Here is a 144,179-nt window from a genome sequence, read left to right on the forward strand (position 1 = left end):
CTGGTTCCAAGTCTATTTCTGGCCAGAGGTGACTCTGGACTGAAGTGCTTCCACTTTGGGGTGACAAAGGGTCCCTCACACCAGAAGCACTGATGATTTGCGAGATCTACAAAAAGAAACAAATGTCCCTTTCATCCTCTTTCCTTCTATCTAAGTACAAATTACATCAAGACTGTTTCAATCTGCTCCCTGACAGAAGTGAGGGAAGGGACAGCTTGTCCTATCTTCTACCCAGTTCTCCATGCAGCCATGAGCATGTGACATCTAAAGCCACATGTCCTGCCTAAGCAAACCTGAGTCTGTGTTTGGGTCATCTCTTTTCTGTTCATTCTTTTCTGAACTTAAGCGAATGAGTATCTATGCCGAGATAGTCCTTGTTACAATAACAGTATTAAAGTGCTTTGTAAACCTTGGAATTCTATAGAAGTGCTAGTCATTAACTTCATCCGCCATTGACTGACTCACCATGGTCTAGAAATGCCCTTCAAAAGGCCAACTATCCCTCCTAAACTAGGAACATTTTGAGGAAGGGCCAAGTGATAGACTGTATGACTTTTGTCTAAAAACCAGCCTAATAAACCTCAGAGAATCATCACCAGGCAGGAAGAAAAGGGATGAAGTTGATGATCACAGCAACTTGTGAAGATCATCTGCTAAGTTAATTGAAGACAGTCTAGTGTCATTGAGACAGTCCTGGACTTGAAATCAAGAAGACTTGGGCTCTAATCCTAACTCTGATACTTACAAATTGTGGGGAGGAAATGATTATGTATCATTTATTAATATTTTTGAAATTAGCTCTTATGTGGCTGGAAAATCGTCTAACCCAAAAGCTTACTGTAGAGGTCAGGCTGACCTCAGAGACACTTCAGGGAAGTTGGATGGCTGTAAGGAATGCCTAAATTCCACCACTGTTGGTTTTGGGTCAAAGCCAAGCTTGTCTTTGGGGTTCTGCAAATTAAATTGGCTTATATCTCAAACTGCCCTTCTCTGTAGACTACCTACTGCCTTGCAAATTTCCTTACACCCTTGTCTGAACTCTATGTAATGTAAACCCTGAAGAAATTAGGGAGTCACACCTTCATCCAGCTTTCTCCTCTACCAAATAACCCCAAAAAAATCTTTTAAAAAAGTAGTAAACATTTTTATTTAAAGTTTTGAGTTCCATGGGGGCAGCTAGGTGGCACAGTGGATAAAGCACTGGCCCTGGATTCAGGAGGACCTGAGTTCAAATCCAGCCTCAGACACTTGACACTCGCTATGTGACCTTGGGCAAGTCACTTAACCCTCATTACCCCACCAAAAGAAAGAAAGAAGGAAAACTATCTTTACACATAACTGGAAAATAACAAAATACTTTTATGATTTAAAAAAATGAGATACATACATTGGATCTATCTATCCACCTACTTATCTAGCTATACATCTATCTATTTACCTGTCTATATATCTATCTGTCTGTATGTCTACCTATCCATCCATCTATATATCTACCTACCTATTTACTTATCTATCTATCTATCTATCTATCTATCTATCTATCTATCTATCTATCTATCTATCTACTTATTTTCCTGGGGCGCACACTTCAGTCCTGACTATTGGCATTAAGCATAGCTTAGTTAGTCTTTTCCAGAGTACTAAGGCCTTGCCAGCAGGGCATCTTGACATCTGCCCTATCAATGTTGACATGCTCAAGAATGTTCAATGGCTCCCTATTGCCCCAGGATAAAATACAAATGCATGAACTTGAAATTTAAAGCCCTAAACAATCTAGCTCCAACCTTTTCAGAAATATGGACATGTTTTCTACTGTTCCCCTTTAAAATATTCTATATTCCAATTAAACTGGACTGTTTGCACTTACCACAACTTGGCTTATTTTCTCCCACCTCTATGACTTTACACAGTTTTTCATGAATCCCTAGCACTCCCAGCTCACCTCAGCCTCTTAGAATCTATAGCTTCTTTTAGTGCTTAACTTCTACTGGTGATCCATCATCATCCCTCTAGCTTAGTTTTCTCTTCTCCCTCAAATGATCTTGTAGTCACCTATCTATTTATATATTTTGCCTCCTAGAAGAATGTAAACTATAGGAGGTGGGAAGTGAGGTTTACTGGCTCTCTTTTTTGTCTTTATATCCCAAGCCCATATTATACAACCTTGTCTATAGTAGGCATTTAATAAAAGCATATTGAATCAAGAATGGAACTAATTTACTGGGGGAAGGATTATTAGAACACAAATTCATTGAAGGAAAAGACTGGCACTTTTTCCACTAAATACCTAGCATAGCACCTTTCACACAGTGGACACAATAAATATTCATTGAATTAAAGACTGAACAGGAAGGAAAATTAATAGAATGTAAGCTCCTTGAGGGCAGGGAATATTCTTCGTCTTTGAATCTCAAGTGCCTAGCACAGTGCTTGGCAGATGGTTGGTGTTTAATAAATGTTTTTGAATTAATGAATGAATGAATGTTACATAATGATTTTTTTCACTAACAAAAGCGGTACTAGATTTCTTTTAACCATTTACATTTACTGGAGCTGAGTTCAATTACTTAGTGACTCAAATAACATCTCAGGATTCCTAAGGCCAAGAAGGCAATTCACCTTACCTGCATTTTGTACAGTCATCAACAGAGTTATCTCTCATCTGTAGTGGTTCTGAAACGATCTGCTAATTATTCCCTTTTGACAATGGCCACATCCCACTAAGGTAGATATAAAGAAGAATGGATCTGACCTAATGAGAGGGCAGAGGAGCTTCTTAACAAGGAGTAAGCATTCTCTTAAGATATAGCCCATGCTTCCCTTGCAGAGTGAAGGGAGACAGTCCCTGTGAAGAACACAGCTATATTTTCCAGCACAAAAACCCATTATAGCCTCTCTTTTATTTACGTCTAATAAAACAAGAGGACCAAAGGCTGGTTCATGGGTTCCAATTTCACAGAGATGTGGACTTGTGAGGAAAGCTGATCAAAATCACAGCCCTGAAAAATGAGCATTGTGACAAAAACATTCACAGCCTTAGCAGAGATTGAGCCAAAAAAGATCAGTGTGTCCCCTTTTTCCATGACCCTCAGTTCCAGTTGGGTTTGTTTCCTCAACATATCCCCTTTAGAAACAGCTGGACCACTACCTGAACTATGCATCGAGACTGGCTCATACATGACCTTGGAAAAGTCATCAGCTACTCCACACCCGGAGATTTTCAGAGCATATTCAAGCTGCCTTATCAACTAAATACATAGTTGTAAATACTATAAATCAGTAAATAGAATATCTAGCTTCTGTCCCTGATTCAGCTTTAGTGACACCTACTACAGGAAGCTAGTCCTGATCCCCCCAGAAGCTAATCCTCACACCCCGGGAAATCACTTTACATCTACTTTGTATATATGATATGTTTTCTTTTCTGTGGATATATTGTCCACTCCATCTCTAATAAATTGTGAGCTTCTTCAAGTCAGAGTCCCTCTTTGCTTTCTTTGTATCTCCAGTCCCTGACATATAGAAGGTGTTTAATAAATATAGTACTTGTTGAATGAAATAATAATAACTAATATTTATATAGTTCTTTAAGGTCTACTTAGCACTTTGTCTGGATTGTCTCATTTGATCCTTACAATAACACTGTGAGGTAGATACCATTATTACCCCTATTTTACTAATGCAGAAACTGAAACTAAGAGAGGTTAAATGTTGTATTCAAATCACACAGATAGCGAGTTCCAGAAGCAGGATTCAAATTCAAGTCTTCTTGACTCCAATGCCAACATTCTAGCCCATTACACCACCTTACTGTCAAATGGGTGGATGGATGAATAAATTTAGTTCATAATATGTACAAGGAATAATGCTAAGTTCTCGGAATAAAAAAAAACAACAATCCCCACATTTCCTTAAACAGATGACAATTTAATGGGGGTGTGGGCAAGACAAATACACAAATAATAAAGAAAAGATACCTCTGGGCAAAGTTCTTTGAAAATTTTGAGGAAGCAAGAGATCATTTTCAACTGAAAAGGAACTAATATCTCCTTTGGGCTTGGGATGATTAAAATCTAATGTGTGTGTCCTTACCTGCCTCCCCCCCAGTGGGTGGGAAACTAGTTAGGATTTAATTATAAATTCAGGAGCTTCAGTAACAGTTTAGGCTTTAAGTTTTTATTAAAGTATATTAGAAGTTAGTATAGATAGAACACAGGTCGCTGAAAGAATAGAAAAAAACCTAGCATTCAAGTCCACTGATTGACATGATTTAAAGGCAGTCTATGAATAGAGGCAACTTCTGGGACACCAATCTGACCTTAGAATCCTCAGAAAGGTCACCTCATGTCTTTCTCAGCAGGGGACAGGGGCCCCTGGTTCTCACAGGCTTCAAAAGTGATGAGGAGGGGGGACAGCTAGGTGGCACAGTGGATAAAGCACCGGCCCTGGATTCAGGAGTACCAGAGTTCAAATCTGGCCTCAGACACTTGAAGCTTACCAGCTGTGTGACCCTGGGCAAGTCACTTAACCCCCATTGCCCCCACAAAAAAAAAAAGTGATGAGGAGGGATATGAGTAATAAATCCACTTAGACAGAGATCAGCTAGGTGGAGCAGTGGATAAAACACCGGCCCTGGGTTCAGGAGGACCTGAGTACAAATCTAGCCTCAGACACTTGAAACTTACTAGCTGTGTGACCCTGGGGAAGTCACTTAACCCTTATTGCCCCACGAGAGAGAGAGAGATGAGGAAGGAAACTACATCTTGTTAAAAGGAAACAGACAATGAAGTAATATAAATACTAAAATATATGTGCCAAAAGGTATAGCATTCAATTTTTTAAAGAAGTTAAATTAGTTACATGAAGAAATAGAAAGTAAAACTATACTAATGAGGGACCTCAACTTTCCCCTCTCAGGACTAGATAAATTCAACCAAAAAATGAACAAGAAAAACGTTAAGGAGATAAATAGAATTTTAGGAGTCTGATATGATGGACCTCTGAGAAAACTGAATAGTGATAGAAAGGAATGTACCTTTTTTCTCAGCATTACATGGTACCTACACAAATATTGACCATGTATTAGGACATAAAAACCTCACAAATACAGAAAGACAGGAAATATTAAATGCATCCTTTTTAGATCATAATGCACTAAAAATTACATCCAGTAAGGGACCATGGAAAGATAGGTGAAAAATTAATTGGAAACTAAACAATCTAATCCTAAATAATGAGTAAGTCAAAGAATAAATCATAAAAACAATCAATAATTACATTAAGGAGAAAGACAAGACAACATACCAAAATTTAGGGGATGCAGCAAAGCAGTACTTAGGGGAAAATTCAAATCTCTAAACACGTAAATCAATAAAATAGAGAAAGAGCAGATCAATGAATTGGGCAAGCAACTAAAAAAAAAAACTTAGGAAAAGAACGAATAAAAATTCCCCTGTTGAACACCTAATTGGAAATATGAAAATCAAAGGAGAGAGCAAGAAAATTGAAAGTAAAAAAACCATTGATCTAATAAATAAAACTAGGATATGGTTTTATGAGGAAAAATAATAAGATAGATAAATCATTGGTTAATTTGGTTATTTTTAAAATAAGAAAACCAAATTAGCAGTATCAAAAATAAAAAGAGTGATTGCAGCACCAATGGGGGAAAAAAACTAAAGCAAATATTGAGAGCTATTTTGCCCAATTTTATGCTAACAAACCTGACAATCTAAGCAAAATGGATGAATATTTACAAAAATATAAATTTCCCATATTAACAGAAAAGGATATAGAATACTTAAATAATGCCATCGTAAGGGGGGAAATTGAACAAGCATCCATGAACTCCATATGAAAAAATTCCCAGGGCTAGATGGATTCACAAATGAATTCTATCAAACATTTAAAGAACAATTAATCCCAATACTACATAAACTTGTTGGGAAAATGGGTAAAGATGAAGTCCTATAAAATTCCTTTTGTGACACAAATATGGTTTTGATACCCAAACCAGGAAGAGCAAAAACATAGAATCAAAATTTTTACTAATTTCCCTAATGAATATTGATGCAAAAAATTAAATAAAATACTAGAAAGGAAATTACAGCAATATATAACAACGATCATATGCTATGAGCAGGGGGGATTTATACCAGGAATGCATGGTGGGTTCAATGGTAGGAAAACTGTCAGTGTAACTGACTATATCAATAACAAAACCAACAGAAAGCATATGATTATCTCAATAGATGAATATTATATCTAGTCCCATTTAAAAAATAGAGAACATAGGAATAAATCACTTTTAAAAAAATAAGTAGTGTCTATCTAAAATAAACAGCAAACCTTATCTGAAATGGAGATAAGCTAGAAGGCTTCCCAGTAAGATCAAGGGTGAAGGAAGGATGCCCACAATCACCACTATTATTCAATATTGTATTTAAAATATTATCTATAACATTAAGAGGGGGGAAAGGAATTGAAGGAATTAGAATAGGCAATAAGGAAACAAAGATATCACTCTTTGCAAATATAATAGTATACTTAGAGAATCCTAGAAAATCATCTAAAAAACAAGGTTAAATAATTAACAATTTTAGCAAAGTTGAAGAATATAAAATAAACCCGCATAAATCATCAGCATTTCTACATATTACCAACAAAGTCCATGGCAAGAGGTAAAAAAAAGAAAATCCATTTAAAATAAGTATAGACAATATACAATACTTCAGAATCTACCCAACAAGACAATTTCAGGAACTCTATGAACATCATTACAAAACACTTTTCACACAAATAAAATCAGATCTATCTAAATAATTAATTGTTCATGGGTAGGCCAGGCCAATACAATAAAAATGACAATTCCACCTAAATTAATTTACTTATTCGGTGCCATACCAATCAAACTAACAAACTTATTTTATAGAGCTAGAAAAAATAATTTTAATTGCTACTGGCCAAGGAATAGAGGGGTGGATCTGTAAAATAGATTAGATACACAAGACACAGTAGGAAATGGTCGTAGTAATCTAGTTTTTATAAATCCAAAGATCCAAGCTCTTTGTGTATCGGTTTTGTTGTTGTTGTTGATGGTGGTGATGATGTTTGGTGGCACAATGAGGGTTAAGTGACTTGCCCAAGGTCACACAGCTAGTAAGTGTCAAGTGTCTGAGGCCGGATTTGAACTCAGGTCCTCCTGAACCCAGGGCCAGTGCTTTATCCACTGCGCCACCTAGCTGCCCCAACCCAAGCTTTTGGGATAAGAACTCAGTATTTAACAAAAACTGCTGGGAAACTGAAAAACAATATGGCAGAAATTAGGTATAGGCCAACATCTTATATCATATACAAAGATAAGGTCAAAATGGGTACATGATTTTGTCATAAAAGTTGATACCACAAACAAATTAGGAAAGCAAGGAATAGTTTACCTGTCAGATCTATGGAGAAGGAAAGAATTTATCACCAAACAAGAGATGGAGACCACAATGAGATGTAAAATGGATATTTTTATTAAATTAAATTAAAAGGCTTTTGCACAAACAAAAAACAATGCAACCAAAACGAGAAGGAAAGCAGAAATCTGGGAAATCATTTTTACAGTAAGTGTCTCAGATAAAGGCTTCATTTCTCAAATATATAGGGAGATAATCGAATGAAATTTATAAAAGATACAAGTCATTCCCCAATTGGTAAATAGTCAGAGGATATGAACAGGCATTTTTCAGAGGAAGAAATCTAAGCTATCTATGGTCATGTTTTAAAAATGCTCCAAATCATTATTGATTAGAGCAGTGTAAATAAAAGCAACTCTGAAATACCACTTCACACCTATCAGATTGGCTAATATGACAGAAAAGGAAATTATAAATATTGGAAGAATTGGGGAACTTGTGGGAAGAATTGGAACACTAATGCACTGCTGATGGAGTTGTGAATGGATCCAACCATTCTGGAGAATAATTTGGAACTATGTTCAAAAGGCTATAAAACTGTGCATACCCTTTGATTCAGCAATACCACTACTATATCTATATCCCAAAGAGATTTTTAAAGGGGGTAGGGAGGATATAATGGACATATTTGTGCAAAAATATTTATAGCAGCTCTTTTTCTGGTGGTAAAAAATTAGAAATTAAGGGTATTCCCATCAACTGTAGAATGGCTAAACAAGTTGTGATATATGATTGTAATGGAATATTATTGTGTTATAAGAAATGATGAGCAAAATGCTTTCAGGAAAACCTAGAAAGACTTACACAAACTGATACAAAGTGAAATGAACAGAACTAGGAAAACATTGTATACAGGAACAGCAATATTGCATGATAACAAACTGAATGACAGCTATTCTCAGAAGGACAATGATCTAAGACAATTTTTAAGAACTCATGATAAAAAATGCTATCCAGAGAAAGAATTAATGGAATCTGAATTCAGATCAACATATACTATCCCCCCTTTTTTCATATGTGTGTTTTTGGTCTGTTTCTTCTTTTATAACATGACTAATATGGGCATTAAAAAAAACCCATAGGACTTGGAAAGCGCCTGTATATATTGAGTGAAGAAAACATAAATCAGAGATGCCTACAGTTTACATGATGGGGGACAGTGATGCACTACATAAAAACAGGGAGGTAAGGTAAGGGGCAGTTTAAATGGATCATGTAAGGAATTTTAAATATAAATTTTGAATTTAACTTGCTGGGGTGGGGATCCAAGAGAAATTATCAAACAGAAAGTTTAGAAATTATAGAACTGGAGCTCTGGAGAGAAGTTAAGGGTAAAAATGTATATTTGGAAGCCATTTGCATGAAGACAGGTGATTAACTGAAGCTCTGAGAGTGAGTCAATTTAATATAATTCAGTTTAACAAACAGTTGCATAAAGTAGGCATTGAGATCAGCCAGGAGAGAATATAGTGACAGAAGAGAGCCTAGTTTATCAAGTTTCAGTGAAGCCTGAAAGATAGCTCACGCCCATTTTTCATCTGGACTTTCTATTTCAAAAGCTGAACTTTGAAACATGCAGTATGCTGCAAATGATTCTTCAACAACTAAGTAACTGTATGGATAAATGCACTTATATTTTGTCTGAATAATCACATGGATACTATAAAGATAAGTTATGCACCAGTATTCTGTGAAATTTGCTGCCTCTTTTCATCTCTTTTTTAGTTCTTTTTTAAAGTCAATAAATTCTTTCCCAAAAAAAAATTTCTAAAAACTCCTTAAATATTCCATTTTTATTTTTTCCTCTATCCTCATTAGTCATGGATGCACATATTATGAATATGGATTAGACATATTCAGTGAAAAAATGGTAGATTTCATCCTGCCTGTTCCCCATTATATCCCACACCCAATGGATCCAGTGACCTCTAACAAATTGTGTAACTCCAACATGTCTCTATTTCTCATTTTGGTAAAAATAATAACAATAAAGTAAAAAGCCCTCTTGACACATTTAGCCAGGATTTATATAGCACTTAAGAATTTGAAAAATACCTTATAAATATTATCTCATTTTATCCTCAAAATAACCATGGGACATAAGTGCTATTATTATATCCATTGTATTAATGAGGAAACTGAGGCAAAGGTTATGACTTGCCTAAGGTCACACAATTAGATGTCTGAGGCAGGATCTGAATTCAAGTCTTCCTGACCTCAGGTCTAGCGCTTTATCAACTGCCACCTATTTGCTGCTTCCCAATTGTAGCTGAGGTAAATGGAATAAAAGCATGTCATTGACCACAAAATGATAGTGTTCTAGATGATTCAGGTTTTATGAGGGCAAATTGAATTGGGCACATTAGCTCACTTAATGAATACATTGAGGGGGCAGCTAGGTGGCGCAGTGGATAAAGCACCGGCCCTGGAGTCAGGAGGACCTGAGTTCAAATCCGACCTCAGACACTTAACACTTACTAGCTGTGTGACCCCGGGCAAGTCACCTAACCCCAATTGCCTCACCAAAAAAAAAAGGGGGGGGGTTAACATGAATACATTGCAATACGACATAGAATACAACAAGAGTAATAATTAATAAACTCATTAATTATTGGATAAATAAATTCTCTTTGTATGGAACTTGAGAGAGACAATGTGGTTATAGTATGATACTCGGAGATAGGAAGCCTTGGATTTAAATCCTACTTACAACAACACATTGTTGTATAACCTGGGCAAGTCACTTAATTTAATACCATGGATCTAATGGAACTCTTTTAAACTACAAACTTTGGTCAAGTTTGCCAGTTTTATTGGTGAAATTACCACACTGATGAAATCACAGATCCTTGATGCTGGTGAAAATGGCATTTACTAATTTCAGAGGACTTCATGCACATTGCTGCTAGGTCCTAATTAATGCCAATAATGAATCCCATGAAATGGTCAAATTATTTTAATGTCTGCTAAATATTTCCTTTGGAATGGGACCAATTACCATATTTCACCTAATTATAACTTGTAAATTTGAATGTGTCCTCTTCATGGGATTGGTTATTCACACTAATAAAAATTAGGTGTATTTCATTTGACTTCTAACAATGCCCCTATGAAATATGTCACTCAAGATTATTTCTCATATTTCACAAATGGGAAAATGAGGCTCAGAGAAATGATCTGACTTGCCAAAGTTGGTAGAGACAAGGCTTAATCCTAGGTTTTCTGAATGTAGTATGGGGAGTGGGGACCATTTCATTTGTTTTGAATCCAATTCTTGGCACATAATAAGTGCCTAATAAATACTTGTTGATTTATTGTTTTGGGGGAGGCAGTTTAGTATAGTAACATGGCCTTTTCTCGGGTTCAAATCCTACCTCCCACACTTAATTCATGTGTGACCTTAGGCAGGTCACCTAACTTTCCCAGGTCTCAATTTCCTCATCTATAAAAATGAGGAGGGGCAGTTAGGTGGTGCAGTGGATAGAGCCCCGGCCCTGGAGTCAGGAGGACTTGAGTTCAAATCCTGCCTCAAACACTTAACACTTACTGGCTGTGTGACCCTGGGCAAGTCACTTAATCCCAATTGCCTCACCAAAAAAAAAAAAAAAAAAAGAGGAGGTTGGCCTACATGGATTCTGAGGTCCTTTCAAGCTCTCAAACTATTTATTACCTATAACTCTAGTTCAGCCTTCTTTCCATCACACTATTATGCCTTGTTAGCATGAAATATTAATTGTGCTTTTGCAGAAAAGCTTAAAAATGACAGAAAATCATATCAGTAAACACCTCTGAATACATTTTATTTAGCCCAGCTTTTGCCCGCTGAGATTTTCAGAAAAGCTTAGATAACCTGGCAAATGATACTTCTTCTGGGGACATTTGTCTAGCTGCTAATCTGGAGGTTTGTTTGTTTGTTTTTAATTTACTTTAAAAACCAGAACCCTAAAGCCCTTCATGCTAAGGCAAGATCCTGAGGATTTGTGGGCTGGTTTATTTAGGGCATAATTACAGAGAAAATGTTGACAAAAAGGGGGAGAGATAGGATTTCAGCACAATACAGTGCAAGTGTCGAATATTTTCATTCCCCTTCCTAGGGTTTATTAATGAACCAAACATCTTGTGTGTCATATTGTATTACAATAAGCTTCTGTTAGCTGTGAATCAAGACAAAATAAGGCTATGAAATTTCCAACAAATGCTATTTGCTTAGAGAAATGACAGTATCACTTAAAGTGATTTTTTTCATCCAAACATCAACAACATGTAACCCCAAGCGTAGCCAACACCAGCTTTCTCTGAACCAGGTCAAAGTAAGAGACAGACGAGACACCTGCCCCAGTTCCTGAAAAACCCAAATGACAAGGTATCATCTTTAACGGACACACAGCACCGAGGTTTACTAGACTTGCCACATTGCCCATCACCCCAACTCTGCACCCCTCTTGGATCTTTTGACAACCACTTATGGGTCTCAGCATGAATGGACAGGTAAAGGACACCTGGCTGAGCTGAGCTGTGCTGAGCTGACCAGCAAAACCCCCAAATCACCAACAGGTGGCACTACCTTTTAACAGACAGACTTCAAAAGAAAGGCAGCCCCTGCCGCCCACCTGTGTCAACCGTCACTCACCCACAAGAGAGCATTCAGTGGTGGGAATGCCCTCACTATCTGGAGCTTTCGTCTCTGTGGCTCCGGGAAGCTGTTCTTGTGGAGTTGAGAGAGACAGCTGTCAAAGGTTTCTCTGCCTTTCATGTGGAGGCTACACCACTACAAAAGAAGCCTGCAGCATCTGCACAGCAGCAGCCAGATACCAGAGGGAGCTGGGGAGGCCAAAGGGCTCTGCCTTCTAAGGTGGCCATGCCTCTCCCTTCTTGGAGAGCCAATGGCCTGGAGATCAGAATCAGACGCTTTTTCAGACACAGTCAATGGGTTGGCATACTTTGCTTGACTGTGCTTTTTTTTGTTATAATGAAGGGCTTTGAATTTAGGGAGAAGAGATAAATTAGTGGTTATTAATAAAGATGTAGAAGGGTGAAGGCATTAATACAGCATCAAAATAGACACCAAATATTGAGTTTCTTGCCTTATCAATGGCTGGTGGAGGGGACAGAAAAGAGAATTTGGAGATGAAAATAAATGGTGAAAAAAAAAAAGAAAAGAAAAAATACACCAAAGTAACCAAAAAAAGAAGTTGGGGGGATATAAACAGGACCTTGGGGGGGGGGTGTTCAGAACTCTCTTTTTAATTTTTTAATTACATGTAAAAACAATTTTTAACTTGTACTTTTTAAATTAAAATTTATTGACATCTTTTCAGGGGTTTTCTGTGTCTCTCTACCATTACTACCCCCACCAACCCCCCCCAAACTACCCCTTATAACATATAATGTATGTGAGGGGGGAGGGGAAGGAGGGTCTGCTCAATAAAACTAACCAACATATCAAAAAAAAGTCTGACATTATTGTGAAGTGTTCCATACCCCTAGACCCTTTTGCAGATCCCTGCAAAGAAATGGTGGAAGGTAGGTGCTGTCTTATAGCTTTTTGAGAGGACCAAACTTGATCGCTATAATTCTGCAGCATTCAATTTCAATTGTTTTGTTATTGTTCTTTCCATTATATTGTTAGGGTTCCTTATGCATGTTGTTTTCCCAGTTCTGTTGACTTTGCATCATTGCATCAGTTCACATATCTTCCCATGCATCTTGGTATTCAAGATATTCATTGTTTGGGGTTTTTTTATTCCATTGTATTCAGATTCTATAATCTATTCAACAATTCCTCAATTAATGGACATCTACTCCCCCCCCCCCCCGCATTTGTTACTACCAAAAAAAAGTGTTGCTTATAAATATTTCAATGTGCATGAGACCTTAGTTTTTGACATTGTGCTCCTTCAGGCATATGACTTAACATGGAATTTCTGAGACAGAGAATAAAGACATTTGAGTCATTTTATTTGCATAATTGCAAATTGCTTTCTAGAATGTTTGGACCCATTCACAGACCCATCAATAACACATTAATGTGGGGGCAGCTAGGTGATGCAGTGGATAAAGCACCAGCCCTAGATTCAGGAGAACCTGAGTTCAAATCTGCCCTCAGACACTTGACACTTACTAGATGTGTGACCTCAGGCAAGTCACTTAACCCTCATTGTCCCACAAAAAAAGAACATTAATGTGCCCATCATGACACAATACAACCTCTAAAATTGACTATAACTATGTTTTTCATTCTATTCTCTATTTTTATCTTTACCAGATTTGAGGTGAAATCTTAGTTTACTACCTAGTTAAATTTGACATACATTTTAAAAAACAAACTATGTAACAGACATTTTTGGTTTCGCATGCAATCCTTTTTGTTGTTGTTCTCTCTATATGGAAGTGTTGATACTTATTAATAGTTAAGATCATAATAAAAAGATAATTTTAAAAGAATAAAGACACTTGTGGAAAAATAAATAATAGGCATACATGGACTGACCTAAGAATGTTTTACTAACCAAATATATGACCAAGATCATAGATAGGCTTTTTTATTTGAAAGAGACCCTCAAAATCACCTAGTCCAAAAATCTCATTTTACAAATAGTGAGGATAAAACCCAAAGAGAATATAATTGCATATGTATAACCTATATCTGATTGCTTACCACTTCAAGGAGGGAGGGAAGGAAGGAGGGAAAAAATCTGGAGCTAAAAATTTTAAATGAAAATTTTATTATTTTTTAAACCCAAATAAATAAAGACACATGAACAAGGTCACATGGAAGAGTAGGGGCTTGGACCCATGACTTCCTGCTCCAAATCCAGTGCTCTTTTCACCATACTATGATTTCCCCACCCCACCCCCCACCATATGTTTCTCCATTGGAAACAACATAACCTCTAAAAACACAAAGAATCTTCTTAAGTTTTCTCATTAGTTCAGCTATTTTTTTTAAAAAAAGAATATATGAAAGAGGTATGAAATGGACAGAGTTTGGATTTTATTCTCAGTTCTGTATTGATTTACCCAGCAATATTGAGCTGATGTATATATACCTCTCTGGGGTACTTTAAAGTAATCCCTACAGTGCCCAAGATGGTGTTGACCATATAGTGGGTACTTAATTGATTTGTTGTGCTATTATCATTATTAATATTGTTATAGGTTTAGAGAAAATGTCCCATATGGGAATACTTACAGCCAGGTTTGCTATTTTTCTTCCCCTTTGTTAATACAGCCACTTTGGAATTGGTTAAATAATTGGTGTATTGTGGCCCTATTCACGCTCTCCTTCAGAAAAAAGAGAAGCATCATGTGTAGTAACACTCTCTCTGTGATCCTGGTAAACAATTGATATTCTATAAATGGAAAAGGACCTGATTGCCTTGTATTTACTAGAAAGAGAACATCAAAATAGGTCACATTTCTAGGAGATGATGTTGCATAGTGGAGAGAGCACTAGACTCGAAGTCAGGAAAAATCTGAATTTGAACATTGTCTCAATACATTTCCTGGCTGTATGACACTGCTCCAGGTAGTTAACCATTCTGATCTTCAGTCTCCTCACACGGGGAAAATAACAGCACCCACCTCCCAGAACCAGAAAAAGAATTAAATGATATAACGTGTAAAGCACTTTGCAAATCTGAGAGTGTCTTTGTTGTTGACTATCATGGCAAATGGAAGTTTGCTATGTGTTTCTTTTTTGTGGGGTTAAGTGACTTTCCCAGGGCCACACAGCTAGTAAGTGTCAATTGTCTGAGGCTAGATTTGAACTCAGGTCCTCCTGAATCCAGGGCCGGTGCTTTATCCACTGTACCACCTCACTGCCCCTCTTGCTATGTGCTTCTGAGGGCCTTTCCAACTCTAGCTCCATGAGCCTATGATCTATTTTACAAAGTAAACGAGGCTTTTGGATGTTACAGCCTAGAGTCCCACAGGGCTGGAGCCAAGATGCAATGCAGTTTCCCTTGTTTCTACATCCAGCTTACCCTCTGATACATTGTCCTGCTGTAAGATCATTTTCTCAAAACAAAACAACCCCATCTGAGCCTCTCGTTTCGTACCGCAACCCCTCACCTGCAATATAAAATACAGACTATGGGTTGGTAGGGACTTTTGGTAACCAGAAACCTCCACCCAAATACTGTGCACCTGCATTTAGATAGCCAGGTGCCAAAAACATGTCTTTAAAAAAAACATCTCTATGTCATGTTTTAGAGTAGGACAGAGGGCAGCACAGGACCAGTTGGCACATACAAAATTACACTCAAAAAATAATATTCCTAAAGGAACAAAAATGGAAATTTAAAAAAAAAACTAATCCTGCATTACTCTGGTCATGGGCTCACAGGATCACTAAATTTAGAACTGAAGGGGACCTGAACATAGGTATAGTTTTTTCTGGGAAATAATTGAAAGACCAGCAATGGAAGAGACAGGGCAAGGGGATCTCAGTGCAAGCCCCATGGAAACTTGAAACTAAATCAGGTTTTGTTTTTAACAGAGCCACATGGTGGGGTGGCCTAGCAGAAGTCATCGTTGTACCAACAGCAGGATGCCACTGTCATGAGAAAGGATTCAAAATCTATGGAGATCTCAATTCAACAAGCATTAATTAAGTGCCTACTGTGTGCATGAACAAAGGCAAAACTCAAGAGGCCTTGCCCAGCAGAAGTTTCCATTCTAGCCTCCTCCACAAACAACAAAAACCATTTTTCTTTCTCAGTGGGGTTCAAATGGCATAGATGTCACCAAATCTTAGAGCTGGGAGGAACCTTGGGCATCACCCAGTTCAACCATCTTGACATTTTACATATTTCAAAACTGAGACCCAGGGTAGGGAAATGATTTGACTAAAACAACAAAGAATGTTAGTAACAGAGCAGTAACCCTAAGGCTTCTAAAGTTCAAAATACCACAGTCTCAACAAAATCATATATGAGATGGTATGTAATTCAAGAATGTCAACTGATATCTCCCTCCAGTACCTAGCCAAGTGTTCAGTATACAGTAGGTACTTATATGTGTTAAAGGATAGATTGCAAAGTACTTTTGAAAAGTGTTTTCTCTGTGTGTGTGTCTCTCTCTCTTTGTCTCTGTCTCTCTCTCTCTCCCACTGTGATCATCCACAGTAAAAAAAAAAATGATAATAAAATTAAAATTCCTCAATCTTTATAAAATTCAAATTCTTTCCAGGTTTTTTCTCTCCTTGCGGGGGGGGGGGGGGATGAAGCTGGGAGTAATTAGTGGCTTTTTTTTTCTGCCTGGTTGTTAAACACCCTAATTACTTCAAGCGCCATTTACCTCTACTTGTACAAAGCTATCCTTTGAAAATACTTTTCAATCTCAAGTAAAATTGATGCTAATTTCTTTCTGAGAGCATAGCCAATATTAACACAATTTTAAGAGTTATTGGATTTATTTTTTAATCTTAACAAGGATGCCGATATCCCAAGTGCACACAATGGAGATAGCAATGTAATGTGATCTGATGTGGAACCAACAAAAATATCTGGGAAAATGCTGCATTGCTGTGGAGAGGCAATGCATTACATAATTAAGTATCATGTGCTTTAACCTATGTTGCCAGCTTGCCACCCTTTCAGTAGGGAAATATAACAGACTGAATCTTCTTGTCCTCCTCCAAGCAAAAACAAACTATCATGAATTAGAGTAATACTATGCTTATATAAACGTGTTTGCTTTGTTTTTATAGTGAGTGGAATTGCTTATTCCCATTCCTACTTCAGGAAATCAAGGTTCATAGGACATCGTAAGCTGCTTTTTCATTAACTTCTCTTCCCCAGGTCAAACAGATTGCTGAATCATGAAAGTAATCATTTATTTCCATAACAAAAGTAAAAAATATATAATTTGAGGGGAACATAGAATTGCCCGTTGACGGCACTTGTTGCAAGAATCAGGTTAAATGTTATCATTCACTATGTTAAAGGTATTAATTTATTAGATGTTTCCAATTCACAAATATCCAAGTTACAAACAACCCTTATATAAAAATAATTGTCCTGGCCTGGGATTCAGTTCTCTGGACCTCTCTTCCACCGAGGTACCTAAGATTCCCTTCCTCTCCTCACTGTGACTGCAGATACCACAGTCCTTTCCTACGATTTTTTGAGATGCCCAGAGACCCAATTCTATTTTGCTGATGGAATCAGCAACAGGAGAGGTTCATTCATTCATTCAGTAAATACTTACTGAAGACCTATTATGTGAAAAGGCAGTTAGGATGCTGAAGACTTTAAAGTCAAGTATTGCTGGGACCACAGGGGCAGCTAGGTGGCACAGTGGATAGAGCACTGGCCCTGATGTTGGGAGGATCTGAATTCAAATCTCACCTCAGCCACTTACTAGCTGTGTGACCTTAGGCAAGCCACTTAACTTCAATTGCCTTAAACATCCAGGGTCATCTCCAGTTCCAGTTGTCGAGAGAGAGAGAGAGAGAGAGAGAGAGAGAGAGAGAGAGAGAGAGAGAGAGAGAGAAATAGTGATGTAGAGATAGAGATAGATAGATAGATAGATAGATAGATAGATAGATAGATAGATAGATAGATAGATAGATAGATAGATAGATGGGCAGCAAGGTGGTACAGTGGATAAAGCACCAGCCCTGGATTCAGGAGGACCTGAGTTCAAATGTGGCCTCAGACACTAGACACTTACTAGCTGTGTGACCCTGGGCAAGTCACTTAACCCTCATTGCCCTAAAAAAGATAGATAGATAGATAGATAGATAGATAGATAGATAGATAGATAGATAGATAGATAGATAGATAGATAGATACATTACTGGACCCAGATGGCTCTGGAGGAAAGAGTGACTTTGCACAGCCCCTGCCTCACTTAAATCCAGTTCAGTCTAAGTAATGACATCACCCTGATGTCATGGTCTTCTTCAAGAATAAAGGACAGGGGCAGCTAGGTGGCTCAGTGGATAGAGCACCAACCCTGAATTCAGAAGAACCTGAGTTCAAATCCGACCTCAGACATTTGACACTTACTTAGGTGTGTTACCCTGGGCAAGTCGCTTAACCTCAATTGCCCAGGAAAAAAAAAAGAATGAAGGACAAACAACAACATCTGGGGCCAAAATGGATCACGAGATCATAGAGTTAGTGATGTAAGGGAATTCAAAGGGAATTTAATCCAATTTCATTTTACATATGAGGGAACTAAGGTTTAGAGTGTTTATGTAAATGTCCCAAATTCACACAGCAAGTGAAGATTTGAACCCAGGTCCCCTGCCTCTAAGTTCAGTGCTCATGCTATTGCACTGTCTTCCTTCTCTGGAATGTGTCCCTGGCATCCCTCCTGAGTTAGAATTCTGAACGAGTGTTCTCACAGAACCCATGCTATTCATGATGCTTGTTTCTCAGTCTGACTTCCATGGCCTTTGGTTGGCTGGAGGTTCTTGGAAACCAAACCATCACGTATAACATTGTTTCTATGAGAAAATGTGTATCAAGTTCCAAACAAGGGTATTTATAAAACAATCTTTTTGAAACACTATCCTTCAACAAATTGATGTCTATCTATCTAGCCTTTATCCAGGGTGACATATTTTGTACTGTTGTAGGAGAGCGTGGCCTTTGTTTTCATAAAAAGTACACAAATACAAAATATCAGCACCACTTGAGCCTGATTGCTGGAGGTTTAAACAGGCAGAATTGAAGGGGTGGCTAGAGAATTGCTTTGGTTCAGAGGTTCTTAGCCTGGAGTCCATAGACTTTGAAAAAAGAAAGAGAAATGCAGTATGTGTCTATATGTATATATCATACTGTATATAGAACATATACTTTTATAGAACAATACATATATGGATATAATATGTAACATATAATACACATACACATAGATGTGTGTATACATATTTTGATAACAGAATTTCAATATAACATTTCTTTGTAATCCTAATCATTTTATTTTATGCATTTAAAATATCTAATGAAAGGGTCCGTCAGCTTCACCAGACCTCCAAAGAGATCCGTAACAGGAAAAATGTTAAGAATTCTTGATTTAGTTTGTTTTTACTGTTGGGTTTTTTAAGAGGAACTATAAATATCCATCGTCTCTAAGAATTCAAGCTGAGGATCATTAAAAGGGCGACAGAGAAACAGAGAGTGGGCATGAATGAGCCGGCTAGCACACCTTACAGCCGTGGAATTCCTGTGGAGAAGTGGAATAAAAGGTAGCAACAGAAAGAAAGAAAAAGTATGACTGGGAAATTGGGCAGAACAGATAGTGAAGGGGAGAGATAATGGAAAAATAGATCAGGTGTGCTCCCTTGGGGCCTATGTAATGTCTAGAGCCTTAGATGAAGGACTCCCCCCTCCCTCCCCCAAGGATGGGTGGCAAATTGCTGAAGGACAGATATTACACAGATTAGGTAAGCAAGGCTGAAAAGAGTGGACCCACATCGATGAGATCCCAGATGCCCTAAAATAGCGAAGTCAATTCTTTGAAAACAGAGGCTATATCTCATCTTTGTAACCTCCACAGCATGCCTTGCCTGTATAGCCTAGGGTTTCAAAACATATTGGTTGAGTGCATGAATGAATGAATGAATTGATGGACTGATTGATTGATTTTATTTCAAGACCTGGAAGCCGAGTTATAATTTTCCTTCTTCTAGCAATCCTCTCTAACTTACCTTTTCATTGCCTGTTCCCTATTGATCATCCATTGGTCCTCACTTTAGGAAATCTGCTATCATGTTATCTGTTTGAAGGGAATGCTAGCTCAAAAAACAAAAAAAATTTCCACAAGAATGACCACAAAATAGTAACAAGGTTTTCTACCGTGCCATTCATGCTCCTAAATTCTCAGAGAAAGAAAATCTGTGTGTGTATGGGCATATTGTTTCACCCAGATGCTCTTGAGTTTCTCAACCTTGTTAACCTATCGATTATGTATCAGCCTGGTTCTAATTCACAACTTCCTTAAAAGGAAGCAGGATCACTTTGGCCTCTAAGTTCAGGAATGCGAAATAATTAGCTTAGGGGATCTCCCAGACTTCTATACATGGATGATGGTGGGGGGTTGTCCCTCCCAAAAAAAGCCTATTTATGTAGTTCCCCTTCCCCCCCCCCCCCGCCTCCCGCCATCATTTCCTCTACTACCCTTCTCAGTTGCTTCTAGGAAGCCTGCAGATCATCTGAAGTATTTTTACCATTTGTTATCTTGTTTAACATCAAAATTTGACCATACAGCAACCAACCAAACTAAAAGGTTTTCATTGAAAAGCCCTCAAGGCTATAATGCATTCACACAGAATGACCAGAAGGTGCTTATTGAGTAAAGAGGGGAATCCAGTGTCGGGCTGAGTGAGACACACCGTGAATGAACAGGATGGGCCTGATTGGAGCATTCAGGGCGCGCTGCCACAGAGAATCAGCTAAGACAGATGTGACAGAGCAGAGGCTGATGTTTTGGAGCTTAATCTCTCTGTTCTGGCCAGTTGGCGTTACCACTTATACTTTTTTTTTTCAAGGTACTTTGGGAAATTTGATGTTTTTCTCTCCCATTGGGTCTGTTACACTCAAGTGCTTCTTTCTTCCCCTCACTCTTGATTCATCTGACCTGAACGGACACTTGCCCCGTCAAGGTGGGATCTATCAATCAAAGCAAAACCATGCTCCTGCCAAAGACATGAGGCTCCCATTTGTGAACCAGCCTGAAACAAATTACTTTCTCTGTGAGTGCAATGCTGTTCTTTGGTTCGTGGAATCTCCCAGCAGAGAAACAGCAATACTGACTGGGGTGTGACACCTCCCCCTCCCCCACCACTCTTCTAACCAACCCCAAGACAATGCAGATTTTCACTCAAAAGGGTTTTAAATTCATTCATTCAAGTGGAAAGGTTTTTTTTTTTCCAATATAACTTTTCTCAAGAAATCAGAAATGCTGTAGAGGGGATTTTGTGTTTCAGATAGGAGTTGCACCAGACAAACTCAAAGGCAGGTATTTTTAACCTGTAGTAGACAGACATGCCCAGGGTCACACAGCTAGAAGTTGGATTTCAAGTCGGGTCTTCCTGGCTCCAGGTCCAGAGCTCAGGCTCAGGCTCAGCCTCTTGTAGGGACTACAATCTCGGGTTTCTTCCAAAATCCATCTCTGTGCTCTTACTTCACACAATCAAAATTTGTTTCATTCCTTGCATTTATACCCCCAACATCTAATACAGTGCCTGCCATATAACAGGTATTTAATAAATAAACATTTATGGACTAATTATACACTGTCACTTTCTACAGTGGTTTCATTCATAGATATATGTATATATATACATATATATACATATATATATGCGTGTGTGTGTGTATATGAATGTATATATATATATATATATATATATATACATATATATATACATATATATTTATTTATTTCCTGACTCCCGAAGTATATTATATGGGTCTTGAAATTAGAATTCTTATAACTTCCATTTCCCTGCCCAGAATAGTAATATGCTAGCCAGTTAATGACTACATATTGATTTTTTACATTCTCAAATATCTCAATTAAAGCTCCGAAAATCTCACTCAATTCCAGACACACCAGTTCTCCTGCAACAATTCTTTTCATATTCTCTTTCCTATCTCTGTATATGTGTTTCTCTGTATATATTTCTGTATCTCTGTGTATCTGTTTTTGTCTCTCTATGTCTGTGCCAGTGTTTGTCTGTCTTTTTCTTCTCTTGCTTTATTCAGCCTCTCCTTCTCTCTCTCTGAATCTGTCTCTCTATATCTCTATATCTGTCTCTCCATCTGTATCTGTTTCTGTCTGTCTCTTTCTGTTTGTGTGTCAGTGTTTCTTCTCTTGATTTCTTCAGTCTCTCTCTGTCTCTGTCTCTCTCACTGTCTCTCTCACTCTGTCTCTCTTGTCTCTCACTCTTTCCCTGTGTCTCTGTCTCTGTATATCTCTCTGTCTTTGTCTCTGTCTCTGTGTCTCCGTTTCTCTGTCTCTGTCTCTCCCTCCCTTCCTCCTTTCTCTCTCTCTCTCTCTCTCTCTCTCTCTCTCTCTCTCTCTCTCTGTCTCTCTCTCTCTCTCTCTGTGTCTCTCTCTCTTTCTCTCTCTCCCCCACCCCCTTCTCAGAATCCCCTGATGCAGGGCCTCATGGTTTCAATATTTCTACTCATTTGGTTGCATGTGCTTTTTGATTCAGTCCAACAAGATTAAATCCCTCCTATTCCAAGGGCTGCGCTACATCCCGGGGACATAAGGACAAAAATCAAACAACCCCTAGCCTTGGGGATTTGATGTTCTTCTGGAGGGGAGTGGAGACACACCCATCACACACACACACACACACACACACACCCATCACACACACACATACACACCCATCACACACACACACCCATCACACACTCACACACACTCACACCCATCACACACACACACACACACACACATAATAGGGATACATGTGCGTAATGTCCCACAGTTGGTTTGCCTTTTATTCTAAAGTTGCTGGTTAAAAACAAGAGACACGAGAAGCAGGAAACATCATCACAAATCAGCAATGTGGTTCCTTGGCCTCCGTGTCAGGGTTCAGCCTACTTTGGCTGGTCATTTCTAGAATTGTTTCCATCTCTGCACTAGAGAACTTGGGTGTTAGCATCACGCCGTCGTAGTCAAAATCTTCGTCAAGGGAGAATGGCTGAACTTCATCCCCAAATACCTAAGATAATAAGGGGGGAAAAGAGATATGTTTCATGTACAGAAATGATGTTAAAGGAAGATTTTTTAAAAAGTTGAACACATACACTACCTATTAATATTTAATTAAACTTTTTTTTAGACTTCAACACTCTCAACTGATTAAGCTGTTTTTAAGTAAAAGAATAAATTCAATTATTCAATTTGACCTAATTTAAGCCTCTTAATAGGCCCCATTTGTGCTATACTGTATCTGAATGAATATCATTAACTAATTTGGCTCCAGGCAAAGAATCAGAAAGTCTCTCCTGCAGGATCCATTCATTTTTACCAGTCATAGTGGCAAGGCTGCAGGGCCTTGGCAAAATTCAAATTTATGCCAAAGTGTGAGCACACACGCCTTCAGATCACAGTGAGTCTAAACTGTTCTTTGGCCAACATCTAAAAATGATACTGGCTCAAGGAAATGCATTCTTTAAGAACAGATATAGGGGCCGCTAGGGGGCGCAGTGGAGAGAGCACCGGCCCTGGAGTCAGGAGGACCTGAGTTCTAATCCGGCCTCAGACACTTAACACTTACTAGCTGGGGCCGCTAGGTGGCACAGTGGATAGAGCACTGGCTCTGGAATCAGGAGTTCCTGAGTTCAAATCTGGCCTCAGACACTTAACATTTACTAGCTGTGTGACCTTGGGCAAGTCACTTAACCCCAATTGCCTCACTAAAAAAAAAAAAAGAATAGATATAGGGCATCATCCTCAGATAACAGCTACAAGCACAGGGCAGATAAAAGCAGTAACTGGGAACCTCCAATCACATCAGACTACAAGGTCCAGATGCCTTTTTCCCTATACCCAAAACACAGGGAGGTCATAGGTTTGGGGGGGGGGGTTGTGTCTATACTAAGAGTAGCTTGAAAAGAAGTGTAATAAATTATCCTTCCTCATTCCTGATTCATGATCTCTAAAAAAAAAAAGTGGTTAGTTAGAAGATATAAGATAAAAAAATATTCTCAGTAAGTGACCAGAACGATACTGCTTCAACTCTCACTGCATCTTCTCCTGGGGTCTTCGCAAAGGCACATATATGTGGATAACACAAAGAAGGATGAGTACCCTGTGTGTAAGTCTAGAATGAGGACAGGCGATGTCTGCTGTGACATCAATGACCAGGGGCTGCAGTTCACATGAGAATGCATAACCACAGAGGACGGAGTCATCATCAGATACCTGGCCATTTCTGAGTCACCTCTGGAGTATCTTAAGAGAAAAATACCTGGCTCAGAAATGACTGAGGGGAACTAATATTGAAAGACAATCATCTGGTCTCAGACACTTGACACTTACTAGCTGTGTGACCCTGGGCAAGTCACTTAGCCCTCATTGCCCCACAAAAACAGAAAGAAAGAAAGAAAGGAAGGAAGGAAGGAAGGAAGGAAGGAAGGAAGGAAGAAAGGAAGGAAGAAAGGAAGGAAGGAAGGAAGGAAGGAAGGAAGGAAGGAAGGAAGGAAGGAAGGAAGGAAGGAAGGAAGGAAGGAAGGAAGGAAGGAAGGAAGGAAGGAAGGAAGGAAGGAAGGAAGGAAGGAAGGAAGGAAGGAAGGAAGGAAAGAAGGAAGGAAGGGAATCATGAAAGGGGCGATGTCCTTCCTCCTCCACAGCAGGCGTTCAGAAGGGCGCCCCCACGCAAACAGCAGTTCTGCTCATTTGTTCCCTAGGACTCAGCAGTGCAGCTTTGTGAATTGGCACCCTGCCCTGGTGAAACTATCCAAGGAGCTTGGGACCAAGGGAGGCCATGCTTCTCTGCCCAAGCCACCTACAGAGCATATTTTAGCAGCTTTCCTCTTCCCTGAAATGGCAAGTAGAAATCTACTTAGGAAATGGACACGGACACCGCACTGCATCTCTCCTAACATGGTGAGGCCTCCCCATAACCTGCCACAAAACAGTAAAACTCCGATAACAGGTTGTGCGTGGGAGATGCTGTCCAAGTTAATGCCCTAGTTCTACAGATGAGAATTCTGAGGCTCAAGGAGAGGACATGACCTGCCCAGGGATACAGAACTTTGGACAAGCAAAGCCGAGACTTGTGCCAAGGGGCCAGGCCAAGGTTCTTTACAAAAGGCTCCATGACTTCTCCAGCCTCTTTGAGTTTTTGAGCTTAAACAGGAAAGAAACCAGGGGAACCTGACTGCCTGATGAGGAGCCTATTCAATTTGGTCTTCTCTGTGCACTGCTCCGGTCACAACAAGCAAACTGATCCCCCGGCACTCAATCAACACCTACTCCTAAGCTGGTTAAAACATACAGGGAGAGCTAGGTGGTGCAGTGGATAGAGCACCGACCCTGGGGTCAGGAGGACCTGAGTTCAAATACGGCCTCAGACACTTGACACTTACTAGCTGTGTGACCCTGGGCAAGTCACTTAACCCCAATTGCCTCACCAAAAAAACCAACCAAACAAACAAAAACAATCACACAGGGAAAGGCAGTGAGGTGGCACAGTGGATGGAGTGCTGGCCCTGGAGTTGGGAGGACCTGAGTTCAAATCTAGCCTCAGACACTGACACTTATGAGCTGTGTGACCCTGTGCAAGTCACCTAACCCTGACTGCCTCCCAGAAACATAGAAAATAAAATATGCACGGAGCCAGACCATGATCTGTCCACTTCTTGCTGTCAGACAGGAGCAACTCTCTCTCTAAATGGAAACATCACCTGCTTTCCCTTCAACATTTTCATTCTAACATTCCAATATTTCTTTCCTGGACACATGGTTTTCTCCATCAGTCATCTAGTGTTGATCACACCAAAAGCAAGGCCGGGTTGTGGCAAGTGAGTAAATAGAACTCTAGCACAAGGATTCTTCTCACCCCCAGAAAGCTGATATTACTCCGAGAGCTGTGAATGTTTTCTCCACTTAGAAAGAAGAGTCATTAACAGCAACTGTTGCTAGATTAATTTCCTGGGCAATCAATTAAAGTATGAAATTAAAAAGCACACAGCCAAGAACAGTCATAGAGTATCATATTTCTGTGCCAAAATATGACACTCAGTAGTTTTTAAATAAGTTTAACCGTGGATGTCAGAACTGCTGGACGTTGTAACAAAGCCAATACATCCTTCTTAGGAAAGACATTTCTAAGGAAAATCTATGCCAAATTGCACGACTATCTTCCTTCCTTAAATACCAATACACTTTGGCTGCGGGTTGTCCCAATCATTCTGGATACCAACTGGACTATTCACACTGCATGTCCTAGTGACCCAACTACCACAAGGAATACAAAGACAGAAAGAAAAGGCTATTATACAGCAGACTCTTCATAGCAGTGTACTTTACATGAGCCAAAGCTTGGAAAATGGCTAAAAATATAGTGGTTTATTAATGGAATGGAATGTTCCAATACAGTAAGAACTGATGAATAAGAGGAATTCAGAAAAACATGGGAAGATTTGTATGAACTGATGCAGAATGCTATAAGTGGAACCAGGAGAACAACATACCTAAAACACTGTAAATGAAAAGATAAACAAAAATCAAGTCAAACACTGAAAAAACAGTGAAGATCTCAAGAAACAGCAGGTGAAACATGCCTTCCCCTCTGTAGCAAAAAAAGCAGAGGGCAGCTAGGAGAGAACATTATGTATGTAATAAAACTGGTTATCGCTGCAGAGGATATTTCTGCTTAACATTTTTCTTTGTGATGAGGAAGGACTCCATGTCTGGAGCTGAGGGAAGGTCTAAAAGGACCATGATGCAAAGACAAGAGGCATCCACTTTGAGAACATAATACATGCCTTTGGGTTCTGATCAGTCTGAAATGTTCTTTGAACAAAGGCTAAAAAATATCTTCCCACCACCACAACAATAAGATGCCCCATTTTCTCTTTTCTTAAGAGTATCGGGGGGGGGGGGGCAGCTGGATGGCTCAGTGGGTAAAGCACCGGCCTTGGATTCAGGACGACCTGAGTTCAAATCTGACCTCTGACACTTGACACTTACTAGCTGTGTGACCCTGGGCAAGTCACTTAACCCTCATTGCCCTGCAAAAAAAAAAAAAAAAAAAGAGTATCGGGTGCATTGGACACAAAGATTAGGCACTTAATAATTGCTTTCTGATCATTCTTTTGAAGTATTCACCCAACCTGTGCTTGAATTTTGGTGCAATTAAATTTTATTCCTGATTTTAGCTCGAGGTTTTAAATATCTTGGAACATTCGACAAACTCGATTGGGCAAAAAGAGTTCACCTTAGGGAGGTGGGAATTGCATGCTTTTAATTCAAAAGCAAGAAAAAAAAAGGTAAGCTGTGAAGAGCATAGAGGAGGAACTTTTTGGAGTACTTTAATAAGAGTAACCATTTCTGTGGAGAGTAAAGACTGCTTTGCCTATTCTTAATAGACTTTTAAAGTTCTCATCTCCAGATAGTTTACTTATACCATTTCTCTGCAAAATAACCTACAGCTAAATGCTGCTGTTATTGATATGAGCATTAAGTTCTTTTCCCTTAATTTGGACATGAATGAAAATGATTCTTCCCTTAACACCCTCTCAGTTAGAGTAAGTCACATGGGCAATTTTAGGGAAACTGGCAGTTTTTCTAATAGCGCACAAATTCTATTCCCGAAGAGTGTACAAAAAAGATTTCAATTAGATCTGAAATTAGACACCTGAAATCCACATATTTCTCTCAGCTCCTTAGGCAAAAATAACAAGTTAATAACTTGGTTCACAGTTGGTTTTTGTTTTTTTGGTTTTTGTTCAGTGGCAGGGGATTCAGTGTTCCACTGCGCAAATTCTTCCCTTTGAAATAAATCAGAATTTCAGTTTGTAATCTAAAGGTGCAGTCTCCCTAGATAGGAGGCTGAAATGAGCTAAAGCTTGAAAGAAGGAGAACTTCCAAAGTACTCCTCAGAAGAGATGCAAGTGCATTGCATTGTAAAAGTGTCCACTAGGGGGCGCCACAGGGTAGTAGACTGGACGTTCCATTTCTATCTAGTCTCACTGAATTTATATCTATATCTACAAACATATACATATATATATGCACACGTGTGTATCTATTCAGGAGCAGAATTTTAATTCATTCATTTGCATGCTCACAAAAAGAATTATAATGTAGATTGCTAGAGAACTTTTTTCGGAACTGCCCTGTGACTTTGACCTAAAAAAATGGATGTTGGAGGACATGTGGAAAAGCTGGGATGCTAATCCAACTTTATAAATTATGAAGAGACCTGGATTAAAAGTCACAAGACAAGCACCAGCCCTGCTATTAACTAGCTGGTGTGCCATGGGCAAAGTCATTGATTCCTCTGTGCCCTGATCTCCTCACTTCTAATATGAATAACCAGGGTGAGATGATCTCTAAGACCCTTTTCAGTTTCGACAATCTATGATTTAGGTCAAAAGCACAGAATCTAAGTTGGAGAGGAACTCCGAGGCCATTTTGTCTAACCTAGTACACCTTAACTAGAATCCCCCTCTGACGCCCTCAACAGGGACTGGCTCCACTCATTGCCAACACTACTTCTCCCACTCACCTCTCAATCCTCAGCAAACAATTAATATTTGTGACCAGCTCTGCCTCACTTAAATCCTATTCACTTGCAAGTCAGGGCATCACATGCCTGATGTCACTGGCCCTCTTTGAGAACAAAGGAAGAACAACCACCAGCAGCACCACCACCTGTGTGACTTCACCTCTCCGGGCTATAGTGTTCTAGTCTAAAGAGTTCAGAGAACAAGAACTGTACCTCTACCTCCTTCACAGGGTCCTTGTGTAATCAAAGAATACATGATATGCACAGTACTCTATGACTGTCAAGAGCTATATAAATATGATGTTAATATGATTGGCACTATTGGTCCGATGTGATCACATATCTCTAGCCCTGAGCAGCTCCCATGGATTCACTTACCATCTCTATACTGATGATTCTCAAATCTACCTACCCTGCCCCAATTTCTCTGCTGACCTCCAATCACCTTTCAGAAGTCTCCCCTGGATATCTAGGAGATATCTGAATCTCAACCTGGCCAAAGCTGATCTCATTATCTTCTCTTCTTCCTAATTTCCCTGTCACTGTCAAGGGCGTCACCATGCTCCCAAGCTCAAACCTAGGAGTCATCTCCACTCTTCTCTCAACCCCATATCCAATCCGTTGCCGTGGCCCGTTGATTTCACCCTTTCTCCCCTCTGACCCTGTCGGCATCCCGGAGCTGGCCTGCATCACCTCACAGCCAGACAGTAGCCTTCCGGTTAGTCTCCCCATCACAAGTCTCTCCTCATTCTAGCCCATCCTTTACTCAGCTGTCAAAGTGAACTTGCTCAAGAGCAGGCTTTATCACATTGCTCCTACTCCAGTCCACCCTGGACAATGTGGCCAAGTCATTGTCCTTGAGCACAAATGGGGTCATGTGACTCTCCTGTGCGATCAAATTCTGTTGTTTCCTATTCCCTTGAGGATAAAATACAAGAGCCTCTGTGGCCTACTCTGAAGTATCACCTCACACCTATCAGAGTGGAAAATATAACAAAAACAGAAAATATTGGATGTTGGAAGAGAGATGAAAAAGCTGGGACACTAATCCAGCTGTTGGTGGAGTTGTGAAAAGATCCAACCACTCTGGAGAGCAATTTGGAACTATGCCCCAAGGACTATAGAAGTGCGCATACCCTTTGATCCAGCAATACCACTGCTGGGTGTATATGCCAAAGACATCCCCTCAAAAGAGAAAAAGACCCACTTGTACACAAAGATTTCTAGCAGCTCTTTTTGTGGTGCCTAAGAACTGGAAATCAAAGGAATGCCCATCCACTGGGCGATGGATAAACAAGCTGTGATATATGATGGTGATGGAATATTATTGTGCTATAAAAAATAACAAGCAGGATGACTTCAGAAAGGCCTGGAAAGACATGTATGAAATGATGTATTGTGAAGTGAGCAGAACCAAGAGAACATTGTACACAGAGATAGCAATATCGTTTGATGAAGAACTGTGAATGACTTGACTATTCTCAGCAATACAATGATCCAAGACGATCCCAAAGGACTACTGATGACACATCCTGTCCACCTCCAAAGAAAGAACTGATATGGATGGAACAGACCGAAGCAGGCTATTTTTCACTTTCTTTCATTTTTTCTTTTAATCAAGTTTTCTTGTACAAAATGACAAATATGGCCAGGTTTTACATAACCATATGTGTATAACCTATATCTGATTGTTTGCCACCTCAGGGAGAGGGGAAGAGACAGAGGGAAGAAGGGATAAAAATTGGAACCCAAAACTATAAATAAAAATGTTTATTATTTTGGTTTTTTGTTTTGGTTTTTTTGGGGGGGAAGGTGAGGCAATTGGGGTTAAGTGACTTGCCCAGGGTCACACAGCTAGTATATGTCAAGTGTCTGAGGCCAGATTTGAACTCAGGTCTTCCTGACTCCAAGGCCAGTGAGCCACCTAGCTTCCCCACTGCGCCACCTAGCTTCCCCAAAAATGTTTATTATTAAAAAAAAAAGAATTCTAGTATTAAAAAGATGGAGCCACTGTTTTGGGGAGAACTTTGAAATTATTAAAAGAGCTTTGCAATTTCAAAAAAAAAGATCCTCTGTGGCTTTCTGACCCCAGCCCATCTTTGCAGCCTCATTGGACATCACCCCCACCCCCACCTCAGACAAGCTGCAATTGAGTCCAGTCAGGCTTCTTTCTACTTTTCACATATAACACCGCATCTCCCCTCTCCATGCCTTTGAGGGACTCCCTCAGGATAAACTGACCAGTGTCCATGCCTGGAATCCACTTCCCCCTCACCTCTGCCTCATAAGCTTCCTTTTCTGTCTTCTGCATGAAGCCTTTCCTGAACCCCACCCCTTAAGAGCTACCTCCCCCAAAGCCTTATGTTTGACAGCATTGTACATGTCTGTGTTTTTTCACTTAATACTTATGGTGTCTTTAAGTAACCTGTGGTTATTACCTCTTCCACTGTGAGACTGTTCCATACTCTGCACTTGTCCCCTCAGTGCCTAGCACAGTGCCTGCTGCACTTAGCAAATACACATTTAGTGAGCGAATCCTAGGGTTCTTTGAAAGGGGGTTATAGTATTTATTCTCCCTTTCCCAATTTTAGCAGGATCAGCTGGATAGTACATCCATATGCAAATCATTCTGCCTATCATGCCAAGGGATAGGACTAAGAGTGAAGAAATATTTACCTAATTTTAGAGAGATTTACATTATTTTTTTTTCTGTTGGAACTTGAAATCAGAGAGAATCAGGTCGAGCTTCTAATACACTAAACACCCTCAGAACTTCCAACTACCTCATTTCTGTTCTTTTTGCAGTGAGAACCAATAAACACTGGTGTTCTCCCCCAGACAATGTGAAGCACCAGAAGAAAGTGAAAGGTGCTGGAGGGGAACGGGACAGAACTGGTAAACGTCCGCCTCCCCCGCCAGCAATCACAAGGCAGCTCCCCAGTGTTAAGAACCAAAACATCCAACTGAGCTGTCTTGATATAACCTTCATCTCCAGAGATCTGCTCGTGGACCACATGTTTGTCAAGGAGGAGGAGGAGAGGAAGAGGAGGAGGAGGAAGAGGAGGAGGACCAGGGGCAGCTAGGTGGCGCAGTGGTAAAGCACCGGCCCTGGAGTCAGGAGGACCCGAGTTCAAATCCGGCCTCAGACACTTGACACTTACTAGCTGTGTGACCCTGGGCAAGTCACTTAACCCCCATTGCTTCACCAAAAAAAAAAAAAAAAAGAAGAGGAGGACCATAACCAACTTTCACTTTAAGCATCCATAAAGACAGAGGGAAATATAAAAACCTTCAAACCCATCCAGTGACACGGCAAAAAACACCAGTAAGCCCCAGAATTCCAACAATCCCCAAGAGTCCCCACTCCAGCTTCTCCCCACCCCATTCCAAGCCCTGCCCCTGAGAGAAGTGAACACGCTGCAATGAAGGGTACCTCGTGCAAAGGTCTGTCGCTCTGCTGTTCTGCTCTTCTGGGCTGTTCTGTCGGCCAAGCCTTCGGTTCAGGGTGAGAATGCTGGTCCAAAGAAGGAATGTAGCCTGAGACAGGGAAAGGGACCTCCTCTTCTACCTCTCCTGGAAGCAGCCAGAGCTCTGGGGAATAAAGAAGAATTCCCTTGACCCTTTTGCTGAGGACACAACTTCACTAAGTCATCTACTAGCTAATGATATTCAAAACAAAACACCAAATAGACAATCTGCACAGGTAAGAAGCCCAGTTCAAAATGCACGGTTGAATTGTGGTGTAAAGTTTAAAGTTTGTACCTCAAGTGAGAGTCATTTTTACCAAAAAAAAAAAAAGTTATAATCCATTTATTTGTATTTCAAGCTATAAAGTTACATTTTATTCAAAAGAAAAGGAAGATTTTCAAGGTGGTTTGGTTTTTAAATGATGGATCGGATTATCCTGCATTCATTTGTCAATGCCTGATACATACACTGTAAGTGCTTAATCAATGCTTATTGACTGATGCATTTTCCAGATAGCACTGAGCCCCGGACTTCTTTAATGACAGCCATGGTGCTCCGAAGAGATCAGTCCAACAATCCACATAGTTAGAAGGAAATAGATAAAAATGTAAATTTTCCATATTGTGACATTCAAATTGGATGGGCGGTCAATCAGTATAGATAGGTAGACAGAGGTATAAAGAGAGAGAGCTAGCTAGACCGACAGACATAAACAAATACACATATGCACATGTATTTTATATATGTGAAGTCACTCTGTGTATATATGTATGTGTGTATGCATGTAATATGTCTATATGTCAGAGAGATACTGAGACTGGACAATGCGAAAGGCCCAAAACTGAGGAGGAAAAAGAATCCATTTAGATTGTGGCATTTTCAGAGGCCCCAAGCTGCTCCTTGATGAAAAGGCCCATCTTCTGAACATATTTTCCTAGTTATACTCATGCCTAGAAATCATGAAAACATGAACATCTCAGATTCAAAATCTAGGTGACCTAAGACAATGGAAAGACACATGGTGGATAAAACAGGGTGTGACCCAAATCAATGGTAATTTATATTTCAGAATTCCTCCTCTCCCCCCTCCCCGCCCCGAAAAAAAAAATTAACTAGCATGTGTGTTGCCAGAAGAGTAACTGGGTCGGTCTTACAGGCAGAGCAGGGAATCCGAAGTGGCCAAACACCAATGTAATCCTACTATTTCAAACAACAACACCCCAATAGAAAGGCCTCAAGAACTCTTGGTACTTCTCCTAAGGAGGATCTATGGCAGACCATGCACAAGAATAATCTAGCCTCAAAAGACATGGATTAGTTAAGAGACATTTGGGAGAGGGGCAGCTAGGTGGTGCACTAGTAGATAAAGCACCAGCCCCTGGAGTCAGGAGGACCTGACTTCAAATTTGGCCTCTGACACTTGACACCTTGACACTTAACTAGCAACTAGCTGTGTGACTCTGGGCAAGTCACTTAACCCTGACTGCCTTGCCAAGAGACAGAGACAGAAGCACAGAGACAGAGAGCAACAGAGACAGAGAGACAGAGACAGAGACAGAGACATGGGAGGAAGGATGCCTCATGCCTTTAGATGGCACATCGGCCAGCAGTATCACAGCTGAATGCTATTTAGCTGGAGGTGGGCGAGGGTTTTCCTACATGAGTTCATACTATTTCCCCTCTAGTTCTACTCTTCCTGCTCCCAATGAGAGACACAAAGTAAGAGAAGACCATGGAGTGCTGAATTCATCATGCAATGATCTGGCAACCGCTCAAAAAAGATAATGCTGAAAAATAAGAAAGGCAGAAGGAAAGTATCTGAACCTGCAGCAAAAAGAAAACTGTCATATTCAAAACGCATGGTCTAATTTTTAGCTCTGGCAAGTAAGTGAAACCTGCCTTTAGCTTCTTTATCATCGTCTTCAGAATCAGCCATCGCTATTTATTTTCCAATAGATGCAACATAAGTGAATTGCTGCCTCTTGTTTCTGCATAGGACCAGCAAAGCTGCCATAATGAGAAAATCTGTATGTTGCAGAAAGCTCTCCAAGGACCACAGGGTGTCAGAGTGGGGACTTTGGGGATCCTGGGGTCTTAGCAAGTCCCTGGGCAGGAAGCCTCCTGACAACATCCTTGGCACCCTGTGTCTAGCCATTGTTTCAAAGACTCTCATGACAAAAAAAAAAATCCTAGTTTTAGATGCTTCCAAATGTTGGGAGTTTTTCCCCCTTATATGGAGAAAAAAAATCTGCCTCTCAGCAATTTCCAACCATTGTTCCTACTTTCTCCTCTCCGGAACTAAGCAAAGTGGCAGAGGGTGAAAAACAAATGGTTTTCTTCCTTGGCTGAAGTTTCTCTGGGAGTAGTCAGGTTTACAGGCCACAGTCAGTGATCCACAGCTGGTCAGGGTGCCTTTGCTGGGCTGATCCTAATTAAGCCACTAATTGAGTTCTCAGAAGAGGTGATTAATGAAGAGGAATGGCTTGGTTGCTGCTAATGGCAGCAGGAATAGGAGATAACGGAGCAAGTATTGATAAGGGAACACAGACTTATTTGAAATGCACCTTGCTTCCTACCACAGAGAGAATCCTTTCTAGTTGCGCAGCTCCATGGTCCTCAGACTGCAGGACTTCGGGGCACAGCTGTGTGGCCTGGTAAGCCAGGTTTGGGTGAGGCTGTGGCAGCTCTGCTCATCTTGCTTTTCTTTTCTTTTTATTTTCTCTCCTCTCTTCTCTTCTTTCTCTTCTCTTTTCTTTCATACTGGCTCAATGGAAGGCAGTTAGGGTTACCCCAGAGTGGACTGAGCTATGTCATTACTAGGGTTACTCAAGCTGAGGGTATAAAGGAGATTCCTGTCCAGATATAAACTGAACTAAGCAACACCTCTAGGTCCCATGCAGCTCCGAGAGTCAGTTATTGCTGTCTATCTATGAGCTCTGCCAGTAGGACCAATCAAATAGCAATGTCATACAAAGTCAGGGATTCTTAATCTGGAAACTAGGAACATTTTGATAAACATGATTGAGGAGGCAGCTACATGGTGCATAGGATAAAGTACCAGCCCCAGATTCAGGAGGACCTGAATTCAAATCTTGCCTCAGACACATGACACTTACTAGCTATGTGACCCTGGGCAAGTCACTTAACCCTCATTGCCCTGCAAAAAAAAAAAAAAGTGGATAAACGTGGTTGAAAATAGTCGATTTCCTTTATTATCAATCAAATAAATGTCTGTTTAAGAAGCTGTTTTTTTCCTATGCCCAAGTCACATACTCAGGGCTCAGAAGCACCACCAGGCTGAGTGGTATGAAAGTGGCTAGGAACAACATAATCCTAGCAAGGAGCTGATGACTGTAGGACCTACTAAGAGAAATGGTCTTTTAAAGGAAAAGGCCAGGGTGGTGCAGTAGAATTAGCACTGAGCATGGAGTATGAGTACCTCTGCTCAGCTCCTAACTCTGCGACCTACCTGATGGAGGACCTTCTGGGTCACTTTCTGGGCCTCAGTTTCGTCATCTGTAAAATGGAGACCAGAACAGAACCCATCTCACAGGACCATTGTGAGGATCAAATGGGATAATACGTGTGAAGCCCTTTGGCACAGTGCCTGGCACACGGTGGATTGTATTTCTCCAGATCTAGACCAGAGGTGCCAAACACAGGGCCAAGGATTTTTGCTGAGTCCCACATAGCCAGTTAAGTGTCTGAATCAGGATTTGAACTCAGATCTTCCTGAAGTCAAGTTCACCATTCTATTCAGCTCAGGCCCATCACTCTACTCCATCTAGCTTCTCGTGCAAAAAAAAAAAAAACCCACTTTCTCTAAAACATGCAGTAAGTGGAGGTTTGACCGATTTAAACTGCTCTGGAGTAAAAAGAACTCAGCCACTGTTATTGTTACCCTTTTTCAAAGTCATAAATTCTGAAACAGATAAAGTTTATTTTTAATGTTGTATTTATTTATGATGGATGACCCCACTTGTTTGCAAAAAGGATCTAAGGCAGAACATAAAATGAAAACACGGAGAAAAAGGACACTTTTGTATTTAAAATCATCACTCTAGTAATTGGTAATGATGCCCTCCTGCCTTTCCCCACTCCGAAATGTGACCAGTCAGTATTTCTGAGTATGCTAAGTGCCTAGCCCTTCCTGTCTGTCTAAATATTTCCTCCTGAGTTAAAAAAAAAAAAAAAAAGGAAAGGAAAAGAAATAAATGGATGTGGGTGACATTAAAATCATTTTTAAACAAAATCAAAACCTCTAATAGGTACGTATGGACCAAACCTGTCCCAGAAGATGAAAAGTGTGCATTTGGACCCAGATGATGCCAGGGAAATTCATTCTATGGGCAAATCATCAAATCTCTCTACTTCTTATCTCCAGAAGTGTGGCTGGGCAAACTCTCTTCTCAAACGGAATGATTAATGAATGGCTACTTAGGGATTGCAGAATATACAGTGATGGGTGGGAGGCTCTTTGGAAGCCTGGCCTCTAACTGGATGTTCCACATTCAATTCGTTGGCACCCTATTTGTATCAAACAATGTCTCAAAACCTCATGACATTTCACCTTTAAAGGTCTTCAACATTTTCATTATGAGGGAAGGACATTTTTTCCCTAATGTTTTCAATTTCATAATGGAGACAAAGTCATCAGCAGTGAATAAATTCAACACACATGCATTAAGTGACTACTGCAGGCAAGGCTGCCCACACGCAGGAGCTAGGGACATAAAAACCAAAGAAAACAATAATCCCGGGGATAGCTAGGTGGCACAGTGGATAAAGCACTGGCCCTGGATTCAGGAGGACCTGAGTTCAAATCCAGCCTCAGACACTTGACACTTACTAGCTGTGTGAGCCTGGGCAAGTCACTTAACCCTCATTGCCCCACCAAAATAATAATAATAATAATAATAATAATAATAATTCCTTCAAGGGGCTTCTACTTTACAGATTTTGTGAATAGTCCTAAAGGGATGATGTAGCCCCTATTTACACAGGGCAGATAAAAAGGAAGAATGTAGGGGGCAGCTAGGTGGCACAGTAGATAGAGCACCGGCCCTGGAGTCAGGAGGACCTGAGTTCAAATCCAGCCTCAGACACTTAATACTTACTAGCTGTGTGACCCTGGGCAAGTCACTTAACCCCAACTGCCTCACTAAATAAATAAATAAATAAATAAATAAAAAGGAAGAATGTCATGAAAACCCTAAGCTACTTTCAGTTGTAAATGGAAGTTAATAAGCAATAAAGGTGCTCCTTGCACTTTCACATCCTGAGTAATCATAATACATGTTAGGCAATAAAAAGGTCACTGGGTTGGTGACATTATTGATATAGACGATCAAACCAGGATGACTACTTGGCTGATCCATTCCCACCACAAGAAGTGCCAGATTCGGGCTTCCTGCCCATCCGGGTCTAGCAGGGGCACCCACAATGTATAGGCACCCAATGGATGGCTGACTCACACACAAACGAAGAACCGATTCATCCCGGCCAGAGGACCGGCTGGACCAACCCAGAAGGGAAACAAAAACACAAGATGAAAAGAAGAGATCTTCCCTTAAATGGCCTCAGTAACGTGCTAGAATTTACTGCCAATAAGGATTTGGCTGGCCACTGGGGAGCCGGCTTGTCTGGGGCATGTGAAGCCATTTCACAATCCCCCAATACCATCAGGTTAACTAGTCTGCCTTGAGTCCAGAAGGGGAAAAGCAGCTCTAGCAATGTCCCACCCAAGGCAGAGCACAGAACTCTGCTACTGATGCTCTGCCTTACTTCAGCATCTCTGCAGGTGATGGATGGTACAATGCCCCTGCCTCAGGGTGGTTTGTGCTCATGCTCCCTCTCAGCCAGAGAATCCAGGAAGATGAAGCAGACACCAAAAAGAGAATCATGAGCCTGAATGTGGGAAATATCCTGTGACTGGGAAGAAGGAAAGGGTAGAAAAACAATATGCAAGCCACTTCTTTGTCACCCCAGGCAAAGCTGTTGCTTAAATAATAACAACAGAATCTAATCAGCCAGCCTTCCAGCTGCCAAAATTATTCAGTCAGTTGCCTATTTAAAATGTCACATCTCGCATCTGAAATAAATATCTGCCTTCTGCTCATATTCGGAAGGATACAAATGAGTCCAAACTGCAATTCCCCTGGATGCAGGTTATTTCTTTTTTTTTTTTCGAATAACCTAAGTTGTGCATTAAGGAAACCACTCAAGCCCTGGTGGTCTTTTGAATCACTGTAACACTACAGCAGCACCGAGGTCACTTTTCACAAGGTTTTTCCTAAGTTCTTCCCCGGGGTGGGAAGGTGGTGACTTGCTCATTCCAAGCAGCTAAGACTTGGGTCAGTGCCAGTGTTTTTGCCCCACAGTCACCCCAGGGCCTCTTGGCTGCTCCCGAGAAAGGATCACAGCATGAAGGCTTCTTTAAGAGAAGACAAGGATGGATAAAGCCCGAGAGCAGCTTATGAAAGAACTCTGACATATTTCAAGGCAACTCGGAAGGAGCAAACAGGTAAAAAGGCACTATCTGCTGTGATAATAACAATAAATAATAGCTAGCCTTTATCTAGCACATTCCGGTTTGCAAAGCACTTTATAAGTTTTATCTCCTTTGATCCTCACAACAACCCTGGGAGGTAGGTGCTATTATCATCCCCATTTTGTGGATGAGGAAACAGGCAGTCAGAGGTGAAGGGACTTGCCCAGGGTCACACAGCTAGTAAGTGTCTATGGCTGAATTCAAACTCTGGGCCCAGCACTCTGTGCACTGTGGCACCTCCTGGCTGTTTTGTGCCCTTGTGACATAACCCAAATCAAATAACGATGTCATATTTAATTCACGTAAAGCTCTTGTCAACACTAATTAATAACAACACTCTCATTGCTGACAGGAAATAAAAACTACTAAGTCTTTCTCACGCTGATACCTACATCATCATGCCCTTCGAAAAGTTAAATTTTATATAACAGCAGTGATAATAACGTATTTCAATAGTGTTTATGGCTACAATGCACATTATTCCGATATATATTATATCATTTGATCTTCACCTCACATACACTCTGAATTCTGTGGTCAAAGTGTTTGATCCCCATTTTGTAAATGAATAAACTGAGGCTCAAGGTCTCCCTGCTAATGGCTTTTTCTGATTCCTGAGTTGACCTGATCTAGGGACCAACCAGAAATTGTGAAAAACTCGCACATCTAATCAAGTGCTTAAGAAGCAGGTCCTTTTCCAGAGTGTTAACGTTCTGAGATTGCCATGGGAGGTCATTTTTTTCAAAAGGCATTAAGATTTTCAGGGAAACGTGGATGTCTAGGATAAGCCTTAAGACCCAGCAAATCCCTGATAACAGGAAGGACATTCATCCTGCACCCTGAACTAGAACTCTGATTGCTTCAAGTGGTTTTATTAGTTCGAAGTTCACTATCTCCAAGGAAAGCAGAGAGGGGATATTTTGCTAGAAATAAGAGGCTAGCTCAAGGTTTGTTAGTTTTTGAGAAAAATCCAAGGAGGGCAAAAAAGAAAGCATACCTGGGCTCAAGTTGTGATCAGTTTCTTCTTCCCTGTCAAAATCTTCCAAATCCAAGAAATTGTCTACCTGGGGGGGAAAAAGTCAAACCTATTTCTATGTATACATTGGACAAGGGGGAAGAAGGAGAGGGAGATGGAAAGGGGGAGGGGAAGGGAGATGGAGATGGAGAGGGGGAGGGGGAGGGGAAGGGGGAGGGAAAGGGAGATGGAGGGGGGAGGGGGAGGGGAAGGGGGAGGAAAAGGGAGATGGAGGGGGGAGGGGAAGGGGGAGGGAGCTGGAGGGGGGGAATGGAGAGGGACAGGGACAGGGACAGGGACAGGGACAGGGACAGGGAGAGAGACCCATTTATTAAGTGCTTAATCTAGGCAAGAATAAAGAAATCCAGTTCAAGAAAGTTTCCCAAACGAGCAGCAGAATCCACTTTTCTCCCCAGATTTTGGGACAAAGCATGGGAGACTGTATAGCTCTAAGATAGGGCGGTGGAGCAGAGGCTAGACATCTCTGTCCAGGTCACCTTACTGAGCCTCCTGGAAGCTCGCTGCACCCCTGGACTTCCCACCCTGTTAGCACCCTTTGCCCCTACAGTCTCTCCTTAGTGCCTCGTTCCTCCCAGAACGTGTTCTAAGGACAGAGCCCAGGAAAGCCCAGGCTTGCGCTCTGACTCTGGCAGGCTTTCCCCACTGCTCCTCTCTCCCCCCTCATGCCTGCATGTGTTCTCTTCTGCCATTGCAGCGCAGGACTGTCTTTCTTTCCACCTGTCTTTGCTTTAGTACAATACATGGCATGTGGTGAATGGTTAATAAACACTTGCTGACTTGTTGACTTGACAAATAAAACACCTTCAGTTGTATCTGCACTAAAGAAAAAATGTCTCTCCTTTGAAAGGGACATGTTGGGACAGCTAGGTGGTGCAGTGGATAGAGCACCGGCCCTGAATACAGGAGGACCTGAGTTCAAATGCAGCCTCAGACACTTAACAATTACTAGCTGTGTGACCCTAGGCAAGTCACTTAACCCCAATTTCCTCACCAAAAAAAAAAAAAAAAAGAATGGGACACGTTGTCTCCTGAACCTGGGCCCTGCTTTGGTGCTGCTGCTGTGAGGATATGCTTGGGGAGAAGGCAGACAGAAGACCCCCTGAGGTGCCTTCCAGCTCCTTGGCTAGGGTCATCTGGTGTCATCCATAATTAGGTGAAGGCAGCGTGCAATGGGGATGCTGTGCTGGAACTACAATCAGCCATCTCATCCTCAGACGTTCACCCAGATGGGAAGCCCTGGCAAAGTCGGGAGCCAAGCCAAACCTTCCTTGGGTGCCCTGCCTCCAAGATGGCACAAGGACCTATAATGTATGCAAAGTGCTCCAGGCACCTTCGAAGCACTTTCTACATGGGAGTCCTTGTTCTTCTATTTGGGTTCTGTCCCGGTATCAATTAGAACTCTCTGTGTTGGGTGGGAGTGGGGGCAGGGGAGGCAGATCCAGAGCCTGACCTCCACTGCTGAGGAACCAACAGTAAACAAACTCTGCCCACTGGTGGGGGTGGGGGTGGGTGCCCCAAAGAGCACATAGTTCTCTTTGATGGTGACTCTCATAGCATCTGCCAAGGGCCCCTGAGGCCCCACAGGGCTCTCTCTGAGTACTCTTGAGAAGGAAACAGAAAGCAGGGAAGAAAAAGACAATGTTGTTGGGTTATTTTTTTTCTGAGGTATTACCCTTTTGTTCTGGTTCTTCTTTCACAACATGACTAATGCAGAAATATGTTTAATGTGATTGTTCATATATAACCTATATCAGATTGCTTTCTGTCTTGGGGAGGAGGGGAGGGAAGGAGAAAATTTTGGAACTAAAAATCTTATGAAAACAAATGTTAAAAACAAAATCTTTAGATGTAACTGAAAAATAATAAAATACTTTTATGATTTAAAAAAAAAGAGGGGCAGCTAGGTGGTGCAGTAGATAAAGCACTGGCCCTGGATTCAGGAGGACCTGAGTTCAAATCCAGCCTCAGACACTTGACACTTACTAGCTGTGTGACCCTGGGCAAGTCACTTAACCCTCACTGCCCTGCAAAAAACCAATAATAATAATAAATAGAAATAAAAATTAAAAAAAAGACAATAGTGGCAAACACTTATGTAGCACTTTAAGGTTTACAAAAGACATTTTATATGTTATCTCATTAGGTTATCACAATACCCCAATGAGGTAGGAGCCATTGTTATCCCCATTTTATGAATGGGGAAACTGAGGCTGAAAAGGGAAAGTGATTTGCCAAGGGCCACACAGCCAAGTAAGTGTCTGAGGCAAGAAATCTGCAAAACAAAACCATCCTGGGTCAAAAACTTAACATGAGGGGGCAGCTGGGTGGCATAGTGGATAAAGCACCTGCCCTGGATTCAGGAGGACCTGAGTTCAAATCTGGTCTCAGACACTTAACACTTACTAGCTGTGTGACCCTGGGCAAGTCACTTAACCCTAATTGCCTCACTAAAAAAACAAAAAACAAAACATAACATGAGGGGGCAGCTAGGTGGCATAGTGGATAAAGCACCTGCCCTGGATTCAGGAGGACCTGAGTTCAAATCCGGCCTCAGACACTTGACACTCACTAGCTGTGTGACCCTGGGCAAGCCACTTAACCCTCATTGCCCCACAAAAGAGAGAGAGAGAGAGACAGAGAGACAGAGACAGAGACAGAGAGAGAACATAACATGAAAGATGAGGAGGGCAAAAAAACCCCAATGTGTTCTCTCACACAAATAAAACTGAAAATGTGCTTAAAGTAAAATGCAGAGCAAATGACCTTTTAAGACATAATGGCAGCGCATCACTGAAAAATAAATATCCCAGGTGAAATGTTGCCTCTCACAATACACAGACAAAATGAGAACATTTCAGCCTCCAGCTAATTCATTTCAGGGAAACACCAGAGGGTGTAAATGATCAAATGATCTCACCACCTGCGAGCATAAGACCTATAGGAGTAAAGGCAAAAAAAATAACCCCAAACCTCACTCCCTCCTTGAGTAACAGCTTAGACACGACAACGTGCTTTGAAATGGCAGTTACGACCTCCCAAACAGCATTAGGCTTTTTAAACATACATAGCACATCTTCTTTTTCCTTAGCCCACTATTTCCCAGACAACAATAAGAAGTTACTTCAAAATCCTGAAAAGAACTGGAGTCACATCTTTTTCTTTCCATGCTTAACTGTCATCATTCGTTGGCATTCAAAAAGGCATCCCCCTCAATTTATTTTCAACATAAATGCTTTAGGGGAATATTTTAGGCATTTGTTGGCCTTCTGTATTTCTCACTCAGCGTATTCTATGGAGAACAAGAACCACTTTTCTCTATCACAAATAAACTTTCCATCTGCCAAGCTTCTAGGAGGGAGGGCCCTCAACTCAACTGAACCCAAAACAAAATGTTGTTGTCCAGTCATTTCAGTTGTTTCTGACTCTTAGTGATCCCATTTGGGGTTTTCTTGGCAAAGATCCTGAAGGGTTTGCCATTTGCTTCTTCAGCTCATTTTACAGACAAGGAACTGAGGCAAACAGGGTTAACTGACTTGCTCAGGGTCCCACAGCTGATGTCTGAACTCAGATCATCCTGATTCTAAGCATAGTGCTCTATCCATCGCACCATCTTTGTGTTGTGCCCAAACACAAAATAAATATCATTAAAACAACAAAAAAAGATGAATGCTATTTATGTCCCTGAGTATACCCAAGATTGGGCAAGGGAAATCTGTTATTTGATGGCTGAAAAAAAAAAAACAAATCATGACTCACCTTCACCTTTCCTGCCCGATTTAGGTCACCTTGAATGGAAATGCCAACTTTCTGGCCTTCATCAATCACGATCTATAAGTACAATAAGAATAGAAAGATGGCAAACCAAACAGCACAAAGGCAAGTGTGGCATGTAGAGAGCTTCTCTCTGAAGGCCAGGCCAGCCTTCTCTTCACTCCCCTGTTAATTATATGTGCCCGATGGACTAGCTCCACTAAACAGTTACAGAATCTCTAGGAATGGCCTTCCTGAGGCCAGGCTACTATATCCGTCTCCCCTAACTCAGCCACAGGAGAAGCAGGCCTCAGTTACTTAAATTCAGTTTCTCCTGTGCACGAAGGGGATAACTTAGACCTTCCCTGACTCTCTAAAGGAATGCTAAAAGCACAAGTGGGAAAATGTCTGGGCATCGTTTTCAGCTCCGCAGAGAACACAGATGTTTGGGGCTTTCCCAGGTAAACCCAAAGTCCTTTTCAGTTTAGGCCTAATGCAGTACGAGCCTGAATCATGCATTGCATTAATAATACAAACCTGAATGGATTCTCCTTCTTCTTCCCCTCCCCCCATGAACTCATATCCTGAGGTGGGAGGTAGGATAATAACTACTTCTCAATTTAAAAAAGAAAGAAAAAAAGAATTCTACCCATCCAAAAAAGGGTCTATGATCTTAAATCCCATGAGTTCTCACCTGACCTAGGTTTGGGTGCTAAATAAATAAATGGGGGAAATTGCTGTTATTTAGGAAACAGATACTTTTTTCATCCAACCTTTTCTGGCCCTATAGCTCTGTGTGTGTGTGTGTGTGTGTGTGTGTGTGTGTGTGTGTGTGTGTGTGTGCATAGGCACGTGCAATCCTGGTCACCAGGTTCTAAAACAGAGAAAGAAAAAACAAACCCACAAACTTAGAGGAAAAAGCCTTCTTGGCATTGAGAGATAAGAAGGAAGTTCACAAAAGCATGAAGACTATGGATTTGATTGCCAAATCTGGAAATATTAAAAAATAAGGTTGTCCTTTGAAGCGGATGGTTTTAAGACCAAAAAAGGGAGTTTTCTTTTCTACTCCAGATGATAAACATAGCAGAACTCATTACTCAAAGCAGATGTACGAGTACAAATTAATAAATGAGTTCAAGAAAAAATCCTGCATGGGAGAGCCCTTATAGGTTTTGGTGAAAGTCTAGGGGGCGTCTGTAACCACTGGAGACCAACATCTCAGAGCAGAGTAAAAACCTCTTTGTTTCTGTCATGGTCCTCTGGCTGGTGAGGCCTAGGGACCTTTTCTCAGAATAATGCTTTAAAATGCATAAAATACATTCCATGCGATTACACAGGAAGCCAGTTACACTGAAATAAAATTTTTAAAATTTTTAAGAAGCCTGTTCATAGACATGAGGTTAAGAACTCTAGCTCTGCAACATTGTGTGATGATCAGCTGTGACAGACTTTGCTTTTCTCAGTTATACAATGATCCAAGACAATGCCAAAGGACTCATGATGGGAAATGCTCTCCACATCCAGAACAAGAACTGTGGAATCTGGATGCAGATGGAACCAGACTATTTTTACTTTTTTTTCTTTCTTGAGGTTTTTCCCTTTTGTTCTGATTCTTCTTTCACAACATGACTAATATAGAAATAATGTGATTGTACATATATAACCTATATCAGATTGCCTTCTGTCTTGGGGAGGGGGGAGGGAAGGAAGGGAGGGAGAAAAATTTGGAACTAGAAATCTTACAAAAAATGAATGTTGAAAATTATCTTCACATCTAACTGGAAAAAAATAAAATACTATTAGGGGAAAAAAAGAACTCTACTTTATGAGGGGAGAACATTTTGCAATCCCAAATAGTGGATTAGAAAGGGCTTCATTAAGCACCTGGGAGGAGACAGGGCCTAAATCATGAGGCATGGAAAATACAAAGACCCCAGCGCAACCATCCCTATGTTCCAGAAGCTCAAATACTCCTGGGAAGACACACATAGGACAACACGTATATGATGTACACAAAAGAAAGGCCAGGCAAAAGTCGAAGGAAGGCACTTGTCACCACAGGAAAAATCAGGAAAGGTTTCATAGAGAAGGTGGGATGCAGCAGAGCTTTTGAAGGGATGGCCAGTGCAGAGTGATGGGAGTTGGAGTGGGGTGTGGGGGGCACATGGTATAACAGAAAGGACCCACAACTTAGAGTCAGCTCTGAGTTCAAATCCCAGTTCTGACACTTCCTGGCCATAGTACCAGATGCAGGGAATTTCCCCTCTTCTCTGCCTCAGTTTCCTCTTCCAGATAATCAACTTTTCCCTCTTAGAACACTTTCTTCCCAAGGTTGTTGTAAGGAAGAGGCTTGACCCAGCAAAGGGCTGGGCAGGTCCCTCTGGGAGCAGAGCTGACTCCACAAATCATCCATTACAGTCTCTGCTGGGGAGGAGGGGGTGGGGTGGGGGAGGTCAGGACGCTGACCACAGCTCACATCGAGGCTTCTATTCACCAAGATGTGATCTCACTGCTCTTCCCCTGAGCCCTGGGAGCGCGGCACATGCCACGACTAGCTGGCTCCCACACCACAGACAAGGAACGGGGTTTCTGACCAGATTAATCCATTACCAAGTCCAAGTCTTGTGATTTCTGATTGACAGATGAGAAAACTGAGGCCCAAGGACAATCCTCAGCAAGGCCACGAGTCCAACTCAGGTGTCCTAACTCTAAATGCACAGATAAATGAAGGTGCCCATCGTATTACCTGCTCTTCCTCTGGAGGCTGTGTTACAGAACAAAGAGAAAGGTGCTCATTCCTGATGTGCTGAGCACGAGGAAACATGGCCTGGACAAAGCTGGCTCCTGAAGAGTCTGTTCCTGGTGTTCTGCTCGTGATCACCTGATGATCTGGAAGGACAAATGAGTTACATCGTAAACCTCTCTAGGCCCCATTTACAAGCAATTCTTTCTTTATGCAGCATATTTCTTCCAAACATTGCCAAGTTCTTGATAAGCACACCACGTATGACATGAATATGTCTTATTAATTCTCCTGAATAGTTAAGGAAACAAAAGTATGTGAAGAGATCATTTGCTCTTGTCACAAAGAAACAACTAAACTAAACTTCCCTCATGGGATACAGCAAGCATAATCTCTTCCTGCAAGCCAAACCTCACTGCACATGTGCCAGAGAAAGGAATCTGTTTAATGGGATGTCCAAGCAAAATGACTCTACAGCATCCCTTACCAGTACACGCACGCTTAAAAGCCTCTACAGTAACAAGTGTGGTCCTCACCTGGGTTTCTCTTTTCCAGATGTTAATGAAACATCTGTGCTGATTACAAGGATTTCCGACTCTGAGATCACAGAGTCACTGAAGAACTAACATACAAGTCCACTGTAGAAGGAGTAATCAACATCAATGGCTGCTTGGAGATTAACACCACAATCCAAAGGTGGTCGAACGGTGGTCTGTAGGCCACTGACAGATCTCCAGGGATCCGAAAACAACTCCCAACTCTTCCCAAACATCGCTGCTACCAAGTCTTCTAACAAAAAGATAAGGGGGTGCCCCCATTGGTCTCTTTGGCCATGATTGGCAATAGGAACCTGTTTGTTTGTTTGTTTTTTCACACGGACACTAAATGAATTTGAGTGATCCCCTGAGGAAGAAATATGATCATGGGAACTCTGGCTTAAATAACCAATTGTCAAATGAAGTGACTACAGATTTTTACTTAAACCCATTCATTCCTAAATCAGACTTTTCAAGGAACTTTTTGGTATAAAGAAAACTGAGAATTGCTGAAAGGAAGAACATGCATTTTCTCAAACTGAATCTAATACTTACCCAACACCTGGTCCACAACAGCATGAATAATGAAGGCTAATAAGACCAATAAGAGAATAGAGACCTGTCTCAGAGATGTTTTCATCAGGATTTCATCTCCAAAGATGAGAACAATAAGATGATAGTCAACAGGGTGGAACAGAAATAGTGAGGCCAAGGGGCAGCTAGGCAGCACAGTGGATAAAGTACTGGCCCTGGATTCAGGAGGACCTGAGTTCAAATTTGGCCTCAGACACTTGACACTAGCTGTGTGACGCTGAGCAAGTCACTTAACCCTCACTGCCCCCAGAAAAAAAGACAAAAGAAATAGAGAGACTGGGTCCAAACATGTGTGGCTCTGCTACTCACTGCCTGGGTAGCCTGGACCAAGCTCCTTTATCAATCTGGACCTCACATTTCTCATTTGTAAAGTGAAGTGGCTGGACTAAATGATCTCTAAGCTCTAAATCTGCCATCCTATTATCCTAATAGTTCGCATTTACAAAGCAATGTAAGATTTGCAAGATGCTTTTTTCCACTTAGCTTGTGATATGTAGTGCAAGTACTTAAGCCCCATTCTATAGATTAGGTATAGCCAGGTGGTACAGTGGATAGAGTGCCAGGCTGAATTTCAGGAAAACCTCAGTTCAAATCCTGGTCTCAGACACTCACTAGCTGTGTGACCTAAGGGCAAGTCACCTAACACTGCGTGCCTCAGTTTCCCCATCTGTAAAATGAGTTGGAGAAGGAAATGGCAATCCACTCCAGTATCTTTCCCAAGAAAATCTTCAAAAGGGGTAATGAGGGGAGTTGGACATAACTGAAAACGACTGAACAACAACAGGGAAGGAAACTGAGACTCCGAGTGATTTGGTTAGGGTCACACAGCTTGCAAGTGTCAAAAGCAAAACTCAAAAAACTAAGTCTTCTGACTCCAAGACCAGTATTCTTAGCACTACACCATATAACCTCCCATAGGGAAATGTCTTTCTGTGAGTTTATTGTGAGAGTATTTCTCTTCCATTAATTCTTCAAAATTTTCACACAGTTTGCCACTAGAGAGTCACTGACCTATAATATTTCTTTTGTAAAGGGTCTTGATTATATTACAGTTGGTTAATTCTGGACTGAAAACCATCATTCCCAATAGTTTTTCAACTGGTTATGATTATTTAGCCAAACAGAGGAAAGAGGACGCATGCTGCCACGCAGAATTCCTCCAGTAGTTGATATGGGGCAAAGTCATGTCGCAGAGTTGGACAACCTCAAGGGTAATGGCCTTTCCCAGTAATGTTTGGTCCATTTTCCCTAACAGTGTAGGGGTGGGGGAGAGACTGAAATCTTGGAGTTTGTGGTAGATGTGCACCATGTAGACTTTCAGAGAGAAGACTTCAAAAAGTTCAGAGAAAATATCGTCATGATACTTCAACCTGAGGCTGTAAAAGGGAAGTTGGCTTAAGAGGAACTGAAGACTCACGAATGAAATTCTAACAACCTAATCTCAAATGCTTCTGAAAGAAAGGGGGGAAATGCACGCAGCCACTGATGAGGCTAGAGGTTCCCAATGAGTTCATATTTCTAAAGGGTACATACAAAAAATGAAAGTGAGAGAAGTCCCACAAAAAAGGAGCTTTGTTTTGGGGGGTTTGTTGGGCCTTTTTTGTTTGTTTTTACTATGTTAGGGATAAAAAGGATTTACGAAGGTAGGGGAATGGAGTGAAGGTAGGGATGGTAACAGATGACAGAGAGAAAACCTCCCTCAAAGTCTTCAAACAAAAGATTGGTGGCCACTTCTCCAGATGCTAGACAGCATTTTCTTGGTCAGATATAAGTTGGATTAGATAGCCTCTGGGGTCACATCCACCTCACAGGTTCTTGATTTTGTTAAGCAGAAATATTCAACTTTTTTTTTTATTTCTATTTTCTCCATCAAGGAGAATGATGCCCTGACTGCAAAAGATGGGATAAAGGGGGGCAAAGGGGAATTGAAATCAAAGAGAAGGAAAGAAATAATGAGTCTCCTGGATGATATAAATGAATTCAAGTCCTCTGACCCAGATGAAGTCCATCCACCCTTAAGGGAGCTGGAGAACATGACTGTTAAACTGCTGTTAATGATTTTCCAGGATTTGGCTGGGGGTGGGGGTGGCGGGGTGGGGGGGGAAGAAATCACCACAGGACTGAAGATGGGCAAATGTTACCTTGATTTTCAAAAAAGAGAAGATAATATATTCTGCAAACTATGCAAAACAGCTTAATTTCAAATCCTAGCAAAATCCAGGAGCCAATTATTGAATAGATGATGTGCGAATACTTGGAAAGGTAAAGAAAAATCAGATTGCCTGGATTCAGGAGGACCTGCGTTCAAATATGGCCTCAGACATTTAACAATTACTAGCTGTGTGACCTTGGGCAAGTCACTTAATCCCAACTGCCTCACAAATTTTTTTTTTTTTTAAAAAGACAGCTAAAGATTTTTTATCTATTTTACTACATATCTTAGGTAGCAATCCTTTGCCTAGAACAGGATGCCTGCAAACCACTGCCCAGGGGCTAAATCCAGTCTCTTGACTTTTTTTGTTTGTTTGTTTGTCTGTTTGGGTTTTGTTTTGTTTTTTTTTTGCAGGGCAATGAGGGTTAAATGACTTGCCTAGTGACTGTTTTTTGTACAGCAGAACAAGCTAAGAATATGACTATTCTTAACATATTAGGCTATCCAAAAACAAAAGGCAGGGGCAGCTAGGTGGCTCAGTAGATAATGCATCAGCCCTGGATTCAGGAGGACCTGAGTTCAAATCCAGAGTCAGACACTTGACACTTACTAGCTGTGTGACCCTGGGCAAGTCACTTGACCCTCATTAAGAAGAAGAAAGAGGAGGAGGAGGAAGAGGAGGAGGGGGAGGAGGAGGAGGAGGAGGAGGAGGAGGAGGAGAAGGTGAAGGAGAAGGAGAAGGAGAAGGAGAAGGAGAAGGAAATTTGGCTCAATTTAACTACTGGGCCATAGTCTGCAGACTGCTAGCCTAGAGTCTAGAACACCAACTTTCTGGCATTTAGGTCCTGTGCATTCTGGCTCCAACCTGCCCCTCTAGCTTTATTTCTCATACTAAATGTAGTTATTCAGATCTTCATCCTCCTCTTCCACACCTCCTTACATCTATGAATAAATATGTTCTCTCTATATCTCTGCTACTGAAATCCTCTCCAGCTTCAAGGCTCAGTTCATGCATCACTTCCTCTGTTAGGTGTTCCCTGATCCTATTGGGGGGGGCGGGGGAAGGAGTGTTCTCTCCCTCCTGAAATTTCCTGAAAGTACTTGGGTCTTTCTTTTGTCTTTTTTACAATCTACCATGTATCATTCAATTCATTTCAACAAGGCTTGATCGAGTGCTTATTTTGTGTAAGCCACTGTGCTAGCTTTGAAGTGTTTGTGACTGTCGATGATTATTGAGCTGACAATTAAAAAAATAAAAATCAAAAGGAGAAGAAAAGGAGAAATGAGACTAGAGGCCAAAAGGCCAAACAGGAAGCGATTGCCATTGTCAAGACAAGATAAGTGTGGCAAGAGCCCCTTCATTGGGAATTTCCTAGTTTGGTCTCTCACTCTTACCCCAACCCTTGCAGCCTAGGTGAAGTCATTCAAAAGATGAAGTCTCAGGACCTCATCTCTCTCTTTTCCAAAATGGGGAGGCCGGACTAAATGATATGTAAGGTCCTATGATGTTTAACAAGAGCCTAAACGACGATAAGGGTCAAGTGTGTGAGTGGAGAGGAATGAGTAAACAAGACATCTCCGAAGTAGAAATGAAAGGGTTGTAGGCTGATTCGATATGGAGGTGAGGGAAAGGAAGAAGGTGGTGATGTTTTCTATTCAGTTCATTCTTGGTTTTTATCTTGAAGAAAACATCTAAAGTTTACAATTTCTTCACTTCAAGGACCTCTATCCAGCTAAGTGGATATAACCTGGATTTTTAACATAAAAATATAATACAACTTAGGAAACCATTTTCTGTACATTCAAAGCAGAAAATTGTCCTTTTTACCCCATTCCTAAAAACACTCTGATTATAAGTACCACCGGGTTAGCAGCTCCCCTCATTTTTTTTTTGTGAGGCAACTGGGGTTAAGTGACTTGCCCAGGGTCACACAGCTAGTACGTGTTAAGTGTCTGAGGTCAGATTTGAACTCAGGTCCTCCTGAATCCAGGGCCAGTGCTCTATCCACTGTGCACCTAGCTACCCGTCCCCTCATTTTTTAATGAGGTTCCACCTTCCCGGAGGACATGTTCTTAAGATAATGAATCAGTATTTACAAGGTATTTTGAGATTTAAGGGTAAAAAGGTGCTAAAGACATGAAAAATCATAAATTGGTAAAAAAAAAAATCACTTATAAACAACAAACTCTCAACTAGGGAATGTGGGGAAACTCACTGTTGCTAAAATCAGCTCGGCTATCTGTTACTAAAAGCACCATAATACTAGATATACAATGTGCAGGCCTTCTAATGCATTGACTGGGTATTTGGAGTATTATTCTGATGGATCCCTTACAATGATGAGAGAAATCATCTTCTTACGGGTCTTAACAACTGCTGCATTAGTTCACAGCCCAGCCAATCAAACTTCCCATCGACCCTCAACAAATGTTGTGTCACATTTCTACCAGCCTGTGTGCTTGGTTCAGAATGAATTCCATCTAGACCAGCACTACGTGACTACAACAATATCAAGTACTTGAGACTTCACCAAACTGGTGTTACAGTCGGGTCTTTTCATAAAAGCCGCCATGTATGCTTTAGAGGTGCAAGCATTTCAGTCCTCCCTCTTGTTACCTTGGTGCGAGCACAACCAATCAGCATAAATGTATTGGATGCTCTGTTATGGGCCCTCCTCGCTGAACTCACTTGGGGATCCCATCCATGGCTATGAATTGAGTTATGTATGTTCCCACATATGGATCTCAAATCTCTATATACCCAGCCCAGCTGGGTGGTAGAGAGAGGGCAGGACCTGAAGTCAGGAAGACCTGAGTTCAAATTCAGCCTCAGATACTTACTAGCTGTGTGACCCTGGGCAAGTCACTTAACCCTCATTGCCCTGCCAAAAAAAAAAAGTCTAAACAGCTTGGGCAGGTTCACACTGCTAGTGTCTCAAGCAAGATTCCAACTCAGGTCTTCCTGCTATCAAGTCCTGCATTCTCTCCATTATTCTGTCTGCCTCAAGGGGCCTCATCCAGCTCAGAATCTATGATCTTATGATCCCATTTCTAAAATTCAACTAATACCTCACCCCCGTCCCAAACTCAGCTTCCCTCCAAACTTCCGTATTTCTACTGGTCGGTAAGCTCAAAGCCATTTTTGCCTCTTTCCTCCCCCACTTCACCCATAGCTGTCATATACAGCCTCTGTCTTCCCTCTTCTCTCCACTCACTCAGACCCTCGTTATCCCCTGACTGAATTATATTCAGTTTCCTAAAGAGTCTCTCTATCTCATTTCCCTACCTCCTTCACTCAATCTTCCACACAACTACCAAAATAAGCTTCCTGACGAGGCAGAGGTCTGACCATTGGTCTCCCTGCACAAAAACTTCCCAAAGCTCTCAACTGACTCCAAGATTAAAAAAACAAAAAACTCTCCTCAGCCTGACACTCATGGCCTTCCATAGTCTGCTTCCAAATTCCTTTGCAGCTATCCTTCCTCACAGACTCTCCATTCCGAACTAGAGTGTTAGCTGTCACCCAAACTCAATGTTCTATCTTCCATCTTGGTAGATTTGTCTGAGTCTTTGTCCATGCCTTCCTCATCTCCTGCTCTCAGAACTGTTGTCTGCCTTCAAGGCTCAGCTCAGGTGTTCCTTCCTACACAAAGCCTGGCCTGATCCCCCAGGGATGATGGTGGCCTCTCCATCCACGAATTAACCATGTATATGTCATATCCCCCCCCCAATAAAATGTAAGCTACATGATCATCTCTTAGGTCCTTGGCTCTGCAAAGTTTTATTGGCAACAGTGCTAGACACTCTGACTTGTGGCCTGGGTGGGACCTGGGATTTCATTGGTCAGGGAACTTTGAGTGAGGAATTTCTACTTTCAATGCAATTTACACCTTCTCTGCAATTTAGAGTCTTCAAGAGCTACCTCAGATTATTGGAAGGTGGGAGCTGCCTACCTTAGCACTGAGAAGGTGAGACTTAACCAGGGTCACACAGCCAGGATATATCTGAGTTAGAACTTGAATGCAGGTCTTCCTGGCTCTAAGGCCAGCTGTCTAACATGCCGTCTCTGGAATTTTCTCTAAAATGTCTTGGCCATTCAAATACTATTCCCTTTTGTAACAGAAAGTCATCATTTTTTAAATGTCAAAAGACAATGCCAGGAGCAGCTAGGTGGCTCAGTGGATAAAGCACTGGCCCTGAATTTGGGAGGACCCGAGTTCAAATCCGGCTTCAGATACTTGACACTTACTAGCTGTGTGACCCTGGGCAAGTCACTTAATCCCCAGTGCCCTGCAAAAAAAAAAAAAAAAAAGACAATGCCACAGAAATGACTCTCTCTCTCTCTCTCTCTCTCTCTCTCTCTCTCTCTGTCTCCTCTCTGTTCTTCTCTGTCTCTGTCTCTGCTGCTCTCTCTGTCTTTCTCTGTATCTTTTTCTGTCTGTGGGTCTGTCTCTCTCCCTCTCTGCTTACAGTTAATTATGGACCTCTTCTAAGCTTTGGACAGATATAAGGGGAAAACTTTATTGAGTAATACTCTACACCTTTCAAAATTAGAGACGATCTCCTTGCAATAGTTTTTTCTTTCCTTTACAAAAATATTTTTAACAAACAATTAACCTCTGGCAGAGCAAAAAGCAAAGAGAAAAAGATTTCTTTTTCAGTGTGGTAATGTTGAAAATGGCAGATCGGAGCAGAGCCAAGAATTCAGGGTGGCCCAACACCCTGCTTAGGTAGCCAGAGCCTTTCCACAGCCCTATGCATGTGGCAATCTAAATTTGCCACATAAGTGTTCATCTCATCCTTTTTCTGTTTCTATTTTTCATCAGAGTCCTTTCCCACTCTTTCATCTCCTCCCTAATGCTTCTTACTTTGAAATAAGTGTCAGACATAATACACTTTATAAATCTAACAGCAATATTTCAGAGAACAAGGAGGTTATTGAGCCCTGAAAGAGCTTTTCTTTGGGCATTTCTGAGTCCAAACTTCAATACAGATGAAACAAAAGTTTTTCTAAAGGTTTTAAAGGGTTTCATTATTCTGCAGCAATGGAATTTCAATTTCCTTTTGATACAAAACAGGCAAGCTTCCAAGAGATGGCCCTTCTAAGACCACCACGGCAGCCAGTATCTAATTTCAGATCTAAGAAAAAGGTTACATTCCTTGAAAAGGTTGAAGCTATTGATTCCTTGAAAAATTAGATACTAACCATTGCCTGATTATGTCTTTCCCAGAAAGCAGTGATATTTCTAAGAGAAGTGGAGCAAATTTCCTTGATTCTGGTAGAAAAGCCTTTAACCCTAATAGATGGAAATAAAACCAGCCAACTTTCGATATGGATGGGCGGGCCACTTGCATCCAAAGCTCAGTTTTCACAGATCTAGACAACCATCATTCAGGTCACGTGACCAGGCCCTATCAGAAACTTTGGCACAATTGCTCTGCAGTTGTCAGGAACACATATTTCACAAACATCTCAGTGAAGAGACACTGGATTTATTGCTAGAAGAAGGGGGGAAATCATGACTTTAAAATTCTGTGCATCTCTAGGGAGTTGCAAAAATCTTGCAGCAAAGAGAATAGGAGCTAAGTCCTCATGCCTGTCACAAGATTAGGCACCATTCAAGTCAGGGGCTGCTTGTACGTTCACACTCTTGGCCAGGGGCGACCGTCTTCCAGGACAGTAGTGTCTGCTCTGGCTTTGTCCACCAAGGCAAATTCCCTACACTGCTCCTTGATCACATGCCCCTCGGTAACTAGCCTCCCCCAAGGTGGTGGTTGCTGGAATTAAATAAGCAATTTAAAAACCGATCAATCATAAATCAGAATAGACCCAAAGAAACCAAACCCAGCAGACAAATGTCTCTTCTAAATTCCCTTTTCAGTGCTCTGAATTCCAACTGTTTTATGGTCTTCATTTGAAAGGGCATGGGGAGGAGAGGATTACCTCAGTCTGGGCAGCCAGGAATAATTGTGCTTTCCCTGGGGCTAGGGGATAATTGACTCATTATTCACAGCAGCTCTCAACCTGCCAAGGCACCACACTCACAAGGTGGCCTGGAGAATGTGTGACAGAGTCCCTAAATGAGGGGCATGAGAGCAGCAAGTTAAGAAGGGGATGAACTTTGAAATGGCTAGTGGAAGTCACTTAACAGCAACAGACGGTGAGAAGGGGGGAGCCTGGGAAGGCTGGAAGTCAATCTGGGTGAGTGCTGAGTGACTTCTGTGACTCATGCTACAAAGAGGTCGGCTGTGACATCTCTAAAGATGGCAATTAAGAAAGCTATGTCCACCTCGGTCTTTTTCCTTTTCTCTACAGACGACCAAAGGCCTACTTTGGCTCTCCTCTGCCACCTCTACTATGTCTTCCCTTTTGCTTCTGATTTAGAATGCTCTGTGGAGAAATCCTGTCCTCTCTGGCTGCAGTCATAGCCCAGGATAATGGCGACCATCACTGGGGGCTGTGAGAGACTCCAAACATGCCGCTAAATTCAAACTGGACAGGCCTCCAAGGACAGAGGTTCTTAACCTGGGCTTCGTGAACCCGGGTTTTTTAATACATATTTTAATATATACTAATCCAATGTAATACATGCCGATCTAATTGGTTTCCTTAGTAATCCTAGGTATTTTATTTTGTGCGCTTAAAATCACTTTTCTGAGAAGGGGTCCGTAACAAAAAGTTTAAGAGCTCCTGTCTTAAACACTTATGAAACATTAATTGTATTAAAATTATTTGATTCCACGTGGGAGATTAATCTACTTGAGAACAAGGATTGCCCAGTATTCATCATGGTATTTCTTTCTGTACATTGCAATCAATTAACAAGTGTTTATTAAGCACCTACTATGTGCCAGGCACTATGCTGGGTGTTAGGAGTACAAGCACAACAATTAAATAATCCCTACCCTCAAGGAACTTACATCCTTGCCTGCTGGGTGATACTTACTCTCAGATCTTCAGAATCAATCAAGAAGCATTTATTAAGTGCCTACTATGTGCTAGGTCCTCTACTGGGCACTGACAATAAAAAGACAACCAAGGAATCTTCAGCTTCCCTTTGCCCCCAGCCCCATTTGGAGGGTAGAAAAATCAGCTTAGGCGATACCCTGGGAGGCAGCCACAGAGTAGTAGTCCTCACCAAAAAAGAGAAATAACCCTCCTTGCATGACTTACCTCATAGGGTAGGTGTGAAGGAACGAATCAGCTGATGTGTACAGCATAGACTGCGTAGTGTCAGGTCAGTTATTTGAATCCCACTATAAGTACTTGTACACAGAGGTGTTGGAAGTGCTGATCCACTAATCATCATATGCACAGATTCACAGGGCTGAAAGACACCCTGGAAATCACCCAGTGTAACCTTCTCCTTTTGAAAATAAGGGAATTAAGGACCAAGGACAGCGAATCATGCCAAATCTCAGGAGTTAATGGAAGAAGTGGGATGGGAATCACGGATTTGGTATGCAAAGCCAAAGAAAGATATTTCAGGGTTGCAGCTGACCGGCTCTCTTCTTTTAGTTGACCACAATGATAAAAACTAAAGAACTTCCAACTCCTAGTTTTCCAGACCAAAGAAAATGAAGCAATACTGAGTCAGTAGGATGTTATCCAACCCACCAGTCCATCATCTAGTAACTAAATGCCTGTGAGGCACCTAGTATATTGTTAGGTTCTACATAAGAAATAGAGAAGGCAAGAAAAAGCAGACTGAGTACAGGAAAAATGGAAGCCATGATCTCTGCCCACAGGACCATGAAGTCATGGGCACAGTTCTATAAGGCTTGAGGCAGAAAATTTGAGGAGAAAAAGGCAGTGTGACATAGTGGAAATACCACTCGGATCTTACCCAGAGGACCTCAGGTCAAATCCCAATTCTTCCTTTTAATATCTGTGACTCTGGGCAAACTTCACTTCTCTGGATAAAAAATGTTCTTAGTTCTAATAGGAGAGACCTGAACTAGATAATCTCAGAGGTTCCTTCAAGCTATGATATCCTCTGATGCCATGAGTTTCTCTCAGGGATACCTCTGACAAAAGCCAGACAATTCCTTGGACCATACATCTCCCTAGGAGGCAATAATCTTTTACTTCACAAGCTTCTAGCTAGAAACAGAAATGTCAAATAAAATCATATTCAAAATACCTCATTTTCCACTGTCAACAATAACTGTCAATTATAACTGCCTTATAATGAATGGTAAACTACAGCCCCACTTGTCCTTCCAAATCCAATTCTGAGTACAATCCAGAAATGTATGATGCCAAAGAAGCATCTTTTTGTCAAATCATATAGATACTGACCGGTGAGAGCTACTGGGCACTATATATAAGTAATATTCATACACAGAGTAGCTTGGTCCCTCCACCAGGGGCCAGTGTAGGACTATCCCTTAGAAGTTGTTCTCTATCCAAGTGGTTCTCAAAATTTTGGTCTCAAGACCCCTTTACAATCTTTTAAAATTGTATTTGTTTGTTTGTTTATTTATTTATTTTGGGGCGGGGCAATGAGAGTTAAATGACTTGCTGAGGGTCACACAGCTAGTGTCAAGTGTCTGAGGCTGGATTTGAACTCAGGTCCTCCTGAATCCAAGGCCGCTGCTTTAATCCACTGTGCCACCTAGCTGCCCCCAAGACCCCTTTATAATCTTAAAGATTATTGAGAGCCCCAAAGAATATTTGTATTAGATGAGATGTATAACAAATCTGTCAACATTTATGATATTAGAGATTAAAATGGATAAGTAGTTAACATTTATTTAAAATAACAATAATAAACCTATTACATATTAACACAAATAATATTTTCATTAAAAAATATTGAAAAGAGTGGCACTGTTCTGCTTCTATTGGCAGGTCTCTTTAACGTCTGGCTTAATAGGAAATGGTTAGATGATCAGTTTCTTCAGTCAATTTGTTGTAATATATCATTTTGGTTAAACTATATGAAGGAATAGAGGCATATAGTTGGAAAGGCGAGGAGTACTCTAATAAGTGAATAACATTTTAGGATTATTATGAAAACAGTTTTGAGGTTGGCAGTTCAAAAGTGCCTGGGGTGGGGGCAGCTAGGTGGCGCAGTGGATAAAGCATCGGCCCTGGATTCAGGAGGACCTGAATTCAAATCCAACCTCAGACACCACTGAATTCCATCCCATCGTTTTACAGATGAGGAAACAGGGTGAGAAAGGTTGGGGTTTGTGCAGGGTCACATGGCTGCTGAGTATTTGAGGCAAGATCTGAACTAGGTCCTTCTTGACTGCCCCCAATAGCTGTCTCGGTCTCCCCTCCTTTGGGGAGAGATTGAGGGCCACTTCTTGGTCTCCCCTCCGGTCAAACACGGCCTTCTGGCATCCTGACCTCTCAACCCTCTTGACAGGGGCTCTCCCAATGATCTCTACAATGACAATATATTGCAGAGAGCAGCAGCCTTGCAAGAGGAGTGTGCTATTGCTCCGATCCTTTATTCCATTGTGTGCTGGACAGAGAAGTAAAGGTCATAGATTCTCAGAGCAAAGCACCATTCATTCAGTTTGCATCTCTTCTGCATAGCCTTTGTTCTTTTCATGAATGCTATGCCCCTGAGAGGATGTAAGCTCCTGGAGGAAAGGGATTGTTTTATTTTTGTCTTACATCCCCAGTGCCTGGCATATAGTAGGTGCATAAAAACGCTTGGGGATTAGCATGAGGGCCAAGGCACACTGCCAGGAAAAACTGGCCCGTGAACCTCATTGGGGATCCATTGCAGCCGGTATTTGTCACTTTTACCCACATCATCAGGGAAGGGGGACTTTTTTGTTTGTTTGTTTTTTTAGTGAGGCAATTGGGGTTAAGTGACTTGCCCAGGGTCATACAGCTAGTAAGTGTTAAGTGTCTGAGGCCGGATTTGAACTCAGGTCCTCCTGACTCCAGGGCCGGTGCTCTATCCACTGCGCCACCTAGCTGCCCCAAGGGGGACTTTTTTAACTTGTGTTTGGAACAACTTAATTTGGGACATAAGAGAAGTCTCCAGTGAGGAATGAGTCGTTTCGCAATTAACTACAGAGTCATTGATGTCAATCAGGTAACAAGCACTTATTGAATACCTAATATGTGCCGAGCACTGAGGAGCCAAAGAAAGGTAAAAAGCGCCATCCCCTGTGCTTTAAGGAGATCCCATTCTAATGGGGAGGACAGTGAGCAAACAACTATGGGAAGGCATATAGACAGCAGCTAGAAGGTGACCTTAGGAGAAAGGCCCACACCAGAAGAAAGACAGGGAGGGGCTCCTGCCAAAGGTGAGATCTGAGCTCATCTCAAAGGACAGCAGAGGAGCCCTGAGGCAAAAATGAGGAGGAGCAGCATTCCAGCCATGGGGACAACCATTAAAAAGACAAAGAAGTGGATAAAGCACCTGCCCTGGAGGCAGGAGGACCTGAGTTCAAATCCAGCCTCAGACACTTAACACTTATTAGCTGCGTGATCCTGGGCAAGTCACTTAAGCCTCATTGCCCCACCAAAAAAAAAAAGTCAAAGAGTAGGGAAGTGGATGGTCATCTGCAAGGAACTGCGAGAAGGCAGGTAGAGCTGAAACATCAAGAACAAGTTGGGGAATGAGGGGCAGAAGACTGGAATGGTAGGAGGGGGCCCAGTTGTAAGGAGTTTGAAGAGCCAAACAGAGAATTTTATAGCTGATCCTCAAGTTTATTAAGTAGGGGGTTGATACGGTTACACCTGTGCTTTAGGAGCACTGTCCACTTTGGTGACTGAGGGGATGGTTTTGTCCCCAGAGAAGACCTCTTTGAGACCTCCAGAGTCCTTGAATATCTTAGGTACCTATGTAGTGTGAGGTTTCAAATCTAAACTGTGGTCGCCTCAAATGAGAAGCTTGAGCACCAGTCCTGGGGCATTAAACATTTATTAAAGCACACTGATATTCCCACGGAGTTCAGAAAGTTAAGAAAAAAGCCTATTTAGCCTAGAGTTCCAGCCTGGTCTGGTTCTTCCTCAAGTCCTCTGCCCCAAGCCTGCTTCCATCACAAACTCTCTCCAGCAAGCTGATTGTGGAAGCTTTTTATAGGTCTGGAACAGAGGCGGTCCTTACACGCTGCTTCAAGCTGACTGGTCGGCATCCTCCAAATCCATTGGTTCTGAAGGTGTTCTCAAGGTGTGTTAACTCGAAGCAGGCTGATCAGCAGTGAATCCCTCTCACTTGAGTCAATCAGTCTAGATTACTCTCCAGGTGGGTCTTTGAGTGTCTGCTAAATCTCATGATTTCATCACAGTATGCTGATACCAACCTGTTTCAACCATACAGGGATACGTTCTTCCCTCTTGATCACAAACCAATTCTTCTGCATTGAGGATGTACTAGAAGCATTCTACATTGTTCCGAATGACCCAAGTCAAGCCTTTGGTAGGATACAAAGGCAAACTCAAAGGACAGACAGTAGAGATATTCAAGTTCTTCCAAGGAATCCCTAAGACATACTTCACAGAAGTCTTAGATTAAAGGAACACAGTTTGAACAGCACTCCATCATTCCTTTTTTTGGGGGGGGAAGGGGGGGTGTGAGGCAATGAGGGTTAAGTGACTTGTCCAGGGTCACACAGCTAGTAAGCATCAAGTGTCTGAGGCCACATTTGAACTCAGGTCCTCCTGAGTCCAGGGCCGGTACTTTATCCACTGTGCCTCCTAGCTGCCCCAACTCCATCATTCTTGTTGCTCTTTTCAGAGATACTGGGTAATGTATTCATTCTTGGAGAGGTATCCAAAGAGAATAAAATATCCCAAATACAGTCCTATCAAAATTATATAAAGGGTGATTAACAGGGCCTCTACCCATTAACTACCAGATAAGCCAAAAATCATGAAGAGGTCTGATGTTTTAGTAACTTTTGAGTATGATGCTCTGGTATTGTAAATTAAAAACAAAAAATAAAGGGGTTATTAAGTATTGAAACCCCTTCACGAGGGCAGCTAGGTGGTGCAGTGGATAAAGCACCAGCCCTGGATTCAGGAGGACCTGAGTTCAAATCTGGCCTCAGACACTTGACACTAGCTGTGTGACCCTGGGCAAGTCACTTAACCCTTACTGCCCTGCAAAAAAAAAAAAAAAAAAAGGAAAAGAAAAAAGAAACCCCATTCATGATTTTGTGACTTTGGGCCCACCTTATATACTCCCTTTGCAAACCTTAAAAAAAAATTTCTTTTTTACTTCTGATATCTAGCATTTGGATGTCTTAGAAGCCTGTGATCAAGGAACAATAATTCTACAAAATCAAATAGCTAAGATGTTACAAAGAAATGGGTGTAAACTATCAACAGAGATTAGATGATTACCAAATTCAACAGAAATTGTGCCTCAATGTACGGAGAGCATCATTGAGTGAACTGGGAAATGAAAGTAAGATTCTTAATCCACAATTCCTTAAGCTCCCTGCTATAATAATAGGATTTCAGCTGCATATATGGAAAACACAAACAAAATTATTCTCCCATGTGCTAATGAAGCAATAAAATTGAGAAGGCACAATGGCTATTGAGAGCAGTTTTCAAACTGGCAATATTTTGTCTTTTCTTGCCCAGAATCCAGGTAGATTAAATAATAAACTATATGACACTGAAAATATACACTGAAACCAGATGCTAGACACCTGATATTTTGTTCTTTGTGTAAGCATATGGCTTTGCTTCTGACAGCTTCCTGTTTGTGTCTTTTTTTGTTCAGTTGACCATTTCAAAGAAAATATTATTGTTCTACGGTTGAAAGGACATTCTGCTCAAAATCACTCACATCTGAATATGTGCCCATTGGGTTGAATCACACAACATATGCTTAGGACCACTTCAGGTGGCTGACTGAGCAATCTTCCATTTTTCCACAAAAGAAGAAAACATAATAACCATGGCTAAAAATAATTCTCAAGTGGGAAAGAAAATATGTAAAAAGTAGCTATTTTTCATGTTGCTTCAATTGGGGAGAGAGATTAATAGACAGATACAGATCAGTGGTGGTTATATGAACAACAGTACTAAGGTCTGACCTATATTTTATTGAAGTTAAAAATTTCATTGGCCAGAAAAGGCTTGGGCTCTCCCACTCTCCCACTCTCCCTGGCTCTCTCTCTCTCTCTCTGGCTCTCTCTCTTCTTTGCCTCTGGCTCTCTCTGTCCCTGTCTCTGGCTCTCTCTGTGTGCCTCTCTGTCTCTGTCTCTCTATATATATCTGTGTCTGTCTCTCTGTCTCTGTGTCTGTCTCTCTGTCTCTGTCTGTCTCTCTCTGTCTGTCTCTCCATCTCTCTGTCTCTCTCCTCTCTTCTCTCTCTGTCTCTCTCTTTCTTATAGATCCCTGTTTTACAAGGACAAAAAGGATTATCTATAACGTAGAGACAGAATCTGGCAAGATGAATCCTAATATTTGCCTAAAACAAACAATTATATGATTCTTATAACATCTGGCTTAATTGAGAGAAGGCATATTTTTAAAAGTTACCTCTTGTAATAGCAGCACTATATTACAAAGTGACAGCAGAGGAGATAAATTTAGTGATTAAAATTCAAAATGTTGGAAACAATGAAGTGTTTTCTTTCCTTAAACAATTACATCTAAGCTATATCAGATATAAGGAACTAATGAGTATCTACAGGACAAACTGTCATGTGAACAATGGCTATGAATTGTAACAAGTGTGGCTGGAGATTTATGCCGAATTATTTGAAACAAAGGGCCTCCGTCAGCTCAAAATCTGTCATAATTTGAAGTGGGAAAATTCCCTTCTGCAACTGAAACAGCAGATTTTCTGTGTTTCATAAATTGTCTGATTTGTTCCCTAACAGTGGTGATTTGGTGATGAAAAAAGAAATAAAGAAGCAAGAGAGAACTGCTTAATTACAATTTGCAGATGTTTCCCCAAAGAGAATGAACAGGTTAATCCTGCTGATGCCATATCTTTGCCCAGGAATCTGTTAGAAATTAGTTCATTTCTTTTGTCCCTAGCTTTGTTCCCTTCAGTGTTCCTCCTGATTGTTGATTTTGCATTGTGACAAAGAGGTTACATACAGAGAGCTGCTGAATTTCTGATCGATAGAAAATTACAAACTGTTTTTTTCCCTCTCATTTGATTTTTTTTGGGGGGAGGGAGGCAATATGACAAAACCCATAAGTAAAAAAAAAGCCCTGAAATGACACTGTTTCCTTTATTCTGGGATTTGCTCAACTTCCCTTGGGATAGCAGATTAATTGAATTAGTTTTATTGAACTGCCTACTTGTTTTTATTGGCAAGTCTACACATATGATGCCTCTAGAAATTTCTCATGGGGTTAACACTGTCCCATCGGTCTATTTTTTAAGTTGAAGTAAGTTTATTACAATTCGATGTGTTATTTCTTCAGTGCCTTTTTTTCTGCTAAAACTCACATTTGCAAAAGTATTTCCAAAGCTGGCTTTAATTTTTTTTTTTTCAAAAAGGAAGCAGTAAGAAAGACGCTGGCAGAGGGACTGTGAGCTCAAAACACTGCTCAATATTCAGCAGGGAATTAAGTGACTGATAACAACAGACCAGAGAAGGTGGCTGGAGGGCCACCTGGGAGCCTCCAACTGGTCAGTCCGTTCCCAGCTTCCTCTGGTCGGCAAACTGCCAGATGCAGAGAGAACAAAACACTGGTAAGGCTGTTGTTCTCAGTCGAGCCCTAGATAGGAAACAATAGCAAAAGGGAACCCAGCAAGGATTATTATTCTGTTGGCTTTTTTTTTTAATAAAGGAAAGCTGTTTTTATGCTCTACTGAAATTCCCTTCCTGCTCTGAAATTGGTAAGAGGCCCAGCTGCTTTCTGATATGATTCTCGGTGGTGTGGTGTTTTTCTACAGCCGATTTCAAATTTATTCTTCAGATTGGGAAAAAGCCTCTCTTTGTATCCCACAGAAGTTTAAAGATACATTTTTGTGTTCAGACTCAAAACAGTTTGGGGCACCCAAGTGAGATGGGTCAGGTTGAGGTAGGCGGTGAATACGGCTAAATTTCAGCCACTTATTCAACATTCATCAAAGATCTGAGTTCCTGATATGTACTAGGCTAGGGACCTGGAAAGCTACAAACACAAACAGTAGTGCTGCTCTCAAAAAGGTTAGGGAGGTCGGCTAGGTGGTGCAGTGGATAAAGCACTGGCCCTGAATTCAGGAGGACCTGAGTTCAAATCTGACCTCAGACACTTGACACTAGCTGTGTGACCCTGGGCAAGTCACTTAACCCTCATTGCCCCTCAAAAAAAAAAAAAAAAAAGGTTGCAGAGACACTGAAGAGGGAAAACTGTTTATACTATATGGTGTGACATGGGGTATCACCAATCTGATTCTTAATTCCTTTCTCTCAAGTTTTCCAATGGAAATAGTTGAATCAAAAACTAAACCCCAGTTCCAAGATTTTAAGCTCTTAAGGAAATAAGGAAGAAAATTCACTGGTAAAAAGTAAGACCTTCAAAAGATCTCCTAAGCAAGTTCTGTACAGCCTAAATAAAGATAAGGGTTGAACAATTACCTGATGATCTGAGGGAATGTAGAGTGGTCCAATCATTAAAGAATAAGTCTATCTGAATTTCTTGCCTATCCAGTCCCAAATCAATTCTGACCTTCGTTATGACTGCAGAGACCAGGTTTTTAACGTGTTACTCAAAGGACCACCAAGCCTTGCTATCCAGATACCAGGCAACTGAGCCCCATAGACTACGGGACCTGACCATCTACAACCCTCTGCCCTTGATTTATCCTATGACGATCTAAACCCTATCCTATGACGATCTACAACCCTCTGCCTTGATTTATCCTATGACTCATCTAAAGCCAAGACAGTCTTACCTTTCTATTTTATCTTTGGGACTTAGCACAGAGCTCTGCACATAAAACATAATACATTCATTTCCTTTTTCATTGATTCATCAAAATAGTTCCTTAAAAACTAAAAGTCTGAGTAAGGTAATAAAGCAGAAGTGTATGGACTCAACCTTCTGCAGGTTATATTCATTCTTTTTGATCAAAGAGAAGATGACATGAACTCAACTTTTAAAAAATGCCGATGACCTGAAAATCCTCAATCCAAATCAGTTTACAAATCACAAGACAGAACAATTTGTTTCTGAATATTCAGACACACAATAATCAGACTAAAGGTGAAACGTATTCAAATATTAAATCCTGATGGAAGGATATCCAAAAAGGAGGAATTTTGTTTTGTAAGAAGGCTATAATTTAAAAAAAAAACAATAAAAAGCCTGGAAGCCCAATGAACTCTAGTGAAATTCAGACTAACAAAACCACTGGAAACAAAATTACACTTAAAAATCATAAAGTCTTGAACCGAAGCATAAAAAACAATATTCATGGTTATGAATATAGAAAGAAATGAGAACAGTGTGGATTGCACAGGAAGAATACTAACCAAACACACACACACACACACACAGAGCTGAAAATGGGAACCATTGGGAAAAGCAGAATCTTTTAGAATCAGAAGAATGGATACTGAGAAGCAAAGAATGGATAAATTATTTAAAGGCTAATCAGAGGGGTACAGGAGATTCATCTCCATCCCCAAACCATTGACAGATAATCAGTAAAAAAGACAACTTTCTGGAAGCTGACTTATATTTTAGGCTGAAGCATGAAATCAGTGCAACTAGCCTTCTTTGTGAAGAATGAATTGAGTGATATTGAAGCGAATATAACTGATGCAACCCTTCATGGTCACCAGATGCAATAAAATGGGGTTGAAGAGGTTTAATGCCAGTTTCTAAGCCACTGATTTCCTGAATATACAATTTCTCTGTGTGAGCAATATGACCAACAATTACAGTTCTGAAAGGTGGACTGAATGCTTCCCAAATTGGGTCATGTGGTAATTCTGGTATGGACTAAAATGAAAGGAAGTTTTCTAGGATTTACAACAGTTGAGAACAGCCCCTAAGCCACATATGAACAAAGCACCATCAGTGGAGTGCTGTTCCTCAAAGATTTGTCTACATTAGCACAAAAGTAAATGAAAATGAGGTAAAAATAAAATGAAAATGGTCATTGCCAACGAAGGCATTTTATGACCTAGTAATTATGGTTCAAGCAACACTCAAGTCAATGGATCTATTTGATATCAAAAGTTCTGTATTTTTTGATTCTATACTCCAGTCTATGAGTTTCTTTAAAAAGAGTAAACATAACAAAAAAACAATAAATTGAGAATGTTAAGATGGTTTTAAAAGGAAAATGGCATTTTTCATTACGTGGATAATCTAAAGAATTGATCGATCAATAAGCACTTACTAAGCACCTACTCTGAGCCAGGCATTAGGCAAGGTGCTGGGGATATGGAGACAAAACCTCTTAAATCTCTGCCATTAAGGCAATTACAAAGTAAATACAAGGGGATTTTAGTGAGGAGGCACTAACCTGTTGTTGTTTAGTTGTTTTCTGTTGTGTCCAACTCTCTGTGACCCCATTTGGGATCTTCTGGGCAAAGATACTGGAGTACTTGCCATTTCCTTCTCCAGCTCATTTTACAGATGAGGAAACTGAGACAAACAGGGTTGACTAATTTGCCCAGAGTTATATAGTTAGTACATGCCTGAGGCTGGATTTGAACCACCTAGCTGCCCAGGGAAGCACTGATACCTACAGGGAAAGTCCTCAGATAGATGGTGACACTTGAGCTAAGCCTGGAAGGAAACTAAGGATTCTAAGTCACCAGGCTGGGGTGGGTGATGGAAATGGAGTGGAAGCTATGCTTGGAGGGGAGGCCGTGCAAAGGCTCAGAGATGGAAGATAGGACTGTCATGTATGATGAATAAGAAGAAGGCCAATGTGACTAGACAGCAGAGGAGGAAGGGATATAATGGGTAATAAGCCTGGAAAGGTGGGTTGGAACCAAGTCTCTAAAGACATCTTTAATGAAGCATATCCACAAAGTAGTTAAGATTTAAAGGAATGAAACTTAGTCATTTACATTAGTAGGCCTCCACCAGTCGCAGACGACCTTGGATCAGCACCTTGAAGAGCCACAGGCCACGGTGTGGCTGTGCAGTCTGATACGGGAGCCGCAGCTCCTGAGTGACTGCTCTATCCCGCGTTGTATCTACCCCATGAGGAGTAGCTGGAGTGTCCTCTGCAGGGCGCTGGCCTGGGCAGATCAATATGGAAAACAAGCTGTTGCCCAAGCAGCAGGTTTTCCCTCTCCTCGACACTGGTGGATCCAAAGGAGAGGCAGAGCCAGTACAGTTTGGCACCAGTGCCGCTGCAGGAGTTGCCAGAGGGATGTGATATCCAACATCCAACTGCCTAAGGGACTCCGACTCCTGGTTTTTCCTCGGGGTTAACTCCCGAAGCCTTTCCCATAGATGGGTATAGCCACAAGGCAGCGGAGGTTTAAAATCAGGGTTCCTTCCCCTAGGCCGGTTGCCTGCCAAGGCTAAGGAGCCCCACCTGCCTAAAGTGACTGGTTTTAGGGCGCCAGTGACTCTCCTTCGCCCCTTCTCCTGTTGGTGGAAACAGTTCTGCCACGAGAAAGCCAGCAGTTGGGCTTCGGTCATCAGAGGCTATTTGAGACGCACGCCATTGGAGCGTTTTATAGAGAGTGGGAGCTTGTCCCCACTCCCACCCCGGCATGACCAACCTTTGGAACAGTATCCCTGATAACAGTATTAGTGTTCTTATAATTATATGCAACACATATGATTAAATATATAGGCCATATAACAATAGAAACTTACATTTATATGTGGTTTTTTGAGGTTCACAAAACGTTTTCACAACTTTGTCAGACAGGCAGTACACGTATCATTATGCCTATTTTACAAATGAGTAACTTGAAGCGTGGAGAGAAGGAACTTGCTCATGGTACCTAACTACTAAATGGCAGAGCCTAGATTTGAACCCACGTCTTCAGACACCAAGTTCTGTGTTCTTTCTGCTATAAAGTCTTCACTAATGAATGATGCCAGACTCTACCTCTTTATGATACATTTAAAGAAAGGCCTGGACATCAACTAGAGAATCACAGACACTAACCATGTTTTTGCCATTCAGAAATGTTGAGTGAATCATCTATTAAACGATGCATTCTGAGCTCAATATTTATTGTCAGCTTAGCCCAGTTCAGCAAGTCAGAGGTGCTAACTAATAAAAACTGCAAAAACTAGTTAAAATAAATCTACCATAGGTGAGAATTATATTACAATATTAACAATTTCAAACTGATTTCCAAAATTCTGAATCAGTAATGTGAATTTCTTTTAATAAAGCTATGGTTTAATTTTTTTCCGGGAAATATTTTTAATAGGATTACTGACCCTTTTAACAGTCTTGGAAAGAAAATGAATCCCATGAGCATCCTGGCGTATAAGTATTATAACAATAAATAGAACAGTCCCTCTTTTTGAATTGAAATGGTAATAGACTTGGGAAACTAAACTTACTAGAGAAATATGCAAACGTATGCAGGCTGATAACCACTTTCACACCAAACTGATTCTCCTGTGTATCAGTGAAGGAACAGAACCCAGTAAGACAAATGAAGGGCTTGTGAAAATGAAAGAATGAGGTCTTCTGGAGCAATGGCATTTGTGTCCTCCTACCAACACAGATGGAATATGAATCAGCCACTTTCACAGGGGTCATTTAGGTTGCCCGCCACCTGACCTTTGGGTCCTACAGTTGAGACCAGTCTAGCTCTTCAGAAAATTCTTAAATGTTTCAGAAAAGAAAATGAGAGTTTACTAGTTTAAGACATGTTTTTGCACTTAGAACTCAGAAATACTTTGTGCCTTAAGTGGATTTTTTTCAGGTCATTAGTTTATAATGTGAACTAGTGCCTTGGGATATATTGAAAGGAGAAAAAAATCAAGCTGGTATGCTTGGAAATGCAGTTTATGTGACTTGTGAAATCATTTATTTCAGCTCAATTTTTGCAACCATTTACAGCAAGAATAAAGTCAATATGGACACAGTGATATGCCCCTTTCTAGGTATGTCGTACACATATCCACATGTGTGACATCAGAGATCTTCCCTGATCCACGTATATCAGATAGCTTCTTCTCTAACCTCTCTTTGCCAGGCCAAAGAAATGACAACCTTCATTCTGTACCATCACAAAGGAAAACTTAATATGTGCTTTTATTTTTTTTTCCTTCTTTTTTTTTTTGGGGGGGGGGGGAGGCAGGGCAATGAGGGTTGACTTGCCCAGGGTCACACAGCTAGTAAATGTCAAGTGTCTGAGGCTGCATTTGAACTCAGGTCCTCCTGAATCCAGGGCTGGTGCTTTATCCACTGCGCCACCTAGCTGCCCAATATGTGCTTTTAAATGAAAATAACCCTCCATTTAATCTTTTGAACTTTCAGGTTCGTTGCTAACCAGGGAGTTTGCTGGTTATGTGACAATGGTCAATGTAATGTTAACAGGGTAAATGAATGTCTATAAAGTACTCAGAGAGCCTCTACCAAGAGAAAATAAAGACATACCAAAAAGTAGAGTGAAACAATCCATTTTCATCATTGGATTAAAATATAAAAGTATCACATTTCAATTTTACCTTTGGAAAGATGAGTGAAAGTATTCAAAAATTCCTCATATGTCTGCTCATGGCGATTAATAAACTGATCCAGGGCTTGTTCAATTAACCGATCTTCATCCATGTTCCCCAATTCCAACAGCTGAACAAACATCTACCTCAGCAGCCTCTTCATCTGTGATATAAAGATAAAAGAAAGAAATGAGCTCTAAGACCAAGGCACACAATTACAGTCCTTCTAAAAAGTGTCTGAATGAGAATATGAAGAATTGCTGGCTTAATGAGCCAAAGGAGAAATGGACACAGTTGAGATAGCACTGAACTTAGAAATCAAGAAACTGTCCATCTCTAAGACAAGTCATTTAACTTTTCTGTCCTCCATTTTTTCATCAATTATCTTCCTGATCTGCAAGACATTTATGAAACTATTCTGAACATTCTAAAAAGAAATTAGGATATAAGTTTTAAAAGTTTAGGCACAATACAATCTCTAACCAAACCACCTCTCTAGTAGGAGGTGGAAGAGAAAACATTATCACAAAGCAAAATGTTCCATGCTTCTGCAGCAAGTGGACTTGGGGAGTTAGCGGACTACTGGGGACCGAGTATTTAAACATGCAGCACTGAGAGAAAGCAGGAACCACCATCTCTACCATATGGTTTTCCTACCTCTTTGTTCTAATGGTCCCTCTATTTTCTACCTCACTATTGTTTCTGTGACTTGATGAATGTTAAGATTTGTTATTGCAATGAAATAGAAGAAGCCCGAGCCTAAATTCTCCCTTGATAACCAAAAAGTAAACAGATCTGTTAGGTCCATGTGCTCCTGTGACTTCAGAATTATAATATAACCTAAAGAGAAATCGAGGCAACACTCAAAGCCATAGATACAAATAGCACTTAACAAAATGATGGGATCATTGAGTAAGGAACTGATGTGGCTGAGTATTGAGTTATTATTATTTATTTCTTATTTTCTTATTTATATATTTATTATTTAACATCAATAGCTCACATCTGTATAGAACTTTCAGGCTCTCATTTGATCTTCCCAACAACCCTGTAAGGTGGTGCTGCTTGTCCTTTGTTTACAAAGTGGACCAATGACACCAAAGTTCACGTCTTAGTGACATAGGCATGGTTTGGATTTAAGTGAGGCAGAGTCACAGTCATCAGCCTCACTTTCCCTTTCGGAGTCATCGACAAAAGTCAAGAAGACTGGCAATGGCTCAGGATGCAGTGGACGAGCTTGGTGTCTTCGATTTGTGACTAAGCTCTAAGTGCTCCACGGCACCTACATCAGCCGCCTTCATGGCTCTCATCTGCCCATTCTGCAGGGAGAAGTCTTCACAGGCTTGAGGCAGACACCCAGACCCTAACTCACCTACCGGTTTGAGGCCCATTGCTTACTGTCAACCTGGTTTAGCCCATCTGCTTAGACAGTTTACCAATGTGTGGCCACTGTGCACGCCACAGCTTCTTGGAGCCACAGGAGAGAACTGAGTGCCAGGCAGACAGCAAAGGTGGGTCAAGAGCCCTGAGAAGTCAGGCCTCTTCTGACTTCCTTCCACTACACTAACTGAAAATGGAAGAACTTGCTAATAAGGACCTGGTCCGTGATCTGTTTTAAAGATAATTGTTGGGGCCTGTGTATCTGAAATAAGATACTATTAGAACTATATTACATGTAAAATTAGATTTATCATCTAATTATAAGCTGTATACAATTATACATATTTGACATGAAATTAAATATTTACATATAAAATTAGATACTACATCACTTAGGACTCTAGCTGTAAGAATTCTAGAATGTATACTGTAGGAATCTGGGTCCTGTGCCCTAAACTGTTTGCTACATATTAATAGAAATATACACAAAGATGTCTAATTGCCAACTGTCAGTGAGACATGCTTTGCTTAGAATCTTAGACTATTAATAGCTGAAAGGAACATTAAAAATCACTAAATTCAATTTCCTCATTTTATAAATACAGAAACCAAAGCCCAGAGAGAAACATGACTTGACCAAAGTCACCTAGTAATTGGTACCTCTTGAAAAAAAAAAAAACAAAGTGAGGTCTAGAACCTGGGTCCACTCAGTTTCAGTACAACACTCTTTCCACAAAACCAAACTGCTTCAAGAATCTCTCTATCGGGGGCAGCTAGGCAGAGCAGTGGATAAAGCACTGGCCCAGGATTCAGGAGTACCTGAGTTCAAATCCGAAGTTCAGACACTTGAAACTTAACTAGCTGTGTGACCCTGGGCAAGTCACTTAATCCTCATTGCCCTGCAAAAAAAAGGGGAGGGGGGGAAGGGGAAAGCTAGGTGGTGCAGTGGATAGAGCATCAGCCCTGGAGTCAGAAGGACCTGAATTTAAATCCGGCCTCAGATACTTGACACTTACTAGCTGTGTGGCAAGTCACTTAACCCCAATTGCTTCACACACACACACACACACACACACACACACACACACACACACACACACACACAATCTCTCTAACAATCTGGCTAGTGCAAGGCAAGATCTCAATGATATACCTTTCCTTTGTAACACCTCTGGTACCAAATACCAAACAGAATAGCGAAAAGAAGCCGCTATATTGCAGTTTATATTGGCTCTGTATGTCTCCTTAGGTATGTTTCAAGACCAATATTTTGAATGATTCCTTCTAGTTCTCAAACTGAAGTTCCTATCATACATTTCTTGCCATTATTTCAATGATATCAATAGCAAATAATTAACAGGAATTCAGTGTAAAACCCATTACAGTCTTTCATTTTAGGCACACAGTTACCACAGAACAAAAAAAGAAAAAGAAAGAGGGGCAGGGATTTACAACAGTGCTTTTATTGCCTTTCTAAGGCTTTGGGAATATCCAATTTCACAAACGGCATCATTCAAAATGTTTAACAAAAACATATCTGGAAATTCAGAACTTTCTGTAAATCTATTTTAAAAAAAAACCATCCAATGTTAAAAGTCTCCAGGGTCTGACAGAGCAAGTGGTTTACGCAAATTGTGGTGGTTGTCTAGAGGAAGTAGTGGTCTTTCAGTCACCATTCACTCCCTCGGGTCTTTAGCCGTGAGATGTTTTATCTCAGAAAAATTCTTAGCCCTAAGAAATCTCTTCTGAGGTCTTTTTTAGTCGTGGTCTAAATGAAGACTTCAAAACATACTGTGTGATCGATATGTGTTAACATGAATACTATTTGAAACTTCCAGGGATGCTGCCAAGAGGGTGGGAAAGCATTCATCTGAGTTCTCCAAACAACTCTAAAATGGCACATCAAATCAAATTCTGCAGTGGCAGAGCCACCAAAAAGACTATCTCAGAGTGAGACAGATAACACAGGAGGTTGGAAAGAGATCTGGGACACAGGGGTGGGGGCTGGCCCAGAGCCTGTGTGGATGAGCCCATATAGTGGGGCGAAGTGGTGGTGACAGAAACACTAGAAGCTTTGGGAGGCCTCAAGCCAGAAATGGTAAGAGGACCTGCCAAATGGTCAGAAAGCGTTTACAAGAGACCCCTCTTCTAGCACTGGATGCAGGACAACCCCACTGCCTATATCCACTCCTAGGTCATAGCTCAAGCGCAAAGAGGTAGTAGAAGCCCTGAGGGGCAGTATCACTCCCAGCCCCAAAAGATCAAGGGCCCCAAGAGGCAGTATCACATCTGGTGCCAAAGGAAGAGGGGCCCTGAGGAGCAGTATAAGGAGTAGTACTGATTGGAATCCCAAGGGAAAAGGGGCCCTTCCCCAGTAAGGAACAGAGTGAATACCAAAAGAACAGGGACCACACCTGTCCCCAGATCACATGAACTTAAAAATATTAAAAAATTCCAAACCCCAAGAACTATCTCTGAAAACAACAGTGCAAAAAAGCCTAAAGCTTGGAACAGAGGCCTTCCCTCACCTCAGCCCCAATCTGGAACACAGTCCTGTCTTAATACAAAGTTGAAAATCAAGAAATAGAATGGGAAAATGAGCAAAAAGAAAAAAAAAATTATGATAGCAACAGGGAAGATCAAGATACAAACTCAAAAGAAAATGAAGTCAAAACAGATACAAGCAAAGCATCAAAGAAAAATCTGAATTGAATACAAGCCCCAAAAGAATTCCTGAGAAAAGATTAAAAAATGTTTTAAAAATCAAATAAAAGTAATAGAGGAAAAATTAGGTAAAGAAATGAAAATAGAAGAAGGAAATTAGGAAAAGACAATAGACACCTTGGTAAAAGATGCACAAAAAATACTGGAAAAAAAGAACTTAAAAAAAACAGAATTGCCCAAATGGGCTGATGAAAATAACTCCTTAAAAAGCAGAATTGGCCAAATGGAAAGAGAGGTAGTAAAGCTCACTGAATAAAATAATTCCCTAAAAATTAGAACTGGGCAAAACAATCTAAACAATTTGGTAGTAAGAAATAGAGCGGTGGATCAGTGGAATAGATTAGGGACACAATACACAATAGGAAAACACCACAGCAATGCAATGTTTGATAAACACAAAGATCTAAGCTTTGGGGGTAAAACCTCAATATTTGATAAAAATTGCTGGGAAAAGTTGAAAGCAGTTTGGAAGAAACTACACACAGACAAATATCTCACACTTCATACCAAGAGAAGGTCAAGGTGGATAAATTATTTAGACATAAAAGATGATACCCTAAGTAAATTAGGGGAGTGTGGGAAAATATGCCTGTCAAATCTAAGCGTCAGGGAAGACTTTATGTCCAAACAAGAAACAGAGGAGATTAAAATGGATGATTTTGTTTTCATTAAAAGACTTTTGCACAAACAAAACTAATGCTGCCAAAATTAAAAGGAAAACAAAAAACTGAGAGTGACGGTGGGAAAAATTTGCAAAAAGTTTCTTTGAAAAAAGCTTAATTTCTCAAAAATATAGGAAACTGAGCCAAATTTATACAAATAAGACCCATTCCCCAGTTGATAATTGATCAAAGGATATGAACAGGCAGTTTTCAGACGAAATCAAAGCTATTAATAGACATATAAAAATACTCTAAATCACTACCGATTAGAGAAATGAGAGTTAAAACAACTCTGAGAGACTGCCTCACACCTTTTAGACTGACAAACATGACAGAAAAGGAAAATAAAAAATAATGGAGGGGATATTGAAAAATTAGAACACTAATGCACTGTTGGTGCACTTGTGAACTGATCCAACAATTTAGAGAACAATTTGGAATTAGACCCAAAGGGCTATAAAACTGCATTCCTTTTGACTCAGTAGTACCACTACTAGATCTGCATCCCAAAGAGAACAAAGAAAAGGGGAAAAGGACTTATTTACACAAAAATATTTATAGCAGCTGTTTTTGTAGTAGCAAAGAATTGGACACTGAGAGGATAACCATAAATTAGGGAATGGCTGAATATGCTGTGGAATATGACTGTTGGAATACTTTTGTGCTATATGAAATGACAAGTAAGATGGTTTCAGAAAAAACCTGGAAAGGTTGATATGTGAACAAAGTGAAGGGAACAGAACCAAAAGAACATTATACACAGGACTGCAATATTCTAAAGATGATCAACCATAAAAGACTCAGCTGCTCTGATCAAGACAACAATGCAAGACAATTCCAAAGGATCCATAATGAAAAATGTCATCCATCTCCAGAGAGAGAACCAATGAACTCTGAATGCAGATTAAAGCATACTTGTTTTAAACTTCATTTTTATTGTTTTCTTTTGTTTGTGTTTTCTTATGCAACATGGATAATATGGAAATATGTTTAGCAACTTCACATGAAGAATAGGAATCAAAGCGCTTGTTCCCCAATGAGGGGAAAGAGGGAAAGAGAATTTGGAACTCAATTTTTTTTAAATGATGGCTAAAAAATTCTTTACATGTAATTGAGAAATAGTTAATGAAAGAAATCAGAACAATTTTTTTAAATCATTAATGCTATTCCAAGACATTCTACCTATGAAGACTACAACCTTAATAGACAATTAAAAAGAGTTGCTATGGGGGCAGCTAGGTGGCACAGTGGATGGAGCACTGGCCCTGAATTTGGGAGGACCTGAGTTCAAATCTGGCCTTAGACCCTTGACACTTACTAGCTATGTGACCCTGGGCAAGTCACTTAACCCCAATTGCCTCACCAAAAATTTCAAAAAAGAGTTGCTATGACCAAAAATGCCATACCTAGTGGCCAAGCCTGCTGTAGTCCAAACTATCTTCATGGGGCAGCTAGGTGGTGCAGTGGATAGGGCACCGGGCCTGGAGCCAGGAAGACTCACTAGTCTCTCCAAGCTCTCTGAATGTGTCTTATCCTCAGACGACAGACACACAGTCTGTGACAAAGCTCATACCTGAATCTTCATACTCAGGATAGGTTCCATCAGAGCTCATGCTGCACTCCAGCAGTCTATGAGACCTCAGTCAGCTCAGCACCTGACGAAGCGCTGCAGGGTTGTCTTAATGAAAGGTAGTTATTATACACAGTATCAGGGCACTGCGTTTGAAGTCAGGGAAGTGAGTTCAAATCTGGCCTCCAATACTGACTAATTGCATAACCCTAAAAGAGTCACTAAGCCTCTGCCTCAGTTTCCTCAACTGTCAAATGGGGGTAATAAAATAGCCCCCACCTCCCGGGTTGTTGTGACAATCAAATGAGACAATATTTGTAAAGCTCCTGGCACAAAGAAGGTGCTTTACAAATGGTTGTTTCCTGCCTTCCTTCCTAAGGAATGATCCACTTCCTCCCACTCTACTCCAAACCAAGAAGTGAAGCGGATGTTCCACACTTGTCCCTGGAATACTGAGATTCACGAAATGATGCCACTAGCACTGGACAAGAAGAAATCCTTCTGTTTCCAGTAATCAATCATGAGGAAAAATCACTTAACCACTCTCTCAGTTTCTATTTCAACTTTCCAGGGTTACTGTGTGGATCAAATGAGACTACATATGTAACCCATTTAACCAATCTGAAAGCACTCTAGTGCTTTTATATATGTATATATTTCTCTATAATAGATAGTAGTTATATAAACGCTAGCTATTACAATAATTGTTATCATTATTATTTCCCCATCTTTCAAAGCAGAAAAACAAGTCACTTGAGAGGATATTTATAAATATTGTGCACTCCTGAAGGAAATTACTGATGAGAATACGGTGCAGAACAACAACTATTAAAGATCCATTACAGTCCTCCTGGAAACCCCACATTTTCCAAGGCTCTGCCAATGCAGCACGAGCCTGAGCAAGTCAGGGTAAGGCACCCAGTATGGGCCCAGCAGTGAAGTCTGGACGAGAGAAGCCAGACATGAAAAGGCTCACACTCAGAAGGCTGTCTTCCAAGCAGGGAATATTTTTGGCCACCACAACCTATAAAGCAGACGAAATTACAAAATGCCCTCCAGTCCTGTTCATTCCTCTTTGCATTCCAAAGCTATGATGGCCCAAATGGCAGAAACTGTGAGACTGTCCACTGAGTTGGGGACTGGCTACAAATGTTCACTTAAATGGTAGGACCCTCACAGTGTGATCTCCTTCCAACAACCAATGCAATGACCAATGCAAAATGCTAGGGAAGCTGGGCTTCATGGAAAGTCCAAATAGAACACTGATCCCTGCCCCTAAGACACTGGAGCAACCATCCTGCAAGACAGGTGCTATCTTAACTTTTTTTTTTTTTTTTTTTGCTGGGCAATGGGGGTTAAGTGACTTGCCCAGGGTCACACAGCTAGTAAGTCAAGTGTCTGAGGCCGGATTTGAACTCAGGTACTCCTGAATCCAAGGCCGGTTCTTTATCCACTGCGCCACCTAGCCGCCCCCTTATCATTTATTTTACAGATGAGGAAACTGAGGGTCAGTGGCTTGCCCCATAGTCACAGAGCACTCTTTCTACTATGTTAGAATGCCTCTATGACACTTCATGGGAAAACACAGTCAAGAATGACAAAGGAAGGGGCAGCTGGTGGTGCAGTGGATAGAGCACCGGCCCTGGAGTCAGGAGTACCTGAGTTCAAATCCAGCCTCAGACACTTAATACTTACTAGCTGTGTGACCCTGGGCAAGTCACTTAACCCCAGTTGCCTCACTAAAAAAAAAAAAAAAAGGATGACAAAGGATGAGAAAACTTGGAAGGAATGCAAACCACATCAGTGATGGTCACCAGCTGTCCCATAAATTCATCATTATCATCATTAATTTCACTACAGATTGAATATCAATATTCCAGCTAGGAGGACCTTACTTTCTACCTCTAATATATGTAAATTCAAATCCCAACTTATCATAAAAATTAAAATTACCTGGAGGGTCAAGTTTTCAAAGGGAGTGCAAGAGACTTTGTGAAACTAAACCCCCTGGAGACTAGTCTCCTCTCAAAGTGCAAACTCCTTTTAACACCACAGGGGATTGTGTATCTGCATAAAAAAAGTTTTTCAAAAGAAACACATAACTTGAGGCTTATTGCTTCTGCTTAGAAGTAATAAATAATATGACATTTTCCAGGGCCATTAAAGCCCACTTTCTCAAATTTTGATGGTTCTAAGTTCAATAGGAATCCATTGCTATGATTAGAGATGAAAAAGGATATTGCAAAAATAATTCACCTTGGCTAAGGGAATTTTAAGCAAGTAACCTCTGTAATTTCCAATGTAGATTTCCTTTTATATTTTTGAAAATGACCAAAGCCCAAGGAAACCAAATAGCAATGTAATTGGATTGACAGATTCAAAACATAGTTAAGAGCAGTATTGGTTCTTAGATGCAACTATCTAATGTTTATTATGTCTTTAGGGTTATATTGAAGGCTAGGGAGGAGTCATTTAATAATAAAGTGGAATACTATAGGATAGAAAGATCAGGAGGGGTCTTTATCAATTTATGACTCTATTAAGGAGTAATGACCTGCAAATTCCCATATGATGAAAGGCAGTGAGATGTGCTTCCACACTCAATTGGTCTAGCTTTCCAAAACTAATCTAGATCACAAAAATTTTCAAACCTAAGGGCCTAAGAAATAAAGACTAAAATTCAGGACAACATTTGGTAGACTTTCAATATGTTATCATTGAATAAACTTCAGCCTAGCATGCTATAAAGACTTGGTAGCTAACATTTGGGCATGAGCTTGAACAAGGGATATAGCATCAGACCTGAAGTCAAAAAGACATCTTTCTGAGTTCAAATCCGGCCTCAGATATTTACTAGCAAGTCGCTTCACCCTATTTGCTTCAATTTCCTAATCTGTCAAATGAGCCAGAGAAGGAAATAGCAAATGACCCCAGTATCTTTGCTAAGAACACCCCAAATGGGATCACAAAGAATCATATAAAACTGAATAACAGCTAACATTTAAGCTTTCTCAAATAAGCCCCAAGGTATGAAGTATTTGGTTGATGGGTCTCTTTTAAAAAGATATTCAGGCAGCTAGGTGGCACAGTAGATAGAGTACCGGCCCTGGATTCAGGAGGACCTGAGTTCAAATCCGGTCTCAGAACTTAACACTTACTAGCTGTGTGACCCTGGGCAAGTCACTTAACCCCAACTGCCTCACCAAAAATAAAAAATAGAAAAAGAGATTCATCAAGGGAAGCAGAAAACTGGGAAAGATTTTTTGAAACAAAGATCTCTGGTAAAGGCCTCATTTCTCAATTATATAGAGAACTGAGTCAAATTTATAAAAATACAAGTCATTCCCCAATTGAGAAATGGTCAAAGGATATGAACAGTTTTCAGACAAAGAAATCAAAGCTATCTATAATCATATGAAAAAATGCTCTAGATCACTATTGATCAGAGAAATGCAAATTAAAACAACTCTGAGGTATCACCTCACACCTATCAGAGTGGCAAATATAACAAAAAAAGGAAAACAATGGATGTTGGAGGGGATGTAAGAAAGCTGGAATGCTAATCTACTGTTGGTGGAGTTGTGAAAAGATCTAACCATTCTGAAGGGCAATTTGGAACTATGCCCAAAGGGCTATAGAATTGTGCATACCCTTTGATCCAGCAATAGCACTGCTAGGTTTATATCCCAAAGACTTCTCCAAAAAGAGAAAAAGAACTATTTTTACAAAAATATTTATAGCAGCTCTTTTTGTGGTGGCTAAGAATTGGAAATCAAAGGGATGCCCATCAATTGGGGAATGGCTAAACAAGCTGTGGTATAAGATGGTGATGGAATATTATTGTGCTATAAGAACGACAAGCAGGATGATTTCAGAAAAGCCTGGAAAGATTTGTACAAACTGATGTATAGTGAAGTGAGCAGAACCAAGAGAATATTGTGCACAGAGACAGCAATATTGTTTTTCTTTTGGTTTTGGCTTGGTTTTGGGGGTTCTTTTGGGGTGAGGCAATTGGGGTTAAGTGACTTGCCCAGGGTCACATGGCTAGTAAGTGTCAAGTGTCTGGGGTCGAATTTGAACTCAGGTCCTCTTGAATCCAAGGCCCATGCTTTCTCCACTGCGCCACCTAGCTGCCCCGACAGCAATTGTTTGATGAAGAACTGTGAATGACAATTATTTTCAACAATACAATGATCCAAGACAATCCCAAAGGACTACTGATGAAACATACTATCCACCTCCAAAGAAAGAACTGATATTGATGGAACACAGACTGAAGCATGCTATTTTTCACTTTCTTTCATTTTTTTCTTTTATTCAAGTTTTCTTATACAAAATTACTTATGTGGTAATGTTTTACATAATCGTACATGTATAACCCATATCTGATTGCTCACCACCTCAGGGAAGGGGGCAGGGAAGGGAGGGAAGGAGGGATAAAAATTGAAACTCAAAACTATAAAAAAAGTTTATTACTTAAAAAGAAATAATTTTTAAATAAGATAAAATAAAAAGATGTTCATTATTATACATTTTAGGCTATGCCAAAATTCAGCTAGAAGGGAGATTTGAACCACCACCATTAATGACAGTGTATTGATGATTGGTGGCATTCTCTCCATCTATCTGAATTGACCAAATATGGGAGGCATGTCCCTGCTACTGTGAATATCCCCCAAAACTGTCTTGGGCCTCTTCTTTTTTCCCTCGATCTCACCTGGCAATCTCATCGGCTCCCATGAATTCCACCATCATCTTGATGGACATGCCTCCCAATCTACATACCCAGCCCTATTCTATCTCTCCAGCCACCCAAGAAATATCTTATATAGCTCAAACTCCCCACATCCCACATCAGCTACCTCCTTTTGGAAATCTCAAATCAGAAGTCCCACAAGCATCTCAAACTCAACATGTCCAAAACAGATCTCATTCTTTTCCCCAAAGACTCTCTCTTCTTCCCAACTTCCCTATTACTGTCGGGGTATCACCATCCTCCCAGTCACCTCAGCTCATCATCTCAACACCATGCTTAACTCCTCGCTCACCCTCACCCCACATATCCAATCCATTGCAGCACCTTTCATGTAAACTGCCTTTTCTCCACCCCTCTAGTTTGCACCTTCATCAGCTTTCCTGCCATCTCTCCCCATTCCATCCCCTACTCAGCTGCCAAAGGAATTTTCCTAAAGAGAACTCTGACCAAGTCACATCCCTGCCCAGTCAGCTCTGGGATCCAATAGGAGCTGCTCCATTTGGCACTTCATGTTCTTTACAGCCTGTCCCCTTCCGACTTTTTCTCTTAATCCCAGTCAGCTACACTGGCCTACCTGGCATGACCCTCCAACCCCTGTCTGCATGCCTTACAGTGGCTGTCTGACATGCTTAGAATGATCTCCCTCCTCACCTTGGCCCCTTAGCTTTCATCTCCCTTCAAGACTCCGCTCAAACCTCACCTTCTGCATCTGTCATCTCCCCTGTCAGGAGGTGAAAAGCATCCACTTGGTTCGCCCTGTGTGGTTTCTTTTAAGTGACTGTGGGGCTCACTGAGGAGATCTTGTATTATGCTAGGATTTGACCAATTCAGCACAATGCCCTCTGGAGGCCTGGTCCATAAGAAAACCCTCTTTCATTTGGACTCGGCGCTGGACATCTTCCTCAAAGCAGGAGTGAAAGCTTCTGGCAATATTTATCTGGAAATATGTATCTGCTTTATGTCTTGTTTGACATCAACAATCAGAAGACGACTGAGGAAAGTTATCGCTGAAGTTCTAGCAATCAAGTAATCTGGCATGATCTTCGCATCCACAGGAGAGACAACTTGATGGAAGAGGACCTTCAAAGATGTTCTTATTCTACTGAGCCGAATGCTTTTTTGAATAATCAGCAAGCAATAAATGCCAGGATTTCGTATCCTCTATACCTTTCATTCAACTCTGTGACTGAGGATAGTCTGATCAAAATGATCTACAGAGAGATACCTGTTCTCCTTTTCACAATTTCATCAAGAATATGCTTTTAAAAATGGATCATTCTCACAAAGATCAGAAAATAGGCAAATGAATTACTATTGATAAAGTCCTCTCAATTATCTTTTTAAAATAAACGATACTTGGGGGCAGCTAGGTGGCACAGTGGATAAAGCACTGGCCTTGGATTCAGGAGTACCTGAGTTCAAATCCAGCCTCAGACACTTGACACTTAACTAGCTGTGTGACCCTGGGCAAGTCATTTAACCCTCATTGCCCTGCAAAAATTAAAAAATAAATAAAATAAATGATACCATTCATGGTTCTTTCTAGTTACTCAGTATCTTCCCTATTTTCACATATCTTGAAAATCCTTTGATCCCTGTTAAGGGTTAAAATTCTAGCTAGTCTGTCTAGAATATCTAGTGAGTGGTCGCCAATAAATTATAAGCTTTAGCAAGAGTTAGACTTTTAAGCATTTATTAAGGAGAATAAGAATTTGGTAAAGAGAGAGAAAAAGGCCTAAATTCCTATCTATTAAAGGGAGAGCACATTTCTAGCTCCCCTTTCCTTTGGACTCTGGTGGAGAGCACATTTCCCTTTAATAGATAGGAATTTAGGCCTTTTTCTCTCTCTTTACCAAATTCTTATTCTCCTTAATAAATGCTTAAAAGTCTAACTCTTGCTAAAGCTTATAATTTATTGGCGACCACTCAATCCCTCAATGCTGTCAACACTGACCCTCCAGGCTGAATGTTTTCTGGGGTTCTTCTGGCCTGGGGTAACTGTTTTTCCAACATTTCTCTTCCAGCTGCCATTGCACTTCTTCACAGAAGTGAAGGATGGTGGTGTGTTGTTTCTCCTCCATAATTAGGAAGTTCCTTAATAACAGGAACTGCCCTAGTTTTTTATCTCAAATGCCCAGCACAGTAGTGAGTATGTAGCACCCACTTAATAAATGCTTTTTGTATGAACTTGGTGTTTGTAGATGGTCTAACACCTTCTTCCTCCTTTCCTGCCACTCCATCACAGTCACTGCAGAACAATGAACGTGGCCCGGAGCACTGGGAGTGACTGTATGTTTTCCTTTGTTTCACAAGTCACCATGGCAATCATCAGTTGATAGTCCCTCTGCTAGAGATGAGACTCTCTAAAGCTGACCAGGCTGGCCTGAAAGCAATAGATACAGACTGTCACCCAGGTCATACTTTTGCCTTCCAGCTTGGTAGAACCTGACAGAGTTTGTGGTCTACTAGAAAAGCGTTGGAGGTCACAGGATCACCTACATACCACGATGAGGAAATGGAATTGGGCTTTAATCGTGCATGGCATAAAATAAAAAGATATATACTCACCAAAGATGGTCGCCACTAATGGAGGACTCCTGTGTAGAGTCCAAATAAAAGAAAGATTTCTTATTGATAGAAAGATCCTCCAAAAGTTCCAGGCTGTAGGTTACATTGTGCTCGTTATATCAAACCCCAGGATACCAAAAGGCCTTCTCATTAAGGTCCTCTGTCACTTCAAAGGGATTGACCTAGCAGTCTAAACAAGAAAAAAAACAGTAGAGGAAGAATGGGTGATACCCAAATAATGATATTCAATTGACTAGGAAGTCCATTGAGTTAGTCCAATATTACATCTTGGACAAAGAAAACACAGGGACAGTGAAAAGAGCCCAGAAATGACAAGAAGGAGAGTAGGCTGTTTTGTATTTGGGAAACTATAGGAGATTTCAATGATCTCCCTGGTGTTCCCTGACACAAAAGCTCATCTTTTTAACATCAATATTCCCGAGCCATATTATCATTAGGAAACATGATGCTACCATGCAACACCACAATCACTGAAGAATTAAAATCACAGGGCACATGGTAAGTCTAAGTAGAATGCAGCTCATTACAATAATGATTTACATGTCAGAAGTGACAATAATAGCCGTCATGAAGAAAATACACGATCCAGAAAGGAAGTGGGCCAGTTATATAACGTGGGCAAGCAATACTGGGCAGATAGTCTGAGTACTACATTGGTGCCCATGAACAACTGAAAAGCACAGAGGCAGTTCCCAACTTTTAGCACAAACACTTGGGTGGAGCTATCAAATAATTGCAATGGTCCACAAATGCACGTGCAAAACTCTAAGTAATGCCTCACAACAGAGGTAAGTAAGACTTTTCTAAATGAATGTAGATGCAATTTCAAAGCATCACTGAATTTCCAGCTGCTTTTTGGTCACATACTTTTCTCAATCAATGCATAGTAATAATACATCTACCATCATGCAGTGGGGGAAGGTAATCTACAAATTTTTTTTACATTTAAAAAACTGGCAATTTTTGCTATCTAGGCAGGCCTCCTGCACACTGGGTAGATTTTCCAGAGAAGTCTCATAAAGGAACATGGATGAGAATAGCACAGTAGGAGAAGGTATAGCCCACATCAGGGTTAGCACAAAGCCAACAACAACATAAGAATTTCAGTCATTTTTTAGTTTTGTCCCATTTTGTCCCATTCCCTATGACCCCCATCTTGGTTTTTCTTGACAAAGATACTGGACTGGTTGACCATATCCTTCTCTGCTGGACTAACACAAACAGAATTTAAATGACTTGTCCAGAGTCACACAGGACACAGATCAGTGACAAAAGGAGACCAACTGTATAAGCAAAGTTTATAAGGACCTCAAATTATACATAATTTTATATAACTGCAATTGGCATTAACATAGTACTTTATGAAACACTTTTCTCAAAACAAACCTATGAGATAGGTAGAGAAATTGTCATTATTGGGGTTGTTCTAGTTTTACAAACGAGAAAATTAAGAGGTTAGGTAACTTGCCTATGATCACATAACTAAATGCCAGTAGCAGAATTTAAACTCAAGTCTCCTGACTCAATGCCCAGCCTTCTTTCCACTGTCCTCCATTGCCTCTGTAATACTAGAGTTCAGGGTCGTTCATTTTTATCTTTCTGCAGAAAGCTCTGGGGAATGAAAACAAAACTAGCCTATAAAATTATATGGCTAAACAGAAACATTCTTTCCTATTGAAAAATGTGCTTTCCTTTCCTGTTCATCCATCCAAATAATAATAATTAAGTTTCTTGAGGCTATCATTCATTAAGTCTTACTGATCATCAGCAGATTATATAAAATCAATTTTATTTGCAAACATAGTCTTCCTCCCAGCTGTTTAAACCAAACCAGAAATGTCTGCATTGAATCACCAAAGTTAGGTCAGCTGAATATTAGTGTGATTTCAATTACACAGTTATTAATTCCACTAAACAAAGAAAAATAGTTAAGCACTTGAGCTTCCTCTTTAAAAAAAACTCTCTTGAGTCCAAGGAACCTGAATTATGTGCCTATAAAATAAAATCTTGAAAAAAATCCATTATCTTTTAATTAAGTAGATTAAAATACTTAAACTTTGGAAATACCAGAGGTATGTATAATCTGCATAAAACCAATCTACAACACCCCAGCTAAAACTCCCCCTTAGCATATTTAGAAATCAGTACGTCACATCAAGTGACATACATTCTCCATTGGTCCACATTGCACATTGCACATTGCACATTCACATTCATTTGGAGGACTTAAAACCACTCCAGACCCTGAATTAACCTCAGGATCGAGCTCCATAAGCCTCATGGCTGTGACCTCTCAATCACCAAGTCATCAGGCTAGCCAGTCAGTGTAAGCCACTCTTCCCAAATGCCCACCACAGTGGTTAGTAAGCAGCACACACTTAATAAATGTCCCTCTTCCTGCAGTAGGGCTGATCAGCCAATGTGAACGGAAGGTCAGGCAGCAGACGCGGAGTTAGGGTTGGTGCCATTCCCAACTTCCATAACTTATCAAATGCCCAGCAAAGCAGGCAGCATTGACCAGGAATACACAGATGCATTCTTTTAAGCAGAACTCCAAGAGCTCCTTAGGGTAGCCCCTTGATCAGCTCAGTTTCAAGAAGCAAATTTTGGAGGAAGTATTCTCTCAAAGCAAATTGATCTTTTCAGTAGTGGTGATTGAGGCCATTAGGCTAAGAACTAAAATTCTGGAAATGACTATCCTCAGAGAGTAAGAAAACAAATATTCAAATTAAGCTATTGTTTTTAACCAAGGGGTAGGAATGAATGGTAGGAAGTCCTCGGGAATTTCTAGTTACCTACAACTACATAAGGACCATTTCGGAAAGACTGTGGGTTTTTTTAACTCTCCCAGAGAAGAAAATATTATTATTATCTAATGATATTAATATTATTTAATGATATTATTAATGTTTATTATAATGATAGCTAATAATATTTATCTCCTATTAATAGCAAATGAGCTATTAAAAATATAATGAATGAGGGCAGCTAGGTGGCGCAGTGGATAAAGCACAAGCCCTGGATTCAGGAGGACCTGAGTTCAAATCCAGCCTCAGACACTTGCCACTTACTAGCTGTGTGACCCTGGGCAAGTCATTTAACCCCAATTGCCCCTCAAAAAAACAAACAAAAAAATATAATGAAAATGCCTATTAGAAAGAGGTTACTAAATAAAATCAAATTTATCATCGTTTTTTTAAAAAAAGATATGTTGTATGCATAGGTTTTGAGTGATTCTACTATGTGTCTGTACATTTTACAGAATTCAGATTCTTAAGAAGTAAAATTCTAAAAGTTTACAACAGATCGGTTTCAATATTTTCTTTTTGCAGTTTGGATTCCACTTTCTCGATGTGTCAAAAAACACAGTTTCACTTTGCCAACATTTTCTCCGTGCTCAAAGGGTGGAAAGACAAGCTTCCTCCCTGAAGAAAGGGAATTTCAATCACCACCACAAGCCTGTTCTATAATTTGGGTTTCATCTTCATTTTCAAGGATCGGTTTTTAGCCTAACTTTAAAGCAGAGATCATGGGCACCTTTTAGTGAAAGATCATTCCAGTCATCCTGGTCAGCTGGTTACATTTAATTAATTGTTTTAAATGAAATTGGCACATCAGCTGTCATCTTTTTTCCTCTTACCAATCCATCATGATAATTAGAAATTGCCTCTTTCTTGGTATTTCCCATCATTTCCACCTTCCTCCTTTTTGCCACTTGCAGTAGGTTCTCATAGTAATAATCATTCATTCAACAAGCCGAACTATCTCCCTTTCCAATCTCAGTTATAGTATTTCCTGCCAGGTTAGGCACTTGTTAACAGAAAGCAATGATTCAATTTTCTAGGCTTATCCTAAAATACTGTGAAAAACTGACATTGATTCTATTTTTAGATACTTTTATTGACTCATTGGACAACGCTAAGTCTTAAAATGATAGAATCTTAGCCTTGGAAAGGACCTTAAAGGTCATCAAGTCTACCAATTCTCTCAATGAAAGAATCCATTCTACTAAAACATCCTTGACAGGTGTCCCTCCATTTGAACACTTCTAGTGACAGGGAGACCACTATTTTGTGACATAACTCATCGCATCGCTAGACTGCCTTGGTTGTTAGAAAGTTCTTTGTCATAGTAAGCCCGACTCTGCCTTTCTATAACTTCCACCCATTGGTCCTAATTCTCTCCTCTGGAGTTCCATGTCATCAAGTACTACTCCCTCTCCAAATCACAGAAAATAGGTGAAGAGAACGATGATGTTTCTCCTAATTCTTCTCTTAAGACCCCAAATCCCTAATTCCCTTAAATCCGATTATTAAACACAGTCACTTGCAGGGCCCTCGAAACTCTGAGTGCCCTCCTCTATAGATTTTCTCTACTTTGCCCAATTCTCCCTCAAGCGTAATATGTAGGACCAGTCACCAAATTCCAGCTGTAGTTTGACCAGTACAGAACAAAGTGGGACTGTTACTTCCCTTGACCTGTGTGTTATTAAGGTGACTAAGATGATATTCGCTTTGTTAGGGGCTACACCACATTGCTAGTTAATACTGAGGTGGGGGTCGATTCCGGTATCCAGAGTTTTTCCACATGAACTAGGTGGCCATGTCGAAAGTCCTTATACGGCAGAGAGTTTGAACTTAGATGCAGAATGTTATATGTATCCCCACTGACGTTAATCTCACTGGTGATTTAAACTGCTTCTCTATTTGCTCACAAGGTTTGCACAGATACTTTGATGTTTCTAAGACGATTTCATGAAAGACGCCGCCATATTCTTCCCCACGCACTAACTGTCTGACACTGGGCAAATTGCTTCATATGGTTGGGCCTCAGTTACCCCACCTATAAAACAAAGAGGATACACTAAATGATCTCTAAAGTCCCTTCAGTTCAAACTGTTCTTCCATAGTTCTGGTTTATTGTTACTGATCCTCTTCCCCACCCCCCCTTTTTTTTTCATTGCTTCATCAAGTTGGATGGGCAGCCACACACCATTTGTTAGGATAATGAGCAAGTCCATTTACATCCAGTGTGTCTATAGCTATATATCGGATATAAACAGGTTATATGCATACATATATGCATATATTGCAGCAAGAATAGACATTCCATTCTGCCTGGAAGTAGGGAGAAGACTGGATAACTTCTGCCTGTGATTTCCCTACTGGTGACTCCTCAAGAATTTGTACGATTGCCAATGGACAAAGTGGGTACTCTCTCCAAAGATGCCAATCACAGCCCGTCCACACTCTCTCATTCTATGTGACTGCTGTCTATTTCTTCCCATAAATCTCCAGGCACTTCAACCTTGTATGGACACCCATCAGTTACTCTCTGCTCTCACCGAGGGACTGTAGGGCTCCCCTTTTCTGTTTGGTGTTCTCCGGTGACAGGCTCTCTGCAGCTTTCCTTTCATAATTCTTTGTGGGTAACTTGTTGAGGCCTACTGCACTGGCCTTCAACAGGGCTCCACTTTAATTCTTTGGACACCATGATATTCAAAGCCACACAGTATCACTGGAAGAATATTATTTTTAAAAATACAGGTCTCAGAGCAGCTATCTGGCACAGTGGATAAAGCACCAGCCCTGGATTCAGGAGGACCTGAGTTCAAATCTGGTCTCAGACACTTGACACTTACTAACTGTGTGACCCTAGGCAAGTCACTTAACTATGATTGCCCCGCAAAAAAAAAAGAAAAAGGAAAAAAAAAAGAAGAAATAACAGGTAGGATGACTTCAGAAAAGCCTGGAAAGACATATAAGAAATGATATATAGTGAAGTAAGCTGAACCAAGAGAATATTGTGCACAGTGACAGCAATATTGTTTGATGAACCATGAATGACTTGACTATTCTCAACAATATAATGATCCAAGACAATCTCAAAGGACTATTAATGAAACATACTATCTACCTCCAAAGAAAGAACTGATATTGATGGAACAGACTGAAGCAGGCTATTTTTTCACTTCCATTTTATTCTTTTAATCAAGTTTTCTTGTACAAAATGCCAAATATGGTATTTAGATAATCATACATGTGTAATACATATCTAATTTCTTGCCACCTCAGGGAAGGGAGGGAAGGAGGGATAAAAATTAGAACCCAAAACTGTAAATTAAAATGTTTATCACATTAAAAAAAATTTTTAAAACAAAAAAGATAGGTCTCTCCCTATCCCAGCAAAAGCTTAGGGCCACTAAAAGCACTATATAATTTCTCAACTAGCTTGGACCCACAGACATGGGCCAGAGCTGCCCATGAAAAATGAACTGGATATAGACAATTCATTACTTATTTAAGTCCAAGTCTAGAACTGAAGTAAAAAGAGATCAGATTGAGTCTTATTTGGAAACTCATAGTAACTCAGTCATCAAAGATCTCAAAACTCTCACTGCCAAAAAGAAAAAAAAAAGCCATCTCTTGAACACAGATGTTTTCTTGGCAATGTTAGTTCACCATAAATAATGGAAGATCACAGAATCCAAAGATTCAAATTACAAGTAGCCCAAAAGGCAACAGAAAAAAAAATGTATGGTTGGTATAAAGATACTGCAACAAATTACTAAGGGTGATTCAGACATGCGAAGTGACATAAAAGGCAACACTGAAGACATGTGTCGTTCAAAAAGGAGGTGGAAGGTGGCTAGGTGTCGCAGTGGATAAAGCCCTGGCCCTGGAGTCAGGAGTACCTGAGTTCAAATCCGGTCTCAGACACTTAACACTTACTAGCTGTGTGACCCTGGGCAAGTCACTTAACCCCAATTGCCTCACTAAAAAAAAAAAACAAACAAAAAGGAGGTGGACAGGTCATGCTACAGAAATATTAAGCAAATTGGTGGACAATCCAGAGAGTCTAGTGGTATCCCTAAGATGAACCATAGCAAGCCTCCAATTCTTTGGACGTATCCTCTCTGAAGCATTTCAGAAAAGGTATGGACAAAAATGACAGAGTTACAGAAAGGTTAAAATCTACACTGGGAAAAGGAAGTGTCCTCACTGTTGATATCAAGATCCATCCAAGGATCAAAGGCTGTGAGTATATCATCCCTTTAAGCCTTCCAGATACACAAAGATGCAAAGATTTTTTTCCACCTTTGGGATTATATTTACTCCCATTCTACAAATGTTTATTTGCTTCTGATGTAAGACAAGGGTATAGAAATATGTTAGAGTAAGAGTTTGAATTCTGATTTACCTGAAAACAGGGAGGAACATACAACTTGTGACTGGGATTTCCCTGTTGATGACATGCTCAGAAATGCTGAATCAGGCAGGAAGAAGAGAGCCACCATAATTCTGATTGTATGTAACCACAACCCAAAGGTGTCTGTGTGACTGCCTTTTCCCATTACTCTTTGAGATCTTTAGAGGCAGTGACTGTATCCAACACTTCCTTTCTAACTGTCCTGGGGCCCTACTATAAGCTCTGGTTCCGTACACAATGAGCACTAGCATGTTGCCACTTCTCTTTTAGGTGTTGTACAAGATGTCAGTGGGATAGGCTTGCTACCTCTGATTCTAAAGTTTACATACACCCGATGAGAGGACAAGTGCACAGTCTACAGCAGTGAGAGCACTGGCTTTGGAGTCAGCACAGCTGAGCCTCACTTCTAGGTGACTTCCAATGACATTTCATCTTTGAGGGCCTCAGTTTCCTACTATATAAAATGAAAGTATTAGCATTCTGATTACTGATGTCCCTTCCTTCCAGCTCTAAATTCTATAATCCTATGTTTTTGCTAATTCCCAACCTCCCTGGAAGGCAACTATTATGCTCAGTACTGAGGAATTTACTGAACCTATCCCTAGTTATTTAGGTATTACTAAAATTCAAAATCTCAGAAACTAGACAATAGCTACTAATTATTTCTAGTCTGTGCTATTTAATTTTTGTTGATAAATTCAGACCAAGGGACACCTGGTATGCCGATTCTTAGATATTCCTCAATTGAATTCCTCATTAAGCTTTCTTCTTGCAATCAATATAAACAGAGGGTAAAAACAATCCTATGGGGGCAGCTAGGTGATACAGTGGATAAAACACCAGCCCTGGATTCAGGAGGGCCTGAGTTCAAATCCAGTCTCAGACACTTGACACTTACTAGCTGTGTGACCCTGGGCAAGTTACTTAACCCTCATTGCCCCACCAAAAAAAAAGAAAGAAAGAAAAAAAAAAAACAATCCTCCGGAATCTATTTTGCCACCAAATCAAAGAGGTCATCTGGAAGAAATATCTGGAATAGTTATTGCCATTTTTAAAGGCATGGGCAAGTATTCTAATCAATGGCAACCATTCTCCAATTGAGCTGTGATTTTATCATCCTGCCCAGACAAACTGCTACCCATCTAGGAGACTTTCTCTCACTGTAAAATTCTTGTTTGTGTCTCTCCATAAATCGTCCATTCAGGATGCAGCCCACATGACAAGAGGCCTTGCTCTGAACGTGTTTGTGTGTTTGTTTGTTTGTTTGTTTTTGTTTGTTTTGTGGGGCAATGAGGGTTAAGTGACTTGCCCAGGGTCACATAGCTAGTAAGTGTTAAGTGTCTGAGGCCGGATTTGAACTCAGGTCCGCCTGAATCCAAGGCCAGTGCCTTATCCACTGTGCCACCTAGCTTCCCCTGCTAACATTTACTCTAAAAGAAAACCAGGGTGTGTTATGCTCATTCATGCCTCTGGCCTACATGTAAGTCACTAGCCTCCAGCTGCTAAGGGGACCAAAGCTAGATGTTAGCCCCCTTTCATTATAGACCCCAAACAAAAAAGTCACCAGAAAGGCACATCTAAGTTATCAGCATCTCAGTTCACTCTCCCACTCTCCAATGTCTCTTCCAAACATTTTCATTCCTCCTCCAGACTTCCATGGCTCCCCCTGTTCCCCCTTTCATCTGAGAATTTTGCCTTGTGTCTTACAGTAAAAAATGTGGCCATTTGCTGTGAGCTCCCTCTTCTCTCCTCTTCCTCATCAGATCGCTCAGATGCCCTGTGACACTCTCTCCTCCTTCACTCCCATCTCACATGATGAACTGGCCTTGTTCCTCACCACGGCTAACCCCTCTACTTGTTCAAGCCACCCCATCCCATCCTATCTCCTCCAACAGACAGATGGCCCCCTCTGACATCCCCACTCTTTCACTTATTTTCAATCCTCCTTGTCTACTGGCTGATTCCCTGCTGCCTACAAATGTGCCTGTGTCTTACCCTATCCTGAAATAACTCTGACTTGACCTTTCCATCCCTACTAAATATCAGCTTATTTCTCTTCTGCCCTTTGGAGACAAACTCCGCAAAAAGGTCACCTACAACAGGCCCCTCCACTTTCTCCCCTCTCACTCTCTTCCAGCTTCCCATCTTAGCACTGCACCAGAAAGGCTCTCCAAAGGCACTAACGGATTTCATAGTTGCCAATTCCAAAGGCCTTTCCTCAATCCTCCTTCTCCTTGACCTCCCTACAGCCTCTGACACTGACCATCACTCTCTCCTCCTTCAGTCTCTTTTCTCTTGAGGTTTGTGGGATACTACTTCCTTGGGGTCTCCTACCTAACTGCTCCTTCTCTCTCCTCTGGATCTTCCTCCAGATATGCCCTCTAACCACAGGTTTCCCCCAAGCTTCTGTCCTGGGCCCTCTACACTACTTCACTTGGTCAACTCACCAGTTTTCATGGGATTTAATTGTCCAAATTAATATTTCACTATCTATGCCAATGATTCTCAAATCTACCTCACTGCTGGCCTTCAGTCTTGCATCTCCAACTGCTTTTCAGACATCTCCAACTGAATGAGCAGCGGACATCTTCAATTCATTATGTCTGAAACAGAACTCACTATCTTTCCCCCTAACTGTGCCTATCCCTCCCTGCCCCCTTCTCTATTACCTTCCTACCTCCTCTGTTACTATCCTGCCTCCTCTGTTACTATCCTGCCTCCTCTGTTACTATCCTGCCTCCTCTGTTACTATCCTGCCTCCTCTGTTACTATCCTGCCTCCTCTGTTACTATCCTGCCTCCTCTGTTACTATCCTGCCTCCTCTGTTACTATCCTGCCTCCTCTGTTATTATCCTACCTCCTCTACTACCTTCCTACCTCCTCTGTTACTATCCTGCCTCCTCTGTTACTATCCTACCTCCTCTGTTACTATCCTACCTCCTCTGTTACTATCCTACCTCCTCTACTACCTTCCTACCTCCTCTGTTACTATCCTACCTCCTCTGTTACTATCCTACCTCCTCTACTACCTTCCTACCTCCTCTGTTACTATCCTACCTCCTCTGTTACTATCCTGCCTCCTCTGTTACTATCCTGCCTCCTCTGTTACTATCCTGCCTCCTCTGTTACTATCCTGCCTCCTCTGTTACTATCCTGCCTCCTCTGTTACTATCCTGCCTCCTCTGTTACTATCCTGCCTCCTCTGTTACTATCCTGCCTCCTCTGTTACTATCCTGCCTCCTCTGTTACTATCCTGCCTCCTCTGTTACTATCCTGCCTCCTCTGTTACTATCCTGCCTCCTCTGTTACTATCCTGCCTCCTCTGTTACTATCCTGCTTCCTCTGTTACTATCCTGCCTCCTCTGTTACTATCCTGCCTCCTCTGTTACTATCCTGCCTCCTCTGTTACTATCCTGCCTCCTCTGTTACTATCCTGCCTCCTCTGTTACTATCCTGCCTCCTCTGTTACTATCCTGCCTCCTCTGTTACTATCCTGCTTCCTCTGTTACTATCCTGCCTCCTCTGTTACTATCCTGCCTCCTCTGTTACTATCCTGCCTCCTCTGTTACTATCCTGCCTCCTCTGTTATTATCCTACCTCCTCTACTACCTTCCTACCTCCTCTGTTACTATCCTGCCTCCTCTGTTACTATCCTACCTCCTCTGTTACTATCCTACCTCCTCTGTTACTATCCTACCTCCTCTACTACCTTCCTACCTCCTCTGTTACTATCCTACCTCCTCTGTTACTATCCTACCTCCTCTACTACCTTCCTACCTCCTCTGTTACTATCCTACCTCCTCTGTTACTATCCTGCCTCCTCTGTTACTATCCTACCTCCTCTGTTACTATCCTGCCTCCTCTGTTACTATCCTGCCTCCTCTGTTACTATCCTGCCTCCTCTGTTACTATCCTGCCTCCTCTGTTACTATCCTGCCTCCTCTGTTACTATCCTGCCTCCTCTGTTACTATCCTGCCTCCTCTGTTACTATCCTGCCTCCTCTGTTACTATCCTGCCTCCTCTGTTACTATCCTGCCTCCTCTGTTACTATCCTGCCTCCTCTGTTACTATCCTACCTCCTCTATTACTATTGACGGCAACACCATCCTCCCAGTCCGTTAGACCCCAAACCTAGGAGTCCTCCTGGCATCCTCATTATCTCTCACCCTCCATGTCCAAGCTGTTGCCAAGGCCTATCAGCTTCACCTTACCAGCATCACTCAAGTCCACCCGACTTCTCTCCTTTGACATTGCCACCGCTCTGATGAAGGCCCTCATCCCTTCACACCTGGACTATTGCAATGGTTGCTGGTGGATCTCCCTACCTCAAGTCTCTCCCTACTCTAATTCTTCCTCCATTCAGCCACTAAAGCTCAGGACCAATCGTGTCATAGCCCCTACTCAAAGAACTCCAATAAGGCCCTGTCACCTCTGGGATGAAAAACAGAATGGCCTCTTTTCCATTCAAAGCCTCCTACCATTCCTGTCTCTGCACACCTTACTCCCCAACACACCCTCTTCTGTCTGGTGACGGTGGCCTCCTGGCTGCTCCATCTCTTGATCCCGTCTGTCCCATGCCCCTGGAAGGCTCCCCCTCCTCTGATCTGGCTACTGAGCTCCCTGGCTTCCTTTAAGTCCCAACCAAAATCCCACCTTCTCCAGGAATCCTTACCCAACATCTCCTAATTCCGGTGCCTTCCCTCTCTTAATTTCTTCCTGTGTGTCAGGTATATAGCTGGTTTTGTATAGAATTGTTTGCACATTGTCTCTCCTTTAGACTGTAAGCTCTCTGAGAGCAAGAGCTGTCTTTTGCCCCTTTTTGCATCTCCAAAACTTAGCATAGCACTCAGCACCCAGCAAGGTGCTTGATAAATGTTTACTGGTTGATTAATTGACTGTAATCTCTACTTTAGGAGGAAGTTTTCATGTCTGATAAAGTTTAGTTTGTTGCTATTATCCTGAGATGTTTTTTTATAAAAATTCACATGCCAAAGGAAGAAGAGGTCCAGACTGAATCCTCCCCCCCACCACCACTGCTACACCTTCCTTCCCTGTTCTCTAACTAGTCATGAAACAGTTAAACCTTAAACATACACCATATACCCTGGTGGGTGTCTTCCTGAACCATCTGAAGGGGGAAAAAAAACGGTCACAGCCAGTTACCCACATTTGAAGAGTGTTCATTAGAACATCTGTAAGTACACACTCTCTCTCACTCTCTCAGCTTTCTGCTGCCACGTCCCCAGTGCACAGGCAGAGAATCTTCCCAAAGTGCTGACATTTTAATCCTGGTTTAGACGTAAAGATTTCAGGGAGGGGGAAGCAGCCCCTCTGGCCTTCAGGTAGGTCCAATCCATTCATTTCTACCAAATCTAAAGCTGGGGGCCACTTCCTAAACTTTGGGGGAAATTATAATGTCAAACTTCAGAAGCTTATTCATCTCAAGTGGTCTGGGTGTCCAGATGGGGAAGGGATAATGAAGAATTGGGAAGCTGGGTTGCTTTTCTGGCTCAGCACACTGCAGGAATTTAATCCCTGTGCCTTTGGAGAGCTGTGTATTAATCTTAGTGCACAAATGCTTCCCTGGCAGAACTGTCAGAAAGAAAAACTAATCCCAGTTTTACTGCTAGCAAAAATCAAATAATGTATGCATCAAACCTGATTAACCTTGCAAGATGGTGTTAATTCATACACTAAATGTCTGCAGTTACATAAACTTATCTGCTATTAAGGAGCGATCTGAAAACATGGGCAATACTGACCAATCAAATTTGATCTTAATCCAGAGTCCAATACCTTCTTCAAGAAGGAAAAAAAAACAAGGGGGGGGGGGGAGAGAAGGTGAACCGATAGGAGAAACTACAAACCCGGACCTCATATTGTAGACTTGGTTTGAGTATAATCTATGCTCTTGGCTTCAAGATGAATAAATGAAATCCTCCCACTGAGAAATGTTAGCATGGGGTTAGAAAAACCATAGAAGTGGAATAGTAGGAGATTTCTGTCTTTTCGAAAGGCTCTTCAACATGTGCTCGCTTTGAAATTTCCCTCACTTGAAGAATAGTGCCTTGTTTAAAATGTGGCCCATTTTAACTTATTCTTTTTTTAAAAATTCGGATCATTGTTACATTATTTTTATTTCCAGTGTTCTTTTAAAAACGAAGGCATGGCAAATATATGAAAACCGAGGGAAATGTATAAGTGTCTAATTCAAGAAAAATATATTTGACCCAGTAAAGTGACACATAACTAACCCAAAAATGGGGCAAATTAATGGTTTGCGCAGCTGAAACTTATCTGATCATTTACATGTGGGCATTACTTACCTGATTTTAAATATCAAGTATTTTTTTAAATTTATTAGAAAAATATTTGATGAGTCCTGCAAAACACAGAAGACAAACTTACCTTATTTATCTGTCATCTCAGCCACCATCCTGAGGCCCCTGCAATGACAATGAGCAACAGGAGATCAAAGGAAAGGCAGGTCAAAAATTCAATATTGTCAAGTATTCATTTCCAAAGCTGAGGGAAACCTTCAGTGACCCTAAGCTAGCAGGGATAAGGAGAGTCTTCTTTGACTCTTGTCCAAGAACAAAATTTTTATTTAATCAAAAGTAATTGTGTTTTCACATATGAGAATCCAAGATCCCTACTGACATCCAAAAAATGAAGCCTGCAGGTTAAAACAAAAACTTTTTCTAAAAAGCCTTAGTGAACAAAAACCATCCTGCCCCATGGTGTTTGCTTCACCTCTGAGATCTGGAAGTCATTCCCCACTGCAAAGTTTGTTTTCTATTCTAATAACAACCTTCCCAGGTGCTAGAAACAACTAGAAACTGGCTTCTTTTCGGCCTGTGCCCCAGAGCTATGCAGCTATGAGAGAATGATGTACACCCTGCTGTGTATAATCACCTATGTGTTCCAGTTTATTGAATTGAGGGCCGGTAATAATTCCTTTCAGTTATTATGGATTCATAGCCAGCACCTTCTTAATTACATGACTGCCATCTCTTCTTGTGCCAGGATAAGCCGATGGTAAATAAACCTGCCCATGAGGACTAATACATAAGCAAAAAACAAAAACAAAATTAAAACCTCACTGAACCTACAGACCTCTATTTTTCGAGGAAAAAGAAAAACAAGATTTTTGTTTTAATTTTGGTAAAAAACAAACAACAACAACCACAAAAGCTGCCTTCTTATGTGCCACTTCTAACCCTAGTAGTGTCTAGGGGAACAAGATTATTATTAGTGGATTCCACCCCGGGGAATTTTTAAGAGTGGATGTTAAAAGGTCACTGCTCAGTCCAAAACCTTTATACAGAGAAGATTTAATAAGATATATCATTGAGTACTGATTCTAAGTAGAAGCACCAACAGCTCCCTGAAAATAACTACAAATGAGGGTTTAGTGAACCCTCTCCATGGTTTGAGGATATGGAGAAGGAGAAGTGATCACACAATCAGAGATTCCAAGAGTTTGGAAGAAGCCTTCCCAAGTCACCTGAACCTCTCAGTCTTCAATGAAGGAATTCCTGATTCTCCAGTCCCAGGGAGCCTGGATAAAAGACAATAAATTAGTAGTATGAAGGACTGAGGGAAAAGAACATGAGAGGAAGGCACTAAATCACGTTATCTGATTTGACCTCAGGACCACCAATGTAATTCCAGAACTTGTAAGCACCTTCCTATTTATAAGACCTATGTCAGGCACTAAGATGAAAAGCAACATGCTCTCTGTTTACAATCCCAACAGGGAGGATATATGGTGCCCCATTAGGTGTGATACAAAGTAGAATGTGACAAGGATAAGGGGGAGAGTGAAACAAAATACTTGAGGAAAAGTGAAGGAGACACTATCACTTTTGGGGAAGACTTTGGGGAGGATGTGACCCCTGCGCTTGGCTACAGAAGAGAAAGATTTCAATAAGCAGAGAAGAGAAGGGCGTAGGCTGTAGGCAGATGGGACAAAGCAGTTAATGCAATTACACAGATGTAGATGGAACAGCTAGAAGTACTATTATACTAGAGGACAGAGTGTGTGATGGGGAGGAGTGTCAAATAAGGTGCTTTGAAGCTAGACTGTAAAAAGCCTTAATAGCTAGCATTTCTATGGTGCTTTGGGTTTTCAAATGCTTTACATATGTAATTACATTTCATCATCATCATTGCCCTGGAAGGTAGCTGCTATTATTATCCCCATTTTACAAATGAGGAAACTGAGGTACAGAGAGGTCAACTGACTTGCCCAGAGCCCCACTGCTGGTAAGTGACAGGGCCAAGATTCAAACTCAGATCTTTTTAACTCCAGTTCCCATGCTCTATACACTGCACCACCTAGCTGTCTCCCTTTAATGTCAAAGTAAGGAATTTGACCTTTATCTTAGAAGCAATGGGGAACCACTGAAGGTGACTCATATTCCATCCCTAACCAATCTTGTTGAACCCAGAAGGTTAAAAATCCATACACAATAACCAGTCATCCCAGTTTCCAAAGCCTAGTAATCACCTGTCAGCCTTAAGACCATCATCCTCTGAGTGTGACAAGTTATTATACACTAACGGCATCACTTGTGACAGGTTCAGATGTAAAGATTTAGTAGCATATTTAAAAAGAGAGTAATAAATCCAAAACATGTTTCCCTGCTCCACTAACAGCTACTGTTTCTGTTTGTTCCTGGTACTTCTCGGCCTGAGTTTCACTACTATTTAAACAGGGGGTGGTCTATAGCTTTAGCAGACCCCAACATCCCTCTAAACGTCATGTTCTAAGATCTAATTATATTAGATACTATATTATATTATATACTACATATGCATGGTAGAGGGTAATTAGGAAATGCCCTTGTCACATTCTACCTCAAACCAGACTTATCTGGATATTTCAAACAAAAAAATTAATATATATATACACATATACACATATGTGTATGCTTGTGTACATGTGTGTAAATATGTATATATAATTTATATATTCATATGCAAAACATGTGCATACACGCATGTATGTGCATATGCACATGTATATGCATTGTGTGCTACATACGTGTGTGTACACATGTGTGTGTGTTTCACAAAGTTTAGAATGTCATTGAAATATGAGTATTAACTGAATCTCCTTCGCTTTATTGGAGTATAGACTCCTTTAGAGAAGAGTCATAATTGATGTAAGAAATAAATACTGGGGCGGCTAGGTGGCGCAGTGGATAGAGCACCGGCCCTGGAGTCAGGAGTACCTGGGTTCAAATCCGGCCTTACTAGCTGTGTGACCCTGGGCAAGTCACTTAACCCCAATTGCCTCACTAAAAAAAAAAAAGAAAATAAATAAATACTAAAACCCTAATATCTACTGGCTACATTGGCTACAGAAAGCAGCTGCTTCCTTACACAGCTCTATCCCAATGTCTCTCTTGTAGGGCCACTTCTCAGTCTCTTTGTTATCACCCATCTCCCAGCCCCAACCATGGGTGTCCCCAAAACTCTTTCCTAGCTCTCTTTTCTTCTCCCCGTACACTTTCTCCTTGCTGATCCTGTTTTACCATGGCTCAATACAAAAGACTCCCCTTATCCATGTATCTAGCCATGATCCCACTCCTAAATCCCACATGACCATCTCCCCAAAATCTCTACTTATACATTCTCCCAGCATGTCAACCTACATACTCAAAATGGAAGTCATTATCTCCCCCCAAAAAAGTCATGTCTTTCAACCTTCCCTACTTCTGAGGAGGGTGGGGCACAGGGAAGAGGGGGCCACAGTTTTCATAATTTTAGTGTTATCCTCAATTCTTTCCTGTCTGTCACTCCTTATACCCAATCTGCTGCCAAGTCTTGTCAATTCTGCCTCCACAACCTCTATCCTAGGTTGCCACCTCTCAACCTCCCAGCTATCACCCTAGTTCAAGCCCTCATCACTTCTCTTCTGGACTCTTCCCTGAGGGTCTCCTCCTTTGGTCCACCTGCTTCCAGATTCTTGCTTCTGTGATCCATTGTCCATACCACTGCCAAAATAATCTTCTGAAGGCCCAGGTCTGACCCAATCATGACCCAACTCAAAAAGCTTTCAGTGACTCTCTATTACCTCTGAATAAATTGCAAAAATATACATCTCTCCGGCTGGCATTTGATACCCTACATAATCTGACTCCAACCCACCTTTCCAGCCTCATTTCAGAATAAACCTCTACAAAGCGATGACAATCTGACCAAGCAGTAGCCATGCCCCAGACTTGGCATTCCATCTCCTCCCACACCTGGCTCCCATCCCCTCTCCTCTTGTGAAGCCTTCCCAAATGAAGATGTTCTTCCTTTCTTCAAATCCTACTATACTTCTCTGTCTATTTGCTCTACCATCCCAGTAGAATGGAAACTCTTCAGGGCAGGGACTGTTTTGTTTTAATGCTTGATAAATGTCTACTGAATTGAATTAGACTTGCACTCTCGTATGTGAAAGCATCCTTTTTATTAAATGATCATGTGTTCTTAGAGAAGACATAAAGACCCTTCCCATCTCAAAAGGCAGGACAGTGAGAATCACAGGTAGCAACTTACCAGACCCCACTTCCACCATTTTCCTAGCTGTTCTTTGGAGAAAGAGAAGGAGAGAAGAGAAGAGAGATTGGCTTGTCTTATAACAATAACTCAGATTTGCAGGGTGCTTCTGGGCAAACTATGTAGTCAAAGGACTACATCCCCTATCTTCAAGTTAAAGAAATGGAGGCTCAGGGAGTTTCAATGGGAGGATCTTTTTGCCTTTACTGATCTTGGAGAGGTCGCTTTCTGTTTCCTCCCGCATACAATGAGACGACTGGACTAGCTCAGCAGTTCTTAGCCAGGGAAATGTGAACTTGTTAGTATTTCAATAATTAGTGTCAATAAAACTGGTTTCCCTTACAGTCCTACTACATTTATTTCATGGATTTAAAAATATTCGGGGGCAGTCCAAAGGCTTCTCCAAACTGTCAAAGGCACACACCAAAAACAGGTGAAGAAGTCTTGGATGGGATGATCTCCTAAGTCTTGGGGCTCAGGCATAGGGTGGGGCACAATGATAAGATACTGTCGGCCAGGATTTGGATGAAGATCTAAGGCAACAGAGGATAGATACGCTGGTGAGAAATAGACCAGATGAAAGGAGGGCTCCTTCCCTTCGGCTTCCTTCCCTTGGGGATGGAGAAGCCATGGCCTTAATAATGCCTCAGGGTGACATTTCAAGCGCAAGGGGTGCTACCTCTGGGGGCGGGTGTTCTGGGTCCTATAGAGCCCGTATAACATGTGCGGGACGGTCTAGTGGATGGAGAGCTGACTCGGATTCCAGGGAGTCCTGGGTTCGAGTCCTGCCTGAGACACGCTGACTGGGTGACCCTGGGCGGGCTGACCTCTCTAAAGGGCAGAAAAGGTACCGACCCGCAGGGACAGTGGGCGTCTGATCAGTGACCGCTGGGGTCCCTCCGGGCGCTAGATCTGTGAGCCTGGGTCCCTCCCCCGGGCCTCAGTTTCCCCTTCGGTCAGGTGCAGGTGGCTGGGCCCCACGGCCCCCCCCAAGGCCTGCTCCCCTCACCCCCACCTCCACCGCACCCCCAGGTCGGGAGTCCTCCATCAGCGGCTCCTCAAGGGGGAGGAGGAGGAGGAAAAGGAGGCGGGTCCAGGCGAGGCGAGGCTCGCGTTGCCGTGACAACGGCGGCTCCCCGCTGCTCCCGGCCTGGGGCCGCCTCTTCCGTGGCCCCACCTGCGGCGGCGGAGACGGCCTCGACGCTCACCTCGAAGTTCTGCGTTCCTCGATCTTGAGTCGAGGGGAGCCCAGGCTTCCTTCGCTCTGGGAGCAGGGGGAGGCCTGCGCCGCCAGTTAGCCGCGTATTCCTGAACGAAAAGGCTTCTAGGAAATGTAGTTTCGGGTCCCGCCCGCAGGACTAAGAGGAGAATGTGGAAGCAGATGGGACTACAATTCCCAGAATTCCGAGGAAAACACGTCCTCCCTTTAAACCTGTCCCTCAGGGTTGGAAGACCTGTGGTAGAAGGTTCCGAAACTCCTGACGTATTGGGGCCTTTTCGGGGGTTTTGGCTGTTGTAGTTGACTGTTTTGTTGTTGGTTAGTCGTGTCTGACTCTTTGTGAGCCCATTTGGGGTTTCCTTGGCAAAGATACTGGAGTGGTTTGCCATTTCCTTCTCCAGCTCATTTTACAGATGAGAAAAGTGAGGCAATCAGGGTCAAGTGACTTGCTCAGGGTCACACAGGTCACACAGAATTTGAACTCGGGACTTCCTGACAGCACACTATCCACTGAGCCATCTAGCTGCACAGGGCTATTCCTACCAATACAGTGATTTATTTAAGCGACTGGATATCAACCAGCATGTCCCATTTAAAGAGCGCTGAATTTAGGATCAGAAGTCCTGGGTTCAAATGCATACCCTCCCATGTAAAGTTTGGTAACTTACCCTCCCTACCCTCTGATTTCTTTAACCCTGTGATCTTCGGCTCTCTGCCAATCTTCAGGCCCCAAGTTCAAATTCCAGTGCTGCCAGTTACCAGCTATTTGACCTTGGGCAAGTCACCTAACCTCTGCTTCAGCTTCCCCATCTGAAAAGTTAGGGGTTTAACTAAATCATAGCATCATAGCTGGTAGATCATTCCAACTCAATATAAGAAGGAGGAAGGAAAAGAAGAAGAAACAAGTCACTTCACTCCCAAGTCACCTAAATTCCTTATCTGTAAAATGAGCTGGAGAAGGAAACGGCAAATCACTCCAGTATCTTTGCCAAGAAAACCCTAAATGGGGTCACTCAACAGCACCCTCCCCCAAAGTGTTATATAAATATTAATTCTTACTATGTTTTCTGTGATTTCTTTAGATAAAGGATCTGCCCACCACTGGTCAATATGTCCCTACAGGTGATAACAGTAAATAACAATGCCTCTTTAATCCAACCGGGTTTCTCTTTGATGAACTTTGATGGACAAGTTTTTTTCTTCGGGCAAAAGGGCTGGCCCAAGAGGTCTTGCCCCACTGGTGTCTTTCTCTTCGACGTCAGACAGAACGAGCTCAAACTGAAGCCGGCTCTCTTCTCTAAGGACTCCTGCTACCTCCCCCCTCTCCGATACCCAGCCACTTGCACCTTCCAAAGCAGCCTCGAGTCGGACAAAGAACAATATATCATCCACGGAGGAAAGACCCCAAACAATGAGCTGTCGGATAAGATGTACATCCTGAGTACCGTTTGCAAGAACAATAAGAAAGTTACTTTCCGTTGTACAGAGAAAGAGTTGGTCGGGGATGTTCCCGAGGCGAGATATGGCCACACCATTGATGTGGTTTATAGCCGAGGAAAAAGCAGGTGTGTCATCTTTGGAGGACGGTCCTATATGCCGTCTGCCCAGAGGACCACAGAAAAATGGAACAGTGTCGTGGACTGCTCTCCACATGTCTTTCTAACGGATTTTGAATTTGGATGTTGTACCTCCTACAACTTTCCAGAGCTTCAGGATGGGCTCTCCTTTCACGTCTCCATTGCCAGAAATGATACCATTTACATCCTAGGGGGCCATTCTCTCATGAATAATAGCCGGCCGCCCAGCCTCTACAGACTGAAGGTGGATCTGCCGCTGGGCAGCCCAGCTGTGAGTTGCACTGTCTTGCCCGGAGGAATGTCTATCTCCAGCGCCATCCTGACTCAAACCAAAAGCAATGAGTTTGTCGTCGTGGGGGGCTACCAGCTTGAAAATCAAAAGAGGATGGTCTGTAATATCATCACTGTAGAGGACGACAAGATTGAGATCCAAGATATGGAGACCCCAGATTGGACCCCTGATATTAAACACAGCAAGTTATGGTTTGGAAGCAACATGGGGAAGGGGACCGTTTTTCTTGGTATACCAGGGGACAATAAGCAAGCGATTTCAGACGCACATTACTTCTACATCTTAAAGTGTGGCGGAGATGACCCAGCAGAAGAAGAACAGACAACATTCTCCTGCAGTCAAGCGTCAGCAGAAGACCCAGGGGACTCCACGCCCTTCGAAGACTCAGAAGAATTTTGTTTCAGCGCAGAAATCAACAGCTTTGATGGGGACGATGATATTGACACCTATAATGAAGATGACGAGGAAGACGAATCAGAAACGGGCTATTGGATCATCTGCTGCCCCACCTGTGATGTTGACATCAACACCTGGGTACCCTTCTATTCCACTGAACTCAACAAGCCTGCCATGATCTACTGTTCTCATGGCGATGGCCACTGGGTCCATGCCCAGTGTATGAACTTGGCCGAGCAGCTGCTCATTTGTCTCTCAGAAGGAAGCAGTAAATATTTCTGCAATGAGCATGTGGAGATGGCAAGGGGCCTGCAAACACCGAAGAAGACTCTGCCTTTAAAAAGAACTCCATTGAAGCCCCTCCGCAAAAAAGCCCCGGTGAAAATAATTACCCCAGCCAAGAAATCATTTTTTAGAAAGTTATTTGATTAGAATGATAAGAATTTTAAATTGCAATTTCACGCATCAATTTTTTTAGACCTAAGCTAAAGAAGGGATTTTCTGTTTTGTCCAGTGAGGGAAAAAATGTATCTCTCTTTTATTCATTTGAGTTTAGTCGTAGAGTAAAGAGAGTTCAGAAACTATAATTCTTTTTTTTTTTTTTGCATGGCAATGGGGGTTAAGTGACTTGCCCAGGGCCACATAGCTAGGCTAGTACCTGTCAAGTGTCTGAAGCAGGATTTGAACTCAAGTCCTCCTGAATCCAGGGCCAGTGCTTTATCCACTGTGCCACCCAGCTGCCCCCAGAAACTATAACTCCAAATACATTTATTGATGAAACTGGAAATTCAATGAGTAATATACACAGAGGCTTCCAAATCATAAATTTGGAATTGGAAAAGACCTTAAAGGTCATCACATCCAACCTCTTTATTTCATAAATGAGGAAACTGAATTCCAGAAAGGTCATAAGACTTGTCTAAGGACAAAAAGGTAGTAAGTGGCAATAACAAAATTTGAACTTGGGTCCCTCAATTCCAAATCCAGCCTCATTTCCACTGAGAGTTTGATATTTGAATATTACCCATGAAAAAGCTTAAATGTAGAAATAATCCTAGCAATAGCTTACATTTCTATAGAACTTTAATTTTAAAAATACATTTGTGTCGGGGCAGCTAGATGGCGCAGTGGATAGAGCACCGGCCCTGGAGTCAGGAGGACCTGAGTTCAAATCCGGCCTCAGACACTTGACGCTTACTAGCTGTGTGACCCTGGGCAAGTCACTTAACCCCAATTGCCTCACTAAAAAAAAAAAATTGTGTCTTTTTGGTCAGAGATGTGAAACACGTGGGCAGCAACACTGAGGGTAGCCAAACCAAATTAAAATGTGATTGGGAAATATTTAACAAAATAAATAAAAGTGCAATAGAACATAGATAATATTAAGATGTGGTTTTCTCAGACAACATGACAGCCTTCAGGGATCCTTATAGACCATTTAGTGGCACCATTTCTATTGGAGCTTAGAATGACCACTGCCTTAGGTCATTCTATCCTCACAACAAGTTTATGAAACAGGATTAACAACCCTCAACTAATGCAACTGAGATATAGAGATTGTGACTAAGAGAGCATTACAAAAAAAAAAAAAAAACTAGGGCAAGTTTCACAAAATATTCCCTCAAGCAAGCAGCACAAAATGTGCCTTTGCATAGTTTTTTTTTTTTTGGGGGGGGGGGGGAGGGCAGGACAATGAGGGTTAAGTGTCTCGCCCAGAGTCACACAACTAGTAAGTGTCAAGTGTCTGAGGCTGGATTTGAACTCAGGTCCTCCTGAATCCAGGGCCAATGCTTTATCCACTGTGCCACTTAGCTGCCCCTGCATAGATTTTTTTAGAGAAATTCAGGTGGGAGGAGAAAAGAGAGATACTCTGGGATATGGTAAAGCTTTTCCACTCAAGGGGTGGAGAACTCAGAGTTCATCCACAGTGTGGGGTGCCCAAGGGCAAGAAAGCCAGACATCTGTTACCAAAGGAATGCCCTTTAAACTTCAGCACCTTGGGGAAAAACTCTGATCACCCCACCCTAGTTATGCCTTCTGTTGCCCAATGTCAAACAACTAATTAGTGGCAAAGCGGAGACCAGAACCCAGCACTCCTGATGACCTTTCCTCTCCATCACATTGAACCTATCCTCTGTGTCTAGGATCTCATCTTTTTTTAATGTCTGCCTAATGGCATAGGGAAAAGGGAAGAATTAGTCATAACATCTTTCCAGTTCTAGTCAACATCAGTCACCATCCCCAAGTGTCTATACCCTACTCATCTTCAGAGCTTCAAACTCTGAGCTAAAGCACTGAACTGAATGAGTTTTCACTAATTCAGATGCTGAGCTCAAGCTGATCACCAGGGGCACTGGAAAGATCACACACTTGGACTCAGAAAACCTCGTTCTGTTCCTGGCTTTGCTTCTGACTCCCTGTGTGACCTTTCCAGGTGAGAGCGACCTCTCTGGGCTTCAGTATCCTCATCCCTAAACGAGGGGAGCCTGGACTATTTTATCTCTCAGGGCCTTTCTGGACCCAAATCCTCCCATGTAAACCCAAAGCCTTTGAAGACAATTTCACAAGAAGTGGAAGATCAGGTTTGTTGAGCCCTGTGGAAATGAAAGGGAAGCAATTGGAGAGGGGTGAAGAGGGATATCAATGAAATTACCAATGTGAAGGCCAGTCAGATGTTTTTATTGAATTCCTTCAAGAGAAGCTAAAGATAGTTGAGGAAATTAAAAGACATGAGATTAGAAATGGGTAAAAGGAGGTGGAAGGGTCTTCTTTATTTTTTTTTATTTTGTGCCTAGTTAACATGTGCAGTTGGATGCCAAAGGATATTGTAAAATCAGTGAGCTTAGTAAGGTTCAATTAGACACTTAACAGGAAAAAGAATAAGCTTTGCACCAGTTAGAATGAAAGTTACAAGGACTATTAATTTTGAGACTCCAGGGCTTCCATTGATCACTAGACAGGATTAGAAATAAACATCCCTTCCAATGGAGTGTTTTCTTAAGAAAGAATTGCATTTTACAGTTGTCCTACCATCACTGGTTATCAATCTTCATCAAGGGCCTGCAATGTGAGGTAATGGAGAAGACACAAGCCCTGTGGGAGATGAAGCAACACAGCCCATATCTCTTCGACTGTGGCTTCATCTTCCAGCTCCCAAGGATCACTGATGTAGCTTAAATGGTGTATATTTATGGCATGATTTGAAGAATGTGACTTTGAGTCATTCTCAAATGCCATCAGCAAGGAAATGACACAGTGCCTAGAGCGGTGGGTGTGGAATAGGGAAGACCCAAGTCTCAAACCTGGGCTCAGACACTAGCTCTAGGATCTTGAGCAAGTCACTTAACCTCTCTGTCTGCCTCAGTTTCTTCAACTATCTAATAAGGATACCAACAACACCTACTTCTCAGGGTTGTTTGTAATGATCCAGTGAAATAATCCTTGTAAAAAGCTCTTTGCTCAGTGCCTGATGTATAAGAGGTCCCTCATAAATGCTTCTTTCTTTTCCCTCTTTATGGTGTTCATTCTCAACTGCCATTGTGGATAATGCTATCGTGTGAAACTGATAAATAAAGTCTAAAGAGTTTTCCCTATTTCTATCGCTTTTTACCTATTATTCACAGTCATTCATAAGTGAGCAGAATTCTGCCATGTCATTCTCTCAACAGACCTCTGTCATCTGGTCCTATTATATTTATAGGCATCACGTGGCTACGTTGTCATAGCTGCAACTTAAGGTCTTTGACAAGAACCCAGGAAAGGAAGTGATCCTTAGAGGGAAGCGGACTGACTTCCTCCCTTGATTTAATTAATCAAGATACAACAGGATCATAAACCTAGAGTGCAAAGGGACCTTGCTGGTCAGTTAGCCCCAACCCTCATTTTACAAATGAAGAAACTGAAGCCTAGAAAGCTTAAATATCTTACCCAAAATTGGGGAGAAGGAACACAGGAGCACACCACAAAATATAAAAGTAAAGGAATGTAAGGGCTGCTAGGTGGATAGAGCGCTGGGTCTGGAGTCAGGAATACTCCCCTTCCTGAATTCAAATCTGGCCTCAGACATTTACTACTGTGTGACCCTGGGCAAGTCACTTAACCCTGTTTGCCTCAGTTTCCTCATCTGTAAAATAAGCTAGAAAAGGAAATTGCAAACCACTCAGTACCTTTGCCAAGAAAACCTCAAATGGGGACACAAAGAGAATGACCAAAACAACTGAACAATAACAGAGGATACTCATGATAAAGAATAACAATGAGAACCAATAGGAACAGATCGGGTTGGTTGGGGCCCAGAGGAATAGGGCACCCCAAACCAGTAAAATCTTGCGGGTTTCATAGGGTTTTCATCTGGGTTAAGCAGGTCTGGCCTTTGTAGGGAGGGAGAAGCCTGAACTTATACTAATTCATGGTAGTTGGTGGGTGTGGGGAAAGGAAGGAGAGAGGGTTCCCTACTTGAAAAGTGGCCAATAGTTGATATGCAGTCTCTTTGCTGAAGAAAAACAGAGTTTTGGGCCATTCAAAGGAACATTATTTTCACCAGGTGACTCAAGAAATTTGAGCTTCCTGGTGGTTTTTCCATTGCAGGGTGTGGAGACCACCAAAATCCTTATGTATACTTACTGAATACATGACCCTGGGCAAATCTCTTAACTCCTCAGTGCTCTAGGCAACTCTATAAGACTAAATTGCAAAGAAGGTGCCAATTGACATTGGAAGAATCAGTTCCCTGTGTTAATGAAATCATTATTGCAGTCCATATCCCTATGCACTGTAGTCTACAGTCAAATTTACATCTCACAAATGATGCTTTTAATTCCTAGTTGGATTGGGGATTGTTTGGCTTCTTTGTGGAAAACTGGTGTACAAAACATGTACTTTCAACTCATTTCAGCAATGAGAGGAATGCACATTATGTGAGTGTAATACAATGACATTGAATATACTTAAGTATCCCAATAAAACAATCTCTTCCTTGTTTAAAGGAATCATCTTTTTTTTTTTTTGGGTGGGGACAATGAGGGTTAAGTGGCTTGACCAGGGTCACACAGCTAGTAATGGTGTCAAGTGTCTGAGGCTGGATTTGAACTCAATTCCTTCTGAATCCAGGACCTGTGCTTTATCTACTGCCCCACCTAGCTTCCCCTAAAGGAGTCATCTTGAGAAACTATTCTCTTCCTCCACTTTAGTTTAATCCAATGAGGATTGATTAAGCACCTACTCTGTGTACCTTACAGCACTGTGTTAAGCGCTGAATATCCAAAAGGAAAACAAAATAGTATTCCACCCTCAAGGGGCTTATCTTCTATCAGGTATGTTACCTTTGCTCTTAGAATCCCTCATCTTCATTAAGGCTTAATTCTCCTACAGAAAACCTTCTTGATCCTTGATTGTTAACGTCCTTTTCCTCATCAGACAAAGGTGTATATAAGGCATTAGTTCATCCAAAGTAGTAAAAGGCACCATCAGGGAAATGTGTGATAGGAAGAGAAGATGGTCTGGGCACAGAGAGAGCAAAAGGTGATAAATGCTTGCTGGTACCCATTGGATGTCAGAAGACATGAATGTAGACCTCCAGCACATTGAATATACCTCCTATGGTGAACCTATGGGAGGACATGAACAAAAGTCTCATGGGATGGACAGGCATAGGCAGATTGCAACCTGCATCACTGGAGGGAATTTTATGTGATTCCATATCTATTTTAATATGAAACAATACTTACATGCTTGCATGTTCTTATCCCCCTTAAAGAATATAAGATTCTTAAGAGAGGAGACTCTTTTTCCCTTTTGTCTTTGTATCACCAATCCTTAGCACGATGCCTTAGAACAAGAAGATGGACACTCTTATCTGTTGTCTTCCTCCATTAGAATGCCAATTCCTTGAGATCAAAGACTGGCTCACTCTACCTACATCCCCAAGCCCACTTAGTACTGTATCTGAGTCATAGTGTTTAATCAATGTTTTATCAACCAATCTAATTAATATGTATTAGATTGGATTGCTCAAAACAGTTTTGGAGTACCTATGGAAATGGAATTCAGAAAGTATTTCACATCCTCCTAAATGTGTATAATTGTGGCAAATCTTCATCCCTGGAGGGTGAAATGATTTGTGAAAATGTTATTCAGTGCCAAATCTAGTTAGTAAGATGAGTGATTTGGCTGGGTAGCTTAGTTGGAGGTCAAAAGCAAGGTGGAAAGTAAGTAAGAAGACAAGTTTCTCTTGCAGCATTTGCAAACTATCCCCCTTTGACTACCAGGGTTCCAGCCCGGTTGTTTAAGAGGAAACGTCTCTGTACCTCAGGCCATCCTAACAGCGATTTGCAAAATCATTTGAGAACCTCAGGTGAGAGTTTGAGTGTTCTTTCCACTTCCCAGACATCTCTAAGTGTTGGACATGTATAATCAATTACAGATTCAGTAATATGACTGAGGAATCTTATCTGCAGGGCTTTAAAAAAAGAAAAAGAAAACAGGACAGTGTCGAGTAGCATAATATTTTAAGAGAGCTTGGAGGAGGACAATCAATGGTCATGCATCATTGCTGGGATGGCACTCAATAGAACATATCAGTTGAGCAAACCTAATGGATTCCATGCAACCTCTTCCTGAACAGAGAGGCACACAGTGACTGATATTCAGCCCATCTGACTGAAGAAGTGGCCAGAAGCCATGGGAGCCAAGTGTATTGCACAAAGATTTATCTTCAATTCACTTTAACTTCCTGAAGGGTTGGTATACAGAGGAGGTTTTGCTCTAGCAATTGCTAAAACTGACAGTTAGAAGGGATCCCGGTTTAAATCCTGCCTCGGTTGCTTTAACAACCACCTCACATAGGAAGCAAACAGCAGAGTTGGATTCAAACAACCCAGGGAGCCCTGACTCCAAGGCTACCCTTCTTTCCAAGGCACTGAGCAACCTCTAAAACATGTAAAATGCTTTGTAACCCTTGAAATGCTGCATAAATATTAGCCGCTGTTTGTTTCCTTGATGCATTTCTGATTTGCCATCAAAAGTAGGATGGGATGTGGGATAGCTCCCAGAATAGAAAAGCTGATCACAGATTAAAAATGATTGCAATGGGATAAAAATGGGTTTTGTATACACCAAAATATTGATAGTCACATTGTGTGTGTGTGTGTGTGTGTGTGTGTTAGCAAAGAACTGGAAACAAAGCAGATGCTCTGAGGATGAACTAGACAAAATGTGGTCCATGCATGCAATGGAATATTGCTGTGCTGAAGAAATGGTGAATATGAAGAACACAGAAAAGTTCTTCCCATTCTGGTGTTGGCTCCAGATACAGACTTGGCACAGGCCTGAAGGAAGGAGGGGGACACGACACTGAACAGGTTTGTGTCAACATGGGGATGCTATGCCAGGGCACCTACGGGTATTAACATGTTGGCTGCTGGCAGAGACACTGGGAGATCTGTCACACAACTTGCTGAAACTGTGGATGAGTGTATATGGTTGGAGTTCCAACAAGGCAGGACAGGTCATCGTCTGCAGCCAAGAAGGGTGTGTTGTTGTTTGGTCATTTTTCAGTCATGTCAGACTCTTCATAAACCCGTTTGGGGTTTTCTTGGGGAAAATACTGGTCTGTTATTTCTTTCTCCACCTCATTTTACAGATGAGGAAACTAAGACAAACAGGATAAAGTGACTTGCCCAGGGTTACACAGCTAGGAAGTGCTTTAGGCCATATTTGAACTCAGGAAGATGAGTCTTCCTGACTCCAGGCCCAGCTCTCTATCCACTGTGCCACCTAGCTGCCATGCTCAGTTGGATAGTTTTGATGAATTACCTTCTTCTTCTTCTTCTTCTTCTTCTTCTTCTTCTTCCTTGTTATTTTTATTCTTTGAAACAAGGGATGGTCCTCTGGGTGTGAGAAAGATGGGGAGAAGAAATATATTTGGAAAGATGTTTTTTATAGACATCGATTATTTTTAAATGTTTAAATGATTGCAGAGGTGATCCTGTGAATCCATTAAGTTTTCCATGTTCACCTGGGCTGGCATTGAATAATATGATGCACGTAAGAAGTGTAGAGAGATAGGGAGTAAGTAAATTCTAAATTAATTTTATTTCTACAGAACTACAGGATTTTCCATTTAGAGCTAAAAGCAACTTGAGAGGCAAGTTAGTCCAACCCCCTCATTTTTCAGATACAGCAACTGAAACAGAGAAAGGTTAGACAATTTGTCCAAAGTCACCCAGAGAGTAAGTGGCAGAGTCAGGATTTGATCCCCAGTCCTCAGGTACCAGAGACAGCTCTCCCATCACCTCCATCCAATGCCTTTACACTAGCCATGCTCCAAGTCCAGGATGCTGTCTTTCCTGCCCTCCAGTCTTAGAGTCCCTGCCTTCCTTCAGTACTCAGCTCCAGCACCAAATTATTCAAGAGGCATTTCCTGGTGCTGCACCCCAACCCCCACCCACCCACCCTGCTGGGGCCTCCTCTTCTCAAGTTTCCTGATGACTGTCTCATTTGTGTCTTATCTCTATGTGTGCATATAAGTGGCTTCTCCCGGTAGCATGTCAACTCCTGGAGGACAGGGACCAACCACTTTTGTCTTTATGTTCCTAGCGCCTAGAACACAGAAGGTGCTTAATAAATGATTACTGATTCATTGATTGTGGTAAAGGAGAAAGAGAGGTGGACCTGTGCTCAGAGGCTGATTCTGCTACAAGATTACCTGTGTAACCTTGATGTGTCCTCTCCTGTCTCAAGACTAATTCTATTTCCTCAACTGTAAAATAAGGGAGTTGGACTAGGTGCACCCAAAGATTCCTTTCTGTCAAAATCTATGATTCTATTTTCTTATTTTGGGGGGTACTGAGAGGAGATAGACCTAAGCAAAGCAGAAAGGGCTTGTGGGAAACATGAAGGGAAGGAGTACATAATCTTCCAAGTAACTTCTGGGCAAATCATTCTACTACCTAGGACTTCATCTGGACTTTGTCATCTCTGAGGTCCCTTCACACTTCAACATTCCATGTTCTAAGTGAGCTCCTACTGAGATTTGTCTTTCTCAATTCCCCCAAGGACCAAATTACCAACTGGATAAACTGATAAATTAATTTTGTTGTGGCAGCAATTGAGCTCAGTTTTACCTATGGCCTTCTGGAAATAATCTCTCCTCCCTCTCCCTGGATTCCAGATGACTCCCTCCCATTTCCTCTTCCATCCACTTACACACCAATCCAGCCTCACAAATCTTTTGTGAATATATAACTTGGAGTCAAGTAGGAAAGGGGAGGAAGGCAGTATCGAGGCAAGAAAGGTAGAGACACAGGCATTTGGGCTTTGCCTTGGCTTGGACCACAATCTGGAGAGTTGTGTTCAGTTCTAGTTGCCTCCTTTTAGAAAGAAAATTGAGAGCAGAACCAGGAGAACATTGTACACAGTATCAAGAACACTGTGTGATGATCAACTATAATAGACTTTTCTCTTTTCAGCAATACAAAGATCCGAGACAATGCCAAAAGACTCATGGTGGAAAGTGCTCTTCACATCCAGAGAAAAAAACTATGGAAAAAAAAAGAAATAAAGAACTATGGGGTCTGAATGAAGATTGAAGCATTCTATTTTCACTTTGTTGTTGCTTTTTTGTAGTTGTTTATTTTTTCTTGGGTTTTTTTTCCCTTTTGTTCTGATTCTTCTCTTACAACATGAGTAATGTGGAAATAGGTCTAAAGTGATTATAATGTATAAACTATATTAGATTACTTGCTGGTTTGGGGAGTAGGGAGGGAAGGAATGGTGGAAGAAAAATTTGGAACTCAAAAAAAATATCTTTACATGTAATTGGAAAAAATAATAAAATAAAATAAAGAAAGAGGATTGAGGATCTGCAGATTTGTCAAGGAAGGGCAACCATCTCAGGTGGTAAGACACTGCAAGTCCATGCTGTAGGGGGACTGACTGAAGAAGCCAGAGAAGGGAGGATTAAAGAGTTACATGGTAGCTGTGGCCATGTATTTAAAAAGCTGTTATGATGAAGAAAAAAGGGGCTTATTCTATTTGGACACAAAGGGCAGAACCAGGGGCATGAGGGCAAGTTACAAGGAGGTAGATTTTGGTTTGGTGTGAGAGCAGAGGCAGGGCTAGTGTGAGTGTATCCATGGAAGCCAAAACAAGAGGAATTAAAACAAAGACAAAAACAAAATCTTCCTCCTTTCTCTCTCCCCACCCCCGACAGGGAAAATAAAATAATCCAATAACGGGTTAAGCTTGCTTGGGCAGTGGTCATTATATACAGTCCCATTACAAAGGAGTCAATCTAATGCATGTGCCCACAGACACAGACATGTACACACACATGCACACACACACTCATTCTCACTCACACACACACGCAAACATATGAGTTAAATGATTCAGCATAACTAGAAAAACAATTGTCTTTTGTAACTGGAATGTCAATCAAAAAGGCAAGCCTGGAAATGAGCTGAAAGTTTTCACCCAACTAAAACAGGATTGGGTTACTAGGTGGAATAGAGATGTATACTTAATCATATCTTTTCAAAATGGCAGCCCTCCTTCCAATATCCCACCCAAAGGAATCCATTTACATTAAGATGGATTGTTCTAAACACCAGGGTTTCCTCCCCTTTTCTCTACAACCCTATCCCCTAGTCTACTATTCCCAAAGTTATTTATTGCCTTTGCTTCTGATTTGAGAAAAAGGGACCATTTTGCCTTTCTTTGTCTTCTCAGTACTTACCACAGTGCCTGGCAAATAGTTGAAATTTAAGAAATGCTTATTGACTTGATTAGACTTGCCCTGATTTTTCCTGGGGAAAAAGGTATTGTATCTATGTAAACTTCTATATTCAATACAAGCATACCCTAAACATCCTGAACCAGTGACTAGATGGTTAATTGTTATAACTAAACCACACCTAACATCAAGGAAATCCTGCTGAAATATCACTTAACTGAACACCCAGTGCAATGGCGCATAGTGAAAAGAGTGTGTTGGGCTTGGATCCCAGAAAACTAGGGTTCAAATCCCCAATTCTGAGCCTTAAATATGTCACTCTGGGAAACTCACTTCCCAACATCTGGTGGGGTTATTATCATAGAATCATAGATACAGAGCTGGAAGAGACCAACTCTATAGTTGGGACTCAGAGTCCCATTTTATAGATGAGGAAAGAAAGATAACAAAAGGTAAGATGATTTGCCCTAGGTCACATAAGCTATGTAACGATTGGAATGATGCCACCTGCTGGATACTTACTGTAGAAGAGTTCTGCCCATGAAGCGAAGGTCTTTGAGGGCAAGACCAGGAGTCTTTTCTTTGGCGGGAGGAAGTGACGCGGACTAGTGGGAGGAGGAAGGAAGAGACTGGCGCTGACTCTGGGGCTCTTTCCTGAGGACGCTGGCGGAGAAGGGAGCTAGAAATGTGCTCTCCCTTTAATAGATAGGAATCTAGGCCTTTCTCTCTCTCTTTACCAAATTCTTATTCTCCTTAATAAATGCTTAAAAGTCTAACTCTTGCTAAAGCTTGTAATTGATTGGCGACCACTCATTAGATATTTTAGACAGTTTAGCTAGAATTTTAACCCTTAACAGCTAGCAAGTGCCTGAGACAGGATTTTAACTCAAGTCTTCTTGATTCCAAGTCCATCATTCTCTCCACTACACCACCAGCTACCTTGGGGTTCCCACCTTGGGAGTTCCCTTCCAATCATAGAAACTTTCCATATTCATGATCATCCATATTGAAATACTAATGTATATTCCACCCCCACCCTCACGATTGCTTTTTTAATAACATGGATTTTGCCTGAGCATTTTTGTATTGTCCCTTGAACACAAATTAAGATGCTTAGTTTTTATCATTTCAAACTTTTATTTCAAATATTCAAACATCTTTTAGCAACAATCATAACAATACAGAGAAACCAAACTGCACATTCATTTTATTTAGTTGAGAAATGCTTAGGTTATAAACATAGGTCCCCACAACCCAATGTAACTGTACTCACTGCATGTGAATAAGTTTTTCTTCTTTAAAAACAACCCCCCAAAAATGCTTAAGAAAGAAGCCCTGATGCAAACTCCAAAATTTTTTTCACATACCCATAAAAGAAGTCTATTGCAATCTCACATAAATAATCACCTGAGATATACATACAGATTATTAAAGCAAAAAGAATATTTGAATTTGAAAAGTAAAACAAGCATGTCCCCATCATCAAAGGTACTAAAAATTGTAAGAACAGATCATCTCCCCCAAAATGACTGAAGACACAATGAATCTCTGCAATCAGAAATCACTTGCATCCAAATGAGGGTTGGCTCCTTTCTCCCCAGACCGCTGTCTAGCTGTTGTTTACAAATCTTGCCTAGAAGGTGTGTGGAATTTGAATTCTCTTGGATATAATGTGAGGCCCAAACCCTCAACCAGACAAATCTTTATCTTCATCTAAATCTTGCAAAAACAAATTGAGACAGTACTAAATTCCAGTTCACCTGGAAGAAAAAGACATATGTCTCTTCTGCTCTGGCATCTCTGTACATGTTTATTAATCCCAAACCACTTTTTGACCTCATGCCAAGCATTCATCAATTTCCATCAAGTATTATCACTGGTCTCTGCAGAGTGCCTTGGTGGGTTGACGTGAGAGCTTGGAGAATAATGCATTGCCCTTCCCAAGTCCCAGTCCATGCTTCAAAAAGCAGCTCTGTTCAATGTGGTGAATTTCCCCAGAGTATGTTATTGCATTTACAAGAGGCATTGTTAAAAATAAAATCTGAGTAGAAAACAAGTGTAGAGGATATTGCAATCTCAACAATAGGGACTCAACAACTGTATCTGCAGCCTTTCTGCATACGGAAATGTTCCCTTGGCCAAATGTTCCTGGGGCTTAGCAAAAATGTGATTTGATTAGCAGATTATTGGAAAAGTTGGGCTATAAATCACACTGTTAGCCACATGCATTCAAAAGAGTTCCCACGGAGTTGGAGAACCAGAATTTAATTTTGGAAAGGATGTAGTCATGTAGCATTCTATAAACAGAGAGGGACAAAGATACAAGCTAATACACCATATACCACTGAGTGCTGTGGTTATGTGATTATATAATGCGCCTACTCTCTAAGTGCTGCTGTAGAGATTAAATAACATTTACCAAAAAAAGTAACATTTTTTTTCAATGGGGTCCAAAAAGCAATACTCATAGTTTTCATTGAAAATGCAAAGTTTAAAAAAAAAATGAGGAAGTGGGAAAATGAGGATGGACTTGTAATTTCCCTGGGGCAAGGAATACCAAGTGTGGAATCTCCACATACCCATTGCAGATTAGCAACTCTTCTCTAACTCACAGGATCAGAGATCTTCCTAGAGTACAGGGAAATGAAGTGCCTCACCCAGGTTCTGGTACAGGTATGAACCCATGTCTTCTCAATGCCAACGCCATCCTTTTATCAACTGTACCCCACTGCCTCTCTGCATCAAAATGAATGCATATACTTTCAAAAGCTAAATATAGGAAGTCTCTTGACACACTGCATATCAAAAGCAATGAGAACAGCTTCCGTCAGAAAAATCAGAGATGCCATTCAGGGATGAGACCTGGAAGGGCACCAAAAATATAGCCATGGAGGACAATGGCACTGATCCATTGCTGACAACTAAATTGCAAAGCTCAGATATATTGTATGTACACCATGCCAATTATGGCCACTAAACAGTTTTGTTTTTTCAAGAAAAAAACCCACCTAATTAACACTACCATGTCATTATAAATCACTATCATAAAATCCTGTGCCCACTACAAATTGCTAGGAAAGTTGCATTTCTCTAATTCTTTTTTAAAAAGAAATAACAGGGGCAGCTAGGTGGCACAGTGGAGAGAGCACAGGCCCTGGAGTCAAGATGACCTGAGTTCAAATCCGGCCTCTGACACTTGACACTTACTAACTGTGTGAGCCTGGAAAAGTCACTTAACCCCAATTGCTTCTCTCTCTCTCTCTCTCTCTCTCTCTCTCTCTCTCTCTCTCTCTCGAAGAAGAAGAAGAAGAAGAAGAAGAAGAAGAAGAAGAAGAAGAAGAAGAAGAAGAAGAAGAAGAAGAAGAAGAAAGAAAGAAAGAAAGAAAGAAAGAAAGAAAGAAAGAAAGAAAGAAAGAAAGAAAGAAAGAAAGAAAAGAAAAGAAAAGAAAAGAAACAACAACAAAAGATGGGCTTCTAAGCCAGTTGAAAGGACTCTAAGTTTTAATGACCAAAGCTTAATACCCTTTCATTACCAGGTGGGTCCCAAACTTGCAAATGTGCCTAATCTCAAAATTGTGAGCTCCAGGGGTTATCAGCTCATCTAAATCAGCCTCAGAACTGCCCATTGAAGAGCTGTTGAGTGGTCACTTAACATAGGAAAGGAAAATGTATGGAAAGTGAATAAGAAAGAGTAGAAACATCTATCTACAATGGAAGAGAGACACCATATTAAACCTGGTTTTAGTAAACTGAAGCAGGTTTCCTAGAGGGAAAAAAATGGTAGTCAGACTTGAAACAAAGCATTTCACCGCACAGGCAGCAATCTCTCATTTTAAAAGCTTCCCCAACCTTGGGAAACCAAAGAAAGGTTTCTTGGTACTGCAGATTGCCCTGATTACTTCAAAACCAACTAACCAACTGAAAAATGCTACATTTTCTTCGATACCCATTCCTAAGCAAATACTTATAACTAAGTTCTTCCATAAAGCTTTATCCCTGACATGAGAAAGTTTATTGTTTTTTGTCGCAGTCTTTGTGTGTACATGTCTTCCCAAACTCTAAGCCTAAGGTCATAATGTAAAGTTAAAAAAGTGGGTTGAATTTTCCCTGGTATGAAAGGTGCCAGTTTTATTGTAAAATGTTCTGAATGATATAAGCACTTCCAATCAACGTCATTTTGCGATGGCAGTCTTCAAATATAGCATTCCTACCTAAACATCATTGAATTTACAACTAGCCTTGTGACTTTGTGTAGTCAACTCCCCATTGTAAAACGAGAAATTCAGACTAGATTTTTAAAGTCCCTTCCAGCTTTAACATGCTACAACTAAATGTACCAAATGGTATATTTGGTAAAGCATTTTCAAAAGCATAAAACACTTGACAAATGTGATCCACCCCGGTGATTTCATCATTTGTGTGGGAACTCCTAATGGGAAAACTCCCTCCACAGATGTAGATTGGCAACTCATCTGTAACCAAGACTCTCAGAGTGTTGCCAGGGTTCAGAGGTAGAATCTGAATCTTTATATTCTTGACCACAAGGAAGATGCTTGCAAATGCAAGAAATTGATCTTTTGTGAAACTGAGCAATTCTTTGGAAATTTGCTGACTAAAGTAAACACATGGAATATCACATAGAAGATTGACTCCTCAGATGAAATTAAAATAGTATATAATAACATGATGAAAATGATGGCACAATGATATTATCAAAAATGATTACTACAAATAAAATGTAACCAGTGGGAACTACAAGCAGTCCCTGCCCGGTTTTATGGATTCCTCTTCCACATCCGTAGCTTTGCCACCCATGTCACTTGGACAAATACATCAATCCCTCATCTCGTAACTACTCAGGACCTGAGTTACTGAACCTTCAAAAGACTGAGCACCATTCTTTCCCTTTTAATCCTTTCAAACAGATCAATCCACCCGTGACCATTCATTAGACTGTACTACACCATCTGAAACCCTCATGACAACCAACCACTTCTCGGAGGTGGTGATCCCCCAGAACATATAGAAGTGAAGGATATTACATAAGGGAGAAGACTCATGGCAACCCAGGGAAGACTGATTTGAAAAACCTACTCTTAGGAAGTTGCCCAATTTAGAATTCCATTGAATCAAGAATTTCCAGAGAGTCTTCCAGCCCTAGGGAATCTTCAAAGCCCATTTGTGAGTTAACAATGAGCCCGGGGCTTTTCAAGGCATTATGGGCATTCATAAATTTCTGGAGGTATTTGGAGGTGTACAACCAATGGTGCTTCAGGACATCCTCCATTTCATAACACTTGGACTGTCTAGCGTTCATTTTCCGAAAACGTCGGAAGAGTTTATTACCAGATTCATTCCCTTCACTGGCCCATGCTCCAATGGAGCCATCTCTCTCAATGATCTCAGGGACATGGGCCAGGGTCTTGTGAAAGTAATTGGTGATTTTACCCTCATATCTGTACTGGAACTTGGTAGACAGGAGTTCTGCAAAACGCTGTGAGTTGAAACTATACTGGCAAAGTGATTCTGGGCACTCTTTGGCAGGGCAGGTTGAGCGCCACACAGGTTTCATCTTCAGGTAGAGGTCCATCAGCTCCCTCAAAGCCTCATGCCTTTCCTCATTGTGAATTAACTCACATACTGCTTCCACAGTCTCCTTGGTCATGAGCTTTCTGGCAAAGTTGCCATTCATCCTCATGATGGGCTTCAGGTTCATTTTTTTCCGGAGGTGCTTGTCTAGGGTGGCCTGCCATCGTTTCCGCTCCTCTTTGGTTGCATTGGGATTCTTATAAACTTCTCCGATCTCCAACTGAAAGAGTTTATAAAACTCTGCCGCATTGCCGATGTCACAGTGGAGAGCATCGATGGATGGAACCGTCTCGATGAAAGGCTTTGCTGAGACCCCTTTCACCCTGTCCCTCAGCTCTTCCGCTGACTCTTGATAGGGGTTGGATCTCCAGACTTCATAACGCTCCAGATTCTCAGCATGGCTCCTAGTTATGGAGTGAAGGACAAGATTTTGGGAAGCTTCCAACCGGGTGGCATCACAGAGGGTGCAAATGTAGACAGAGCCAGAGGCCTCGAGGCCTTCAACTTCCCGGACAAGTTTTTCATCATAGCCAGTTCCTCGAAAGACGAACTTAAAAGTTCTCTGGATGCCTCCCATCTCAAGCAGTAATTCGCTGCTCTTCATGGCCTCTCGCTCGGCAATGAGGGGACTAAGGATGGCTGTCAGGGTCTCGTGGTCAGATTCGTCTGCCAGCATGAGGCACAAGGGCTTACAGCACAGCTCCGAATTGGGCTTGGCTTCCTCGAATATCCTCACGCTCTCCTGCCCCTGAGCGATGCTGACATTCATGATGGTGAAGGAAAAGCGAACGGCCTTCTCTGGCACGGCTGGCCCGCTCCCGTGCTTCTCACTCACGTCTCCCATCCCATCACAGGACTCCTTCACCACCACAGTGAAAGGGCCACTCAGGTAGTCCCCCAAGTCTTGAGATTTCATGCCTTCCAAGATGTCTTCTTCCATGTCCATCAAAGCGGACACCAGCGCGGCATCGTAACGGAACCTCTTTGCGATGGTGTCGACTGGGTAGTCATCCACGGATGCAGACCACCCAGAAAGCCCGTCCATGATGCCTACGTCTGTGCGAGCAGAGACATTTTTCAGAGGGGGCTTCCACTCAAACGGGTGGTATCCAGGCAACAGGGTCTTCTCTGCATTCCGGAGGGCATGCAGGGGCTGGAAGATCTGCCTCCCGGTGATGGCTTTGACGGTCCGGTACATCTTGTGGTACTGGCTACAGCTCAGAAAAGTGTTGACCCGGATGGCCAAGCACACAGCTGCCTGGAGGCCCGACCCTCTGCCCTGCATGATGGCCTCCAGCTCATCTGCTTGCCGATGCTCATTTCTTGCTCTCAGCACCAGCAGGAACAAAGTCAGGCACACTGCCTTCAAATCACCTCCCTCTTCTTTGTCTGCGAAAGCCTTGACCTGCAGCTTCAGTTCTCTTAAACGGTGCTTCTGAGCCCTCCTGGTCAGTGACAGGAGATGCTGCCGGGGCCGGCCGCCTTTATTAATGTACACGTGAGACTCTTTCGGTTCCTTGTGACTGGAGATGTGCTGGTTGTATTTTTCAAGGCTCACTTCCTTATCGCAGTCTTGCACGGGGCATCTCACCACCAGGGAATTGAGGATGTTCAGAAAGGACCTCACTGGGCTTTCCACATCTGTAGGGAAGCAGGGATATTGACAAGAAGGGCAATAACTGCCCATCACCTTGAGACACCTCAGAATGCAGGTTCTGCAGAATAAATGCTTACACGTGGTTTCCACTGGATCAGTCAAAATGTGCTCACAGATCTGGCACGAGATGGCCTTCACAAAATCCACAGGGTGGTCCACGGCAAGCAGCTTGGTGCTCAGGTGCATCTTGCTGCAGTTGGTGATCTTCTTCATCAGTTCCTTGCTGCTGTTTCGAGGCTGGGCTTGACTCTTGGGGGGATGGGGCCTCCGAGCCCGGTTGGCCATGACCTTGAGCTTTTTGCTGAGGGATGGGTTGGACTGCCGACCTTTCCTCTTGAGTCCCCGTCGAGCTGCCTGGCAGACGTCACAAGATGGCGTGTGTGGGTGCCACTCTATGGCAGCATTCCTGGGGAAGTATACCTCACATGGGGCATTGCTGAATCTCCCATACATAACATTCCAACAGTTGTGACAAAACTGGGTGGGGTGGATGGAGTCAACATCCCCTTTCACATCAATTTTAAAAACCTTCGCAATCAGGTCTGGCCAGGAGGTGACTTTCTTTTCCTTCTTCCGGAGGAGGCCCTGGGTTTTACTGTCCACTGGACCGTGGACGGGGTATCTCCTATTCTGTCCATCAGCTCTAAAGGAAGCACCACAGATACGGCAAAGCTGCCGGAGGCTGGCCTGGTGGATTGCCTTCTCCCGGGCCTTCCCAACATCAGCAGGCTTCTCCAAAGACTTGGCATGGGCTGTGAATGTTGGCTGGACCAGCGCTGGTTTTTCTAGTGATGGAATGTTGGCACTGCCTATGACCACTGGAGTTTCCTCCAGAGAAGCCGGTTCATCGGCTGCATTCTTACTGAGCCCTGGAGCTTCTCCAGGGGAGGGCTTCACAAAGGATCTCACTTTGAAGAGCTTGAATTTCCATTCGGAAAATTTCATATACGGGTGCTGGATTTCATCTGGTGCGGAGCTAAGTCCTTGACTCGGTACCACAGATATTTCCATGGTGTCAAGGATGAGGGTCCCTGGGAACAAATGGAGAAGGTCAGATTAAGTGGAAAGTCATGAAATAGATGATAAATTATCACTCTACTGCCCATCTCTTCATTTACTCAACTCAGAGGTAAAAGTTGACACCGTATAATCACTAAGACAAAGTAGACGCAGTTACAGAGAAAGGCGACTCCTGGTGTCATGGACCAGCAATGCCAGACTAGAAGCCTGGAAGACCTTGGCTCAAATCCTGCCTCTGACACCTATTAGCTGTGAGGTTGTGGGTAAGTCACTCCCCCATGTGAAGAAAAGAAGGAAGGAAGGAAGGAAGGAAGGAAGGAAGGAAGGAAGGAAGGAAGGAAGGAAGGAAGGAAGGAAGGAAGGAAGGAAGGAAGGAAGGAAGGAAGAAAAGAGAAGAGAAAAGAAAAGAAGAAAAGAAAGGAAAGGAAAGGAAAGGAAAGGAAAGGAAAGGAAAGGAAGAAAAACTACCTGTTGTATTTATCTCTAGGAGTTGTCTGTGAGACTTGAATAAGTCATAGTGTCTACATATAGTAGGTGTTTAATAAATGCTTGTGGATTAAACTGATAAAGTATGTGAAGCCTCTTGAAAACATTAGCCCATTAAATCAATCCCTGTTGTCAGTATTACTCTCTACGTTGATTTTCCCCTCACTGCACTAGCCAGACATTCCATTTCCAGCTTTTGAAAACAGACTTTCAAGGGCTTCGTTGTTTATTCCTTCCAAACTGGCCATAAAGAGGGGATAAAACTATAGACCCAAAGAAAATAATTATTCACCAAGTGAAAGGATGAAGCCAACTTGAGCTTTATGAATGCGAGCTAATAAGTATTATGAATTGTAATTATGCTTGCAGTTTTAATTAGAGAATGTTGCTGTAAATTATAAGGTTGTATCTACATTGGCTATAAAAATCCCTGGATTCCTCAAACTCATAAGGCACTGTGCCATGCTCTTTGGGTTCTGTGGTGTCCTATGAAGAGTTTTCCAGATGAAAAGTTTTGGGGGTCTTGGATACTCTACAAAGATGAGCTGTTGAAGAGTTAACATGGCTTCACCCAATTGTCTTCTAATTGGCAAATAGTTGATTACTGAAGGGGTTTTTTTCTTGTTTTTTTTTTTAAAGTGGGATAAGGTAGGAGTGGTTATTGTTTTGTGATTATTATTCTCCCAGGAAGTGGTCTGTGACACACTATCAGTGGCCCAGCAAACACCTTCCAAAGAATTTTTCTGATTGGGATAGAAGTGAACCTAATAATCTAGGTCTCCCATTCATTATACCTTCTGGAATTGCCTGTTCCCTACCTAGCTTACCAGATCCCCTTGGCGCATAAATGGGAAAGATGTAACTGGTTTTCCTAATTAAGTATTGTAGACTGATCCCTAAAATACACTCTACTCTCTAGCTAAGTTGAGCTACTCAGTATCTCCAAGTGTATATCCTGTACTTTTTCTTCCTTGATGTTCTCTCTCATGTCATATGTATCATTTCCTATTCCTACAGTCCCATTGCCACCAATTTCACTTATAAAAAATATACACATACATATACATATACATATACATATATAGTCTTCAAGTGCCTTTCTCAGAATACCCCCCCCAAAATCCATGGGGCAGCTAGGTGGTGCAGTGGATAAAGCACTGGCCCTGGATTCAGGAGGACCTGAGTTCAAATCCAGCTTCAGACACTTGACACTGTGTGACCCTAGGCAAGTCACTTAACCCTCATTGCCCCCCCCCAAATAATATCTAACATTCCTATGGCATTCCAAAGTCTACCTACACATTGGTCTTCACAACCACACCGCAAAGTAAGCGATATTATCCCATTTTACAGATGAGGAAACTGAAACTGAGAAAGTCTTGCTGAGGTCCCTAGAGTTAGTATCTGAGGCAGGATTTGAAGTCAGGTCTTCCTGACTTCAAGTTCAGTACTCTGTCCAATTGTGCCACCTAGCTGAGCTTTCCTTTCTCAGAGTCCTCACATTTTATTTTTTCCACACCTCTCCAATCATGTCCTTTTTGATAGTATGTGTATTTGTGTATATGTCAAATTCTTCCACTAGACTATAAACCTCATGAGAGCCAAGAAAATGTCTTACTGATCTCTATATGAGTACTTGGTATAGTACATAGCATATAGTAGGGCTCAATGAACATGTTGAATTAAATTGAACTGTCAGTCAGTCATAGTCCTAAGATTCAGGTTATGTACATTATGAGTGACGAGACTAACCATTGAATATGTGTTAAATTAAATTGAACTGTCAGGTGTTGTCCTAAAATTCTGCTTGTGTCCATTCTGAGCTACTAGATCAACCATTGTGACCAATGGGTTCCATTGTAGAATTAATTTTTCACTGAACTTAACTGACCACATTGACCAGAGATTTTTATCATCATAGAGACACAGACTCAAGCTAACGTACCTCTTAGTGAGAACAAAGGGCTATTCCCAAAATCTGCTAGCAGACAGTTCGGCTTTCAAGCTTTTCCTTTAAACCACTGAAATTTAATCGATCTTCCATGCATAATGCTTCTAAAATGGAGGGTGTTTTTTTTAATTAAAAGCAATTCTCTTAGAGATGCTTAAAAGGAATCTCCACTTTGAGTTGTTCCTTGCATAGAACAACAGATCTCTGTAGAGCCCTGGACTATTTCAAAATCTTTCAACAACCCTCAGCCACAGCCTGTCACACTCCTCAGAGTCTGTCTTCATTCATGTTTCTCAGCTCTGTCCCATGGCTTCAGGTCACAGCTCTTTCCGGAATCTCTTACCAGCCCCACTTACTGGTTCCTGAGATAATAATTTTCTATCCCTTTGGATCATACCCCTCTTAGTCTTTTTCAGGTAATATTCACAATAAGCGACATGCTTTAAAAGTAGCAAAGTACTTCACACACGTTATCTCATTTAAGCCTCCCACCACCCCTACAAACTATGGATTTCAGGTGTTTTTATTTTCATTTTACAGATGAGGAAATTTAGGCAGATAGAGATTAAGTAATTTTTATAGGGTCACACAGCTAGTAAGTATCATGAGGCAGAATTTGAACCCAGGTCTTTCCAACTACAGGTCCAATAATCTATACAAAATGCCATAAGCAGAATAATTCATGTTGGTACAGCATTTTATGGTTAAAAACCACTTTACATACGTGATCAAACTTGATCGTCTTATAGTAAGGCAGTTAATTAGTTAGTTAGTTGGTTAGTTAGTTAGTTAGTTAGTAAGAATACAGGCTATCCCAAAAAAGTCTTAGTACAGTTTTAAGCTTTAGCAGTTTAAATCTGCCTCCTCAACTCTTCCTACTGACTTCATTTGGAGCTTGAGCAGCTTAAAACTGCCTCCAAGGGACAGCTAGGTGTTGCAGTGGATAAAGCACTGGCCCTGGATTCAGGAGGACCTGAGTTCAAATCCAGCCTCAGACACTTGACACTGACTAGCTGTGTGACCTTGGGTAAGTCACTTAACCCCCATTGCCCCACCAAAAAAAACTACCCCAAGACTTTTGGGACAACTCTGTATTCTCCCCATTTTTGAGGTAAAGAAATTGAGGTTAGGAGAGGTTAAAGTGCTCACCAAGATTATCCAGGCAATCAGTGGCAGAAACAAGACCAGACCCCAACCTTGTCTAATTCTATTTCCATGACTTTCATTGCAACTCCCCTACCTAAAGCATGCTAGCAGGCTTCCATCTAAGGCTGTTAATATTTTTGAGGTGTGTAAGATTTGATGAGACTCAGCACAGTGTAGGGGAATTTGGAGTGAAAGGATAAGGGTATAAATACCAGCTCTACCAATGTGACCCCAAGCCAATAACTTAACCACTCCAGGCCCTCAGTTTCCTCATTTCTAATATATAGATGATCTCTAAGATCATCTCTAGCTCTAAATCTATAACCTTTTGTCAAATATGGGGGGGCACAGTATTATACAAAGACAAAGTTAGTACCCATAGGGTTAGAGTTAAAAGTAACCTTAGGGTCATCTAATTTAAACACATCAATTTCCAGATGAGAAAACTGAGGTCCAGAGAGGTTGACAAGTAGGTGGCACTTGGAGTCAGGAAGACCTGAGTTCAAATCCTGCCTCAGATACTTACTGTCAGTGTGGTCCTGGGCCCCAGTCCCTTAACCTCTGTTTACCTCGGTTTCTTCATCAATAAAACTGGGATAACAAGAACACCTACATCACAGAGTTACTGTGAGGATCAAATAAACTAATGCATGTCAACGTTTAACAAACCTACTTACAATATAAATGCTTTGTGCCAATGTTATTTATTACTATTATTATCACTATTGCTAAAGATCACAGTTGTGTAGGTAAAACAATTGGGATTCCAATCGGTGTCCTCTGACTCCAATCCATTCTTCTGTCATGTATATGTTACAATCCACTATATTTACAATTTCACCTAATCTCATAGTTGGAAGGAACCAAATCAGACAGCAAGAGAATCTCCCCTACAAAATACCCCCCAGATGATCATTTCCTTGAGGACCTATTATGAGGGGACAACCCACTGTCCCTGGAGGGAGCCTATTCTCCTTAAAGCTACTGCAATTGTTAGCCTAAATTTGCCTCTTGGCAACTTGCACCTATTAAGCCTACTTCCATCCTCTGAGGCTAAGCAGAATATTTCCAATCCCTCTTCCAAATGATGGGTTTTGAAGCTTGGGAATGTCAAGTATTTATGTCCTACTCTAAGCTGGCTCTTCTCTAGGCTAAACATCCCATTTCCTCAAATTGATTCTCATAGGCTCTTCAACATCTTGTCTACCATCCTCTAGAGACTCCAGCTTATCAGTGTCCCTCTTAAAATGTGGTGCCCAGAGAAGAACATAGGACTCCAGATGTGATCTGACCAGTCTGGACATAGCAGAATTATCCATTCCTTATTCTTGGCAGACTAAAACTGTGTTGGCTTTCCTGGCCACCATATTCCAATTTCAACTCATTGAGTGTGCAGCCCACTAAAGCATCCCAGGTCTTTTTTTAAAAGCCCAGACAAATTATGTTCTAACCATGCCTCTCCTTTTTACAGTTGTGAAATGGATTTTTTTCAAATCTTTATCCTCATCAAATTTTGTTACATGAGATTGGGCCAAATCTTCTAGCCATGCAGTGTGTTAGCCATCCATCCCAGCTTGGTGCCTTCTGCAAGTTTGGTCAGCATATCATCTATCTAGGTATTTTACCCAAGGTTTTGACAAAAACATGTGAACTATCACAGGGTCAAGCATAGCTCCCTGAGACATTCTCCTGGTAACTGGGATACAGATATGCACCCATAATCATTTTGAAAGCCTTCAAAAGCAGGCTCTTCACCACTGAACTCACATTTTACCCTTGTGGTTAGCACTTGCCTAAACATAACACCAAATGTAAGACCGTCCTGCTCACAGCCATGAGAAAAATTTTCTTAAAGCAGAGGTCTGTTCATATCCAAGCTCTGCTCAATAAACTCCCATGGCTCCCTATTACTTGTAGGACCAACATGACCCTGAGTCTCCTACTACTTCCAAGCTTATAGCTTCATCTCAGTTTTCTTATACGTAGAATGAGGGAATTGTATTGGGTAACCTATAAGATCCTTTCTAGCTCTAAATCAATGATCAATAACCATAGGCTTTCTCCATTTTATGGAAGAGTAAAATGAGTTTTAAGGAGTTTATATAACTTGAATAAAGCCAAAGAGTGGCACAACCACAAGTTTTTCTATTCAAAATTTAGTACTTATTCCACAGCTGCTACCCAAGTCGGAAGAGAGAGTAGCCCTGCCCTAAGGTACTTGGCAAGGAATACTGCCTTTAGAGTAGAATCTTTTATTGCTTGATAGAAAGGTAGTATGCATTGTGGCTAGAATGCTGGACTTGGAGGCAGAAAGACCTGGTTGAAAACCCATCTCTGACATAAACAAATTGTCTCACTATGATAAGTCACTCAGCCTCTCTCAAGCTCAGTTCTCATCTGTAAAAAGGGATCCATGGGAGGCAGCTAGGTGGCACAGTGGATAAAGCACTGGCCTTGGATTCAGGAGGGCTTGAGTTCAAATCCAGACTTAGACACTTGATACTATCTGTGTGACCCTGGGCAAGTCACTTAACCCTTATTGCTCCACAAAAAAGGGGGTCCATGATGCCTAAGGTACCTACCTCAAAGGGCTGTTGAGAGGTATAAATTAGGTGATGTATGAGACAATAGTTTCACAAACTTTAAAGCATTTTATGTCAGGTATAACTGGTCCAAATAGGTCAAGAAATACATGGGAACCACTATCCTTTTCTTCTGAGGTTCCATAGCAGTGGGCCATTCTCTGTGGTTTAGATTAAGCAACACTTACCAACAAAGACTTAGACTAATCTCTTGCACAACTGATTTATTTGACCATTCATTTATCTAAATAATATACATTTATTAGCCACCCTCTATATACCTGCTCTATACTATCTGGCAATAATGGGTAGAGCTCTGTAAGGAGCTAAACATTTGATTTCGCATTCCCTTCTTTATGTCAATCCCCGGTCCCTAAGGTACGGAAAGTATGAAAGGAAAATGAAGCCTCTGTGGGTTGGTCTTCCCCTTTTCTGCCTCACCAATCCCAAATAAGAACTCGACTATTTCTATTGAGAAAAATAAAATTATTACAAAAAAGGAGACAAGTGACACATCACATCCACAGCCCGAGAAAAGAGTGTTACCTTGCACTAGGAGCTGCCTGGTAAAGGCTGGTGTCAGTCTGTGATTCAGCTGATATTATGGTGTCTCAGAATCGAACACAATGCCTTTCTCCATCTCACTCTCACCCATTCCATAGAGCAAACAGCAGCTGTGTTCTTTATCTAGCCCTGTGCTGTCCTTTCCAGCCTCCCCACACCCCAGTGGGGCTAACCACAAATTAGTCTCAGCCAATCAGAGGGTGGGAGTCCCAACTCCATCTGGCACCTGGCTCTCTAGGAAGCTTAGCCCTGTGGGAGCCCTGCAGAGGGGTTGGTTTGAGGTCCCCTTGGGAAACAGGTCAATACTGCAGGTCTATTCTCTCAGTGAGTTCCTTTGAACTTTTGGATTTTGTTCTGGTTTCTATTTACTGGGAAAGGGAACCCTACAAACTGGGGCAACTCTGGGAGAACCAAAACAGTCATCACTCCTTCAGTGAACATACATACAAAATTTTCCCCAGGTCTTAGTATAGCTTAAAACTTCACTGAGGCTTTGGGGACACACTGTCTTGGCCAGAGTTCTCAATTCCTACTTGGCACCCAGCTTCCAGTCTCTCCACCTTTACACACAGCAGCCAAAGTGATATTCTTAAAAGATAGGTAGGTCTTACCCTTTCGATCTCCGAGTCAAATCTCAGGGAAAATTAAAAAAAAAAAACAGACTCCTTAACCTGGCACTTAAAATCCTCCCTGATTGGGTTTCCACTTGCTTTTCCATCTTGTTTCCTAATTCTTCCCCTTCTCCTACTTTCTCAACATTCTCATGTTGCTTTAGTGAAATTAGTCTCCAAATATCATATTCCATAGCCTGCCTCCATCCCCTACCACGTCTGAAATGTGCTGGCTCTGTGTCTTGGAATATGCCTTCCAAGCATATCTCTTGAATGCCACCTTCTAAAGGAAGCCTTCCCTGATCCCACCCAGTGGTTAGTGGTCTTGAAATTACTTTGTGGGCAGCTAGGTGGTGCAGTGGATAAAGCACTGGCCCTGGATTCAGGAGGACCTGAGTTCAAATTGGACCTCAGACATTTGACACTTACTAGCTGTGTGACCTTGGGCAGGTCACTTAACCCCAATTGCCTCACCAAAAGAAAGAGAAAGAAAGAAAGAAAAAATAACTTTGTATATTCTTGGTGGAAGGTAGGGTCTGTCTTTGTTATCCTTGCTCACAGGTGCCTGATGAATGTTGGTTTGAATTCTAAAAGTCAAGCTCATTTAGCATCTTTACATTCAGAAAATGCTTATTGAGGGTCTGTCATTTCCAAGGCACAAGAGCCTTTCCCTTCTTTTAATCCTTAGCACAACCCTATAATGTAGGGAAGAGCAGATGGTATTAACCCTATTTTAGAGGCAGAGAAATTAAATGACTTCTATGTGTACACACAGCAAGTCAGTAGTAGATAGGGGATTAGAACCAGAACTTCTTGCCTCCATCTCTTGGCATTTTTCAACTGGATTAGGAACATTCTATTTTCTCAAATTTAGTGGGATGAAAAGTGAATCCATACTCCGCCTACATGTAGATTGGGGCATGCCCTGGGGCAAGTCAGAAACCTATCAGAGGTTTAGTTGAGTGAAAAGTGATGAGGTCAAAGTTTCTCAACCATAGTCTAGATCAAGGGTTCTCAACTTGGGATCTGTGAAAAGGTTTGAGAGAGAGAGAGAGAGAGAGAGAGAGAGAGAGAGAGAGAGAGAGAGAGAGAGAGAGAGAGAGAGAGAGAGAGAGAAATATGATAGATTATAGATGATTGCTAGATATGCTAGATAATAGATGATTAATAGATGATAGATGGATATTGTAGATTTTAATTTAAATGGTTTCCTTATGATTAATGATTTAGTTTATTTTTTGTATTGAAAAATATGATTCTGAGAAGGGGTCCACAGGATTCACCAAGTTGCTTTACCATGACCTAAAGAAGTTTAAGAATCCCTGTCTTAGTCTCTTTAAAAAAATATATTTTATTATTTTCCAGTTACATATTACATATAAGGATCGTTTTCAACATTTCTTTACACTGGATTTCTAGTTCCAATTTTTTCTTTTCTCCCCCCTCCCTTCCCTCCCTCACCAAGACAGAAAGCAATCTGACATAGGTTGTACATGTACAGTCATATCGAACATATTTCTACATTAGTCATTAGATAGTCTCTTATCATGCTATAATGCTCCAGTCCTTCGAGTGAGTTGGGATTCACCAGAGTGGGAACTCCCTTCCTTAGTGCAGAGCAGATCACCCCCTCCCACTCCTTCTCATCCTGTCCAGCCCTCTTCCACATCTTTCCCTAAATCCTCCCATAACACTCTAGAAGTCCTTGTCTAGTTCTTTTAATATTTGGTGGGACAACCTGTGACTGCCCATCATGACGTACTAAACCCTCCCATCTTGGTCTTCACGTGGGGGATTTCCATTCTATGTGACTCAGCCTTTGTCACCTCCCAATCCCAGGATGCCGCTTCCACCCAGTGACTATAGCACAAAGTAGGCAAAACAAGTAAAGCAAGAAAATCCAAAGCCCCCACGGCCATGGTCCACACACTTAAAAGAGGAATGAAAACATCTCCATCCAAAGGTGTGAGTTCCTTCTGAGTAGGAATTGTTTCATTCTTTATATTGCCAGGGACTGGAACAGTTGTTTGGTACATAGTAGAACCTCAATAAATGTTTGTTGATTGACCGATTGAGGGGGAAAAAAAGGTTAGTTTCTTGAGAGCAAGGACCACGTTTTTGTTTCTCAATGTATCTCCAGTGCTTAATACATGTTAAATGCTTAATATACGTTTGTTGACTAATTGACTGATGATAGTGTCTCACTGAAATCACGGGATTTTTTAATGGAAATTTTTTTTGTTGTTTTGTTTTGTTTTGTTTTGTTTTGTTTGTAGGGCAATGGGGGTTAAGTGACTTGCCCAGGGTCACACAGCTAGTAAGTGTCAAGTGTCTGAGGCCGGATTTGAACTCAGGTCCTCCTGAATCCAGGGCCAGTGCTTTATCCACTGCGCCACCTAGCCGCCCCCGAAAATTTTTTAAACTATATAACCATGGCTGCAAATCTGAACAGAGACAGTCAAAGACTCATTTATAGACTACATTTTAAAACACAATATTATATAGTGGGGAAAATACTCTTTGATGTATCTACACCCTTTAGGTGGAAGGTACAAGCTAGGTGTCTTGAAGATGCACAAACCTCTTATGTAAATTGAAATACAAAGACACTGCTAATTCCAAAGAATTACTCTCTCCCAGGGTGCGCTGGAGCCGGTTCAAACAGAATAACAAAGGCTGATTGTTCAATTTTCAATGTGAGCATTTAAACCTCAGAAATTGGCAAATGATACAAATTAGGGTTTGATTTATTGTTTTGTTGATTGTCTAAACTCAAGAAAGCGATGGAAAAATGTCAATAATACAGATGAAACTAAAAAATGTGTCCTACATACATTTTTGGATAGCCAGTTGTCAAATATTTATTAGCATACCTCTATCTCTATCCCAAAGAATCTCCAGAGAAAGTCTTGTGTGAGTCAAAATTGGTCAAAATAAACAAACTATACTCATTCTACACAGCTGCTTTGTTCACAAGTATTTCATTCAGAAAAAATATCAAATGATGAAAACCATTTTTGCCTCAAAGAAAAGTTATTCTTAGGATTTCCCCCCCTCACTCTATGTACCCCAAAGGTGACTTTTTAAAGGTGAAAACATTTTACCTTAACATTTGCTCTTAGAGAGATTCTGATTTATCCTGAAAAAAGGGTAAGCCAACATGGTAAAAATGAACTGAAAGACTGAAAAATAATTCTGTTTAAGAACTGTAGGGGGGGGTATCACTTTAAATTAAAGCTAATTAATCTCAATAATTTCCTACTTGGCATAGCTGAAAGATCTCTGGAATTGATCCTGGATAACCTTGGCTTGAATCCAAACTCTATTACCAATTAGCTATGTGACCCTGGACTAGTTATTTACCATTTCTAGGCATCAGTTTATTCATTTGTAAAATGAAAGTTTTAGACTAGATTAGGGGTTCTTTTTTATTATTTAAACATTTTTATCCAAAGTTTTGAGTTCCAAATTCTATCCCTATCAGGGGTTCTTAACCTAGGGTCTGTGAACCTGTTGTTTTAGAAATATATTTTGATAATAGCATTTCAATAGGAATGGTTCCCTTTGCAAGTCTATGTATTTTATTTTATGCATCTAAAAACATTGTTCTGAGAGGGAGGGAGTATGTAGGTTTCACTGGATTGCCAAAGGAGTCCAGGATACAAAAAAAAATGGTTAAAGAACCTCACGACTAAATGAATTCTCCCAACCTCAAACCTAGTGTATCTTCCACACAACAGCAAAGATAGAAGAGACCATAGGGATCACCTACTCTCATTCATTTTAGGGCTAGACTATGATTTTACTGGTATAGGGAACACAGGATAACTGCTTCAACTACCACAAATCAGCAAGTGCTTTGCAGCTTAGCATGTTAAAGAATTGGCTGGCACAGTGAGAGGTTATGTGACTTGCCCAAGGTCACAAAGTCAATGGGTGTCAGAGGTAAAACTCCAACTGACATCTTTACTCTTCATCCAGCTCTCTATCCAATAGGTCAATTCACCCCCTCATTTTACATGTGAGGAAACAGAACCAAAAAAGTGACATGGCTTGCCTAAGGTCACCCAGCTGGTTCTGGAAATCAAACCCAAGTCTTCTGACTCCAAATTGGAACCCCTTTTATTAGCCACTGAGGCCTGGCTACTGCCCTCCCTGGATGTGATTTTCAAAACATTTCCATAGATTAGTGGATGCTGACAGCCCCACCTAGAGAAAAGCTGGAATTCCTCTGTATACCAGCAAAGTCAGGCTAGCCAGGGGCACCACGCTGTTACCAGGAAATTAAAAATAAAAACCTGCCGACAGACAAGGGCCAAATTTAGCAGGAGGCAAAGAATGGAAAAGGGCAAATTGTAGGCTGTGAAATTCAGTGCCAAGTTTCAGCCAGAAGCAAAAACCCTCAGAGCTGAGTTATTAGCTTTGGATAATCCTGGAAATGCTGACAGACCCTTAACAAGAGCAATTCTTCAAGGCCCATGCCCCCTGCCTTCCCGTGGCCCAACTGTTCCTCCTAGCTCCAAGTCCCCAGGACTTATCTACCCAGTAGCCCTTTCAGAGACCTTTTTTCAAACACATTTTCCCCTCAGACTGCAATGAACTCCAGTTGCTGATACCAATCAAAATCTCACACACCAGCAGAGAGACTCTCGGTCAGTGCTGCATTTTCCAAGCTTATCATAATCCCACAGATGCAATCTATGGACAGTGTGATTGTAACTTTACACACACACACACACACACACACACACACAAATGTATCAAGCTAGTACACTTTCTCTGTGCTCCATTGTCACAGAGTCTCAGAGCTAGAAAAAAACCTAAGTCCTCTGATGTTTTCATTTTACAGGAAAGAAAACAGAGTTCCAAAGAGGTGAAGAGACTCACCTTGCATGGTTAACATAAAAGAGCATTAGATTCAGTGTTAAAAGAGTTGGGTTCAAATCTATACTCTGTCAGTGTGGCTTTGGACAAATCTCAGTCTCTCTGGGCTTCAGTTTCTTCATCTGTCAAATGAGTCAATGACTTAACCTCTATTGGTCTCAAGCCTCATTTATAAAATGATTCAATTGTGAGCTTTCTATCTGTCTATCAGTCCATCATTTCTCTATCTATCATATATATCTACCTATCATCTATTTATCCATCCGTCTATCCATCATCTATCCATCTATTCATCCATCTACCATCTCTACTTATCTATCTATCATATCTGTATCTACCTGTCTATCATCTATCAATCTAACCCCACATTTAATGAACACACAGCTAATTAGTGGTGGAGCAAGATGGACAGTCAGTTCTCCTGAATTCTAGTGAATAGAACCAGAAAAGCCTGTCGTGGTCATAAGAATCTTAAAGGTTATAGGCTTCTGGAGCAAAAGCAAAAGGTCACGTAGGTCTCTTTCCAAGTCTCTATAATCGAGTTCTCATGTCCTGTTCATATCTGCGACCCCCAAAGATAAACTACAAAGCACAATTATATTAGTTTAAATATAGTTAGAATAGATTCCTTACAATATCAGTCTCCATTTAATCTTGGAGCTAGAAGGGACTTTGGAGATTAATTGGTCCAACCTCCTCATTCTTCAGATGAGGAAACTGATCACATAGGTAAAGTAAGGAGCTAACTCAAGATCCAAGACTCGGTCCCATGACTCCAAACATTTCCAGGACACGATACTGACTCAGGCCAGTGGAAATCCCCTTTACAGACTGTAAAGTTTGAATCACCAGGGCCAAGCCAGAGCTGGAGAACCCCAACAAATAATTATCAGGTCAAGGCCCTGGTGATTAAAACTTTCCTGCATATTAATGAGGGAGTAGAGAGCTAGGGATTTAACCGACCATCCCCACATTCCTGTTTCCATTTCCCACCACCAAATTCTATCCCCACCCCCCTATCCCGGACACTCCTCCTCATTAAGTCAATGTGGATTATTCCTGCTAGCAAAAGCTCTAATACTTTATTAATTGCGCTAGCACTGGCGGCTGTTCCTTCCTTGCAATTTTAGCAGAGCTGCACTGGGGGTGGGTAAGAAGACTGCAGAGCTATTTCTTGAACAAGTAGCACCACCCAGTGGAAAGAGAAAATTCTGCATTGTTGGGCTCTGGGAGAGAAAGTCTGGCTAAGGCTGCTGGAGCACTAGTGGATTCCCTGTCCAAAGTGGAAATTCATATTCATTTTTTGTTACTGCTTGACCCTTGGTGGGTGTTCTTACTCTGTGAATGAGCAAGGAGAGCTATATGAACCCGGTGGGCTGGATATAAGGACCACTCCAAACTGTGGTCTAGGTTTTCACGGAGTCTTGGAGGTGGAAGGGGGCCCAGCCAGGGCAATCTGCACTGGAACAAGGACCTCTCCTAAGGCAGACCCAATAATTGGTCAACCAGTTTCTGCTTGAAGACCTCCAGTGAGGAAGAACTCGCTATCCCCCCAGGCAGCCCATTCCTCTTTGGGATGGTCTTTTCCTGACACCAATCCAGAATCTGCCCCATTGGCAATATCTACTCCTAACTCAGAACAAGTCTGATCGATCCTTCTACAAGAAAGCCCTTTAAATACTTAAGGATCTCTGACATAGCATCATAAAAGTAAAGTGGGAGGGGAACTTAGAGGCCATCTAGCCAAGGGCTGTCATTCATAGAGCAGGAAACTGAAGTCAGAAGTTGGTTTTGAAGCCCAGGTCTCCAAGTGCCTCATATCTTCCTTGAGTCTTTTTTTCCCAAGCCAAACATCCCTAGTACATTCAAATCACCCTCATAGAAACTTCTGCTCTGAAAAAAAAGGTAAAAATTTAAAAGAAAAGAAAAAATTGGACCAAGCTTATGATTTCATTAATCATACTAGGAAAGGAAACTCCCTCTTTTAATGAACCTATGCCAGTGACTTATAGTTTGAGAGTTGCCTGGAAAACTGGGAGGTTACCTGACTTGCCCAGAATAACATGGGTAGAGTTGCCAAAAGATGGACTTAAATCTAACTCTTCCTTTTCCTGAGGCTAGTTTGTACTGCTCTAGGCTGCCTCTCAACATTTTAAACTTTAAAACAGCTGGATACTGGTAAATGTTTTAACAACCAGCCCAGGGGTAGGGGAAGGGGGAGATATCTACAGCACACACTTTTAAATTTGCTCTGCATCATTAGCATTTTCCCCATCACTTTTTAAAGTCTAGGAATCAACAAAACAATGAATCAAGATCTGATTTGTAGCATTTGGGGATGACTAAAGTGTAAATACTCATGTTGAAAATTTAACAATCAGCTTTCTCTATCCTGTTTGAGCTGCCCCCAGAATTGAGAACTGGGATGATCCTTATCCATCTAGGTTGTTGTAGGTCCTCCTCTCTCTTTATGTGCTCTTACTTGGTGGTCCCATAAACTCTTGTGGCTTCTATTGTCATCTTCATGATAATGATACTTACATCTCTTTTATCCAGACCCATCTCTCTCCTATGCATCTGTCTCACATTACCAACTGGATTTCAAATTGCATGTCCCATGGGTATCTCAGAATCAACATTTCCCAAACAGAACTCATTCTCTTTCCCTCAAAGCATACTCTTCTTCTCAGCTTCTCTATTATCAAGGCCACCATCATAAAATTCCACAAACTACTGATGGCATATGAGGGGGGAAAGCACTAGATTTGGACCCTGGCTCTACTACTTTTCTACCTGTTTATTCTGGGGCAAGAGAGAAAGTGTGGTATAATGAACAGAGAGATGGCCTTGGAGCCCAGGTTCATGCCCCCACCATGACACATACTGTCTGTGAAACCTTGGACAAGTGATTTAGCCTCTCATTAGTCTGGACAATTCTCTAACATTTTACATTTCAGAGAAGGTACCCATCTGTGTTGGTAGAGGAGATTCCTTATAGTAGATTCCTTCATATCTCTGGACCTTGGTTTCCTCATTTGTACAATGAGAGGGTTAGATTAAAGGATCTCTCTGTTCCTACAATATGGTACCACCATGCCAAAACACTCTAAAATCCAGGAACTAGGAAGAAAAAAGGAGGGGGGGGGAATTCCGTATTCAGATCCATCCCTCATGCATTGACTGGAGTGGGGCCATGAGGGTCTTAGTAATATTTATTAACTGGACAAATGAGTTCACTGGTTAAAGCACTGTGCAAGGTATGCTTATCAAAGCAAGGCATGAACATACTAGGCAGACAGTTCCCTAATAATTGGATCTAGTCAAAAGAAAAACAACTGAATTTGGACATAGAAGACCTAGCTCTAAATCTAATCAAATCCTGTCCCTGCCTTTACCTCTGTGCCTTTGGACAAGTAACTTCATTTATCTGGGCCCCAGTTTGCTCATCTAGAAAATGAAGACTTGATGATCTCGAGAGTCTCCTCCAGTCCTAAGCATTATGGAGGTCCACCCAATTCTTTCCCCATACCTCTTGCCTCTCTACCCATTGTGAAATACAATTACTTCTGCTTTCTCTCATAGGAGAGGATAGAATGGGGTGGTGGAATGAACCCTAGGGCTGGAATCAGAGGTTCGTATTCCTGGCCCTTTTACTACCTCTATAGCCCCAGGTACCACATTTCACCTTAGTGGGTCAGAAATCTTCTGGAAAATACTGGAAAAGGGAAATTGGATGACCCGGAGGTCCCTTCTGGCTCTTAATCTACAATCCTTGTGCTTTAGTGAGCAGGAAAACATCTAATTGAGAGGTGAGGGAAAAGAGTTTGAAAGGCTGGGTGGGAGAGAGTAAGCAGTAAGCCATGGAATAAACATATTCACAGATAAACATACATTCATTCTCCATCTAGCTTAGAGATAGTGTGGCTTTCCAGTAAGCAATCTGGATATAGCTATGGTTAATGCCGGTGTTAACCTAGACTGTAACACTGCAGAGAAATTCAGAGACTCTCAATGTAAGAAGGGACCTCAGTGGTCAGCTTGGCCAACCCCTACCTGAGCAAGAGTCCCCTGTACCACATACCTGGCAAGTGGTCATCCAGTCTCTGCTTGAGGATGTCCTTTGAAGCTACCCTGGAGAGCTCCAATAGCCAAGTTCTATAGCCTAAATAGCTCTTACCTACAAATTTGCCTCTCTGCACCTTCCACCCACTGCTCCTTGTTCTCCCCTCTGGGGCCAAGCTGAACAAGAGTAATCCCTCTTCCTCAAGCCAGACAGCCCTCGAAATACTTCGAAAGAATGGTCATGACCCCCTCCCCCCAAGTGTTCTCTTCTCCCTAAATGAGAATTAATAGTTTCCTTATAAAAAAGAAATACTTGTCACATCTTTAAAACCTGAGTAAAAGACATGTATGTGCAGTAATGATGATAATCTCTTACTTTTGTATAATGTTTTTAGGCTTCTCAAAAGTGCTTTTGCATTTAGCATTTTGCATTTAACTCTTAAAACAACTCTGAAAGCATGGCTCAATGGGTAGGGGAGGAGGGAGGAACCAATAAAAGATACCAAACACAAATTTTAAATTAAATTCAAATTTAAATAAACAACTTAAAAATAAAATAAAAACAATAGGTACCAATACCATTTATAAAAATAAAAATTTTAAATATTAGATGCCCTAAAAATCAGTAAAATGACCCTGTGAGAGGTTAGATGTTTTGATCACTATTTCAGAAGTGGAAAAAATTGAGTCATTAAGAATATGACCATCCCTCTGACTTTTTTTAACTGGACTCTGATTTGCCAAAGGAACATGTTGAAGATATAAGAAATAAGATCTGGACAAGGAAAAACCCTGTCTTTGGAAGAAGACAGCTGGCCTTGGAGAAGAATTTTGTCAAAATAATCCCTTGAAGATCCAGGGACTGAGAAGAAAAGAGATCACAGAACTTCAAGGGTTCAGTGAGTCCAACTGGCCCATTTTGCTGGGTTAATTTAGCAGAGTACAGGACTAAGCTCACATGAAGCTGAAAAATGCAAGGATGACAATTTTTAAACTGCCTGCTATATGTGGCTCTGAGAATATTTTCACAGGAGGAGGAAGAGTAGCAAATATACATAGGACCATAGATTTAGAGTTAGAAGGGACTTTAGAGTCCAATCCCTTCTCAGTTTACAAAGGTGAAACCTGAAATTCATCTGATTTATTCAAAGTCAGTTGGTAAATAGTAAAGCTTATATCTGAACGGAGATCCTCTGACTCCAAATCCAACATGGTACCACCACGGATGAGATCAATTAGAAGCAGTTCTCTTTATTTGGGAAGCTCAGCATCCAAACATAGACTATTATGGTTAAAAGAAGCCTTGAAGCTTCATAACCAGTGGTCCACAACGTCCGCTCACAAGAGATCTGTGGATAGATCACAAAAGGTCCATGAAATTGAATGGGGGGAGAAATCACATCTTGATTTGTTGTGGTTTGTCCTTTGTTCTCCTAGAGGACCATGACATTGGGGTGATGTCATGACTTGCAGTGAATTGGATTTAAGTGAGGCAGGGCTGTGCAAGGTCACCAACCTCATTCTCTCCTCCAGAGCCATCTGGGTCCAATGGCAAGATATATATATCAGGATGACTGGAGATGGCCCTGGATGTTTAAGGCAATTGGGGTTAAGTGACTTGCCCAGGATCACATAGCTGCTAAGTGTCTAAGGTGAGATTTGAACTCAGGTCCTCCCAACTCCAGGGCCAGTGCTCACTGCACCATCTAACTGACAGTTTTTATTTGTACAAACCTCTAACTGAAATTTGACATTTTCTCCATTTACCTAAAAGCATTGGGGTCCATAGGCTTCAACAGCTTGCCAAAGGTATCCACAAAACAAAAAAAGTGGAAAATCTGTATTTTAGAGATTATCTAGGCCAGGGGCACGTAGGTGGGGCTATAGTGCATAGAGCACTGAGCCTGAAGTCAAGAAGACTTATCTTCCTGAATTCAAATCTGGCCTCAGGCACTTATTAACTGTGTAACCGTGGGCAAGTCATTTTACCCTGTTTTCCTCAGTTTCTTCATCTGTAAAATGAGCTGGAGAAGGAAATGGCCAACCACTCTAATATCTTTGCCTAGAAAAACCCCAAATGGGGTCACAAAGAGTCAGACACAACTCAAAAAACAACTGAACAACAAAATCCAGACCAACTCCATCATTTTATATGTGAAGAAATTTGAAGCTTAGGGAGGTTATGATCACACAGGTGGTGGCAGAGTTGAAACTAAAATCAATTCAATCCTATAAACACTAAATGCATACTGTGTGCTAGGCCCCATGAGGGCCTCTGGTGATACAATGACAAAAATGAAACTGGGGGTAGCTAGGTGGTGCAGTGGATAAAGCACTGGCCCTGGATTCAGGAGGACCTGAGTTCAAATCCAGCCTCAGACACTTGACACTTACTAGCTGTGTGACCCTGGGCAAGTCACTTAACCCTCATTGCCCCACCTAAAAAACAACAACAACAACAACAACAACAACAACAACAAAATGAAACTGGCCCTGTCCTCAAGGAGCTGACATTGCATGGGGGGTGGGGGTGGGAATGTAATATAGAGGCAGATGAGTGAATACAGCAATAACAATAGGCAGCATTTACTTGAATGTTTGAAGGTTTGCAAAAAACTTTACAACTATTATCTCATTTTATCCTCAACAACCACCTTGAAAGATGGGTGCTGTTATTTCCCCTATTTTATAGAAGTGACAAGGAAGTTAAGTGAGTTGTCCAAGGTCACATAACTTGTATTTGAGATTGGATTCAAACTCAGGTCTTCCTGACTCCAGGCCCAGCACTCTATCCACAGCACCACCTAACTAAATATAACCAAATTAATCCTGATTCCTTTTCACTACACTGGACCATCTCTCCTGAATACAGTAAAAAAGGACAAATGTCTATGCCGGTAGCACAAGATAGAGAGATGGTTAACGAGGGCTAGTCTTCCACAGCAGAATTTCCGGACATTCCTCAAGGGAGCTGTAGCATCTTGTTATAAAGTCTATTCCCTGAGGTTTGGGGAGGTTTTGTTTGTTTTGCGGGGCAATGAGGGTTAAGTGACTTGCCCAGGGTCACACAGCTTATAAGTGTCAAGTGTCTGAGACTGGATTTGAACTCAGGTGCTCCTGAATCCAGGGTTGGTGCTTTATCCACTGAGCCACCTAGCTGCCCCTCCTTGCAGTTTTTTAAAGAGAAAAATGCTGGCATCTGGAAGCCAGAAGACTCCTGGTAAATCCAGGAAAATTATCAAGCCTAACAGTTAAAGATGTCATAAGGAGTTGGAGACATTGGGTAAAAGGAAAGGAATTTCATTATCTAGGTTTCATTTTCTTCATCTAGGCTTCCTTCCTGCTTTAAACTCTATGACCCCAATAAGTTATGTCACATTTCCCCTCCAACACACCAGCTGGCAAGGAAAAGGAAATTCAAGAGTGTCCCACAGATAGTATGAGCTACAAAATCCACATATTTTTCCTAATGCTCCCTAGCACAGTGGAAAGCAAAATTGGGAGGGACCTTTGGGATCATCTAATTCAACCCTTTCCTTTGATCAATGTAGAAATAAAGTTCAGATTGATTAAATAATTTTCCCAGACTAAGTCATCTAGTTAAGTAGCCAAAAAAAAAAAAAAAAGGCAAGACAAGTCAAGGAAAGCAGCAAGCATTTATTAAGCACTCACTTTGTTCCAGGAATTGTAATAAACTCTAGGGATGAAAATAAAAGCAAAAAGACAGTTCTTGCCAACAGGGAGCTCACAATCTAATGGAGGAAGAGAATACATAAAAGGAAGCAGGAAAATGTGGGGAAATGGGTGAAGTAAGGTAGCTATGAAGGGGCAGGGTGTTGACGTCTATCCTGGAGGGGAGCAAAGGTTGGCCAGGCTGAGACCTTCCCTAAAATGGAGCTCCCACAAGAAATCCATCAGTGGCAG

At 41.3% G+C, this 144,179-nt stretch overlaps 3 protein-coding genes across 8 annotated transcripts; 1 reads left to right on the top strand and 2 right to left on the bottom strand.

Moving 5' to 3' along the window:
• Nucleotides 1-22,907: 22,907 nt before the first annotated feature.
• Nucleotides 22,908-102,848, bottom strand: LOC122731462 (intraflagellar transport associated protein). 6 transcript variants are annotated; one of them, XM_043971585.1, is made up of 10 exons: nucleotides 102,696-102,831; nucleotides 98,441-98,494; nucleotides 97,342-97,379; nucleotides 83,703-83,892; nucleotides 70,052-70,205; nucleotides 46,225-46,367; nucleotides 43,485-43,556; nucleotides 39,690-39,756; nucleotides 32,108-32,265; nucleotides 22,908-23,157 (listed from the first exon to the last, which is right to left on the bottom strand). In XM_043971585.1, the coding sequence occupies exons 5-10, from the start codon at nucleotides 70,182-70,184 to the stop codon at nucleotides 22,993-22,995; spliced, it is 738 nt and encodes a 245-aa protein (XP_043827520.1). In that variant the 5' UTR covers nucleotides 70,185-70,205; nucleotides 83,703-83,892; nucleotides 97,342-97,379; nucleotides 98,441-98,494; nucleotides 102,696-102,831; the 3' UTR covers nucleotides 22,908-22,992. The 6 variants fall into 6 exon arrangements, with proteins under 6 accessions (XP_043827520.1, XP_043827518.1, XP_043827522.1 ...); XM_043971583.1 differs by lacking the exon at nucleotides 98,441-98,494 and having other exon boundaries at nucleotides 102,696-102,848; XM_043971587.1 differs by lacking the exon at nucleotides 83,703-83,892 and having other exon boundaries at nucleotides 102,696-102,833.
• A 968-nt stretch (nucleotides 102,849-103,816) lies between these two features.
• Nucleotides 103,817-105,403, top strand: RAG2 (recombination activating 2). Its single transcript, XM_043969503.1, has one exon. It carries the CDS (start codon nucleotides 103,817-103,819, stop codon nucleotides 105,401-105,403), a length of 1,587 nt encoding a protein of 528 aa, XP_043825438.1.
• A 15,413-nt stretch (nucleotides 105,404-120,816) lies between these two features.
• Nucleotides 120,817-123,960, bottom strand: RAG1 (recombination activating 1). The gene has a single exon (XM_043972790.1). The coding sequence runs from the start codon at nucleotides 123,958-123,960 to the stop codon at nucleotides 120,817-120,819; it is 3,144 nt and encodes a 1,047-aa protein (XP_043828725.1).
• Nucleotides 123,961-144,179: the final 20,219 nt, after the last annotated feature.

Source organism: Dromiciops gliroides, chromosome 6 (assembly GCF_019393635.1).
Source record: "Dromiciops gliroides isolate mDroGli1 chromosome 6, mDroGli1.pri, whole genome shotgun sequence".
Taxonomy (NCBI): domain Eukaryota; kingdom Metazoa; phylum Chordata; class Mammalia; order Microbiotheria; family Microbiotheriidae; genus Dromiciops; species Dromiciops gliroides.

Coding starts and splice junctions, on each gene's coding strand:
- LOC122731462 (XM_043971584.1), bottom strand. CDS start 70,184: ATGTTTGTTCAGCTGTTGGAATTGGGGAACATGGATGAAGATCGGTTA. Junction 32,266..39,689: donor TGATCACAACTTGAGCCCAG/GTATGCTTTCTT, acceptor TTTATTCCCCAG/AGCTCTGGCTGCTTCCAGGA. Junction 23,158..32,107: donor GCGACAGACCTTTGCACGAG/GTACCCTTCATT, acceptor TTATTATCTTAG/GTATTTGGGGATGAAGTTCA.
- RAG2 (XM_043969503.1), top strand. CDS start 103,817: ATGTCCCTACAGGTGATAACAGTAAATAACAATGCCTCTTTAATCCAA.
- RAG1 (XM_043972790.1), bottom strand. CDS start 123,960: ATGGAAATATCTGTGGTACCGAGTCAAGGACTTAGCTCCGCACCAGAT.